General features: G+C 57.1%; 5 protein-coding genes, 1 long non-coding RNA gene and 1 other non-coding gene across 9 annotated transcripts; 2 read left to right on the forward strand and 5 right to left on the reverse strand.

The window, feature by feature from the left end:
• Positions 1–11,461: 11,461 nt before the first annotated feature.
• Positions 11,462–13,057, reverse strand: LOC121232419. The gene is made up of 3 exons (XR_005930780.1): positions 12,790–13,057; positions 11,649–12,266; positions 11,462–11,552 (listed from the first exon to the last, which is right to left on the reverse strand). It is a non-coding gene; the product is annotated as an uncharacterized LOC121232419 (long non-coding RNA).
• A 4,021-nt stretch (positions 13,058–17,078) lies between these two features.
• On the reverse strand, positions 17,079–19,567 carry LOC115352816 (pyridoxal phosphatase). The gene is made up of 2 exons (XM_030041485.1): positions 18,904–19,567; positions 17,079–18,610 (listed from the first exon to the last, which is right to left on the reverse strand). Exons 1-2 carry the CDS (start codon positions 19,484–19,486, stop codon positions 18,285–18,287), a joined length of 909 nt encoding a protein of 302 aa, XP_029897345.1. The 5' UTR covers positions 19,487–19,567; the 3' UTR covers positions 17,079–18,284.
• Positions 19,568–20,086: 519 nt separating this feature from the next.
• On the reverse strand, positions 20,087–30,941 carry SH3BP1 (SH3 domain binding protein 1). Its single transcript, XM_030040910.1, has 18 exons — positions 30,199–30,941; positions 28,311–28,353; positions 27,823–27,927; positions 26,891–26,967; positions 26,486–26,597; positions 26,311–26,387; positions 25,511–25,646; positions 24,778–24,846; positions 24,292–24,382; positions 23,867–24,009; positions 23,671–23,782; positions 23,494–23,575; positions 22,702–22,782; positions 22,477–22,593; positions 21,948–22,045; positions 21,631–21,760; positions 21,349–21,464; positions 20,087–20,845 (listed from the first exon to the last, which is right to left on the reverse strand). The coding sequence occupies exons 1-18, from the start codon at positions 30,258–30,260 to the stop codon at positions 20,496–20,498; spliced, it is 2,001 nt and encodes a 666-aa protein (XP_029896770.1). The 5' UTR covers positions 30,261–30,941; the 3' UTR covers positions 20,087–20,495.
• Positions 30,942–32,419: 1,478 nt separating this feature from the next.
• On the reverse strand, positions 32,420–43,731 carry GGA1 (golgi associated, gamma adaptin ear containing, ARF binding protein 1). 3 transcript variants are annotated; one of them, XM_030040774.2, is made up of 17 exons: positions 43,625–43,731; positions 42,790–42,874; positions 42,400–42,475; positions 41,681–41,779; positions 40,258–40,381; positions 39,643–39,743; positions 38,466–38,546; positions 37,921–38,058; positions 37,696–37,777; positions 37,172–37,279; positions 36,714–36,869; positions 35,873–35,937; positions 35,551–35,729; positions 35,156–35,439; positions 34,768–34,937; positions 34,407–34,517; positions 32,420–34,229 (listed from the first exon to the last, which is right to left on the reverse strand). In XM_030040774.2, the coding sequence occupies exons 4-17, from the start codon at positions 41,762–41,764 to the stop codon at positions 34,119–34,121; spliced, it is 1,794 nt and encodes a 597-aa protein (XP_029896634.1). In that variant the 5' UTR covers positions 41,765–41,779; positions 42,400–42,475; positions 42,790–42,874; positions 43,625–43,731; the 3' UTR covers positions 32,420–34,118. The 3 variants fall into 3 exon arrangements, with proteins under 3 accessions (XP_029896634.1, XP_029896632.1, XP_029896633.1); XM_030040772.1 differs by lacking the exon at positions 43,625–43,731 and adding an exon at positions 43,460–43,618; XM_030040773.1 differs by lacking the exons at positions 41,681–41,779; positions 42,400–42,475; positions 43,625–43,731 and adding an exon at positions 43,460–43,613.
• Positions 43,692–52,434, forward strand: LOC115352496. The gene is made up of 4 exons (XR_005930784.1): positions 43,692–43,892; positions 46,531–46,720; positions 51,121–51,260; positions 51,448–52,434. It is a non-coding gene; the product is annotated as an uncharacterized LOC115352496 (transcript).
• Positions 52,435–58,515: 6,081 nt separating this feature from the next.
• Positions 58,516–101,173, forward strand: CARD10 (caspase recruitment domain family member 10). Its single transcript, XM_041118251.1, has 22 exons — positions 58,516–58,881; positions 74,817–74,922; positions 86,980–87,198; positions 87,563–87,700; positions 88,023–88,348; positions 90,247–90,429; positions 90,783–90,938; positions 91,067–91,192; positions 91,366–91,560; positions 91,659–91,805; positions 92,554–92,669; positions 92,925–92,965; positions 93,673–93,793; positions 94,283–94,463; positions 95,295–95,418; positions 95,772–96,012; positions 96,306–96,375; positions 96,722–96,821; positions 97,301–97,459; positions 99,655–99,767; positions 100,410–100,525; positions 100,772–101,173. The coding sequence occupies exons 1-22, from the start codon at positions 58,627–58,629 to the stop codon at positions 100,977–100,979; spliced, it is 3,441 nt and encodes a 1,146-aa protein (XP_040974185.1). The 5' UTR covers positions 58,516–58,626; the 3' UTR covers positions 100,980–101,173.
• CDC42EP1 (CDC42 effector protein 1) lies at positions 61,466–69,734 on the reverse strand. Its single transcript, XM_030040776.2, is given in 4 exon segments — positions 61,466–63,286; positions 63,288–63,949; positions 64,998–65,886; positions 69,434–69,734. Coding segments are annotated over 3 exon segments (1,251 nt in total). The 5' UTR covers positions 65,440–65,886; positions 69,434–69,734; the 3' UTR covers positions 61,466–63,139.
• Positions 101,174–104,132: the final 2,959 nt, after the last annotated feature.

Consider the following 104,132-nt stretch of genomic DNA (forward strand, 5'->3'; position numbering starts at 1 on the left):
AAAGGTAGAAGTGAAAATGAGTTGGGGTGCAGCATGCATTGTTCAGGCTGTGCGGGCACTGCAGGCAAGGCTTCAAACCTACCCTTTAAGAAATGACATGTTTCGAAAGGAGAGCTACAAGCTCAGCAATTGCTGACTATAGAGGGGAAAACATTGCCATCGCTTGTCTGGATGTTGGCTAATGACTTCCAGAGGGCCTGCAACGTAAGTCCAGTGCCACCACTGCAGGAGAGAAAGGGAATACTGTGCTAAAATATGATGCTAAGGAATATTCCTGGGCTGCTGGTTAGTGCTGGGAGTTCAAGGGCAAGGAAATGCAGCTCCATGCGGGAGGGTCAGATGTTTCGGCACTGATGTGCCGGAGCAGCAGAGCTGCAGGCTATCGACTGACTGTGGCCGCCGGCTCTGCACTGCTGTAATACCCAAATTGTGTACTTGCAGTGCCTTAGAAACCTGCCATTTATTAAGCCTATTTCAAGCCTAGAAATGACCTGCTGAGGCATATTCCCTGTCTTGGGTTGTTGTCTGTTAAAGTGACTTTTGAGACACGCAGGGCAGAGGTTTGTTTGTTGTACTTAATATGCAAACTGTAAGTGGATGCTGTGTTTGAACATGTTACTGTAACTCAGATGCTGGTTTCAGCTCTTCCAAGAAAAAGTGCTCCGGAGAAGTATGTTCATGGAATACAGGCACGTTCTCCTGGAACACCCTTGAGACCGAAACTCAGCCGCATGCCATTTTTCAGCGAGTGTAAAAACCAGTGTGGAATGATAATCCTGAAGAAAAGGGTTACCTTGAGTAGGCTTTGCTGGCAGGAATGACAAAGAAGCCCGAGAACACCCTTTTTTTTTGTGCATGCAAAGTGGTACCTAGGGTGTAGGCTGTGATATTAGTCTCCACACATGGCAGAAACGGCATCAGAGCTGCTCGGGAGGTGGTGCCAGCAGGGAGCCTGGAGCACGTCAGGTTTTTCTCACTGAGACGTACCCCGCGTGGGCCATTGCATCTGCTTTGGCAAACGCGTTTGTCTGCAGCCAGCCCACGAGCCAGCATCGGGGGCACATCTCATGCTTGGAGAGCCTCCAAAGCACATGGGACCACAAGGCATCAGCACAGCCGAGCTGAAGCCAAGGCAGGCGAAAGGCCAACTTGGCCTTTCTGAGGGGCAATGGGGCCCCGCCAGGCAGCAAGAGCTGGAGAAAAGAGAATTGCCTTGGGCGGACAGGCTCCTGCCCTCCCTTGGGGTCCTGCGGGTGGCGCAGCTCATCATTCCCCATCATTCCTGGCAGGGGCAGCACCCCAAAACCAGTGCAGCCCGGGACTCTCCTCCACTGCTTGACCGGGGACTCCCCAAACCCCCAAAACTCCCTCGGGGGGTTTCAGTAGCGTGTGCCATCCCTCACTTGGTGCCCCAAACACTTTGGCGGTACTGAGCCTTGTTAGGCAGCTGCTGTCTGCCACCCTACAGCCAGCTGGAACCATCACCCTCTCACTAGTAAGCTGTCTGTTATCTGCCGGGATCAGCTGCTGAAATGGGAGGGTGTTTCGGCAGGGCTTGGCACCCTCCCTTCCCCGGAGGCTCGTACTATTTGGGGAGAGAAAGCGCAGGGCGCTCCTCTCCGATGCTATCGCAGTTTGGAGGCAGTGGAAAGCACTGGGATGCGTCATCCCTTGCAACGCTGGTGGTTCCCCCCTCCTTGCAAGGGCACCCAGGCACCCTCCGGGGCCGGTGGGCACACATGCACATCACTGCTGTCGTGAGGCTGTGTCGCTCTTTCGGGAGTTTTTGCAAGCGGATCTCTCTGAGGAAGCCCTTTGCAGAGCCACCCCTACCCCTGCCAGCAAGCACGTCCATCCATCATCATGATGTCCCACCAAAGGCCTCGCTCTTCCTCACCTCTGGCTTCTCCAGCTTCCTCTGCTCCCCGGGGCAGAGAGAAGGTGCTGAAGCACCCCGCCGACACCAAAGCTGGGCTTTGCCTGCCTGCAGCACTCGGGAAGAGCCGGCCTTGGGTGCTCAGCCCAGTCCAGGTGTCATCTGTCCACACCTTATGGCAAAGGATAGGGTCCACGCTTGGGATGTCCTCAGTTCTCTCCTCCAGATGCGGAGCTGGGGCAGGTTCATGACAGCAGCTGGTGGGATGGGAATACAGGCTGTTTCGTCAGGAGCACGAGCTCCCGCTCCCGCAGCCCTGGCGGCACAGACGTATCCTCCCTCTCTTCTGCCCTGTGCTCCAGGGTTGGGCTCCTCAGCCTTTCTCAAACAAAAGACCTTCTCATTTTTCTGGAAGAAAGCCAAGGACCAGCTCACATCCCAGCAGAACTGGGTGGCTTGGGAGAAGGTGGGGGGAAGCATGTTGATGCACTTAGCACCAAAATAAACGACATGGCTTTGTTCTATGGGATCATAGTCTTGCTCTCGTTATAATGGACATTGAGGCTGAGCACTGACAAACTCCTGACTTTGGCTGGGGGCGCAGATCTTGACATGCCAACTGACTGCCCGGCCATGTGCACGGGCGGGGGGCTTTTCTTTGGGGCAACTTTGAGGATTTTACAAAGCATTGTTGGCCCATGCGCTCTTGGTTGAGAGGCGTTTCGGTAGGGAGTAGGGTCACGGATGGGACAAGGGGTTGGTTAGACATAATGTCAGCTTCTGCTTGGCCTCTTCGCAGCAGGACCCTGGGGGAAGAGGGACGGACATTCACTTGCAGCATCCGCGCACCAGTGATTTGGTGGCAAGCTCGCAGCATGAAGCCTGCTCTTCTCTCCCAGCGCAGAATGTAAGGGAGAGTCCATCAGCCAGCCAGGTATTTTTGGGTGTACCCTATATACCCCATAGGTAGTCAGTCTGTGGGGCATACATCGTGGGGTGGGTCAGCGCCGTCTGTTCAGCTCACAGCAGGTTCACCAGATACACCGTGAGGCCAAGGGCTGCTGCGCCGGCGGGAGGCTCAGCCCTTACACCCCGGGGTGCTGATGCCAGAGACTCCCCCAGCGCTCGGAAGGGCATTAATGCATTTAGCTTCTCTCTTGGAAAAAGCAAAGTAAATGGCTGCAAGGGAGTGCAGCCCAGAAGGGGAGGGCAGAAGGCACTGCCTGAGGACGGGGGAAGGCACTGGGCACATCCCTGTGGGCTTGATGAGACAGAAGCATCGAGGAGCAGAAGTGGGACCCCTGTGAAGCTCCTACCTGGGCAGACGGGCATTTATCACTTCGCCTTGGCTCCAGCTACTGATGACGGTTACCCAACAGGGTTACTAAACCTGCCTGACTTCCCCTTCTGCTTCAGACTCTGGGCTGGTGACAACATTTTGGAGATCACATTGACATGGTTCACGTGGTGTCCCCTGGCTCTGGAGGGCTTGTTCACGCCTGTTCACCCTCATCCTGCAGGTCCACAGCCTTAAGTCCTACAGTCTAAGAATTTTCTTGTGCAGGGTGGATTAGCTTCAAAAACCCTGGACATCTGAGAGGTACTGGCCTCCAGGCCCTCAGGCATTTGCTCCAGAAGCAGGCGACAGGCGGGATGTGTCATTTCCATTCCCACCGAAGCAAACAGGGAAAACCAGGGAGGTTCTCCCAGCCCCTGCACTGGCTAAATTTAGTCAGGCAGGTTCAAGCTGTAATATAATGCACCTCCTCCCATTCAAAGGGAGGATGGGGAGATGAGAGTAGTCCCTAGGTCAAGTCCATGATAAGGAGGTAACCTTAGAGGGAAAGCAATACCCCTACAGGGTCTGCTGTTGTGTAAACTTGCCCCAAGCGGGACAGGCTTTTTGCAGGACCCAGCCCTAAGCCAAGCTCTGGGCGAGGTGTCCCCCAGTCCAGGCAGGGTGAGCATCTTGGGCTTGCTTCACTGGCTCTGCCGCCCGAGAGCTCCTGGAAGGAGCAACCCGAGGACCACTGCTGGGTTGGGCTGGAGCAGCGTGAGCTTGGTGCTGGGCAGCCCCAAGAGAAGGCCACTTCTTTAGAGCTCAGTTTTGGCACCCCGCGGGGTGCCTGCCAGCCCAGGGGCATACGGAGAGGTCCAGAAACAGGGGCCTCCCTGCACACCCCTTGAGGAGTGCCAAGCTGGTGTCTGTTCAGGATAAGAGCCGTCGGGGAGGGAAGTCTCCCTGGGCAGGCAGGCATCAGCCGTGACTTTCCTGGAGAGGAACAAGCAGGGGGCAAAAGCCCCAGCCCTCCCCAAATGCCCCCCTGCTTAACAATAGCACTGTCAGCAAGGACTTGGACTGCATGGCAGGGCTCCCCGTGGCCTTCGGGGACTTAGCTAACCCCTGACGAGACGCAGGGAGACATGCCATTCTGACAGTCCTTCCCGCTTCGGAAACAAAGGCGTTTGTCTCTCTTTGTGGCGGTCTGTTTATTTGGGGGAAAGGGAAGGAAAAACAGCAGAGAGCAGAACGGAGCCTTGCCCCACGTGGTGCTTTATTCGACCGCCCTGGGGGTGCGAGCTCAGCTTCGTGGGCAGGGAAGGTTTTACCTGCCGAGCAAGTTGAGGAGGAGGACCTGCGCCCATGAGCAGGCACGGGAGGCAAAGCAGTGGCTGGGAGAAGGACCCGGTGGGACTGGTAGGGCAGGGCTGCTGGGGGCCAGCCCTACAAGTGGACAGGACCGCTTCCCCAGCCATGAAGGTTTGAGTCCAAGGAGAGTGGCCAAAAACACAAGCAGCCTGCCAAAAACTGCGAAGGCACTCAGCCTTCCCTAGCTGGCTCCCCACCGATGATAAGAGGTGACCCCACTTGGTCCAGGCGCCCATCCCACCTTCCCTAGGGGTTGGTCCCCTCTCCAAATGGCCCAGCCAGTCTCTTGGCTTGGATGCCATAGAGAAAACAGGGCTGCTGCTCCCCCTCTCCTCCTCCTCCTCCTCCTCCTTCTGCTGTGCTGAAGGCTGTGGAGGGAGGACTGCCCGCCTCGCCTCGCCGCCCCACGGAGCTCAACACTCCCAGCTGGTGGGCGAAGGTGCTCCTGAACTTGCTTGACAGGTAAAACCTTCCCTCCCTGTGAAGTCTCTCCCTGCGTTTATGACTGCCTGCCTCTGAGCCAAGGATGCCTTTTTGGCAGTTCCAGGAGTGGGCCCGGCTGGGTGCGGAGCACTGGTTTTTCTCTGGGATTTTATTACTTGCTGCGTTTCTCAGGGTGTCTCAGTTGGCTTTCCTTCAAACTCTCCATCGTTTCATGGCTATCCGCTCTCTTCCTTCCCCCAGCCCTGCACGGACCCCACGTACGGCAGGGAAACCACAGACCGCACCTCTCAAAAATCTCTCTGGCCGAAACACCCGCTACTGAGCTTCACTGCAACCGCCACGTAGACTGAGCCATGTAGCATCCTTGTGACGCAGCCGGTGGGTCGGGGAGGAGACGGGGGGGGGGCTCATGCAGGACCTCTGCTGCTGCTGTGCTCCCATCTCCTCCCGCTCTCTGGCTGGCTGTGCTGGGAACCTGTCACACCAGTGCCAATACTATCTCTTGCTGGGCAATGGGGCTGAGCCCCACACCCTGGCGTCGGGCCGCCTAGCCACATGTCCTGGGCTACCCGTTGCCTGTCCCTCTGCCTCGTGATTACTGCTTGCCTGCAGGGACCCCTCAGGGCAAGGGAGCGGTTTGACCACCCTGGGTCCAGGTGAGACCCTCCAAGGAGCCCCACTGAGGCCGGTGTGTCTGTCCTTGCTGCTCAGACCCTCCAAGCACAGCCCTGGAGCTGAATCAGAGAGAAAGGAGCAGAGAGCCCAGGACTGATGTTCATCTCCAGATGTCTGGGGCAGCCCTCTGGCAGGGCAGGGTGCTGTGCTAGAGGGATCTGGTCTCACCAAACACCAACCTTCATCTCTTCTTGCCTTGCGCAATGTCCACGAGGCTGAGGCTTCCTGAAAAACACCTCCTCAAGTTCCCAGGGAAGCCCTGTGAGCTTCCGATAGCCTGGACCGAGAGGATCTTTAGGTACTGCAAGCTGTTAAAGGATTCGCAAAGGTGCAAGAGGATAGGAACCGACAGCAGCCGTTCTCACTTTGGGGCAACTCTGTCCTTTGGGAAAAGCAAACCTGTTAGTCCCAGTTCCTGCATATATTGTGACCTGAGCAATGTCAGGATCTGTGCTGGGACTGGTTCATTCAATGCAATGGGGTTGTTAAACCCTTGGCCGGGGGGAGAGGCCGCTGCAATCACTTGGTGAGGCTGGATGCGACTGCATGGGGCCATGGGATGCTGGAGGAGCAGCTGTGGTGCCTCTTGGGCACATAAAGGGATTTGAGATGAAGGCTAGAAGGTGGGCTGCTGTGCCTATAAGGCTGCTAGCTGTCATGAGAAGGAGATGGCTTGCAGAAAGACTTTCTTTCTCCAAAGAGCAATGACTAATGCTGGGAAGCCATCACACCCCATGTTTTGGGACACGGGAATGGGGGCCAAAGGGAAGTGTCATTTAGCCCTGGAGAAAAAGGACAGTGGAAGATGGGGATGAAACCTTGTCCCTAGAACCAGGGCCTCCTCCTTCAAACCTAATAATAAGTCCCTAGTTGAACAAGGGTATTCCCAAACTATGTCTGTACAGCTCTGCAGTGAAGCCCAGGGCACTGGGCCAGCTGGAGCAGCTCTGCCGGAGGAAACCTAACCCCTCCACTCACATACCCACCCTTGGGGATCACAGCACTGCTGCCGTTTGGGTCAGGCCAGCCTCAAAAATGTCAGGTTCATCTTTCTTGAAAGCAGACAACATAAGTGAAGAGCATGACTGACCAAAGCTGGTGAGCTGCAGCTGCCCGGGGGATGCTCTCGAGGACTGGCCCTGGATGCTGACCAGCTCCCCACCAAGTTACCATTTCCCCTTTGGGAAACAGGCACTCTCCGACTGCAGAAAGGTCAGGCTGTGCCCGGCATGCAGCTGCGTCTCAGCTCAATTGGGGGACAGATGGTTTTACCCCTCAGAGTGAAACTGAGATGCTGGGCTTTGCGCTGCTATTCCCAGAAGCAGAAGTGGGTGAGGATGCTCAGCCGTGTTGCGAGCTGGCCGTCCCTCTTGCAGGCAGGAGGGTGGCTGCTGGCTCAGAGCGATACTCCCCACGGGGAAACGGGATGCTTTCCGAGAAAGGTAGGCTCTCGGCAAGCAGCGTGCCAGCAGCACGCTCTGGGCAGGGGCGAGAGCTGCTGGAGATAGGGTTTGCTGGGCATGTGCTCGCCCTTTCCAGGAGAGACTCGCAAATGGCTCAGAAAATTTTGCTTCCTTGGGATTTTTTGGCCTGGCACGGGTCTGCCCAAGGCAGAACAACACCCCTGTGTGTTTGCAGGGCCTCCCTCTGTCCCAAATGCCCAGGGAAGGGGGTCTCAGGCCAGCCCTGCAGAGCCCCAGCACTGTGCCAGGGTGCAGGTACGTGCAATGGGCAGGAAAGGATGAATCCCACGGGAAGGTGGAAAGCAGGACATGCACTATGGTTGACACCTGAGCTTACCTTTTTTTTTTTTTAACTTTCTGGGGGTGTTTCTAAAGATGAGATACTCTTTGGTCTCTCCAAGAGGCTGAAACCTGAAATGCACTGCTTTTCTTTCTTTTTTAATGCAAAGTTGTTCAGTCTTCTGGGATGCGTGTGCATGCTTCTGGGAACACCATGACATCCACTAAGGAGAATCACCCAGCTCTGTAATACCAGGGACCAGGCCTCAGCAGCACCAGCAGAGCTGATGGGAATGCAGGCGTAGGAGCGTGGCACAAAAGGCAGAGTCAGAGCTGGCCTGGCCAGAGGGAGAGAGGATGGCGCGTGAGCAAGCGGTGCTTTGGGGATGAGAACGGGGATCCCGAGACCTCTCAAGGCATCTCCTCCCCAGGGATGTACCACACTGCACTGCTCCTGCCTCCACCGAGCTGAGGGAGGAGGATGCTCAGGGCACACCAACACCCACCACTCCTTTTCGGTAGCCACAGCACCCTCCCCACTTCTGGGTCGTCCCCCACCAGAACAGTTTCGAGTGGATGTTTAGCAGGGTGCTGGCACGCTGGCCGTTATCACAGCAAAACTGGGTGCCTGGAGGAAGCCCTGCCTCTCCCCGACACCTCGCGAAGGTGCCTCCCCAGGCTCCCGTTGCCGGTAGCATCCCAACGCCACGCCGGCTGCAGGTGGACCGAGTCCCCGGTCTCCTCCGTCTGCAACCGGAGCAAGCACCGACAGGCCCCAGCTCCCCAGCACGCCTTCGCCCAGCCGGTGTGGTTCAGCTCTGCCTGCAGAGGAGCAGAGAGCTCCCTCTCCGTATTGCACCCAGGTGCCAAGCCTGACTCCGCTGCCGGCCGTGCCCGTGGGCCACCTCACCGCAGCCCCGGCTCTCCCGGGGCTGGGCAACGCCACGGCGGCAACCTCGCTGGCGTGGTGGTTGCCTTGCTCTGGCTGAGCGTCTGTGGCCTCCTCCTGTTGAAACATCACCCCTCGAGGGCAAACCAGCCGGGCACCGGCGAAAGAGCTGGGCTGAAGGTGAGGGCTGCCATTACAACAGCGAGGCTGCCTACGTGCAGCTTCCCAGCATCGCGCAACCACGGTCCCAGGCGTTCTCCTTCCCCCTGCCTGGCCCAGGCCCGCGTAGCTGCAGAGGAGAAGGGGCACTGCCCGGCTGCGCTGTGAAATCTGGCCGCTCACCCAGCCTGGATCAATAATTGCCCTCCACGTGGATCTGGAAATGGGCACCGCACATGGGTTTGGGATTGCTGCACCCCTCGGAAGGGGTTGCGGATGGCCCTTTTCCTCAACCCGCTGCTCCAAACTTCAGGTCTGATTCATAGAGATTTAGGCACCTGAAACTGCTGCTAAGGGTTTTTCAGCAGTGCCTGAACAGATGAGGTCCTCCTTCGCTTTGACTTGGATAGGCAAAGAAATGTGCTACAGGCCTGGAAAATAGAAATTGCGATTCTTGTAGCAGTGCAGCCGATGGAGCAGCAAGTAAAGCAGCGAGCAGGGTGTCTGGCGTTCATCAAGGGATGATGAAGAACTGCGTAAGACAACTATTGAAGGGAGGATGATGTGCAGACTGGAAAACATACATCTATAGCACTGAAACTATAGGGCGTAGATGGAGGGCATGGTCCCACTAAAAGCAGCTGGAAGCATGACAGAAGATGCCAAGCGACAGCGCGGCACAGCCCGGCACAGAAGGAGCCGATTAAGTGTGCACAAAAGGGAGCCGTGACTTGGATGCAGACTGCAGGGCTGTCAGCCACATTGTACGCTGTTTACTGTCCAGGACACAGCCTTGTGCTCGCCAGTAACCAGGCTCTCCTGAGCAGAGATGCTTGCGTGACCAAGCCGCTGCCGACCGGAGCTGTGGGGGGAAGCGAGGATGGGCTGTGATGAGAAACAGCTCCGGAGCGGAGAGCTGCAGCCGCAGGGTGGCTGGCTGCACCCGGGGTGCCAGCAGTAGTTAGGGGCCCTGCGGTGTCGACAACGGCCAGCGAAAGAAGCTGACGCCCAGAGAACAGTCAAAATTGTCTGTGGTTATAAATCTGGCTTTTCAGCTCTCGGGAAGGGGCCTTGTTCAACAACTCAGAGGAACGCAAGTTTTGAACGTGTGAAGGGACAGGACTTCACACTCTTTTCCCAGCCAGCTGCCATTTATCAACCCATATTTTTGTGAGCGAGCTGACATCGGCCAAGATGACACCCCAGACCATCCCATCCTGCTCCCCAACCTTCAGCTGTTCACCCCTGCCTGGCACAGCCTCCTCTCTTGTGGTGAAAGCATTCCTGTCGCTGAGCATCAGACTGATGTGAAAATAACTGAGTTTTTTGCAGCAGCAGCTCACGTTGGGTTTGCAGATCTATGGAGCAACTCTGACATGGAACCTCCCACTCCTTCCCTCCTACTGAGACAGACAGACAGACAGGAGGCTCAGGCAACAGTGAAAGCGAGGTCTACTGGAAAGCAATTTCAGCTGCACTTCTTTCTATCCAGTTGCATTTTTTTCCTTTTACCATGCCCAGCACCGAGGCCTCTAGGTATCACGCAGCTGTGTGTGAAAGGACAGGGTAACAACGGGTCTTGGTGGGATGGATGGTGGCAGGGGATGCACAGCTCACACTCCGTTTGTCTGAGGAACTGACAGGCAGTGGAGCCCCTCGTAGTTGCAATAGAAAGGAAAAAGGAAAGAGAACATTTGACATGAATATTATGAAATGAAAGAAAAATCTGGTGTCAATTCACTCCAGCCAGCATAACGGGAACACAAGGCAGAAGCCTCCTGCATCTAGATTTATTTTCAGCCTAGAGAACAACAGTCCAGGAGATGGGAGAATGAGAGCCCAAGACAGATGACTTACTACAGATGTCTAATTTACTTATTGTACCTGGCACAGCATCCAAGTTCAAGAGACAAGGAGCAGATAAGGATGATCCTTTGCAGATGCCTTACTCTTCTGCAGTACAGCCCATTGCCAGGGCAGGAGGAAGAAATACGGGTAGTGGACAGGATGCCTCCACGTCACTGAGCTTGGAGGTTTGCTGCCAGAAGAAGTCCCAGGGTAGCTCACAGAGTCCTTTTCCAGGGAGTTGTATTTCTTCCTAAGTCACTACAGAGATCAGACAGATTTTCCTGCTGCTGTTTGTGTCCCATTGCTGGAGACGCTGTTCCGGAAAGCTTACAACACGCCTGAAGTCATAATGGCAGAGTTTTGTATTGCATCAACAAGCAGCAGCAGGGGATCTGTCTCAGACCCTCCACTTAAAAGATGGGCCAGCCAGGGCCATGTGCTACTTGCAATGACCAGCCACCTCCATCCCTGGATTGACCTGAGGAACAAGTGTGCTCCAGTAGGAAGGACTGTTCTGCTGCTGCCGGGTCATCAGCAAGAGACGAGTAACCTTTGGGATGAGGAAGACCACTTCTGTAGAGAGTTCTCCTGAGCATTCTTAACATCAGGCTGCCCGAACAGATAACTGAGAAGAAAGCAGCTCAAAAACCTGCACCAGCAGGTAGATTTCCAGCAACATTGGCTCAAGGGCATTCAGAGTTGCCTGTGACCAAACAGGAGTCAAACACGGTGTGGGACTGCTCAGTGACACAGGTCCTTTCACCCCTGAAATTGTTGAGGGAAGGCAACTAATGAGACTGTGGTGGATTACAAGGCTGTGAGCATCGGGAAGCTCAGCCTAAACACAGCTTACGCTCTCCACTGAAGGAGTATGGCCACCCCATCTCCTGACACGTGTCAATCTCCAGGTGAGCAAGGCTGTGGCAGGCACACGGTCCCCTAGTTGTACTGGCGTGCTGAACGGGAGCGTACTGCCATTCTTCACATCCGCACCCCCAAAATTTGCGAGCGCACAAACAGGGACTGGCTCTGCTCAGAGTTAGCTGAATCGGCAACTTCCACGCATTAGGCCAGAGGAGGACACCATGTCAGGAACACCTCTGTTTTGTGAGGAAAGGGCACCTTGCCAGGGCCGATCAACATTGTCCTAGCAGGTGGGAAATCTCTAATCTACTGCCCACAAAGACTCAATTCCCTTCAGCATCTGTGCTGCAGAGAACAATGACTTAACTTGTACACAGGCAGCTGTAGTCCAACAGTGGAGCAGACCTGGAGGAAACAGAAAACCATATCTGAGTCATTTCAGGTTACTTGAAACAGGTCAAGTAGGAAAACAATTCTTGCCCCCTAATTTTAACCAGGTACCATTTTCTGCGCAGCTTCTGTGGGAGCCAGACTAGAGGTTCAGCAAGGGCCAGTGAGCAGAAAGGCTGGCACAGGGCTTCGGGCAACCTGGTGGACAACAGTGTCCATTTAAAGGACAGGTTTCTCTCACCCATAACAAGTGAAGAGAGCATCTCAGTGCTCAGCAATATCCTATTTACGGAATAGAAACTGCTATTTGCTGGAGCTGCACATCTAGCAGGCTAAATCACGGGACAGAACAACCTGGAAGGTTGCAGGCAGCTGCCCTGTGATCTGGGAACGTTTCTGGCATGATGTTTCCCTTGTGTCCATGCTGAAGGCTTACAGAGCTGACAGTGCTTTGCTGCGGTGGTATAGTGAAGCTACAAAGACCAGTATAACCCCCTAAGTTGGTGGAGTTCTTAACGGCTTTCAGTTGCTCTTAGCAGGTTCAGCTGTTCAGTATCTCCCAGGGATCATACGGAGCGCTGAAATAGCTTGTCTGCCAGGAGCACTTCCCATACATCATCCACACACAATTCCCAGGCAGGCAGAGTCCAACGCCACAGCAGCAGTTCCTGGATGTGCATAGCCACGCACGTCTCCTGGGCTGCCTGGCGAGTTTGCTGGAGTCAGAGTCTGTAGAGCAAACGAGGCAGCAATAAGGAAAAAATGGATAATGCCAAGGGGATGGCAAAGGAGTACCTGAAAGCCCATGTTATGGGGTGGACGGGGCAACGCCTTGTGTAAGGAGTGAGGAGAGGGAAGCTGTGCTGCAGAGGAGGGACTTCTACCCACACCGCTGCTGGAGGAAGAGCAAACGCTGGCTGCCTCCCCAGGGCAGGCAGTAACAGGCTGCTGCTCCTCACCTTCTCCTCCTCCTCCCTGCCCGAGCTGCTGCGGGACAGGGTGGTGCCAGAGCTGCCTGCCTTGGCAAAGGGGGACTCTCACTTCAGGTTGGGCAAGTACTGAGTGAGTTCCTAGGATCATGATCCTTTCTTGGCTCTGGAGGCACTTTCCCATGCAAAAAATCCTCCTCTGTCCTGCCAGTCCCAACACCTTCCAGATCCTCCCAGTTCTCTTACCATGTCATGTGGCTGAACAGTAACAACTTCCCAGCCAGGATGATCATTAGTTCCTCATATTAAAGGCATCTACTCACCGATTAATATCTTTGGGCCCATTTGTTGTCCTCCTGAAGTGGCAGTCGCTCAACCAACTTGATAAACTTCTATGATGAAATGACTGGCTTGGCAGATGAAGGGAGAGCGGTGGACATTGTCTACCCTGGCTTCAGTAAGGCTTTTGACACTGTCTCCCTTAAGATCCTCATAGAGAAGCCAAGGGAAGTATGGGCTAGGTGAGGAAACAGTGAGGTGGACTGAAAACTGGCTGAACAGCCGGGCCCAGCGGGTGGTGATCAGTGGCATAAAGTCTAGCTAGAGGCCAGTAACTAGTGGTGTACCCCAGGGGTCAATACTGGGTCTGATCCTGTTCAGCATCTTCATTAATGATCTGGATGATGAGGCAGAGTGTACCCTCAGCAAGACTTGCTGATGACACAAAACTAGGAGTGGCTGATACACCAGAAGGTCGTGCTGCCATCCAGAGGGACCTTGACAGGCTAGAGAAATGGGCTGGCAGGAACAACCTTGTGAAGTTCAATGAGGAGAAGTGCAAAGGGAAGGAATAACCCCAGGCACCAGTAAATGCTGGGGACCACCCAGCTGGAAAGCAGCTTGGCAAAAAGGACCTGGCGTCCTGTTGGACACCAAGTTGAATGTGAACCAGCAATGTGCCCTGGCAGCAAAGGATGCTAACAGTATCCTGGGCTGCCTTAGGATGAGTGTTGCCAGCAGGTTGAGGGAGGTGATCCTTCCCCTCTACTCAGCACTGGTGAGGCCACACCTGGAGTATTGTGTCCAGTTCTAGGTTCCCCAGTACAAGAAAGATAGGGACATACTGGAGAGAGTCCAGGGAAGCGTTACAAAGATGACGAAGGGACTGAAGCACCTCTTCTATGAGGAAAGGCGGAGAGGGCTGGGACTGTTTAGCCTGGAGAAGGCTCAGGGGGGACCTTGTCAATGTGTGTAAATACCTGAAGGGAGGGTGTGAAAAAGATGGAGCCAGGATCTTCTCAGTGGTGCCCAGCAACAGGACCAGAGGCAACGGGCACAAACTGAAACACAGGAGGTTCCCTCTGAACATCAGGAAACACTTTTTTACTGTGAGGGTGACTGAGCACTGGCACAGGTTACCCAGGGAGATTGTGGAGTCTCCATCCTTGGAGACAGTCAAAAGCCGCCTGGACACAGTCCTGGGCTGCTGGTGCAGGCTTGAGCAGGGGTGTTGGACCAGGTGACTTCCAGAGGTCCCTTCCAATCTCAGCCATTCTGTGATTCTGTGAAAGGGAAGAAAAGCAGTATGCTTGAGAAGGAACATAGGAAGGACCTGTTAATATGCTGATCCCAGGAAAACAGGAGCATGGAGAACATTTCAAACTAGGGGATATCAGGTTGCCAAAGTCAGGCCGGTGAGAGCAGTCTAGCCAGAGGTCACAAAGCAGTAGAGGAAAGCAGCAGATGGCCAGGGAGGAGCACACACAAGACTGCTTCCAGGTTACCTGCCACCAAATCACAAATGCTGCACACGAATGGGAGCAGTACAGCTCAGTCCATGCTGGCTCAAGGGATAGTTTCTTATGGAAGCAGGCTCACCTACTCATATATCTGACCCTTTTCCACATTGCCCCAAGCTCCCAAAAGCCCAGAGAGACTTCTCACAGCTCCTTGCCTCCTCCATCCGTCCGTGCCCAAGGATGGCTGGAGTCTGGGAGGCAAGATGAAGTTGCCTCTCCCCCAGCCAGGGGAACACAGGCATCCCTAACCTCTCCCTGGGCCTTGCCCAGAGCAGGCGATGCTCAGCAGGTTGCTGCTTACATCATCCAGCCAGTGGTTGCCACAGTAACCGCACGGATGAAGGATTCGAGGTTCCTGGGGTAACGGAACGACTGCCACCCGCCTAGGTGTTGTCTCTATTGCATGGCAGGAAAGGACGATGCAGTTTTCTGGAGGTGAGAAAATAAATACCCTTCCCCGCACTACACCAAGCCAGGCTTCCCATCCACTCCATCCTCCCATGCGCTGCCGCAGCTCCACTCTCCACAGCCCCGTGCTCCCTGGCAACTGCACTGCTTCCTTGAACAGTCAACCCAAGAAGAAAATCTGCTTTAGACAAGAAGAAATCAGCCTGCCCAGGCTGGAGCCATCACTTTTTTCAGTTTCAACAGCACGTGTGCTCTGCAGCATCACCAGACCCACCCCAGAGGGAACTAAAGCCTGACCCCCATGAGGGTCACAGACCCCTTCGTGTCCGTGGTTTAACGGATGTCTGAAGGGCTTGGACGGAGAACTCACCGTCCCTCAGGGACCCTTCCAGTCTAGTTTTCTAATAAGATCTGCTCACACTCACCTTCATTATGTGCAGGAGCGATAGTAGCAGAGGGAAGCCGCACAAAACTAAAGCCTGCCAGACCTGATGGACCCCTATAGCGCTGCTCTCATCTCCATTCAAAGCAAGAGCAGCTCCATGGCTAGAGGCAGCCCTTAGCCTCTGCTTCCATTGCTGGGGAGAGGAAGCATTTGCAGGACACAGGTCACCCCTGTCTGGTACCGTCAGTTACGTGAGGAACCAAGGGAAGGCCAGGTAAAGCCTATTCCCCTTCTGCTCCAAGCCCACCTCTGCTTCATAGCAAAGCTCTCAGGGAGAGATGCACCAGATCAAAAGAAGTTACGTGGTCATAAGATAGGGATCAGCCATCGCCTCTGCTGAGCTCTATTTTCAGCAGCAGCCATGTGAAAAAGAAAACCTACTCTGCAGGCTCACCATTTGGGATCCAAAGGACGAACTCCGAAGTCTCTTTGGAGAGGGCCCAAACACAGGCTGTAATGCTCCAATTAGCTACTGGTCCTGGTGTGCCAGACTGGGAGACCACAGCCTCCCACCTCCCGTTTTCTCGCTGGGAGAGCTGGAAAGGACAGAGCAAACACCGCAGAGAGCACGAGAAGCATTGCCCCTTAAAGCACCCTAGAAAAAAGGAGGCATCTCCTGGGGATGCTCTTGCTGTGCACCTTCTCCTCTGTACACACACAGGTAACCAACTCAACCTATGCAATTTGCAGCCAAACTGAGCATTCCCAGCAGTGGCCCCAAGTCACAACACCAGCGCTCCGAGTTTCAGTCTGATACAAGAACTGAGAGCTCTGAAAAATAAATCAGGGCCTGGGTATCTCTAGTTAGGCAACCGGAGTTAGCAGACACGTTAGGTCTCGATCTTGCTTTGCTTGATGATGCAAGCGTAGGTCAGGCGCTCATTAAGGGAGTACCAGTCCTCTGGTTGTCTAATTGGAGACAGCACAGACAAAAGGGAGAGACAGACGCATACAAAGGGGACTGATTAAGATGACAGGCAGTCTTCAGAGAGCTCTTTGGATCTTCTTGTATTTTGGAGGGCTGCTTCCCAAGTTATTTTGGGGGGGCAGGGGGCAGGGAAAGACACTCAGCACCTGGAATTATCCTAGCGCCAGTAAGTTGCATCTAGTTCTGCCACATGAGCTGACACAGCACTTAACTTAAACCGAGATCGGTTATTGAGCTGAACAGCTGATCTCTCAAGCGGGAGATGCTTGGTTACCCTCAACAGCTGTTAAAGGGGTCTGGCAGACAAAGGGAAGGATTTGGCTCCCATAGGAGGAATGGAGGACAAAGTATATTCAAGCGATTTCAAACTCTTCTTACCCAGTGTTTTCTCCCTCCTGGCTGGGACCACAGCCAAACCCAGGGAGAGGACGCAGGCCACGGTAAGCTACAGTCCGGTGAAGGTCGCTTCCAGGTGTATGGTGACACCCACCTCCCCTTCACTCAAAGCTTAACGTAGTCGAGAAGGGTCACAGCAAAACCTTACCTGGGCAGCCCTCTGCAAGCTACATGCGGGTGACAGAGGTGGCACCTCACCCCTACCCCAGCAGAGCTGGGCACCACTGCACAGGGCCACACGGATCATTGGGGTCCACCTGACGAGCAGCAGGCAGACTTCAGGCGCAGCACAAGAAGTCACCCTTCCCCAGCAAGGAATCACTCATGCTGTGAAACGCAAAGGCAGCAAAGATCGCATTGCTCACTGCTCCAGTTCACCTGCCCGGACCCCGCGCCCTACACCATAGCCCCACCGGCCACCTCCACCCTCGACTCCGGTTCTGAGACCCCAGTAAGAGACAACAGCAAACAGGAGCTGGAAGACACTGTCCACAAGACATTGTCCACCCCTCTCTTGTCTACCCAGCAGCACCCCCTTGAGTGAGGAAAGGTCTTGCCATGTCCTCATCTTCGAGGGCTCAAAGATACCTAGGCCACTTTTATCTTGATGGCACCACAAGCGAAAAAAGGAGGCCATTTCCAGCCTACGCTCACACTTTATTATATACAGAGACACGGTGAGTGTAAGAACATCAACATGGGACATGGACAGTAAGGGAGGCCCAAAGGCACTGCCTCCTGTCCCCTTGGTGCAACCAGTCAGCATAGTTTATACAAATAATACAGTATTTGAACAATAAATAAGTTTGATAAATAAGATCAAGAAATTAAAAAAAAAACGTAGAAAGACAAAGCAGCAAGGAATGATTTTGAGGGCTGTGACACATTCACAGCAGCGACAATACCACCAACATCTCACCTGCACACCAGCAGCTGGAGCACAGACCCCCATCAGCCCTTTTCTCTCACCGTACTATGGCAAAATCCAACTGAGGAGGGGGAACCAGGGAGAGTTGTACAGTTCACTACTGCTGTGCTGCCGTGGTCTAGAAGCCCTCTCTCCTTCACAAGCCCCTTCGGAAAAGGTGCTTGAAAACAAGGTACAACCGCAGACCCGCTGTGCGCAGTCACAGCTTGTCTGTTTGGCACAAAGAGCCCTCTCAAACCAGTCTCTTCCCTTTCTGTAGTGCTTCAGATGGGCACTGGCACAGTTATTAACCAAGTCAGGGCAGGGGGTGGTGGGGGCAACATCTCTAAGGAGTGGGGGAGAGAAAAGATGAGGCAATGCTCCCTTTCACTTGTGGGAGGCAGAGATGCTCTCATTCATCACTCCAGAGCACCGGCACGCTCCTCCACACGCCCTGGCACCGATGGAGACCGGGTGGGTGACAACGCCAGCCAGTCCCCTGGCAAGGAGGGGGTTACCACAAGGACTGCAGGGATGCAGCTCAGCAGTCGAGACTTACACGAGTGAAGGGACAGCAGTAAAAGGCCGCCACTGGTTATCTAAGAGAAAAATAATAAGACAGCCGGTCCCTAACCCCACACAGACTCACTGATTTGACCCCCCTGTCAGCCTCAAGGCCTCCAGCTCTCTCCCAGAGATGCTGGCAGCTGGCATATGAGGGAGAGAAGGACTCTGTCCATCATGGATATCTCTCAGCAGAAAGGAGACAACTTGAACCCTGCCCCCTCCTGCCAATCCCCCCCATTTTGCCTCCAAAGGGCATTGAAATGTGGAGAAACCAGGAACTGAAGGAATAGGGCAGTGAGAGAGAAATGGGAACAGATGGAGATCTGGGATGGGAAACCTGACCCCTCTGCCCTCACATGTGCAGACTGCTACTCATCCAGGCCCGGTATCAAGTCTGCAATGCTGTCCACATAGTAGTTGGGCACCAGATCCTTGGCAGCAGCGCTGTCGCTGGCCATGTAGGCCTGTGCCTCTTCCAGGCGGGAGACACCTGTCAGGGTGAGGATGGTGGAGAGGCCGCAGTTCTTGCCGAAGAGGATATCTGTCTCCAGACGGTCTCCCACCATGAGGGTGCGGGACGGGTCGACGCCGAAACGCTCCACGATGCAATCAAACATGTACGTGTTCGGTTTCCCCACCACCAGCGCCTTGCGGCCCGAAGCAGTTTCCACCGCTGCTGTGAGGCTGCCAGTCCCTGGAGCGGAGAGGGGAGGGGATAGCGTGGAGAAGAAAGAGAAAAAGAAGTAGCCATGGGCTAGCTGGCTCCAGGCAGCTCAACACCCCGGGTTCTGCCAGAGGATGAGCAAGCGGGGTACTGGCAACACGGCTTCAGAAGCTGGCAGGGACGCGTGAGGGCAGCCCTGCCCATCCCCACGGTGAAGGAAGCCCCTTGTCAGGGCCTGGGACGGCGAACCCCAACCGAGGCCAACCCCACCATCGTCCCACCGCCATTCCCAGGGGCAGCAAGGGAGGGGAGCGCGGGCTCACCGGGGGTGCGCTGGCCATCGCTGAGCGGGTGCCAGGGGTCGGGGTCGGTGGCTACCAGGAGGCACTGGGGGTCACGTAGGTAGCCGCAGGCCTGCGCCAACTTGGCAAAGGTGAACTGGTCGTCGTAGCCCACCAGGACGGCCCGCACCGGTTCGGTAGCGCCGGGAAGCGGTTCGCCCTCACCCGCCAGGCGCAGGCCGGCATCGCGCACCTCGCCGCGCAGCCCCTCGCCGCCCAGCACGAAGACGCGGCCTCCTCCGTTCCCGTTGCCGGCTTCGTCGAGGAGACGCTGGCGGAGGAAAAGAGCGGAACAGAGCGCGGAACTGAAGACGTGCTCGGCGCGGACGCCGCGGAAACCCAAGCGGCTGAAGCGCCGTTCCAGCTCGGCCACGGAACGGCGGCTGTTGTTGCTGACGAAAAGGGCGGCCTTGCCGCTACGCCGCAGCCTCTCCAACAGCTCGGGGGCGCCGGGGACGGCGCGCTCGCCCGCCCACAGGACGCCATCGCAGTCGAAGAGCAAACCCTCCGCCGAGCCCAGCACCTCCCGCAGCCCAGCGCCGCTCAGCCGCCGGCAGCTCGCCATACCCCTCAGCCGCCGCCGCCGCCGCCAGTCAGTCAGTCAGTCAGTCAGTCAGTCAGTCGTCAGTCAGTCAGTCAGCCAGCCCGCCCGGCCGCCGCGTCCCGCCCCGCCTCGCCGGCCCGCCAATCACCGCCCCTCGCCCGCCCGCCGCCACCAATGGGAGGTGGGGAGAGAGCGCCGAGCGGCGGCCGAGCAGTCCTGTGGGGGGCGGGGCCGAGAGGCGGGAGGCCGGCTCCCGAAGTGACAGCCGCGCCGCCCTGTTGGCTGCTGAGGGAGGCGGTGAGGAGGCGGGACAGAGCCTGAGCGCGCTTGCCGATTGGCTAAAGCCACCCTCCCCAGACACCTCCTCCCCCGGGTGAACGCGCGGCGGCAGGGCGTCCCCTGGTGCCCGCCGGGGCCCGTGGGCAGCGGAGCCGCCATTACCCCTCGGCCCCGTCTCTCCGCCGGTCGAGGGGAGCTGGCTGCCCTCCCGTCCTCGGGCTGAGCCGTGCCTCTCCGCCCTGGCGTCCCCGGGGAACCTCCCCCTTCCCTCCTCCCGGCTGCAGCCTGGGGAGGGGCGGGCGGCCTCCCACCTGCCTGCGACTGTGACACCAGCTCTTTAAATAATGTAGTTGCAAAATATATATATATTTATATATCTCTGTGTCTGTATGTTCCTGGGGCGACAGGGACAAGGCAAAATGGGGCAGAAGGGGCTGGGATCGTGGCTGCGCACCCGCAAATGGCCCCACGGGGCCAGCCTGCCCACGCTGGCTCACCCTCTCCCGGACCCCCACGGGGACCCGCGAGCGTGGCCGACCTGCCATCGGCGGATCCTGGGTCCCTTAGGGGTGGCCGGGCTCCGGCAGGGACACGGTGGTGCGGGGAGGAAGGCTCTGTGGAGACGGGAGAAGAAAGGGAGGCGGGTGGAGGGTCCCAGCCGGCGTGGAGCAAGATGGAGGAGCTGGAGGGGCACGCCGTCCTTTCAGGCCACCCCCGGTTTCCACACCGGACTCCATCTTCCCGGCCCTGCTCAGTTCTCCTCTGGTGGCAATGTGGCCGGTGGGCTGCTTCTTCCCGCAGGCAGCCGTTGCCCCTCATCCGCGGCCCCCGGGGCACAGTCCGTGGCGGTCGCCGCGTCGGCCTCGCCGCCGGCGGGAGGCCTGGGGGATGGCGGGGCATCTCGGCTATGGCGGCGTGCCGGCTGCGGGGGGAGCGGTGGTGGGACGGCGGGGGGTCGGCTTGGTACCCCGGCCATCCGTCGCGGTTGGGCTTTGGGGCTGGCTGCGTGCTCGGGGGCTGCCGGGGTGGGAGCCGCGGTCCGGGGCTGCGCCACGGGCGGCGGTGGTGGCATCGTGGGTCGGGCCGGAGCCGGGCGCTTGCCTGGAAAGAAAATTAGGGTGGGCTGGGGTCCCCTCTGCTGGGGTCCCCTCTGCTGGGGTCTCTCCCCGGGGCAGAGGGGGCCGCGGTGCCAGCCGTGAGTCAGGCAGAGGGCTGCAGGCAGACTGACGGACAAACTGCCCCTTGCCCAGGTCCCACAGTGGAGACCCAAGTGCACACCAGCTTTTGGGGGCTTTTCCCACCCTCTTCCCTTCAGAAGGGGCCGTGAGCTTTGACACCTCTTTACGGGGGGGTGTTCGACCCAACGCTGGAGGACGTACCGTGCCCAACCCACAGTCCCACCTCGGCTGGGGCTGGAGCACGCAATGAAGGGCTGGATCCTGGCCACGCTGCCCCGGTCGGAGGCCCTTCTTCTTATTTGGTGGCAGGGATATCCCCGGCACCCTTTCGTACGGGGAATGGCGGGATGAAGGCAAACCAGAGGAGGTGGCCTTGGGGGGGTGTCATTTCCCCAAGCGCTGTGCCGTCTTCTGGGGCACCCTAACCTTTGCAGGTGGTGTTTTCGGTCATCGTTGGAGGCAGCGGCCCCGCAGCTTCGGGAGACGGTCTGGTCGCCGCTGGGGATGTCGGCTGGGACCTGGGCTCGGGGTCGCTCGAGGTGCTGTGCAGAGAACGGGGCAAATCAGGCTTTGGTTGGGCATGGCGGTCCTGGCCACGAGGCACCTCGCGTCCACCTGTGAGGGTACTGCCCTTGGCGTGGGGTGGGACGGGGGGAGGACATGGGGAGAGCTGGGACAGCCAGAGCCCCCAGCTTCCACTGGACTTACACTTCTCCGTCTGGGAGAGTGGGTGTGCTGGCCGGAGGGGGCTTGGGGGTCAGCTCTTCCACCGGAGTGGCCTCGCCAAGTCTACCGTTTGCAGGTGGCGTGAACATGCCCGAGACGTTGAAATCTACCTCTGGGTGGAGAGAAAGGAGAAGACCCCCGTGAGGAAGTCCTTGCTACCCAGAGCTTCCCCAATGACCCTGTGGCGGGCAACTGGAGCAACCCCCCGCTTCCCTTCTCCTGGGGATGGAGAAATGTCCCTTTCCCTTCCTCCCCCCTTCACCTGGGCTGCAGCCCCCCAAGCGAGACCCTGGCCATACCTCCGGGGAAGAGGACATCTGCATTCTGGATGAGGGCTTCCACCACACCCACCACCTGGATGGAGGAGACCGAGGCCAAGTCCAGTTGCATGGGGTCTCTGAGAGACAGGGATGGGGGAGGCATCAGAAAAGGGGTTTTGGGGCATTAACCCTTTTGGTGTTCATTCCTGAGGGGGCAGAGCCCGAAGGGGAGACGGCCCAGCCGAGGAGAGGGTGGTAGGGCAGGAGGTGGGCCTTGTTCCCTGTCCTGGAAAACCCTGGTTTGGCGTTGGAGGCTAACGATATTGGAGGCGATTCATGTCACAAGTGCTCCAGGTCTCAGCTCCTTTGCAGAGTGGCTAAGAGGACACGTGCTTGGCGAGGGGATGTGCCACTCGGGGACTATGGGGACAAGGGACAGGACTTGAAGACGGAGGTGCTTTAGACCAGCCTGAATGCTGCTGGATCAGCCTTTCCCATGGTGTTTGTGCTCAAGGCACCCCAGCCGGGGCTGGGGAGCTGCCTCCCACCCCTCCCAGCCAGGCCTTACCCTGTGTTCTGCTGCGACCACAGCAGGTTGGGGCCCAGCACGATGGCGATGTTGCTCGGAGTCATTTTATTCACCTCCTGGTGTTCAGCCAGCTTGGCTAAAAACTTGATCAGATACCTGTGGGGTAAAAGGAGGGTGAGGGGGTGGTAAGTACGGATATGGGGAGGGGAACAGCTGCCCCTGGTGATTGCTTAGGGCTGAAGAAGCCCTGTCCCTGCAAAACACCTCAGATTGTTGTAGCTCTCCTGGGGCAGGCGGCTGCAGGTGTCTTGCAGTCGCTGTAGGCGGCTGTCGACGTCCTTTAAGCTGCAAGAGAGAAGAAAGAGGAGCGGAGAGCTCAGCCCGTTCCCTATGGCAGAGAGGGACACAGTGTGCAAGGGAGGAAGGCCGGCGTCGGCCATCCATGCGGGCCATAGCCCTGGGGACAGAGATGCCCTGCTGCTGCCTTTACTGGACAGCTAAGGCAGGCATCCACGGAGAACAAAATTGCACCCCAAAGACTCAGAGGGGTTTAATATGATGCGCATCTGGCCTGGGGCTGAGCACCACCTTGCCACGAGCAGCCACCCTATTCTCCCGTGACTACGGGGCACGTCGACACTGAGCTGATCCCTTCAGAAAGATGCTCTGCCCTTTCCCCCAGGCTTTTTGCTGTGCCTCCTCCGCCACCCCTTCCATCCCAAAAGCAAGAGGCCAAACTGGGCTGGTGGGCCGGTGAGATGGGGCTCATGCCGTTGAGGCTAAGCGGGTCGTCTTCACAGACTAAACTCTTCTTGCAATCAAAAAGGCTGCAGCCTTCCCCCTCCCCCTGCCATGTTTTTTATTGCTATTCTCCGAGATTTTGGGCCATCTGGATTTCTGCCGAGCACGGGACAGACCAGGTGCTGCGTTCTCATATCTCTCCACATGGCAAACGAGGTTGAGCAGCCCTGCTCCGAGTGCCGGGAGGGATGGAGGGGGGCGAGCGGGGGCTTTTTGAGCCCCGCCAGGCTTTTCTACCCCAATGCCCGGACCTACCTGGCCACTTCGACCCATTCGTTGTAGAGCTCGAAGGTCATCAAAGGCTGGGGCAGCTCCCGCAGGTAGGATTTCAGTGCACCTGGGAGGGGAGGGGGAGCGGCAGGGGTGATGGTGGCTGGGGGACGTCAGGGACTGCCCGAGCGTGTCCCCCTGCCCGGCCTCGCCGGCACCCACCGGCCACGGCGTGGGGGTCCGAGTAAAACTCCTCCAGGGCGTTGGAGCCGCTGGCCAAGCTGCTCTTCAGCTTCCTCAGCACTGAGGCACCCGCTGCCAGCCGAAAGAGCCCCTGGGGATGGGGAGAAGAGGGAAGGGATGTGGGGGGCTGCATTTGGAGGGAGAGGGTGGCGGGGGGCTCAGGAGTGCTGCCCACCTCCTCCCTCATGCCGGAGGCCAGCAGCATCATGACGCAGGCTTCGATGGGCAGCGCAATCTCCCGGCCCAAGCTCTTGAGGTGCGTCTCTAGGGGCACGCCGTAGTACCCTGCCACTGGGGCGTCTGCAGTGAAGGTGGGCTCTGGAAGCGGGAGGTGAATGTCGGGAGGGACGGCAGCTGCCAGGGCCATCCGGCATCTAGCCATCTTGCTCCGAGCCGAGCCGGGCTGGGTAGAGGCAGAGGCAGGGCAGGCAGCATCCCCAGCCTGCCTCAAGCTGCGATCCCCATCCCACCAGCCCGAGGTGGGAGGCAGCAGCAGGTGCAGGGAGGGAAAACTTGCCTTTCCCAGCCTCGCCGGCCACACTTGCATCCCCCGGGCTCGGCTGCAGCCCTCCCCGGGCTGCACGGAGAGCCAGTGGGTACCTGTCTGGCTGTGGCTTTCCTTCAGCTCCGCCAAAGCTGAGTCCAGAGATCCCAGTGACTGCCGGTGGTACTGGGCTTGGATTTCCAGCAGCTGCCGGACAGGGGACAGGCAAACAGTACTCAGTTTGGCACCAGCCCCTCTCAGAGAGACCCCATCCCCAGGACATTGCACCCACACGCAGACAGGGCGAAGGGGGAGCTGCAAGGGGAATCCCCCCAGGGTCTGTGGGACCATGTCTGTAGTAAGGTGTAGAGGGCAAACTGGAGAGGGAGGAGGTCATCGGGACAAGCTGCTCTGTTTGCAGTTGGTGCTAGTGGTGGCATTAACCCACGGTGCATGGAGCAAGGCCAGCTTTAGGCATCTGCTGGTGCCTGGGGTGTCCCTTGCCCTGGACGGAGGGCTTGGTGCGGATGGGGACAGGGCTGGGCTCAGACATAGCCCAGGAGACGTTCACAAGCTGAGGAGGAGCGTGAGAGAGGACTTACTTTGATGAAGTAGCTGGCGTAGCTGTCCTCTTTGGTGGAGAAGTGGTAGAGGTCAGCCATGTACTCATCCTGGGAAGGGAGACACAGAGAAGAGCAATCTTTCACCTCCTCCCTGGCACCCAAGGAAGAGGGGACACCTTCACAAAGTCCCCTCATCCAGGCTGTGAGTTGTCCAGACAGGGTCTCTGGGTGCAGTGGGGGGCAGGCTGGGACTGTGGGGGGATTCCTCCTTGCCCCCGTCGCTTGCATTTGGGTAGTGGCAGTGACCTGTCCTACGATCAGCGTCCTGGCACAAGTGGCTCAGGGACAAGAGGTCCCTGCACCTCCAGCTCCGGTGGTCCCATGGGCTCTGCCAGACAAGGCACTGGGCTTTTCAGAGAAACAGGGCCGAAGTGGAGAAAGTTTACGTGAAAGTCCCCTGCCACCCAGCACAGACCCCAGCTCAGCTGGCTCCCAGCGCGAGGGGACCCCATAAGCTCCCTGCTCTAGCCCCTGGAGTCAGTCTCCTCTCTGCACCAGCTTGTGCTTTGAATCCTTTACTCTTCTTCTTCCCTGGGCTTGGGTCATCTCCCTATTTCTGCTCCTTGAGGGACCGGTTTGCTTGCGGAGGCCGGGACGTGCCGTCTGGCTTGCATCCGTCTCAGCGTGGGGGTCCCTCGGACAGAGCCGGTGGAGGGGAGCAGGTCTGCAGCCCCGGAGCTGCCCCCAGGGGAGAGCGAGTGACTGTTCTCACCTTGCACTGCTCCACCTTCCTCTTCACCTCCTCTTCCTCTTCCTTCAGGATCTCCAGTTTGTTGGCAGCAGAAGATGCCCCCGGGCCAGCACCGGTGCCAGCGCTGTTACTGGAGCTCTTGGCAGCTTGGTTCAGCCTTCGGGGTGGGAGAGAAGAGGCGCACCCACGGCCTCAGCACCAGGGACGTGGGGTGGGATGGGTGTGCAGAAGGAGTACGGGGACCGCGAGGGGGACGGCAAGTCACGGTCCTGCCCTGCGGTGGTTTTCCCAGCACCTCTCACTTCCCTCACCCAGAGAAAGAGGCTGCTGCACCAAGAGGTGCGACCTGGTCGAGATGGGGAGCGCTCAGCACGGCTGCCTGAAACACCCAGGGTCTGCAGGACCCTTCCCAAGCCCCCTTCCTGAGATGTCCCCTGCTGTCCACCCTCCAGCCAGAGGGAAGGCAGAGTGGAAACGAGCCATCAACAACCCACGGCTGCCCCGCTTTCCCAGAGAAACTCGGCACGGCACGGGCTACCCCACGAGAGTCGGAGCAGAGCGATCTCAGTGGCACTGACCACTTTGCTGCTTTTGGCGACGGCACTGCCTTTCTCTCCTGTGCCGTGGAGCAAGCAGCTCAGCCCCGAGCAGAGTGCGCCTGCACTGAGGGGCTGGCAGAGCACTCCCGAAGATCTGTTGCCTCTTCAACTTTGCCCCCAGCCCTTGGAAATTCGCTTCGCAGGGCAGTCATCTTCCTCTCTCCCCCAGCCTGGCTGGGAGCTCTCCCCTGTATGCCCTGACCCCACCAGCATGCCCCATACCGGCTCTTGATTGCATTCCAGTCAGAAATCAACTTCTGGAGGGTCTTCTTGCGCTTCAGGATGATGGGAAGCTCCTCCTGGGGGAGAGAGAGGCCAGAGTGAGTGGAGGAGGCTTGGGGATGGGGGGGGGGGGGGGGGGACAGCAAAGCGGAGCCAGGAGGGTGGCCAGGGCTACCTCGCTGAGCTTGTTGAGCGGCTGCAGGACGTCGCGTTCCACGGCGATCTCGAACTCGGCCAGGATTTTGGCCAGCGAGCTCTGTATGCAGCAGCCCATCTCCAGGGCTTTCCTGCGTGGGGACGGAGACGAAATGACTGCGGGCTGGAGCCATGCCACTCTCTGACCCAACACCCCCCGTCGTACCCGTACCCATGTTGGGACCCTCAGCCACCCCCTGGACCCCGCTGCAATCGGAGGCTGAAGGCGCAGGCTGTTCCTTCTCCCCCTGTGACACCAACGTTTGCTCTGACAGGGTTTGACAGCTCAGCTTGGCTGTGGGAGCGCCCCAACCAAGACAGTGGCTCTGCCAGCGTCTGCCATCTTTTGGGGTCACCCCCAGCACTTTGTCCCACTGGCACTTACCCGAGGCTGGACTCTGTGTCCAGTTCCTTGAAGCTCTCGGCCATCGTTGTGGACAGAGTCATCAAGGGCAGCTTCTTCTGCAGAGAGCCAAGGATTTGGGAAAGCGATGGTGAGCTCGTTTGTGGCAGCTCCCTCCCTGTGAAGCATGCCACATGGCATGGGAGCAAGTGGCCAAACCCTGCACTGGGTCCTGCATCCTTCCCTGGTCCACTCATCTCCATTGGCCCTGGGGCCTGAGGGGGGGCCCTTTGGATGTCCCTTCAGCCAAAGCCACGATCCAGTTAGCTAAAGAAGACGCTGAGGCTCCATAGTTGGTTAGAAAACCTCCAGTCTTCTCTAAAATAGTCCCCTGTGGTGGACCGTGACACTGATGGAGACCGTCACCAAGCCCAAGCTTCAAATGTAGGGAGTGGTTTAATCACTGAGAGTAATTAAGCCAAGCTGGGGCTTGTCAGGCTGCCAAGAAATGAGGAGCCCACAGAATCATGGCGGGGGCTAAGGAAAGTGTGAGAGGGGTCCACTGTTTTCTTCCCAGACGAGGGCTGGTGAGCACCAGCCGGGAAGAGGCTGGCAGGTTCAAACCGAGGAGGATGAAGCGGTAGCACCGTGCCCAGCCATGCTGTGGTGCTCCGCACCGCGGGGCACCGTGAGTGCCAGAGGTTCACGGGGCTTCAGGAAGGGACATGGACAACAGGGCTTTGGAGGGTTATTCAATGCAAAAACACCGTCTCTGTCCCAGGAGACCTCAAGTTAGTGGAGGTTGAGAGGGTTGTCCTGCTCTGCTCTACCCGGGCCACTGCTGGAGATGGGACCTAGGTTGGGCTTTGGGCCATCCTTCAGCAAAGCCTGCAAACTGGGAGCCCGGCATCCCCTTTGCTGGTGGGGGACAGAGCCGGGGCGAGCGTGGGCTGTGGAGGGGGGACTCCACTCACCACTCGCTTGTCCATCTCGGAGCCGCATTGCCCTTGCAGGCAGGCTTGGAGCCTCTTGGACACGCTGTGAGCTGCTCGCTTGGCCGGCTCGATCCTCTGCTCGATCTGGGGGCAGAAAGTTGGGACTGGGGAAGACCTTTCGCCAACCGTGGGTGGCCGGAGGCCACCTCCCCACCACCCAGCTCTGGGTGTGGGTGAACGCGGTCAGCATCCCGCAGCAGACCAAAGCATCCCCGGTCTAGGGAAAAGGGAGCACAGCTCCCGGTCAGGATCCATCTCTCTGTGAGCAGCCAGGGAAGCCCTTTCCCGTGGCAGGAGCCTGCCATTCCCTTAACGCCATGGTCCTGGAGTCACCCGCGGGGCAGGCGGGCAGATCCCAGCCCTGTGACTTGGACGTGCCGGCAGCGCAAATCGCAGGCAGGAACGGGGCAGGTTCCCACGCCCAGGCACAAGCAGGCACATGCCTGCCAGCCCAGCCCGTGCCTCACCTGCAGCAAGTCTTCTGGCAAGAGCTCGGTTGCTTCTTGGGCTCTGCAGAGGAAGGAGAAAGAGCCATCAGCAGATGGGGGTGACCTCCGCTCAGCCTCCTCGGGAAGGCAGGTCCTTATGCGTCTCTTTTTGGGCTCCCGGGAGCGGGAGACACTGGCTATGGCCTGGACCATCGTACACGAGGTTACAGGCAGAATGAACCCGGGGGGACAAGAACAGCAGGAGCAGGGCAAGGCAGCCAGCCTTGCTGGTTGGTGGACACCCCATCAGATCAAACAGGGCTTCCAGTTCAGAGCACCACAGTCAAAACATCCAGATGCAGCCTGTTTTTTGGAGGCAGGGTGCCTAGCAGGGCCACGGCAGGGGTGGGATGTTTGCTGGTGAAACCTTCCACCCCTGACCGCCTGCCTGTCCCCTGAAGGCAAATCCAGGGCAGTGCTGTTGGAGCCCAGCATGTGTCTTTGCAGGCCAGAAGGTGTGGGGCCACCAGTGCCGGAGCAAGGATATCTTTGTGGTCAAGCTGGGGACTAAGACCAACACCAGCCCCCAGAAAAGCCTACATGAAACCAGATTTCTGCTCGGTTTTGCAGCAGTATTAGGAGCAAATCTGGCAAAGGAAACTTCCGGCTTGCAGCAAATTCTGCTCAAAACCAAATTCAAACCCCACCAGCTGCCATCACCACCAAACCTCCCTGATGCCTCCCATAGAGGAAACCTCGCTTCATGGCCCGCTGCCATTGCTACGCCCCGGGAACCCCGTTTGCTTTCCCTCTGCTGCTGCTGCTTTTTCTCCAGTTCATGTTTCTCTCTTTTCACCGCCCGCCAGAGCTGACGTGGGACGAGGCTGTGGAGCCGCAGGAAACGGGGGCGGCTTGGTTTGAAGGCAAGAAAAATCATGTGAGATTGTGGCCCGCGGAGGATAGGCTCTGCAGCGGGTGAAGATCTTGCTCATGGACGGCGCGAGCTGCCCGGCATTACATGGAAAGGAGGTGCATCTAACATGGAGATGAGACATCTTGAGGGAGGAGGGATGGGAAAGGGGATCATTCCCTCTGGGGAAGGCAAGAAGAGCAAGAGGCCACCAGGATGGAGGAGCTGCTTCCCTGTGGCCGGTCTGCTGGGATGGCTGAAGGACCTCAGTGGTCCAGGGGACACAGTTGGTCCCGCTCAGCCTCCCAGTACTGGGGAACCTGCGGAGGTGGCTGTGGGAAAGAGGGAGCGAGGGGGCTGGGAAGGGAGGGCCCAGCCCTGTAATTTCAGTTCTGGGTTTTGCAAGGGGAGAGCTTTGGAAAGCCAAAGAGAAAAATAAGGAAGCTGTGGAGGTAGGATGCGGCCGGAGGGATTTGTGTGAAGCTGTAAGTCCTCCGTGGGTGCTCCGAGGATCCCCGGTCCTCTCCTTGAACAGCATCCCGGGACACCCATGCTGCCGGCCCAGCGAGAGCTATGCAGGGCATCTGGGCCCCGGGGGGCACCCTGGGCTCAGCGGGGAGGGCAAGTCCCAGCTCCTAACACCCTCCTGGTCACCGCACAGCCAAGGGCATGTGCTTGGAAGGTCCCTCTCTATTGCCCTCACATCCTGGGGATGCCAAGCTTGGGAAAGGCCTGTTTCCAGGTGGATGCAGCATCCCTGGGACAGGTAGCTGGGCTTGGGAATCATGTCCCTGCTGAGCAGCACTGGTGCAGCCTTCCTGCTGCCCTGTGGGTGTGGGGGAGCCGGGGAGTCACAGCCCCTCAGCTTATGCAGAAGATGCTCTAAACCCAGGGTTGTTCCCCCCTTTTCCCTGGCCACCGGCCCTGGGAGATCAGTCCAGCCCCAGCACAAGCCCTCCAGGACCAGCATCCCGCTCCCTCACAGCCCTCCGGCACAGGTAGCAGAGAAGTCCTTACCGGCTGGTGATGTTGGGATGGGACAGCTGCTGCCGCATCCGATTAAACTGCCTCTTCATCATCTTGAGAGCCGGGAGGAGACCACAAGAGCCGCTCCGCGTGGCTGTACCCGCTGCTCAGCACCCCTCGGCGACGCTTGGCATCGGATGCTGGTGGCCCCTCGGCTCCCCGGAGCCGCTCTGCCCCTTGCTTTTCCCTGAGGACCTCTCCCTCTTTACTTCTCTTCTTCCTTCCCTCGTTCCCCCTTTTTCTGTTTCCCCAGCTGGTCCCCTCCCTCGTCCCTCCCCGGGGATGCCCTGCTGCTTTCTCTTCCCGTCCCTCGGACTCCCTTCTCTTGCTCCCTCTCTCTATCTGAGTTTCCTTCCGCCTCCGTCCGCCCCTCTGCCGCAGATCAGGTAAGAGCAGTTCAGGGCTCCTGCTTCGCTCTGTGTTCCTGTCACCACCCCACAAGTATAAATAACTTCAGCCCAGCCTTAAAGGGGAAATATTATTACAGCAAACACGTAACAAGGCAGGACAAGCACATGCCGCTGCCGAGCGCAAGCAAAGGGCCCACGCTCTGTTTCTTGCTCTCTGTCTCAGCCGGGGTGGTTTTTTCCCCCCTCTGCTTGCCTTGCTCACCACCAGCTGCACCACGGGGCAGCCCGTGGCCGTGCCAGCTGGCTGTGCGGTGCATACGGGGTGCCCGATGTACACCCTGCCCTACCTGGTCACCCAAACTCTGCCAACGCTCCTCGGGCGCTTCTCCATCCTCTTCCCCCTGCGACATATCCCCCTCGTCGTGATGAAAGCGGGAGGACGAGCAGCAAAGCCACCCCCGCAACTCCTTCCGTGCCCCCCACCCCGCTTTTCCTCCCTGCCTGTCGCTGAGGCTCTCCGAATCTACCCCAAATCTGCGGCCGAGCGCTCTTGCCCTGTGCCCCGGAGAGGTCCCCTTCCTCCCGCTCCCCCACCGCCGGCAGAGCTCCTCCGAGCAGGGCGGCCGGGCCAAGCGCAGAGCAGCAGCACCCGCGCACAGTTGCACGGGGACCGCAAACTCCCGGTTCACAGGCTTGGGTGCTGCCTGCTCTCTGCAGATCTGCAGCAGGGCTCAGCTTTTTTTTCTTTTTTTTTTTTTTTGTGTGTGTGTCTAAAAACATCCCCCTCACACCATCACCGCCTTTGCTGCTGGCTCTATGAGATGGAAACCTCGCCTTATCTCTGGCTACCTGCAGCTGGGACTTTCCTCCTTCTGCACTAAGAGCGAGCAGAGGTTGCTGTTGGCCAGGTTACACGGCTGGCAAAGGAACTAGCACACAAGCCCAGATGGGAAGTGGTCAGCTTTGTGGGCAGATGAGAAGCAGCAGAGGAAAAAGAGGTGGAAGGGCCACTCCACCTGTGCCCCAAAGCCTGAGGAGCAATAATTTGGGGGCTGCTGTGCTCTCGGCTCCTTGGTGGCAGGGGCGAGCCTCCAGTGAGTACATAGCAAACCAGTGCTGGCAGCTGTTTTCAAGCAGAGACCGGCCGAGGGAGCACAGTTCTCCCTGCCCGAAAACACCAGATTGCTCTAAATCTGTGGCCGAGCACATCTGATCCCCCAGCTGCAATCCCCGGGGGTGCTCCTAACATGCATTGTGGTTGCTGAAAGCAGGCAAGGGCTTCAAGCACCTATTGCAAAGACACAGAAAAGCCCCACCAAACCCTTGCTGGCCGCATTAGGTGGTGGCCAAGCTGCGGTCTCTTTCCTCCCATGCAACATCAGAGCCCTGCTCCCAGTGCTGGCGCTGCTGCTTGCCAGAGCAGATCCACCTCTTTGCACCCCTGCAATGAAACTGCCCCGCGGAGCTGCTTCTTCCGAGAGGCAGCCCCTGGCAAAGCTGCAAACAAAAAAAAGCAGCTCAAGCCCTGCTCCCCGTGGGCTGTGGGGCACTGACCCCTGCCCGCTGTCTCTTCCCAGGGAAGGAGGGAAGCAGGCAGCGCCCAGCTCACAGCCTGGAAGTGACTCTGCTCTCAAACAGGAATTGAGAGTAGCTGGGGGACTTCCACCATCCCCTCTCCCTGCTCACGGGAGTGGGGAAATCATCATGACAAGGCCCCGGGGTGAGCGGGGGATGAATTACAAGGATTGCAGGGGCAGGATTTGAGATGGAAAAGAGCCCTTGCAGGGTGGAAACAGCTCCTCGGGGGGCAGGGAAGGTGAGGGGAAAATACATGCCTTAGGTCAAAAGGCAGAGGGACCGGATCAGGAAAGAACTCTTTATTTCCCTTAAATACAGCAGATTCTTCGCGCCGGGCGTTTCATTTTAAATCTTTTTGTTTGTTTTCTTCCATTTACAGAATTTTGCACTGAAAATATATACAAGTCTGTTCAAGAACCAAACAAGATCTGCAAAGAAAAAACCCCTACAAAACCCTGAAAAGAGACCAGAAAGGGAAGTAAGACACAGCAGAACACCAGCATAAAGACCTTGCTTCCCCCTCTCCTCTACTGCTCGCTGCGCCCAGCTCCAAGACACCTCACCTTCTCCGTCCCCAAGCCAAGAGCGCGAGGCACCCCGCTTGCTGCCTCCTACCTCTGGTGAGCCGAAGCAGGTCCGCAGCCTGCCCCTGCTTTTAAGATCAGGCTCTCTTAAAACCAGCTTAGGGACGGGAAGCGGCTCCCGTGGTCGCAAGTCCCATGGGGATGGGGTTTCCTAGGGAATGTGCCACCCCCGCGTCTCCTCCGTGCCTGCAGATCCCCGCTCTTGTGTCACAGTGATCAGGCGGCTGGGGCGAGCCCCCTCCCTGCCGCAGGGAGCCAGGGCTGCCCACGCCTGTGGGCAAGGGTGCGCAAGGCACAGCTATACCCCCCCCCCCCTCCCCGTACCCCCCCAGTGCAGAGCTTAGTGGTGCCCCCCCCAGTGATGGGCTGGACTCCAGTCTCTCCTCGACTCCTATAGCCCCTCACGGCGAGAAGACACTGAAGAGCTGAGAAAGCCCCCTGCCCCACCACGCTCTCCAGCCCACTCTGGGGGAGGAAGACCATGTGCTGCTTCCTCTCCCTGTCGGGCAGGAGGCTGTGGAGAGACTCAGCGCCCCCCCCCGCCCCCAGCACACCCCTCTCGGGGCTGGCAGGCGGGACAAAAATCTGGCAGCGGTCCCTAAAGCTTGCTGTGGTAGATAAAGCAGGTGGGAAGGGTGTGGGCTTCCTCGCTGCGGGGGGGTTCAGTGCCCAGGAGCTCCAGCTGAAGGGGGCGGGAGGGCACAGAGCCCTTCCCAGCACCAGGGGTCCCACGCCAGGGCCCACCTCCCACCAACAGCTCTCTAAGCAGCTGGAAGGAGGGAGATAGGAGATCACTCCCCCTGACCCCCCCCAAAGCAAGGGCAGTTGCCTGCTCTCTGGTGCTGGAGAGACATCTGTCCAGCCTTGCTCCACACCAGCTCCAGTGTGATCCCACCACACAGGGAACCACTGGGGCCCAGCTCCAAGGAGGGGGCAAGGGGGACAAGAGGGAGCACCACAGAGCACAAAGCAGCTGAAGGGCTGGGAAGCACGGAGGGGACAGACAAGGAAAAGGATCTTCCTTCGCTAGGCCCTGCCCCAGGCTGAGGCTGTTAAATCTCCCCAATCCTCGTTCCCCACTGCACCTAGAGGCGGAAAGCAGGGTTAGAAGAGAAGCTGGACAGACCGGGGAGGGAGTGTCGCCTTCGGAAGAGCAGGGAAGGCAACTGTTCACCCACACGAAGCTTTCCACTCCACTCCTAGTCTTGTGGGATGAACATCTCCTGGCATCTCTGCTCTCCTCCTTGAGGAACGCTCCCTCCGGCCCTCGCCCGGCCACCTGGAGAATAGAGCGTGAGCGGCAGCCCCCCACCCGCCCTCCCCATCTCCTCAGGCTGCTCCAGCCCCGCAGGGCCGGCTTCCCGAGGACTCTGCAGTGTAGTGCCTGCAATGTGTGGCCCTAGAGGTTTCCCCAGGACTCCGGTGGGGGGAACTGGTCCACATCCCCCATTTCATTGTAGGTTTGCTCTCCCATGGTGAAGGTCAGTTTGTACCGTAGCCTCACTTTCTCCTGCAGACGGGGGACAAAGGATAAGCAGTCAGAAGGGTGGGGAAGAAAGGCATGAGGCACAAACCATTCAGGTCTCTAGGAAGCTGCAGAGAGCAGAGGGAATAAAGACAAGGTAGGCAGGCTTTGCCCAGGCAGCAAGACCAGCCTCTGCTCATGCCCCAGGGACGGTGCCGTTACCTTCTGTGGGTTAGCGAGCAGCAGGACTTGTGTGATGGCACTGGGGTGGACAATGGGGTTGAACGCCGGCAGCTCCGTGCCTGAGGGAGGCTGTAGCTTCACCTTCATCACCTAGGGAGAGAGACAAGAACACCGCACATTCCTGAGGGGGACTTGGCAGCCAGAGACCTTGCTCCCGTATTTAGAGACCCTCCACTGTCTACCCAAAGAGAAAAAACATTGTGCTGGTTCCTGCTAATCTGAAGGCAACACAACTCGCTCTGAGTCCCACAGAGCTCCCTCCACCCACCCTGCCTTTCCTGCAAAGACAGAATCACACTTCAGCCCAGTCTGGGGACCTCAGCCCCAGCAACCACCTTACCTTGGGGACGGCAGACTGAAAGACAATGTTGCGGATGGGCTGCGGGGCCGTGCTAAGCATAGAAATCACCACCACAAGCACATCGGGCCTTTCGGGCAGGGCATCCTTAGCAAAGTGGAAAAGGACACGGAAGCCGTGCTGGTCATACACCGTCACAGGGAGGATGCTGCCTGTGGGAAAGGCAGGGACAGGCAGCAGTCAGACAGGAGGGAATTGGCCCTGCAGCAACCTTTCCCCACCACCCAAACTCCATACAAGTGACAGAGACGCCACTCCTCCTCAACCTCCACAAAATCCAACAAGCAAAAAGTTTCCTCACATTCTTCCCTTCCATGTGTGCACGGTTTGTTCCCCCCAAGCTTGCCCCCCCTCTTTCGCCCTGGCTCACTGGGTTTGATTGACTCCAGAGGCACAGTGATGTTGGCCAGCGAGATCTCCTGGGGCAGCGCGGTGGCAGGAGGCCGTGGTGGGACTGCAGTACTTCCTGCTGGTGCGGTGGCAGCTTTTGGAAGCACAGCAGGGGCAGACAGCTCCGAGGTCAGGGGCAGCGTGGGGTTAGGGGAAACACTCTGAAGCACGGGCAGAGCGCTGGGATTGTGGGCCGTGGTGCCAGAGCTGCTCCTGTTCTGGAGATCCCTCAGGGTGAGCCGCGGGGGTGGCTGCTGCTTCTCCCTGTAGGGAGAGAGAGAGCAAGGAGTGGAACAGGGCACTGAAATGTCGTGTGCAGCACCCCAGAAATGGAAACGATGGGGAGAGATGCGAGATTGCACTATCCCTGCTTACCATCGCACTTGTTGAGACTCTGGAGGCAAAGACTGTTGCAGCAGAGTCTTGCCCAGGAGGTCCAGGTCATCCAGGCCACTGGTGAAAGGAGAAGGTTTTGGGGAGGATGCGCCAGCTTCTGCTTTGACTGGTGGCGTTGCCGTGATAGGGGCGATACTGAGCTCGGTGCTATCTGATGACTGTAAAAAAGAGTGCACAGGAGAGTCCCTCAAGCAGGGTTGCATATCAGCACCAACCATCAGATGTGGGATGTTTCCCTACCTGCTCCATTTGTTGCTTTCACCACCCTCCCCACCCTCTGCCCTGGCTCCCAGCACGTTACCTGGAAGCTGTTCCAGCCACTGCTGTCACCAGCCTGGGCAGGATGCGGTGCTGGGTCATTCAGGCCTGCCAGGGGTAAAAGCAAACATGAAGCTTAGCTACCAAGTGGGTAAGAGCATTAAACGGGGCCCAAATAACACACAGAAGCAGCAAGGCAGAACCACCAATGTGGTCTCCATCTCTGGCCCCCATCCTTGCATGGGGGAGAGCTGGGAGGGCGATAGTGTTTTTTCTGCCCGGAGATCCTCATTTACAGTCTAGTTCTCACTGCAATTGGCAGAGTAGTGAATACTACTGGGCTGACAAGCCCGACTGACCACGTTGTCTACTTCATGCTGTTGTACTCAAAGCACCTATCTTAGGAAACAAGACACTTTGTTGGGAAAAGCATGACTCTACAGCTTTCTAGGATTGGCACCTCACAAGATTTCCATGTCAACAGTTCTGGAAGTCCAATGCATCTGTTGTCTGCTCGTGACTTCAACTGCAAGGAGTAAAGATGAAGTGCTGGGGGTGATCCAACCTTGTGATCCCATCTGGGGATGGCCATTGCGTCACTGTTGATTTACCTGCCAGGTCAGTTTTCCCAGAGCAAATCAGAGGGCACATCCCTGCAGGCTCTCTCTGACTAGCCAGGAAAACCGCATGGGACTGAAGTTCAGAATCATAGCAGAGTCTTTCCCTCCTTCTGCCTCACACTAAGTGAAGGACACCTCTTGGTCTTTCATTATTCACCTCTCCCAGAGCTCTCCCTTATTCGTGTTCCTGCCACAAGGAGAACATCCATGCAGATTGTCCAGAGTCAAGGAGAGAATAAAGAGCTTTTGCTCTGGATTTCTCACCTAAAGACATGAGTTCATCATCCAGCAAGGAGACAGAGCCAGCTTGGTCAGGCACAGGGACTGCTGAGCCACCTGAAAGGGTGGGCAAGGCTGGGTAGGAAGGGCCTGTTCCTGGAAGATCCAGGCCTGACAGATCCAGAAGTGCTGAGGTGCTGCCTGCAAAGAAGGAACAAGCTGAAACAGAAACCCTTATCCAGTGTGCTGAGGCCAGTTCCCATCCTTCCTCACACCCAAGAGAGGGAACTCCCCCTCTGTTCTCCCTTCCAATTCCCTCTCTTCATGCATCAGTCATCTCTACAAGCCATTTCCTGATCTCACCAGCCCCAGTCTGACCTCCTGCAGGTTTCACCTTTCCACTTCTCTCAATCTTCTCTTACATTGCAATTACATACTGCAGGAAACCAGCAATAGGGTCCCTCTGCTTGACCTTCCCGTCCCCATTCCCCAAGTCTCCTCACCTCGAAGGGGACCAGCCACCGTCTCCCCATTGATCTCTTCTCCCCGTACAAGCTGCTTGTAGAGATTGATCACCTGTGTCAGATTGTCATTGGCTTGCAGGATCTCTGCTGCAACGGAAGAGGTGGGAAGTAAGTTTGAAAATTGCGAAGAAACAAAGAGAGTGACTTTTATACCCCAACTCTGTCTATTCCTTCAAAGCAAGGCCCAAGGAGCTGCTAACAGCCCGCTGCAGATAGCGCTTTCGCAATTGTGGCTGCAGACTGCACCAGGGTACCGTGACACCTCCATGTCAGTCTCGGCCGGACAAGCTTAAGCATCATTCCTACAGTGAAGCGGAGGAAGCCTGTAACACTGCTGATTGCCCCTGCTTAGTGCCAAGGCATAGACTAACTAACCTACAGCGAGCAGTCACCCCAAACAGAGCGGTAAATGCTGATAGATGCCATGCCACAGGCAGCTCAAGCACAGGCTCCCTGAAAGAAGATGGAGGGAGGACAGAATGAGAAAGGCCAGATACGCCTACCCAGAGCTTCATCATTGTCTTCTGTGTCACTGGCGAGCCGGAAAAGCATGGGTCTCATGCGCTCGCAGCGCTGATACAGCTCCTGGGGGAGAGAAGAAAGGGGTGCTGAGGCAAGCAGCAGGATGCTCAGCTGGGGGTACAAAACAGGGAAGAGGAACTTGGGGGGGATAAGGGTCACCCATCTCTGCTAAGCCCAGGGAGGATGCTAGGATGGCCTTTCCTCACCTTCATTAGGTCCTCGTTGCTTTCCGTTGTCTCCCCCTTGCTGTAGCTTGTCACCATCTCTGTTAGCAGCCTCACATTGTTGTTCACCTCCTCAATGGCATTCACCCTCTTGGAGATCTTCTCCATGCGCTTCTGGTCCTGGAGGGGAAGCACATAGGGAAGGATGTTCTTGCTCTTGTCTGCAACTTGGAGAGGAGGAAGGCTGGGCCAGCCAACACACCAACACCCTGGACTAAGGCACAGCAGTGCTGCCCTCAAAACAGCTCCCACTCCAGTGGAAAACTCCAGATCATCTCTGGGCCAGCACTTGCCAAACAGGGATGGAATTGCTGCAGATCTAGTGCTGCAGCAGGGCTTGGGCCACAGAAAGCGCCCACAGCCATTCCTTCAAGTAGCCAAGGGATGGCAGAAATCACACAAGGACTCTTTAGCAGCTGCTGCTGCAAAATTTTGGGCAGAAGCTCCATATGTCTGCATGAGGACAGAGACCCACTGCTCCCTTAGTGCCAAGCATTGCCACCCAGACCATGACCCCTCAGCTCCACCTCCTGAACCATCTCCTTGATGAGCTTGTTGGCAGCCCGGAGGTCCTCAGGATGCGAACTTTTCAGGAGACGAGCCAGTATCTGCAAAACAGAAGTCATCTCTGAGCCCAAGCTGATGGGTGGCAGCCAGAGTCAATCGTGCAACACTAGAGCCAGTAGAGTTACTACCCCTGCCCCAAACCCGTATCTGGCAGAGACAGCAGACAATGCCAGCCGTTTGAAAGCCCAGCCACAAGAGCTTGTGGGCCATCAGAGACCAGGGAGAGAAGTAGTACAACCGGTCTTCCTTTTCCCTTTGTGGTTCTGGTTATGTAAGATAGGTCTTTCCCTGAAGATCCCCTGCATTCAAAACCTGCTCCTCCCTGCCTGTTACGCACCATGGAGACCCTGGAGCACAGTAGCACTAGTACCGAGAACGACAGAAAGCCTGGTTTTCGCAGGAATTATCATGGGATTGTAATGGACTCCTACTTGGACCTCTTCACACGCCTCTTTGCAGGTGCAACTGGTGAAAAGGGAGAGCTCCCACTTTCTCTCCCCCTCCACAGACAGTGAACAGTGCCACTGGCCACCTACAAATCCTCATTTGCACACTGTGACCCATGGAGGCAAAATAAATCCCCTGCAGCAAATTGGGATCACACCTCTGCTGCAGAACTAGACCCAGAGGAGCCTAATACTTGCTTAAATGTATCAGCACTGATAATGCAGGGGTTTGCCTGAGTGGTGACACAATTCTGATGGAAAGGCAATATAGGATGGGTCCAGGAGGGTATAAGTAGTTGGGCAATAAGCAGATTGCAGTGCTGGGGGTGGGGAAGAGATAACAGCAGCAGCAGCTGGGGCTGGGATTTAAACCTCATGGCCTAGAACTCAGAATCCTGGAGACCGCACAGCAGCAAACCTCCCAGAACCTGCTGGGCTAATGTCAGCACTTCACCCTTTGCACCATCCTGCAGCTAAGTGCTCCAAAGGTCAGACCCACATGCCCCATCTCTGGCTGTTTCCTTCGTCACGATTTTGGAGCGGGCCCTCAGCATTCCTGTGATGCATTTTCTGAAGGAGAGCATGTGGAGCAGGGGGGTGAGTCTTTCTGGATCTCTACCTCAAGGGGATAGGAGATCCTGAAGCCGGGAAGATGTTGCCCACTGTCCCTCTCCTTGCACGGAGCCCTTACCTTGGATTTCTCTTCATCATCAAAGATGATGTTCTTGGGCCGAGGGGGAGGCGGTGGAAAAGGAGCATCGTCAGGCAGTTTTGGGTCGCACTTCACAATCCCTGCAGTAGACACCAACGGAGAGGTCAGGAGGACTCGCCCCACTGGGGGATGGGGCTGCCACCTAGGTCCTTCCTTCCCTAATGGCCCACCAAACCCAGCTGGAACTGAGGGAGTGTGGGTTTGCTCCCGCTACCCATGATCCTGGATTGTGTTTTCATGGAAGAACAGCCCTCCACTCCCCATAAATATCCTTTCTTAGAAAAACCCAGCATCAACTGCCAAAGCACTCACAACCCTTCAGTCCCAGACCTTTCCAGTGCCCCATCTCCTGTAGGAGCAAGCAGATGTCCCCTCCAACCCATCAAGAAAGTCAGACCACCAGCAACTCCCTCTGGCCAGCTAGGAGCCCCAAGGCACCCGCTCTTGCACCTGCCCCTGGTGCTGAGCCACACTGATGGATGTGCTGCGTCTGGGCACAGGAAAGGGAGAGTCTGTTTCGGATTCTACCCGGACAAAAAACGGGGAAGGGCAAACCGTCCGTGCCCCTTCCCCTTTCAGACCACTGCCTCTCACCTTGTTTCTTCAGCATCTGGTAGGCTTCCGAGATCTTCACCTCGTGAGGCAGCCCTAACGTCCAGCTGTACATCAGCTCCAGGATCTTTGACTTCACTTTTTCTGGTGTCCGGCTGCCAAGATACTAGAATAAGAGAGAAGTGGTGGCTTGAAGCTGATCTGAGCCGTTGCAAGCCTGGCCTGTTCCTCTCCTCCCCTCCCCCAGGAGAAGTGAGACCGTTCCCAACGGCACAAGGAGGAGGAAAGAGGAAGCAAGCAGGAAAGCTCACGAGGCCCTTGCAACACGTTCTATGCTGTGCTTGGTTTCCACCACAGGAAACACAAGAGGTGAGTGAAGCACTGCACCAGCAGCCCCTCAGCGACACGCAGGGACAGGTGGAAAGGCTCAGGCAGGTCTCTGTCACTTTGTGAAGGAAAGGGTACTCCAAACAGGACCTGCTCGGCACAGCAGCCCTTCAGGAACAGGGGGACAGCAGAGCTGGGAGAGGGGAAGGACTGTGGGTAACGGTCCCTGGGGCAGGGCCCAGCCCTCTCTCTCTCTCAGGGGCACTCTCCAAAGCCTGGCACCCTTTAGAACTAGTTGAGCTCCAGATGACCAGCACCCAGCAGCGAGATGTCCAAACATTACAGCTCTCCCCCTGTCATGCAATCATCCTTCACCCTTCTCCCCTCGGTCTGCTGGGGGCACTGGTGGTAGAAACAGCACATGTGCCACCGGAGGCCAGTGGCTTAAGGTACAGGACATTCTCTAGGGCGCCTAGCAAGGACTTTAGGATGCCACTGTCACTGTCCCTGGCTCTTTGTCGACACAGATTACAAGCTGTGACTGGCAGACGAAGGTTTTCCTTAGTCATATTTAGTCTGTGTTCCCTTAACTCTATAGTTGCTGGTGTTAACTGCCTTGATTGAATAGGAGAGCACGCACAGCTTGTTGTGCTGCAGGACCAGCAGCATCAGCAGAGGAGCAGGTAACGACTTGGTGCTTCAGATGGACTCGCCAGAGCACCACTGACCAGGCCTGGGCTTGCCCTCTGAGAGTGTCTCAACCAGGCTGGGACACCCCAGAGAGACGTGGTCACGATGTCAAAGCCGGGGGAGGTTCCTGAGCACATGCAGCGCAGACAGAGCCCAACAGAGATGCAGGGAAGGTGACTCCAGGCACGCACATGAGCTCAGTAGTCTCACAAGCGCTGGTTGCATCATGTCTAGCTGGCCCTCAGCTTCCTGCATCAAGAATCAGCTTGGAGCAGAGGGGTGAAAGCTCACCTTCACCAGGGAACAAGGACTAAATCTCCTACTATCACTGTCCTGTTTCCTCCACATCCCAGGGGGTGCCTGACCTTTCTGCTCAGCCACCACTTCTTCCCAAAGCCCTCCTGCCACCAGGCTTCAGTCCCCTCCAGCACGATGCTCTGAGACCCACCTTGGGTGACACCACTTTGATGAGCTCATTGAGGAAGCGGAACTTGCCCACCTCATCGTGGAAGCGTTTGCCGCAGCTCTTCATGCAGGACTCCAGCACCTGGGGAGAGGGGCGAGGTGAGCCCCAGCATGGGGTCAGCAGCAGGTTCAGGAGCCAGCTCCCTCCTGCTCCACCCTGGCCAGGCACGGAACCTACGGCTATCCTCACAGCAGCGCGGAGGGACACCCCCTTGCCCTCCCAGGTGGCCAAGCACCCTCCCAAAGGGAAAGCAAGAAGATATTCCTCTTTGGGGTCAGTCTTTGCAAAGGTGGCTCAACAGCCCATGGAAAGGGATCCCCTTAGAGAGCTCACAAACACCGGGGTTTCACAGCGTGGATCCACAACACCATTAAGAATCATAGAATCATTCAGGTTGGAAAAGACCTTTAAGATCACTGAGTCCAACCATTAACCTAATACTGCCAAGTCCACCACAACAAAGCACAAAAAGCTTCCTATCAACTTCAACAGGTTCTGATCCTTCCTAGCAAAAGACCTTTCCTACCAGTCATCCCTCCTCTCTTGTGGAACGACCTTCAGCCCCTCTCCCACCCAAGGGCCCAGGTGCTTCAGGGCTTTCTCAGAGGGAATTCAAAGCTTCCCATACTTCTTCAGTCAAACTGGAGCAACTCCACACCCTGGCCCTCCATCTAGTTCTACCAGCCTGCAGATGCCCTTACCGTGAGGGCCTGGATAGCTTCCCATTCCTGCGGAGACTGGATCTTGTGGGCAAGAAGTCGGGTAGCAAGCGGAGGACTGGAAGGAGCGAGGGGGGAAAAAAAAAAAAAAAAACTAGCCCGTTATTGCTGAAAAGCCTGGTACCTGTGTTTCTGTCTAGGAGTCCAGGGTTGAAAAGCACATTGCAAGTTTAAGGCACTGATAAGGCACCGAGACACCTCAAAACCCTGGGGGAACCTTCTGTTAGCGGACCAGGACCCCCCACCCACCCCCACTTTGAGGAGCTTCGTGCCTATTCAGCTCCTGGGACAACCCCACTGAATTTTACCGGGTGAGGAATCATAACCTAGGCTGCGACCTAGAGCAGCCTGGGGAAAGGACGAAGCACTTACCCCTCTAGCTCCTTATTGAGCTGCTCACAGAAAGCATTGATACCATCCCAGTCCAGGTCCTTGTTCAGGGGGTTTGTCGCTTTGTCTGCAGGTGGGAGAAACAGACAGTGAGAAAAATCTCCCCAGGCTCCCACCCTGTAGAGGCGAGAGTCAATATCGCTCCCGTTCCCTCCCTGCCAACTCCACCAGGTGCATCGTCGGAGGACGGCGCGTCGGGAAAAACACGCTCGCGTCCACTCGCACCTTCCCGTAGAAACCCGGCGCACAAACCCCCTCACCGCCACCGGCGCACGTTGACCCACCATCTCCGCTGCGATGGGCGCCCTGCCGACGCTCTCCCTGCCCTGCCATCAGCTCCAGGGTCTCCACCCTCAGACCCCAGCCGACCCCACGACCACCCACCCCTCACGCCGGGCCCCAACACCCCCATTTGCGCCAAGCCAACCCCCCTCCAGGCCCACCCTGACACCTTGCTACCTGCGACCCCCAGACCCTCTCCGTGACGGTCCCCCACCCCTTCCCTCACACCCCACTGCCCTCCCCTCCCCCAAATACCAGCACCCCCTCCCCACTGCCTGCCCCCCCCCCCCCCCCTCCCCGGTGTCGGCCGGGGCCCGCCAGCGGCGCGGCCGGGCCGTGTCGTGTCAGAAGCGGTTCCAGCGGCACTCACTGATGCACGCCTCCAACGTTTCGGGCTCCATGGCGGAGGGTCCCGCCCGCCCACCGGTTTACCTCAGCGGGGTAACAGGGCTCCGCCGCCCACCCGCCCGGCCCGGTACCGCCGAGCCATGGAGAAAGGACCGAACCGTCTAGAGCGCCTCTCCGACGGTCTTACCATAAAGCACCGGAAGTTGGGAGGCACAGAGCGCCGCCCCGCTCCCAGCGCGCCCCCTGCCGAAGCGCACCTCCAAGGCACCATAGAGTTCAGCGCGCAGAGTCGGGGGGGGGGGGAGCAAGGCGCAGGATGGGGAAGGAAGCGGAAAGGCTCCAGGAGAAGGACGGAGAAAGCAAGTAAGAGCAAGCGCAGGCCAGGAGCGCCGGAAACCGACCGCCGGACGGAAACAAGCCGACCTCCCTTCCCGGAAGAACCCTGGTACTGGCAGGTGAGGCCACTTCCGGTAGAGAGAGCGGGCACTTCCGCCTGGCGGGGGAGCCGCGTGTCCTTTCAAAGGACACGAGCCCGCCGGCGCATGCGCGCTGCGCGGCCGCCCGGCCCTGAGGGGAATGGCGGGGCCCCGGTCCCTCACCTTAAGGCCTTGGCGGCTGTGCGGGTGGCCTCTCGGAGGGGCTGGGTGCTTTAGGAGACATTATAAATGCTAGTAAGCGAGCCGCCATGCCCTGGTGGGAGTCATCTTTAGGTAGCTGCCGGTCCTCCCCTGGCAGGCCTTCCCCCACCCGGCTGAGCAGCTGGGGGGAGGTTGGCGAAGGCCTGGAAATAACTGAGGGGTTTAGAAACATAAACTCCATTTGTCCTCTTTCTCCTTGCAGCTCTGGTAATCCAGGCCAGCCTTAACTGTATCGCTTAATACCGCTCGTTTTCTCTGTGCCCCGGTGGTCTTGGAGGGAACTGTGTCCCTGTGGTGATTTATTGCTTTTGTTGTTTTTAAGTAATGCCGGTGAAAGGTGCTAACTCGACGACCTTTGGTGAGCACAGGCCTCTACCTCTTTGAAGAGTCTGCGGTGTACCGCATCAGCGCTGCTGCTCGAAGTTGCCCGCTGGGGCTGGCCCTGCTGGAGCCTCGGCCATAGGAGTGCGAGTACGATACAGCCTGTTCAGCCTTAAAGCCTCTGATCCTGGAGACAGACATCTGAGTCAGAGCGGTCCTGCGTTGGGTTACTCATTTACAGTGCTAATCCCGCAGATGGCAGGCAAGGGAGCTGCCCTGATGTCACGCCTAATGTCTTTTCCTTATGGCTAGCCATTGTTTTGGGGGGGGAATTTTTGGCCATTAAAAAGTACTTTTAGGTGCTTGAATGTAGTTCTTTTTTTAACTGTCACTGCCTTGCATCACAAAGCCTTTTTTTTTAAGTGCCTTTCATAGAAAATTGCCACATCCTTCCCTCTGCTGTGTTTAGGCACGTTTTACATGAGTTATTTTAATCTTATGAGTCAGCCTTGCCTGTCACTACTACCTCTTTGATTTTTCTGAGAATCCTTAAGTCATCTTTAGGAGACTGAGGCCTAGATACTGCTCTTCTAGGTCATGTACAATCTGCGTAGAAGGCATACTTCTCTCCCACCCACAAAGCCGTGCCTCTGAAGGAGTGGTTTTGCAGTCTGGTGTTTCACAGCCCCCTTTTGTTCAGGTTTTGATCCCTTGGAGTCTCAAGGTTGTTTATTTTTCTCCTTCTGGCAACACCCAGTGGTTAGCAAGTCTAGGATGAATGGAAGGCTGCGCCTCTTTTCAGCTGGTTGCAAACAATGGCGAGTGAACTCATGCATAACAGTTGTGTCAGCAGCGGCCTTTGAGACTTTGCTTTTATTTCTCTTCGATTCAGGAGTCTCTTTTCCCTTTGGTTACACCCGCTTTCCATCTAAGAGGACCCTAAGTGCAACAAAAAAAGAGATCTGAGTCTGAATTTTGCTCCCTATAACAGTGGCTAGATGATGCGTGAGGAAAAACCTTTCTCCTGTCCCTCGATTTATTTTTACCAACAGCTGGAGTCCCAAACTAGGTTTGGATGGAGTGAGATGCTCCATGTTGTAATTAACACCGCTCCAGAATGAAAGTACTGGAACTATAATTAGCTCCTAGCCAGTTGCGGAGGAAAGTGATTACGTGCAAGCTGGAGGCCTGGGTAGTTGGCGTGAAAGCTTGTGCAGGCGGAGGGGTGCGGGATCCCGGGTTTGGCAGGCCCTGCAGCAGGCTGTCCCGCAGAGGGCAGCAGCAGGCAGGGCTGAGCTCCTGCCTGATCAACCTGGGCTTAGCAAATGCTCTTGCTGCCTGTACAGTCGAGGTGAATCGCAAAACAGGCAAAGTCTCCCTCAGCCGGGAAGGGAAGGCGGCCTCGCAGGAGTGGCCGGGTCGCCTGGGAGAGGGGTTTTCCACCCACCAGGTCATCTTCAGCCAGCCAGAACCGCCCTGTCACCCTCGCTCTGTCCCAGCTTTTGTTTGGTTTCTCTGCCTTGTGTGTTTACATGAACCCTGCAATGTTTTTCAGATGCGCTTGTGTGCGGCAGCGAGAGCTTTCCTGCGCTTCCTGCTGGGTCGTCGGCTCTGGCCTGTGATGCGAGGTTCCCTTTCCCCGTCACATTCCTCTTTCCTTGGCAAGGCATTCTGCCAAGGCATACCTTTCACTTTCCTGAAGCTCGGTACTGCAGTCTTTTGTTCCCTTTTCTTGTTTTCCCGCTCCGGCTGACTGCAGCAGCCAGTTCCTGGGATTTTGGCTCAGTTTTACCTCTGCCACTTTCTGTTGGAACAGGACTGGCAGCACCTCTCCTGACATCACCTCGGACCATGCACCTCTTACGCAATCCTTTGGATTTGCAGCCCTGCTATTCCCTGACCTTGGCTAATCTTTCTTTTGCAATGCTCGTAAGCACCTTTCCCAGCAGAGGGTTGCAATTAGAGAGGCAAGTATAGAATTGCATACTTCTCTAGAGGGAGAGCAGGTTTGAGCTCCTTTAATCTAATAGGAAATGTCTCCTTCCCTTTTATATGCAGCACTTTCTTGTGGTATGCAGTCATCCACCAGGATTGCTCCCTTCCATTTCTTTCAGCGTTTCCCTTTTCGCTGTAGGAAGACCTGTCCCCGGTGATCAAAGACATCCTTCTACAACTACGGGAGCAGAATGAGGAAACAGGATGCTGGATAAGGGATCAGAAAACCTGCTGGCTACATCTCTGCAATTAAGTATGTCTCGGAGCAAGACTCAAGGAAATACACAGCTATGCTCGCTGCCTCAGTTTCCCTGGTTGTTAGCATGGGGGTAATTGCACTTGGTTCCTTTGAGGAATTGCCTTGACCTCTGTATACTAAATTTCCTTTGCACGTTGGTTCTGTCATTAGAGCAACTGGCTCGGCGAGACAAGCGAGAGAAGCAAATACCAGAGTTAGGGGTGAGCTGTGCAGCTTGCTGCTCCTTGTGTTCGAGCCCTCCTTCCAGACTGGGCAACTCAAGGGGTGTCTTGATCCCTCGACCGAGTGGCCGGCAGTGCCCTCCTGGCCAGTGTAGGAAGTGGCAGTGCCTCTTTACCCCCTGGGGAAGGCTCACCTGGATTTGCTGTTGCCGATAGCTTCTTCCCAAGAGAGTCCGGGGCAGTCAGGGAATGCTCTGAGAACATGGGAATGCTCTTGCTGCTGAGGAACAGTATTGGCAGCAGGCAGAGATGAAAGAAAACTGGCAGGACAGAAGCCCTAGTCATAGCCGTGGCTTAGGGGGCTGGTGGGTTATATATCTGGGTAAGCCAAAAACAAAACAGGGAGAGAAAGACCTGCCAGGTTAGAGAGAGCAGCTTAAATTTATGGGGCTGAAGTGAGCATTGAAGGCCCCGAGCCCGCAAGAGGGAGCCTTGATGAAGTCATTCACTGCACCACTGATGAGATCAGCTCCAGACTGGAACAGATCCGCTACTGATACAGTGTGCTTGGGATTCAGGTGTCATGAGAGGCACTTGAAAAGGTGAACAGATTCACCCATTCTTGCTCTAGCCCTGACTTGCTGTGTTATCGCTAGCAGATGGAAGGGATGTCATTAGAAAGCACAAGCATTGGGGAAAAAATGGTTTAAGAGCCTGGATTTTGCTGAGATACAGTTTGGCTCTAAAGAACAGCAGGAGGGAGAAGGAGAAAAATCCTATTGCAAATGCATTTTTCATGGGCACCCAAGCATGATCTGAGCAGAGATCAGTGACACAAAACTAGGCATCCTGGAGCAAATCAGGGAGCCCAGCTGCGGCAAATCCCCAAGCCTGGATGATGAATACATCCCTGCATTGCGGCGACAACGAAGTGTGACTTAGTGAAGCATTTGCTGGGGATGTTTAGCGTAGCAGCAGCCCGGGGAGCTCAGAGATGCAGCCATGTGCAGCCTCTCTTTTACAACGCGGCACAGGGAGGAGGCATTCTCGCTGCAGGGTGCCCCAGCGCCGAATGCACGTGCTCTCGGCTGTGCAGCTGGCTCAGGTTTGGCAGCTGGTGAGCTTGAATAGATGGGTTTTGGCCCGGGCTTGAAAATCCCCCCATTGCCAACGATCCTGCTTTGGCTGCAGCTGCCTCAGGTTCCCTAGGAAACTTCGGCTCTGGCTTAAGTCCGGACTGTGAAACGACAGGAGGAGGCAGTCCGGCAGCTCTCTGCCTCCAGCCTGGCTGCTTGGCCTCTGCCGCTTGGCACTGCAGCCAGCTTCAGCCCCGCTTTTGGCTGCGGCGAGGAGCAGCAGGGTGGAGTGAACCCAGTGCCGGGGCATGGTGGACGTGGGGTTAGGAATAAAAAGAAAACTGTGACCCAGGAGGAGGACGGAGGCGCAGAGTCTGCGTACGCAGATTTCCCGAGGGTGGACCTGGCCTTTCGTAGGCTCCTTTCTGGTTCCTCTGGCTTCGTCTGTCTTAGTAAACGCAACAGGAGCAGGGCCAGGCCCGAGCGCTGCCTCGGGATGATGGCTGGTGCCATGCAGTTGTTAGCAGCCTCCCTGGCGTGGTTTTGGGCTGTGCCAGTTAGCAGTGCCTCAGTGTCCCTGGTGCGGTTTTGGGCTGTGCCAGTTAGCAGTGCCTCAGTGTCCAGGCACGGCTGGGGGACAGGGTGGGCTGGGGACTGTTCCCAACAGAGCCTTGGTGTCGCCAAACATTTAACCCCATGGATGGGAGCTGTGACCTGCTCCTTGCATTTAGGGCCAAGAGCGAAACAGCTACACCCTGCAAGCCCAGGTCCCTCTGAAGGCAGGGTTTTGAAGTGCAGTCCCCTGCAGCCTGCATATTTACCCCCTAATCTTCCACTTTTTCCCTCTCTGAAGATGGGAAATGTCACGCAACAGGTCATAGGTGAGTGTGTGGGATGGGAGTGCATGCACCAGACTGAAACTGGGAAACGCTCTGTCTGCTGGGCACGGCTCAACCCAGGGTTGTGACTCAGTATCCTACACCCCGTGTTGTGGATCTTTGGCCACATTTGACCTCCTGCCTTGTGGGGTGGGAGAGATGCTATGAGGAAACGTTGCCTGAGCGCATGAGGTCATGGGGGTGTGGGGACCAGCTGCTGGATGCAGGGGACCATTCCGGTCTGGGTGCACAGACATGTTGAATTTGCCCCGGGCAAGCAGAACAAGGAGCCCGTCATGTTGCCCACGGAGCACATGATTCTGCAAGGGCTTCCCATGCACGCACAACTCTGTCCTGTTTCCCCCGCCACCCCAAACTACATCAGGTTTGGGAACTCACTCAGAGAGCAGAATGGGGGCAGAGCTTGTGTATCCTCCATTTAATGTGCTTGCTGACAGACAAGTCCCCCAGCCAGGAGAAGGATCAGGCGCACACCTCCGGATGCATCCGAACAGCCTCTGCCTTGTCTCTGCCTGGAGGGGCTGTGTTCAAGTGGCACGCTGCTGTTCCCTTCAGCCCAGTGGGCATTTCGAAGGCAGTGTCCACCACGTTGCACCTTTGCCGTCCCTGATTTGCAGCCCAAATCCCCCTCCTCTGTCCAGAAGAAGGAGATGCTCCCAGCAGAGGCTGCTCCTCTTTCCACCTCTCTCCTCGCACAGAGTAGCTTTACATCTTGAGTAGCTTGCCTCCCTGTAGCGACACTCTGGCTGAATTTCAGGAGGAGGATGCGTGCTGGGAGTCGGTGGGGTTAAAAGCAAAAGTGTCCCAGTGTGGCTTAAGAGTGGGCTATGAGACCTCTTCCCTCCAGCCATTCTCTAGCTGCTGTGCTTGCTGGTGTCCAGAGCAGGCACTAGGCACTCTTGAGCTCATCCTGAGCTGGGTCCCTGGAGAGCTGCATCTATGCCGGAGTTCTTTCAGGAAAGATTCCCACCCCTTTCCTAATGAGACCGAGTGAGTAATAGAGATGTTCCTCAGGGACGGTGTTGTAAGGAGTGCTACGTGCATGTTCAGGACTGGAGAGCAGGTCTTCACTAGCTTTTCCCTGCTGTTGTGCAGCAGACGTTGATGCGTGTCCTATCTTGACAGAAGAGATAAGCTATCTGCGTGGGGATGGGAACTTGCCTGGCAGTTGCAGCCATCGGTCCTCCTCGCATTGTTCTTATCAGATCTCCTGGCTTGGCAAGTCCATTTGTTGCATGGTGAATGGCAACATGTTTGGGGCTATTCAGCCTGGGATATGATAAGATTTGTCTGGTGTGAGTCGTGTTCAAAGCATTTAGTTTGTAATACCCTTTTCCCCTCTCGGGAACAAGCGTTCTCCATCCAGGAATCTGACTGCAATTAAAACCGGGTTTCTGCTTTGCTGCTGGGGGACTCTCGCGGGGAGCAGTGCGAAGAAACCTGGGGGCAGCCAGAGAGACACAGCCAGGTTCTGGCCCGGGTGTGTTGCCAGTGGTGGGGAAAATGAGGACAGCAGGAAGAGGCACAAACTGGAGGGAAGGGAAAGAGAGCCAGAGAGAACAAGCAGCCTAGCACGACGGCTGGGAATGCAAAATAAACATCCACTGTGGTCAAGTGAGGGCTTATGTACGACTGCCTAAGTGGAATGGGTCAGAAACAGGAGTAGAGGCTCACAGGAGCAGTCCGGAGGAGGGACAGGATGCCCATATGGGACTGGTCAGCAAAACAGGGTGTCCTCAAATGCACAGGGTGTCCCTTACTGCCCAGTATAGTGCTGGAAAGGGAGATGAGGTGTCCCAGCAGTGCAAAGCAGCTGCAAGCAGCTGCTGCCTTGTTCCCTGTGGTACTGTGTGGAGATGAAACATCTCTGGGCAGTGCCATGACCCAGCAGGCTCAGGTGCTGGCTTCGAAAGCTCCTTGACCTGGTGGCAACTCTAAGCAAGGCTGTGGCTGTAGCTTCTCACCGGGAAGCAGGGAAAAAGTAATTTAGCACTCCTCGTGCCAGTGAGAGTTGGGACCTCCTCTGCACTTTGGTTGTCCTTAGAGCTCCTGCAGCAGGTCAGGCTCAGCTCTTTTCCCTGTGGCTTGCTCTGAAGGTCCATGGGTTCATGTATTTCTCGTGCCCTTCCCTCTGGAAGGCGGGGAGGAGAGGAACAGGGAGTCGGTTGTGTGGGCCTGGTCTTTTCTTAGGTCTCCTTCAAATGCTTGCAGTTCCTTCTTTAGATGCCCATTTCCCGCACTGAGTCAGTCATTTCGGGATTTGGATTCCCTTTTTTTTGGCAGCTTTTCTCTCCCATTTCCATCTGGTTTGGTTTTTACCGTTTCATTTTGCAGGGCCATCAAGGGAGTTTGTTCAAGCTGATTTTGGAGCAACAGATAGTTTTGACTTGACAACCCCTTCCTCTGCAGACCTCAGCCATGGCCTTAGATCCAGGGTGGATCGCCCCTTCAGACCCTCTCAAAGCGGATGGGTGGTAAGGTGGCTTGCTGCTTCCCGGCGGGGATGAAGGATACTTGGCTTTAATGACATAAGCATGGGAGAACAGACCTTTTGTTTTTGCTCCCCTTCTTTCCAGCCCATGAGCTGTTAATTCTTGTGGCTTTTCAAAACTTGCTATTTCTCCCTTAGCATTTCTTTCTCCTTTTTATTTTTTTTTCCAGTGGATGAGCCACCCTTGGCATCGTGCCTTGTGCGTGTGACTCAGACGGTTTCTGCTTGTCTGAAGGATTCCTGCAAGTCCTCAGAGTTGTCCAACCCGCCCGGGCTCAGCGCTGGAGCCCGTGAGAAACACGCTCAAAGTGAGTCACGCAGTGCCAGCAGCCTTGTTCTCCCTGTGCGGGATGGACTGCTGCGCGCGGGGACTCGACAGTCACTCTCGCTGCGTGCCCTTGCTGTCCTGTGGGGTTGAATCCGGGATGGCTGCTCGGAGCTCAATGGAGGGAGGTCCCCACGGACCTTTTGTGTATGGTGCAACGCTGCGTTTCTTTTTTGCTTATTCGAGTTCCAGCCAGCTGGCCTCACACTGTCTTTGTTGTGGGAAATGGTCCCCTTGAAGTCAGGGGAGTTGGGCTTGGGGCATCTCGGAAGTCCCCTGGCTTCCACTGTTGGAAGGCATCCGTTCATTTTGAATGCCTCTGGTTTTTGGACTTAATCGGACCCACCCAAGGGCTAATTTTTTTCAGAGGCACCGTATGCCTCAGCACCTCCTACTGATAGTAGCTGGTGTGGTGAGAGATCAGCATCTCTGATACTCGAGCTGCATTAGCCAAGGGAGCCCAGATTCTTTTTAGCTTCTCGGACAGGTTTGCAAAGCTGGATTTTTTTTAATTTTTTTTTTTTTTTTTTAAATCTGTCGATGGGAGCTTTAAGATGAGACTCTAAATAAGAAGAGGTTTTTTTGGATGTGAACTTGGGTATCTGTGACTCAATTTCCTCATGTGCAAGATGAGGGGGTGGCCATCTTCCTTACTTAATGGTAAGATAAAGGTGTTGGAGATCTTACTGTTTTGGTGCAAGATGCAAGTGGAGCGTAAGACCTCAGGAAGCTGATCCTTTGTGGAGAGCTCTTTGGAAGATCCTTTTCCCATTAAGCTAATAATATCTCATCTGGCAAGCTGGGTAAAGCTGGAAGATCCCAGAAGTCCAGGAGAGGGGGAAGCCATGAGCCTTCTATGCATCTTCTCTTTGCCAGTAGGGAAGCTTTCAACAAAAGTGCATTTTTATCTCCAGGCGTGTTTTTGAAAGCCTTTCCCACAACCCACATTCCTGGCATGCCCCCACGAGGGAAAGAATTAGAGAAATGAAGGCTGGAAACGGAACTGGGTGGCATGTAATCAGTCCTCTGACCTCCCTTCCCCACGCTCTGCCAGTTCAGTTCCTTCTCCTGCCCCTCGGGCAAGCTGAGGACCCCTAAGACATGACTCATCTGGCTGCTTGGGTTGATGAAATGGCCCTGATGCCTTATGAGCCAGCTCCCATGCACATGAACTACCTTCCTCCGTGCTCTGTGCACAACTCATAGCACACAAAATTGTTGCCACAGACTTCAGAGCTGCCTGAGAGAGATGTCCTCTGCAAAGGTATAAGGACATAACTTGGCCCTGCGGATGGAAACCATCCATCAGAACGCGTTTGAGCTCCCCATGGAGATGGGAGATGTCAGTCACTGTGGCACCAGCGCCTTTCTGGTAGGGTAGGGAGAGAGATGGAGTCTGAGGCTACACCCTTCCCCTGTGCTCTTGATCTGCTCCACTGCTTGGTGCAGGTTCCCTCCATTGCTGCCCCTAGCCCTGAAGAAAGGTGTTTTTTTTCCACATTTTAGCTCTTCAGCTAGCTTTATCCTTCCTCCTCCTTATTCCCCACATCCTAAGGAGGAGAAATTGTACCCTACAGATGAAGGAGGGTGATGCTGGTGGAGAGCCTACCGGAGGCCGATGGCCTCTAATCCCTTGTGCCCACGTTCAGAGCATGGATGCTACTTCCATACTTCCCACAGGGGCTCCGCATGACGCACTGTCAGGGAGCTGGGGCATGAGGGGTGGCAGGGGATTCACCTCCAGTCCTTTGTTCCTTCCCATTTTAGTTGATCCGAATGCAGAGACTTCAACGCCTTCCCTAGAGGAGCCGTCCTGCCCTGGTTAACATCTTAGGCAGGAGGTTAGTGCTCATGGACACTAGTTCCCTTGCGCTCATCATTGACTTGGTTTCTCCTGCATCTCCTGGACAATCCTCTCCTGTACACACCCTCCAGATCCACAGACCTGCTTATCCAGTCTCCTGCTTACCTCAGTGTTTGGCTGAGGTAAGTACATTTTGTTCTCTTGGTCCTCCTCCTTTAGGAAGCTGGCTGGCTTTCAGAGCTTGGGGATGGGTTGGGTGAAGGTTGCAGCACTATCTGCTGAGAGGCAAACCAACACCTCTTGATTAAAGGGGAAACCAGTCCTGCCAAACCTATCTGGGAATTTCTGTGACTGACAGGTGGAGGACTGAGCATCTCCATCAGGAGGTGGTAGAAGCCTCTTCTCAGTTGTGTCCTGAGCGCTGGCCTCTGAAAATCCAGGGCTCAGCTTCTTGAAACCCACCCCACAGCCCTCTAAGGCAGGGGGCATTCCCCCCTAGGCTTCATAAAAGGGGGAAACCAAGGCAGAAATGTGGCTTAATCGCAGCTCCTGGGAGGAACCGCAACCAGGGCCCAGATGAGATCAGAGAACACGGTTTAAATCAGGTCACTGCTTGATATTTATTGTGTGGAGTTTTTCTTTTTTCTTTACTCCCGCACTGAAATCCTTCCCCAGAGGCTATTCAAGGAAATAAATAGCCAGTGGAAAGGGACAATAGCTTGCTGTGGAGTACAAATTATATGAAGCAGTAGGAAATAATAGCAGAGTGAGCAGCTGCTACTCCGAGAAAGAATGCATGGTCAGTCTCTCCAGCTCCCTTTGCCTTGAGCAGACACTGATGCCCGGTCCACAGCACAGGCTCCCTGGTGCCTTGAGTGCAAAATAAGACAGGCGCCTTTTCCCCTCTGCAGCATCCTCCTCCAGTGCAGCTTCTTTGGTGTCTTAATTAGCACCGAGCTGAAACCGCAGCCTTCTGTGAGGGTGCTAAGGGGATCTCTTGCCTCTTCTTCCAGAGCTTGGTTTGATCTGGGGGCAGCGGCCCATGCATCCACACACCCAGCGTGGCCGCCTTGCCTTCCCCGCTCTCCCTCTTCCCTTCTGGGCTGAGCGTCATGTCTGGCGATGACCCATATCAGTCCTGCAAGGGACGGTTCATAGCTCATGTCGTCTAGAGAGGACGTGTTGGCTGCCCTCTTCTCCGAGCCCCTTGGAGCCCTTCCTCAGAGCACTGCTGGGGAGGGATGGTGGGGACCACTTCGGTGTGCTGGGATGGATTTTGGGGGCTGCCCCTGCCACAAAAGTCCCTGAGGAACCTCTCACAGCTGGGGTGGTTGGGCTACCTTGGCCGGGAAGTGGGGAAGCTTGTGGTTTTCCTCAGGGCTTCACACCTAGCTGGCTTATCTCCTGCCCGAGTAAGGAAGCAAAATAAATACTGCTGCCAGCAATGATGCTGCTGAGGATCTTGGCAGCCTGCTGGGGAGGGTGGCATTCAGTCTGTTCTCAACAGCTGTGTGGGTGCCCTGTGGTAGAGGTGGCAGCTCTAGGCTATGGTACATGAGGTGCTGCTGTCTGGAACAACCCTGAGGGTCCTGAGATACTATGGGTGCTCCTGGTGGCCTGAGATCTCCCCAGGACTACCAGGAAGACCGGGAAGAACTGTTAACCCCAAGACCTACCTTATGGGACCTCTGCAAATGGAGCTGCCACATTTCATGGGGTGAAAGCACTCTGCAGAGGACCTGCCCTGCCACCCTTCTGGCTGAAAGCCGACATGGTTGCATTGGTCTCTTCCCTCCTTAAAATATGATTATTTTTTTTTGTTTTCTCCATGCAAAATTGCAGGCCTGCCTTGCCCCCTGTTAGAAGCTCGCCTTGCCCTCGGGTCAGGCATGGCCCCCACCCTCGGGCCAGTGACTGCTTGTCAGCTCTCTGCTGTCCCAAGGCACCCTCTGGGAATGCAGCAAAGCCTCCTCTGGTGCCAGCGGTGTGAACATGGGTGTCGCACACCAGTACAGACCAACTGCCCTCCAGCCAGGATGAACATCTATATGGGGCCCTGGAGAGGCACTCCCAGGCAGGTACCCTATTATAGGATCATCTCTCTGGGGGTGAAAGGTTCCTGGATCCCTTGCACCGGTGGCTGCCAGCTTCCACAACCATTGCTTATATTTTCCTCGCCGCACAGACCCTCCACCTCCTTTGCAGATGCCCTTTAGCCGGATTTCCTCTTTCTTTGGGATTTACTTTCCCATAGTATTACCGTTTCCCCAGGCTTTCTGCTTTGCAGTGTCTGCAGGGAAGTATCAACCTGCCCCCTTCACCTTCCTTTCATCATCCCAATCACCACCTCCAATTGCACTGGAGAATTTCGGCTCTTCTGGGGTCCCTAAAGTCTCAGCTCCTTCCTATGTGGGGAGCACATACCCCTGCATGAGAGAAGCCATCTGCACAGGGCTGGTGTCTGACCATGCGGAGGCTCAGCTCTGCAGATGAAGGAAGTCGCCAGCGCTGGCAGAGTTGCTGCCTGGTTTCCCACTATTGTTCCCAGTGGCAAATAAAAGGGGGGTGAACGCCCCTGCTGAGCATTGTAGGAGGGGGGTTAATGTTATCTCGATAAAATCTCGTGGCCCCTCTGTGAGCGGCTCGTGCCTCTTTCCTGCCCATCTCCCTCCCTGCACATTCTCACATCCGTGGTACTTGCGGCTCCGCACATAACTCTTTGCACACATAGTTTTCCCCATCCCTCAGACACAAGCTGCTTTCCCTCCTGGGCAGCCTTCTGCTCTGCCAGTGGGATTGGTGGATAAATCCCAGTGAGAGCCATGTTTCTGTCTGGTCTGTGTGGGAAGTGGGGCGAAGGCTCCTCTACGTTGCTGGCCCGGGACCTGGACCTTTTCTCTGCCACAACATTCCTGTGCCACCTTGGCCAGCCATGTAGGACAGGATTTTTCTGACTGAGTTTAGGGTCTGTCTTGGGATGTAATTTCTTGAGCCCTAGAAGTGTTTCTCCCTGCTGGCTTAAAGTGAGTTCAGATAACTAACCCTGATGGTGGCTATGCAAACAGTGTCTTTGTACTGCCCTGCACAGGGACAACGTGAGTTGCTGGAAGGAGAAACTTCCCATCGCCAGTGGGATGCTCTGATATTTTGAGAGAGGGGCTCTGGGCTCTGTGTTCTCCCTGGGACGTCTGCAGGGGAGCAGGGTGACGTGAAGGTGTGTGCGGGTGGGACACAGCAGCGTGATGGGAAACCGACCCAATGCCAGAAATCACCATCCCCAGCACCTGCTCCTGCTGACTCCACGCTCAGCTCAGGGAGGTTTCACCAACAGCTTCAGTGACCTCAACAGCAAACAAATTTCCCAAAGCCTGCTGGGCTTTATGACCCCCTGCTAATAGGAAACATCTCCAGGGAAGGAGTGCTTATCAGCACTTACCTCTGCTTGCTTCAGGAGGCTTTGGGGAAGAGCAGAAGCCGTCTCCCAGCTGGCTGTGCAGCAGCAGGATGACTGCACTCAGTTGCTCTCCGCAGGGCTTGGGAGGGGGGCTGAGGGGCTGCTGGTCTCCTGAGCCTTGGCCTCCTCCTCCCTCTTGCTTTCCCACTGGCTTCTGGAGTCTGGCAAAACACCACCAATTTGTTCAATCAAATCTGGGACACTGTTTACTGACTCGTAGCTCTTACCTGGGAATAAGACAGCAGGGGTGATGCTCCTCTGTGAGGACAACATTCCTGTGTCTCAGGGTAAGGGAGGATGGGGCTATTGAACCTGATGTGCATGGCTCCTCAAGCGGAAAGGTTTGGGTCTCGATGGAGCTTGGATGGGGGGTTGCAGATTGCTCCTACTTATTGCTAGTGTAATCCACGCAGCTGGGTCTGAATCTAGAGCCATGAGAAGGGAAGGAGCTGAGATGCCACTCATGTCACTCCTGCAAAGGACAGTTCATAGCTTGTGTCATCTAGAGGGGATGTGTTGGCTCTGAGCCCCTTGGAGCCCTTCCTCAGAGCACTGTTGGGAGGGATGGTGGGGACCATTTTGGTGTGCTGGTGTGGATTTTGGGGGTTGCCCCCTGCCACAAAAGGAAAGAGCCGGGTTGCTTCTTTTGTCTGAGCTGTTACATGCAGAAAAGAAGTGAACATGGTGGTCGCATCTCCATGGCCAGCTGGGAAGATGCTTGTCCTATATGGTGGCTGGAGTAGCACCCCTAAGGGCTGTGTGTGGTGGTCCCCTCACTGAGAGCCCACCGAGGAAATTGGGAATTGGTTAAATAGCCTGAAGTCCCTAATGAGAGGAAGTGTACATAGGGAAGCTATTTCTTTGGATCAAAGTCTCCTGGCTTAATTGCAACAGGTGGGGCCGTCCTTGCAAATGTGAAGTTGCTGTTAATGTGTAAGCCACAAGGAAGCCTAGGGATGTAAGATCCTCCATCTGAAGTGTTTCTGAGCTAAACTGCTGGTGGCTCCCTGCCTGGTTGCTCTGTCCCCTGAGGAAGATGGCTGTAAGGGCTGCTGCTCCTGTCCTGTGTCACCCAGGGTCCCCTGGGTGTGACCTGCAAGCCACAGCCACCTCTGCTCTCACCACTTGTGGTTTCTTGAGCTGCAAGCGATGCTGCCCACCAAACCCTGGGTTGTGGCCCTCTGCTTTAACCCTCTTTGTACCTCTGCTGTCATGCTTGTCCTTCTGCTGAGGACAGGCCTGTTTTCATCTCCTCTCCCTCTGATGTCATTTCTCACTTTCTGGCTTCACTCAGCCCACTCTTCCCTCACTGAGTGAGAAGCCCATGCAAGACCTCCAGCATGGAGGGGTTTTGGCCATGAGAGGAACACTAGCTGAGAGCAGTAGATGTTATCCTGGCTGAGGCACCTTCTCCAAGCAGCACCCTCTCATTGGCAGTGGAGGAATGGCTGACGGAGCCGTGCAGACTATTTTTCTCTCTGCCTTAGGAAAGAATTGAAATCTTCAACCTGGATATGAAGACTGGGGACAGCCTGAAGGTCAAGGGCAAGATATCTAGTGATGCTGACGGGTGAGTACAAACAAACCACCTTGACTTGCCAGGACTGAAGGTGGGCTGCAGAGGGAGGTGATTTTCCAAGGTCGCCAGGTACAAAAAGCATGAGCATAGCTCAGCGTTAGGGGAGCCCCTATGCCACCACCGTGCAAACTCCCCTGGTTCCTGAGCAGGATGAGGAAACAGGAGGCATTAAGCACCTGCAACACTGATGGAAGAATTGGGTGCAGAGGCATGTGTTGGATCTCAGGTCTTCCAAGACCCTGTCCTGCCCGTGCAGCTGACCTTCCTTCTGTTCACCCACAGCTTCAGCATCAATCTCGGCCACAGCTTCTCTGATCTGGGACTTCACTTCAATCCCCGCTTCAATGAGTCTGTCATCGTCTGCAATTCCAGGTGCTCCAATGCCTGGCAGGCAGAGCATCGTGATAAACACCTCTGTTTCTCCAGGGGCTCCACTGTCAAGGTGAGGGGTCTGTGCCGGCGTGGGGTTGTGGGGTCTGTGTGTGGTGGGGGAAGACCCTGGTTACCAGATTCCTGTACCCTAGTCTTCCCAGTCCCATGCAATGCCTCCTGCTCCTTCCCAACACCCCCTAATCCTCATCCTCTGGGTTTTTGGTCCTGATTGCCATTTCCACTCCCTCAAAACCCCAACACTTCCTCTGGGAACTTTGCGTGAACCCTGTCTGTCTCAGGCTTTGTAAGTCCTTCCTGCCCCTCGTACCTGCCCAGCAGGTGAGTGCACCAGGGACACATATGAAGGTAAAGGGCGTCTCCAAGAAGCAGGATCTTGCTGCTCTCTACTTTATTTCTCTCCCTAATCCCCTCCTGTGCAAACACAGGTTTTAAGGCAACCCAGAGTTTGGAGCAAAATGTCTCCCTCGGCTCTTCTGTCCTCACTGCTCCTGGATCCACACTGCCAATCTGTCCTCCCTCTCCTCCTGCCGGGGATGCTGTCCTAGTTGCTGTCTCACCCCATCTGATGTCCCGAGACATTAACAGGGCTGCATTTAGGAGCAGTCCTGTTTGTATTGCTGTAGAGAGGAAGCTTGTTTCCTCAGTCATGGCTGGCTCTTGGGGAAGGGGTGGTGAGGTGACGGCTTTGGGGAATGATCCCTTTAATTTGCAATGATCAGCAATGTGTTCTCGTCCTGTCTGCTTGTGCATGTTTATCAGTGAAGCTCCTTTTCCCAGGTCCCAGTGAGCTGCTCAGGGCATTGGGGTGACAGGTTTATACTGCCCTGTTCAGAGCAGATCTAAGCCATGTGGTGTATAAAGACACACTTGGGTTTAACTGCTTTGAGTTTACAATCTGAGTAGCTGAAACAGCCCCGGGAGAGATCCTGTCCCCAGGTCATAGTCTAGATACCAGCTCAGCCCCTTGATATCAACTGCTCTTTTCCCGCATCACCCTCAGCTCAATGCCCAGCACCCTGCTTAAGGCTGTAGGGACCAGGTCTGACCCTCACATATAACAGTCAGGCCTTTCGCTTGAATGCGCATCTCCCAATCTTCTCCTTGTCCCCAATTCCTGCCCTTCCTCCCCTCTCTTCTCCCAGTTCGTCATTGAAATGCTGCCAGACAAATTCCAAGTAAAACTGCCGGATGGGCATCAAGTGGTGTTCCCCAACCGGCACTACTACAACAGGATCGGCTACATGAGCGTCAGGGGAGACTTCAGGGTCACCTCCTTCAAGCTGGAGTGATGGGCGCCGCTTCCTAGCTCTAATAAAAACCTAAGCAGCGGGAGGCTGCTTGCTCCGGCTGCTTTGGCTTCTGAGAGATCTCTGGCTCTGTGGGAAACAAAGCTCAGGGTTTTTCCACCAACAGGAAAGGAGCCCTTGTTGGATGGAAATAGCTCCTAGATAACACCAGGTGCTTTTCCAGGTCAGACCAGGATGTGGGGTGGATAGTAGGTAGGGCGAAGCAGGCTGTGGATGGGGTTCGGGAGGAGGAGGGCACTATGTGATTGCTCGGGGCATGGCTGTGTAATCTCTTCACAATGCACCATTTGAGTTTTTGGGAGGGAGGGAGGAAGGGGAAGAAAAGCATGGATGTGAGCGATGTGGCATTCAGTGCCCCAAAAGCGCGTAATTAAATGTTAGGTTTGGGAACCTCAGGGCTTGGGTTTGATGGGTTCCTCTTGGCTGCTCTGGCAGCCAGCAGGCAGGAGGAAGGGGTGCCTGTCCTCCCCCAGGAGCAGTACCACGCAAATGGTGGCACGGGGAAGGCAGCACAGGTGTGCTCCTGCGCCAGCATTCCTGCCAGCAATAAGGAGTTATCTTCTCCGACTTTCCCCCTTATCTCACCTCCCTTATCTGCTGGCGCATTCCAGCCGGGTTACCTATTACTCTGACATTTCCACACCGAACCCTACTCAGCGAAAGTGAGGCAGGGAAAGGCAGTGGGGAGGGAGAACGGGGTTGGGGCTGGGTTACGTGGCTCAGCACCTCCCAGTCTGTGTCCCTCGCATGGGACTACAGGTGATTGGTGCTGATTATCAGAAGCTGCTGCTCTAATTGAAAAGTGTCTCGCCAGCCTTAAGCGAGACGGATGTGCGAAAGCAAACATCGGGGCACTTTAGGCTGGGTGGGAGGAGATCAGAGAAGAGCATCTTATGGAGAACCTGGTCCAAGGCAAGGTGGCAGTGCCCCTGTCCTCCCTCTCCGCTTCCTCGCTGCCCAAACCGCGGGACTTGCTGCTGCCTGAGCGCACAGGCAGAGGATGTCTGATGGGCTGGAAGGGCTTTAAGTCAAGCCAGCTTTGGGAAAGGTACCGATCTGCTTCAGGCTGCAGGTGAATTGTTGCTGGGCTGGAGAGGAAGCTTTGCACCTTCCTGCGTGCTACGTGAGGCCGAGTGAATAGGATGTTGCTTTGCGTTAGCCACGGTGAGTGGCAAAGTACCGGGCTAGTTAATCCAGGGGTCCCAGAGGTGCTGGAAAACCCTGCTGAGAGTGGAGAGGATGGGATTTTTGTGGCTGGAGCACCGGCAGACACAGCAAGGAAGATGATAAGGTCGCTGCAGCTGAGGGGAGGCACCAGAGGAGAAGTTAGTATCAAAACTGTTTTAATAAGGACAATAATAAGTGCATGGGATACAGAGTGGAGGCAGAAAGGATATTCCACGGATGTGGGTCTTTGGTCTGGAGCTTGTGTTATGGTCTGGGAAGCAGATGGCGGGGGGAGCTTGTCCTGAGAGCCAGGGTCCCCACCCCGGAGAGTGCAGGGGTGATAAGGCTGATCCTGCTGGCTACCAGTGGCCAGAACCGGGGGACTCCTTGAAGCTGCTGCCTGCCCCGGCTTGCTGCTGCTGGCCGGCACGAGGCAGCCGCCTTGGGGAGGCTGAGGGAGAATGGGCTTGCCCATAACCTCGACGGCCTGACTGCGAGCGGCACTCCCGTGTACAGCACGCGGGCACGCTGGAGCCTCTTTATTCTGCTCTGAAGAGCTCCCCGCCAGAAGCAGGCGGGCGGCGGGTGAGCTGCGTGGGAGCGGAGCCTTGCGGCCCCCCCCCCCCCCCCGACGCACACCCCCTCCTGTCCCGGAGAACAAGGGGGGTCCTGTGAGGGTCCCTCCGGTGACCTCAGCCCCCGAGCATCTCGGCTCCACGCTGCGGCACAAAGGCGCTTCTGTGAGGGCCAGTCTGTACGCGGGGCAGCGTTGGAGGGGGGGGGGCAGCTTGTTCCAGGGCGGCCGCGTCGCCCGGGGCCACTCGGCGAGGGGCATTAGCCATCGTCCGCGTGTACCCCTGGGAAGGGGCGCGCTGGAAAAAGGGGTGTGCGCATGGGGAATGAGGAGAGGGGGCAAGGATGGAGAAGAGGTGGCAGAGACCCAAGTGGCTGCAGAGTGGGATTCTTCTTGTTCTGAGGCAGGGGGAAAGGAAGGGATTTTTAGGGCCCGAACTGCAGAATTTGGTGACCTGATAACCTCGCCTCTGCCTCCGTCTAGCCAAGAAGCTTCTCTCCTCCCTGCTGTGAGGGGGCGGGGGTCAGAAAAGGAGCCATCCTAAGTGACGTTCAGCAGCAGGAGGCAAGTGGAAAGATCCCTGCAATTATCTCTGTGCGTGCTCTCACCTCCTGAATGCTGAGATCGTGACTTTTTTTGGGGGAGGGAAAAAGAGAAAGCTCAGCTCTGTGGGGTTTGCCTGCCCCTTGAGCCCCCAGCTGACCTCCCCCAGTAGACAGATGTGCTATATGGGAGGGTCTTGCACCAGCTGGAGCTGGGGAGAACCCCATGCCCTACACGCCAGAGCTATTGGTGTGAATATTTCCAGGAGGGCAGTCGTGCCAGTGCAGAGGGCGGTTGGGGGCTTCGGTGGGAGGACAGGGCACATCCCCGGACATGTTGGTGGGGCCAGGCTGAGGGATGGGAGAGAGTTTGCTGGGGGGAACAGGATGGGGTAGGAAGTGGTTTTGGGTTTCTTTGGCACATGGGAACGTCCCTTTGATGTCTAACGGCAGTGAGGCTGGGGAAGGGCTGCGATGCCCAGCGCTGTGATGCACAGCCCTCCGCAGCAGCTTGCCCCAGCCCCAGGGAGTCCCCCAGGAGACGGGCTCTCCTCCTGCCCCCGCTCCGTCCCCCCCCCCAGTGCCCCCAGCTTGGCAAGGAGGTCGCCCGCTGGGTCTGCCAGCAACGCTGGCGCCTGAGGTTGGGGGACAGGGAGGAGGGTGAAGACCCCGGCACCAGTGCCTCTGGAGAGGGGCCGCGATGGGAGGGATGGCCATTCACACCTTGACTTCATCATCCTCCTCCTCCTCCTCATCGGCATACTCGAAGGAATTGCTGCGCCTCCCCCGGGCACCAGCGTACCCCTCCTGCAGGCTGGAGAGCATGGCCTCCTCCTCCTCCTCCTCCTCCTCCTCTCCTTGGTTTCCAGGTGGCCTCGGGGGACCGGCTCTCCCCTGTCACTTGCGACCGCCACGAGCTGCTGCTGGGGGTCTCCCACAGAGCCTGCGTCCGGGCTTGCCGGGGACCCTCGCCCTTCTCCGAGCTCCGCGGGGTGCTGGTCCCACCGTAATGGCGGGCCAGGACCTGGGCTGCCCGGTCAAACTCTCCCGCCTCGATGGTGCAGTCGTTCCAGTGCCCCTGCCACGGGATTCCTCTGGTTGCTGCCCCGGGCTCCGAAGCCCAGGCAGGGTCCTGTCCAGCGCCCTCGATGGCGTGTGCCTCTCCGTTGGCACGGACCGACAGTCCCGACAGCGAGTTGGCTCCCGACAGGCTGCTCTGCCCGGAGTGGTCCCAGAAACTGGTCGTTGCCTTGTCCTCTCCCTGGGATGCACCCGATGCCGGAGGGACCCCGTCCTTGGTCCCCTCACCACACAGGAGGTCTGGGCCATCTTCCCCCACCTCGTTCCCGTTGGTTTCGGAGAAGCTCATCACCTGGAGGAGCTCGCTCATCAGGGAGGGCCCCAGGTCCAGGCGGAAGGAGAGCAGGGAGTCCGAGCGCTTCAGCTCTGCTTCCCCGGAGAAGGTGCTCTCTTGGGCCTTTTCCAAGCGAGGGACGCGAGGGATGGTGCAAAACCCGGACTCCAGCCCTGCGAGGCAGAAGGGATGGCGGGTGAGGTGGCGGGGGGGGGGGCTAGGTGGGAGGAAGCCTGCTTTACATCTGCGGGGGACGAGGGACAATGCCACCAAAGTGGCGCAGGTCACGCTCTGGTCTTTAAAGGACAGGCCAGTGTTTGTGTGGACATCTCCAAAGCCCAGAGTTACAGAAGAGGGTCTCCAGGCGGGTTCTGGGCTTGGTAAGATGCCGGCGGGGGCTGAGCCAGGCAGGTGGGACCAGGAGATGGCAGCATTGCTTCAGCTTGCCTTTCCCTCTGAGCCCAGCCACCTCCCAAGGCTGCTGCAGGTCCCCCCAGACCCCCCCCCACACCCCGAGACCCTCTGCTCCAGACCTCTCTCCCTGGGGAAGAGCTGAACCACATCCCAGTGCTGTGAGGCTGGAGAAGAGCCACCCAGCTATCCCCTCACGTCCTTCCCGCAACCCTTCCCCAAAGGTCCCTCCCGGACCCGAGCCGGCAAGGACGGATGTGGGCACAATGGGGTTGGAGTCCCTTGAGGACCACATGGAGATGGAGGGGTTGGCACAGCTACGGACAGGACAGGGTTAGAACATCTGCACGGTGGTGGGGAAAGCCGTGCCATGGGTCCCCTTGACCTCACAGCCTTGGTGTGGGCATTGCCCCACTGTCCCAGCACGCTCTTGGCTTCCTCAAGGAGGCTGCTCATGGGGAAAGCATAGGGCTGGGGGGAAATGGGGGGCACCCCCTTACAATGACACCACACAGGCTGCCAGCTCTGTGGGGCTGTGAGTGAGGGAGAGGAGGAGAAATCATCCGTGCCTCACTGTGGGGGGCACCCTGGGAGGAGAAAACTCCAAGGGCAGGAGCAAGGACTGCGGTTGAAAGCAAGGTTAGGGTTATCTCCTCACAGGGATGAGCAAGACTGGGGATTCTTAAATGTCCTGTCTCTGCTGAGAGCCTAAATTCCGTCAGCAGGGAAACTGAGGCACGGAGCGATGGAGAAGGGCTGCGGAGGATGCACTGTGCCTGGGCACTAGCCTCTGCCCCGCGCTTCACTCACCGTAGGTCTGGTGCGTTTTGGAGAAGCTGTTGGAGGCACTTTTGAAGGAGAACTTGCTGGTCAAGCCCCGGCCGCCACCGCCGTCGTACGTCCCCTCGTTGAGCTGTGGCAGGGAGACGGCGTTCTTGATGATGGGCGAGACGGCTGGGGGGGCGGGCGACGTCCCCGCTTGGCCCCCACCGCCCCGGCTCCTCAATGGCGTCCGGCGGACGTGCCGCAGCGTCCGGGCGAAGAAGTTGTTGGCTTTGGCCGTGTCGGCCCCGCCGTGGTTGCTGAGGAAAGAGGTGTCCCCGAAGACGTCCCCGCCACGTCCCACGTGCATGGTGTGCCGAAAGTCCCCCAGCGGCGGGCTGATCATGTCCGGTGTCAGCTCCGACTTCAGCCGCCGCTTGCCGTGGGAGCCTGACACCCAGCTGAGCACCGGCAGCTTCCCCAGGCTCATGTTGCACCCTTCACCTTGCCCCTGCCTTTGAAAAAAAAAAGCCTCCCAAACCAGCCCTTGATGGGCTTCCAGCACTGGGGTGGTCTGTCACATCCCTGGCCTCCCCATCGCTCCTGCTCCGATGCTCTCGGGGGAACGGCTCACGTCACCTTGGCTTTCAGCAGGTGGGAAGGGTCCCCCTGCTTCCCTGCACTACGTCGCGCTCATGAAATCACCCACGGCGGGTACGTCCCCGGTGGCGAGGACGGTGGTGGCACGGAGGTGTCCCCACGGGGTGTCTGGGATCAATCCCGGTGCTGGAAGCTGTGTCTGGCCACGGGCTTAGGGGTTAATCCACCGTCTTCAGCCGCCGCTGGGTGAGCGGGAGCCGGTCACAGGTCGGGCAGCGGGTGATGGGAGCTTGGGGTGGGCTGGCAGGGCAAGTGCCTCGGTCCCCTCGTCGGCCACCTAAACAAGATAAGAGGAACGGTGAAGCCCTCGGAGAGGATTTTCCCAACCACAACAGCTGTAGCCCCGGGACTGGCTGGGGAGGTTAAAGGCGGTGCGTGAGCAGCGTTGGGGAGATTGCTACCGGCTGTCCCCCTCGCTTGGCACTCCTCTTGGGAAGGAAGAAAAAGGCTTTCCCTGCAAAACACGTGCTCTCCCTCACCCCTTTGACCTCCCTTGGCGTGCCTCAGTTTCCCTTGCCTGCAAAGCGGCTTTGCTGGACCCATGCTGCAATACAGGCTGAGGATTTCCCTCCCAGGCGGCACCTCCTCCCGGATCAGCACCCTGCCCGGCTGCCCAGGCTCCCGGGGCAAGAAACCTCTCCCTCCTTTTTGCTATTCAGATGAACCCTTGGGGAGAGGGTGAGGCCTGGGGACCTTCTTGGGAAGGAGGGGCGGCGGGGAGAGAAAATGCAATATTCGTATATTTGTTTTGTTTGTCCTCCTCCTCCCGGGTGCTGGGCAGACACGTCGGAGCAGCAGGGAGCCAGGGGTGCGGGGAGGGCAGCTGCTTTGCAGGCAGGGGAAACTGAGGCAGGGCAAGGGAGGTGATTGCTCGAGGTCGGAGGAGAAGGCAGCATGGGTTCCTGCACTCAGGCGGGTCCCGGAGGCACTGGGACAGGCAGGAGGGCAGCGGCTGGATGCACGACGGCAGGGCAATGACCTCCCCGGTCAGCGGGGAGGATACTCAGATGAGCAGATCTCCCGTCGGCGTGTGTGGCAAGAGGGAGAGGGCTGGTCGGGGAAAGGAGAGGATTTGGGACACGGGGCACCTCGGAGCATCAGTGGTCCAGGTGCAAACCTGGGGACATGTCCCTCCCTGGGCTCAGTCCCCACTCAGGGACCGGGGGAACAGGATGGAGCTGGGTCCCTTCAGCAGGGCCGGCTGTGGAGGGCGGCGTGCCAAGAGGCGATGCGGGAGCCTCGCATCCCTCGGTCCCCATGTGCCGGGACCCCCGTCGCTACGTGGCTCCGTCCGCCTCCCCCTGCCACGCTGCCTGCCTGTCCCTGGATCACCTCGGAGCAAGCAGTCAGGCAGTGCCAGGGTAGCAAAACCTCCGGAGAAGGGGAGCCCTGGACGTGAAGCTGCTTTCCTGGCTGGCTACACGTTTTTTGCCTTGCCCTGGCCTTGTTTGCTCACCCGGGGTCCCTCTTATCTGCCAGGGGTTAATGCCCGGGGAAGGGAAAACAAACCACCCCCAGCAGCTCCCAGCACCATTGGCTGCCTCCAGGGTGGCAGTGGCTGGTGGCAGCGGGGATGGTGGGAGGTTGGCTTCCCGCTGGCCCCCAGCTCCCTGGCTTATGCAGCCCACGTCTGCCTCCTCCTCATGGAGGCCGTGCGGTGCTGCCTGTCGGCCGGGATGGGCCAGGCACGTGGCAGATTTGGGGTGGGAGGACAACCGGGGAGCGATTTCTTCTCTCTTGGCAGAAGCCCACCCATAGCCACTGGGTCAGGGCTCTCCTGGAGTGCAAGGAAACCACTGGGGTGGTCCCTGCAGCACAATGAGGGGGGTCTCAGGACCACAGGCAGAGAGATGTGACCCCATCTTTGAGTTGTCCCCGGGTGCCCCCAGGAAGGTGCGTCACCCCGGGAGCGGGTATTAGGTGAGTTACAGCCCTCGAGTTTTCCTTTCCCTCTGCACACTGGAGCCCCTGAGAAACCCAAAGTGGGGACTGTGCCCTTCAGCGTGTGCTGCAGGACGGCAGGGCTACTCCGAGAGGTGGACACCCCCCCCCCCCCCCAAGTCCCCCGCACAGCAGAGCTGCCCTGCAGACCCCTGCGGGGGACCGGGACTGGCATCATCCTAGGGATGGGCTGGGGAGGAGGGATGCAGGAGGAAAGCATCCCCTTGCTCTCTGCCTGGAGAACTATGGAGCGGGGAGCTGGGAGGAGGAAAGCGTTTCTCCTTCCTTGTCCCTTGGTCACCACAGGGACGCAAGCCAACACCTCCTGGCCTCCGGCTCTCCCTGCCTGCTGGCAGGCACTGGGAGAGGAGGGAGGGAGGGAGGAAGGGAGGGAGGCAGCTGGTGCCCAACCCTACCTGGATGGCAGGTTTCTGGCAGCCCTCTTGGGCTTTTTCTCCCTCCAATCTCCCCCTTTTCCTCCTTCCCTCTGCCTCTGGTGCGTCTCCCTGCCGGCTGTGCCCCTCTGAGCCCTCCCCTCCGGCCAAGCCAACTCCTCCACGCCGGGGAAACTCGTGATTTTATGGGCAAAGGTTGACCCGTGCCCTCTCCTTTCCTCCACTGGGCAAGGGGACCTCCCGTCTGGCCACCCGTCCGTCCGGACTCCGCTTCTGTCCGGTAGCCCACCACGTTCGCCAGCCCCCGGCACGGCGAGCCCGCAGCCTACCCCGACCTCCCCTTCCCCGGCATCCTCTCCCTGGCTCCCTCCTCGCCTCCTCTGGGAAGCCCCCTGCCCTCAAAGACCAACCGCCAGCACCTCCGCCTCCTCCTGCTTCCAGCCTGGCCTCCCCCGTTTCCCCCCCGTGTTCAGCTGGTTTCCACTGGTTTTCCATTTGCCAGGAATGGCCAGAGCTGTTCTGCTTGTTGGGAAGAGCGGAAACCAGAAAGGGGGGGAAAATAATCCAGATGTCTAGTTGGCTGGAGCTGCTGAAAGCAGCCGCTTCCCTCCTCCTCCTCTCCTTACAACCACCCCCCCCCCAAAAAAGGGGACATACTCCAAAAGAGGGTGAGGAGATGTTTGGGGTGGTCTCAACAGGGGAAAAAGCGGGTGGAAATGATTGTGGGCGGCCAGGAAGGCTTTCCGAGCTTTCCCGAGTGCGGAAAAACCTCCCTTTACCCAGAGGAGGGGAGGCAGACTCCCCCGTTGGGTCACTGTTCTGGGATGGGGAAAGCCGGCAGGGACAGGCTTTTGGGAAAGGGGGAAAGGGGCTCGGCTGGCCGGGCTGGGCCTCTTCCAGCTCCCCTGGAGAAGTGCCGGGCAGTAGGCGGACAAGCCTGAGTCCGACCCTCGTGCTGCCAGCTGCTATATATATATATAGTTATATCTCTCCGTGTAACAAGGGTATTTTTCCAAGCAGACGCGCTGGGACGTGGAGGGAGGCCGGGACTCCAAAGGCGGGCGGTTTCCAGCCATCCTCTCCCTGCCCCCTTGCCCAAAAGTGCTCCCTTTCTTCCTCCAAACCCCCAAAATCGAGGCGCTGAAAGCCTGTGGGGCTTCGAGGGGTATCCGGAGCAGGGTGTGGGAGGGGGTGCCCCACTGCCTTCCCCCATCCTTGGGATCCCCTCCTCACCCCTTTTCTCTCCTCCCCCCCCCCCCCCCCGGCCTGTCTCCCCTCTCCTCACTCCCGCTTTCCTTCCTCCCGGTTTCCTGTTGCATTCCTGCCTTCTTCTCCCTTTCTTTTTCGCCATCCTTCCCGTCTCCATTGCCTTGCCACCCCTCCCGCTTCTCCCCTCTCCGACCACCCTCTCCACCCTTTTCCTTCTGCTCCCAAACCACCCACCCCGCCAGCTCTACAAACCGAGGAATCAAAACTTTCAGGATTTACCTCTTCCGAACCAGGGTTATTATTTTTTTTTCCCCCCGTCCTCCGGCCGAAAAGTTGGGAAACACTCCCCGTGGGCCCCTGTAACTTGCTCCGAGGCTTACCGGTGCTGCGTCCCCGAGCGGACGGGGGAAGAAAGGGGAGGCATGCCCCCCTCCCTTTTCCCACGGCTGTCCCCCCAAGGCTGGCTCTCCCAGGCTGACGCCCCGATGCCACGGGAGAGAGGGAGCGAAGCTGGCGGGGAGGGGACGTGGGAAGGAGGAGGGCGGGCTGCAGCACCGCCGAGCCAATCCTCGCCTCGGCAAGGAGACCAGAGAAAATGAGATTTATTCCAACTATCCAGGACAGAAAACTTCAGGAACTTCTCTGCCGCTCCCCCCCTCCCACTCCTCCCCACTTCCCCAGTGCCATTTCCCGTCCTCCGGCATCGGCTGCCTCCCGCTCCCAGGCGCCCGCTTCAATGGATTTGGGGGAAGGGGGAAGCCCAGACTGCTGGCTAAACTGGTTAAGGGATCCTGTCTGGGGGGGCAAAGGAAAGGAGTTTTCCCCCTGTGTGTGTGTGACCCCTTGGGTATCGCATAGGGTCATCCCGTCCCATGCTGGATGGGAAGTCGCCGGTGCCCGCGGTGTAATGCTGCCAACCAGGAATGGGGTCTGGGGGTGGGTGGTCTTGCCAGGACCTGTGGGTAGCGTTGGGATGAGCGTTAGCAGGATAACAGCCTCCGCAAAGGCCGCGTGGGCCAGGTCGGCGTTCGTTATGGGGTCAGGACAAGCGTTACGGAGTCAGGACAAGTGTCGTATCAGCGGCAGCACATCAGACCAGGGTGAGGGGGTGGCAGTGGGTAAATTCAAGGAGGTCCTCTTTGGTAGCACCGGGGAGGGTTTTTGCCCACACATGGGACACCGCATCCCTCTGGCATGGTGCTTCATTGCTTCGTCCCTTGATGGTCACAGGGCAGAAGACCCTATCAGTGCCGATGAGGGGTAACCTGCTGGTGGGCACGGCATCGCCGGTGCCATCGGTGACCCTCATGGCCTCCAGACGAGGCTCGGTGGCTCTGCTGGGGAGCACTTGGCCAGGCAAAAGCACCTATTCAGGGCCCTGTGGAGGAGAAGGGAGGCGTGTCCGCTGGTGAAGGCGAGATGGGACTTGTTGGGGTTAAGCAGGGCCTGGCTGAAGGGTTGACAAGATGTCTGCAGAGGAGATGTCAAAATGGAGCCTGGTCTTTTGCTAGGCTCAGTTGGCTTGTTCTTGGCTGCCTGGGCAGGAGCACCTTATCGCTTAGAAGTTTGATAAGCAGCAGTAGGGTTTTGGCACCGTTCTCAGCCTCTTGGCCTCAGGCTTCTCCTCTGTGAAATGGGATGGTTGGGGTTTCTGCCTTCTGTGGAGGTCTTCTCCATTAGGAATTAAGAGCGCATGGACTGTGCATTTTGGTGGTACTTCTAAATGGGTCTATGTCTTGGAGGGAGACGGCAGCTCAGGGCTGGGGGGGGGGGTGAGCTGTGTCACCAGCGGGTAAAGGAGAAATCGTGACGTGCATCCTCCCTGCTTGCCAGAGGTATGGTAGGCATCTCTTCCCCCATGGCTCAGAGGAAGCCAATGGAGGTGGTGGGAGAGGCAGGAAAAGACCCTTTCTTTGGATCTCCTCCCTCTGCATGGCCCACCAGGGCATGTCCCCCCCAGCCCAAGGGGCTCCCCCTCACCCCCATCGCCGTGCCCTGCAGCGGGGGCTGCGGCAGGGAGCGGAGCCCGGGCGACGGCAGCCGCCTCCGCCGGGGAATGCAGAACAAATCTCTTCCAGATGGGACAGGGGCCACGTTCCGCTCCTCGCGGGGCAGCCGGCTCTCCACTGCCGCCTCCTCCTCCTCTTCGCCCCTGCTCCAAGCATCTCTGCGCTCCGGGCCAGGACAGGCTCCGTTTCCAGGAAAGCAGCTGGAAATCCCCCCTCTTCAGCACCCCTCCCCAAACCTTGTGGTCTTGCGGCTGTGCCAGCCGGGCTGTGACTTTTGTCCTTCTGGGGCTGGCACTGAAGTGCTTTGGAGACCTCCAGGGTACGTGCCAGCTCCAGGACTCAGTACCCATCCTGGCCTCTGGCTGCCTGGGTACGAGCAGAGGTGGTGTGGCCCCATCGGCTGTACCCTAGCAGGCATTGCACCCTCCCAAGTCCCCCTTCTTTCATATACAGCTGCCTGGGAAGCAAATCCATACAATCCTGCCTCCCAGCCTGTTTAGCCACCTCGGCTGATAAATGAGAGGTGGCTGTGGGGCTGGACGGTGCTGCAGAGCCACTGTACCACCCATGGGTGCCCTGGGCAGGAGCTAATAATGCCTGGACCCCTCCCAGCCCAGCTACCTCATTTACCTTCAGTCACCCCAATCTTTCATCCCATCTGTAACCCTGTGCCCCAGGCAACAGTACCAGTCTCACCATTACAGAGAGACTGGCCATCAGGCTTATCATGGGAGCAGACAAGCGTCCCCGCAGCTTTCCCAGCTGAGGATTTGCTTTGATTCCCACAAGATCAAAGACAGGGCCGCGCAAATTGCATCCCCTCTTCTTCCCAGCGCTCATCCCTCCGGTGTGGGGCCGAGGTCTTATGGGTGGCTGAGTGCGATGGGGATGGAGAGAGGGATGGAGGGATGCTGGGGGGGGGGCTGAGGTCTCTGCCCCACACCTCCAGGTGCTCAGTCTTTCCTTCCATCTCGCTTTGCAGCCCCTGCTGCTTGCAGACCTGATGCTCAAAGGAGGCAGATGCAGGACTCCCCTCCGGAGAAGAAAAATCCCCCTTCTCCCTTTCCCAGGTGCCTGGGGGGAGCCAAGGGAAGGTGACAGAGGCATCCCAGCTTATGGATGGGGTGCTTGCCCCTGGGTTTCTATTCCCTGCCATTTCTGTTTGCTGCCTTCCTGCCTGCCCTCCTTCCCTGGGAAATTTCCAGGGATGGGGCTCCAAGAGCGTGGCAGCCCCAGGCAGAGCTCCCGGAGCCCCATCCCTGGAAATTTCCCGGGGAAGGAGGGCAGGCGGGGGTCTTGGTGGGAAGGGGGTGCCTTGCTCGGCACACAAGAAGCAGATATCCTGTTGCTGCCCAGGGTCTCCGGCTCATATTTCCTCATTAACTGGGAGTGCTGCTCGTCTGCGGGTGACTTCCAGATGTTTCCATTCTCCTCACGGCGGCCGCGAGGGCGCATACCGCACGGGTATGGGAATTATTGCCAGCAGCGGGGTGGGGGACAGACCCCTGCCATGGTGGGGAGGGGGGTCCCTAGGGCCCCCTGCCCCACCACACATCCCAGCGTGGCCTCATCCAGCTCCCCCTTACCCTGGTGCTGTCAAGTCCCCCCTCCCTGCTCCCAGCCCGTAGCCCTCGGTGCTGCCTTCAGCCTGCGTCTCGCTGTCCTGGGGGTGAGCTGGAGGCAGAGCCGGTTTTAGGGTGAGCAAGCTGGGGTGGTGACACCCTGGGGCGAGGGATAGGTGTGAGGCACCCAGAATCTTGCCCCGAGCATCCTCGGTCTGATGCCAGCACTGGCTTTGTGGGCACTGGATCCCTCATGCCCTGTAGTTTCTTCACCGGGATGATTTCTCCTCTGGCAGCACCCCCGGGGATGTGCTGGGCCAGGCTCAGCCCATTTTTGGGGCTGTGCTGTGGGTCCCTCACTCTGTGCCCGTAGCCTTTGTGATAAGTGGGGAGAGGGATCAGACCGGTGCGGTTCCTGGCATCCTTGTGCTGCACCGGAGCGGGAAAGCGGGTGGGTTGTGGTGAGCACCACCAGGCAGGCAGCAGCTTTGGTTTAGACCCACTCATGCTAGAAGAGGGTGGGTCGACCTCTGTAAAAGCCCATTTCTAATTTCCCCCACCAATTCCTCCAGCTCCCCTCCCCTGGAGCAGCGGGAGGATGAAGGAATGGGATTGACCACGTCCCGCTTGTGGGGTTTGCAAGGGGTTGGGGGGGCTTTTTCCCCCGGGAGCTGGGCTGGGAACTCAAAGCCTCGGGGTTTGCCAAAGCCCAGGAGGAGGTAGGGATGAGTTCCCAGGCTTGCTGGCGGGCTGCCTCCCTCCCTCTGCCCATCTCCTCCTATCCCAAATGTTTTCATCCTTCTTCCTCCTCCCACCCTCCCCGGTTTCCTCCTTGTATGCCAGTCCTGTTCACTGGCCGGGGATGTGGGGTGCTGTAGGGGTGTTGGGGGGTGTTGTGGGAAGGAGGATGGAGGGACAGACCCCAATCTGCGCTCTCCCTCCGACTTTCCCCTGGGCGCAGAGGAGAGGGAAGAGGGGTGGTTTGGGACACGGCCGGGAGTGGAGAGAGGATGTTGCATAAACCAGAAGCAATCCAGGAACAGCTGCCTGTGGCCTGGAAACACCTCTGTGATTCCAGGCACTGGGAAAGGAGATGTATATATTTACGTATGTACATTAGGCCTCCCCAGAACAACCCCCCCCCAAACACCACTTGATTCTCTGCTTCCTTTTCACAGACCTTAAGGAAGCGCAGGAGGGACCGGGAGGGCTCAGATAACATTTTGCTGCTTGGAGAAGCAGCTCTCTGTGTGCAGGGGCATCTGGGGGTCTGTTTGCCCTCCCCCAAATACGTTCCCTCGGCAGGATAAGGAGGGGGAGCGCATCTGCAGGAGTTTAAAGCCGGTGCAGGGAGTTTAAAGCTGGAGGGAGCTGGGATGGAGGTTGCTGGGGTGAGGAGAGAAAGGGGGAGATGGTGAGGGTAGGAGGGATGCAGCGGGGAGGGAGGGTGCACAGAGGATGGGGGTTAGGAGTGGGAAACTGGGGGGGGGCTCTGGGGGCAAAGACCCTGTTGGAAATTAATTGCGTGAGGAGGTGGGGGAAGGTGCTTTAGGGCAAGGAGGAGCTGGGGGGGTCTCAAGAGAAGGGAGTAGGTCCCCAGGGTTGGTGTGGCATGGGAGAGGGGACTGTCAAGGGATGGGGGATGCATCCATGGAGCAGACGGGGAGCGGGGTGCGGGGATGAGGAAGGGTGCGATGTGCAGAGAGAGGATGTGGGGATATAGGGAACGAGGGGTGGGGATGGAGAGTTAAGTCATCCATGGCGGGAGAGGGAGACCATGCATGAGGAACCTGTCCTGGCCAAAGGGAAGAGCTGAAAGCCGGGGGAATAGTTAGACACAACGCCTGGACAACTCTTTTATCGTAATGATTTTGCCTGTCCATCCAGCCCGTGTATTTTTGGCCCACGGAAGGAAGGGGGTGGGGATGCAGAAGCGGCTAAAAATAGGGGTGTCCCTGCCCATTCCCCCAAGGCGGGCATCCGTCTGTCTGTCTGCCTGCCTGCCTGCGGGGTTGCTGCGGGATCTGGAGGAGGGGAGCGGGTCCAGCCTCCTCCCCACAACGTCTGGCTCTGCTTTTGTTTGTCTCGCAGCCCTACGGGGACAGGAAGAGGCCGCAGGGCCGGGGAACAATGGCTCATTCTCTGGGAGTCCGCGCCTGCCGAGGAGCGATAGGGGACACGGGACGGTGGCCAGAAGGCAAGCACAACCTCCCAGCGCCACCGCCACGGGAGCTCGCCCCACTAGGAGACGATGGGGTCCGCCAGTGGGATGCCGGGGGGGGGGGGGACACGGACACCTTCCTTAGCCCATCCCTCTTCCCTAGACCCCAAACCAGGCTCCCGCGCCTGGGCGGAGAGGGGACGAGGCACCGTCTCGCGTGGGCGCGCTTTACGGAGGAGATGAGGGAGGCAACGCCGGCAACCCGAAGAGAGGTGGGAGCATGTCTCCAACCGGCACTGGAGAAACCTGTTGTTTTGCAGCCTCTCCTTGAGCCTGCGAAACCTGCAGGGAGGGTGGCTGGAGCTGGCATCCCTGGTGGGAATGTCCCCAGCTGGGGCCCCGGAGGTATTTATTTGGGAGCTGTAACGTGCCTCTGTGTCCCGGCCGTCACCGCGCTTGCCGAGGCAGTGCCAGTACTGCTGGTGGAAGCTCTCCCCGTGCTCTGCGCTCCCTGCTGTCTGGGAGATGGCCAAGGGGCATGGATGGGTGTGCACGGCGGTGGTGGGGGTCATAAATCCTTTTATCCCACCTCTTTCTTCTCCAGACCTTTCTGTTTGTGGCAGTGTCTCTCCCAGGGACCTTTTCCTCCCGGGATGTTAGATCTGACAGCAGGGTGCTGGAAACGCCTCAGGGAGAGGCTCTCCCCACACTTCTCCAGACGTGGTAGGGGTGAGAGGAGGTGGCATTAGCACCTGAGGTAGGGGCGAGGTTAGGAGATATTTTGCAGAGGTTGAGCAAGGAGGGGACAGAAGAACATCCCCATCTCCAGCCCCCTTTTTTCAAGGTCTCGGATGCTTGGGGCTGAACGCTTGCCAGGGCTCCTCTTGTTTACTCAGCCGGGGAGCTGACACATCCAAGGTCTCTGCTGACTCCACTTTCCCACATGCTGCTGGCGGGCGCATTCCAGGGCAGAGCGGAGATCAGCACAGAGGCATGCCAGAGGTTTCCATCCGGGATGCCATCCCCCCTCCCCGCTCTCCCCTGGGCATCCGGCACCTCCTGCCAGGCATCACATGTGAAGAGCGGGCATCACATCTGGCCAGCGTCCTGGGCTTTTACAAGCCGGGGCTGGCACAGAGTCCAAGCGTGGAGCAGGGCCCTGGGGACGGGGAGCTGCCTCTCAAGCCGAGTATCTGCGGCAAGGCTCGGTTTATCTCTCCATTCGCCTCTGGACATCTCAGACCCGCTCCCCGTGATGACCCACAGGAGACATGCGGAGGGACAGGGGATGCCTGTCTTAGCTCAGTCCTCTCTAGAGGGACTGGGGGAAAGAGGCAGCACCCTCCTAGGAACCAGCCCCAGCTTTTTGATCTTAGGACGGGCACCTATTCCTGTGGCTGGGCTTAGCTTGCCGAGGGTTAACAGCGCTGCAAGGGTGACTGTGTGAGCTGGAGAAGAAGCTGCAGCCTTCTCCTGCAGGCACCCGCTCTGGTCCCTCCTGGGCAGCCGCCCTGACCCAGCGTGGCTGCCTTTGGTTTTAGGAGGAAATGCCACAAAGCTTTTAAAAATAAGCGCCAGGAGATAAAGAAGGGTTTGGAGCGCTGGCTGCGGGGCCGGGACGGCAGTGTGGCCCTCGCCCTGTCATTTCGGCCGCAGGGCTCCCTGTCCCAGCGATGCTCCCACCTCTCCGGGGGCAGCCGGCATCTTTGCCTCCTCGGACCCGGGGTTGCTGGCAAAGGACCACCACGACCTTTCCTCCCCGCCGCGGGCTGGCCCGCAGAGGCCCCTTTACGCCCAACCCCAGCGTCTGGAAGAAGGGGCCTCGTCTCCCTCCTCGGCTGCCGCAGGAAATATGGAGCCTGGAGGTCAGGGGCCAGCCGGCAGCTCCTCCCGTGGGGGCCAAGCAGCCCAACGCTGGGGCTTGTAGCACGCCGGAGAGGAGGGGAGGGAGGCAGAGCTGTGGAAGGCGGGGGGGAACGGCCAGGCTTTTCCTGTTTATGTGACTACCAGACCCCCCCCCAAGAAAGGCAAAGGACTTGGAAAGCTCGTTGCTCTTGGGCGGGCTCCAGCTAGCTGTCCGTCTGTGGCTCTCAGCCCCGGGGGGGATCGCATCCCTGGGGCAGGGCGCGACTCCTTCCCTTGGGAAATGGGCATCCAGCTCCCAGGGGGGCTGGGGTTACGTTCCGGGGGGCTTGCGAAGGTCTGGTCTAGCGGGGAGGCTGCGGTTGGCTTCCTGGGAAGCGAGGCACGGCTCCTGCTGCACCCCAGGCTTTGATTCCTCCCATGGCTGTCTCTGGCTTTGGCTGATGCTGGTCCCTGCGGGACAGTCTGAAGGGCAAAGAGCCACCCGGGCCAAGGCGAGGAGGTAGCTGGGTATGTTGGCTTTGGGACGCGGGAATGGGGAGCTCTGGGAACGCCGGACACGGAGGAGCACTTCAGGGAAGGTTATGAATCACACCATGTTCAGCCACGACGGCTCCAGCACAGATCCCGTGCAGCAGGCAGAAGGGCTGCAAGACCTCCCTCGTTATCGAGGGTCACATCCTGCAGGGCATCTGGCGTGGCCACGGTGGTATGCGGAGAAGGAAATGAGGTCCAAGATGTTGTGGTCTCGCCTTCGCCTCTGGCACCTACCCGCTCTGGCTTAGGCCACATCTGTGCCGAGTTTGTCGGGTCTCAGCTTTGGTTTGTAGTCCTTGGCCCACGGCTAAACGTGGATGGAGGCGTGCTCTGTGCAGACCCACCTCTGACAGATGCCCTGGAGCACACCCCATTAGGCGGAATTAAGGGGAGCAGAGGGGAGTTACGGCCCCTTTGCTGTCCCACAGGTAAGCCTGGACCTGGCTTAGTGCAGCGGCGATCTCCGATCAGCTGTAGGATGAGAATAGCCGGGCCCAGCGTAGGTCAGGGCAGTGGTGGAGGGGTGTGGGTGCATGTTGGTGTGGGTCCAGCATCTTCGGAGTGGAAAGACTTGGGAAGGGCCTCGGCACTCAGGAGCAAGGAACCCTGGCAGGTCTGCGTGGCAGGAACAGGGACAGCCCTTGGCTCTCCACATCCTTCCCTTTGAAAGGGCTCCAGCGTAAGGCCACGCTGACCCAAAACTTTTGGGCTTTGCCCAGCCACCTCCTTCCCCAAGGGCTTGGGCGGTGGGGTGGTGCCACCCTATGGCTCCGGAGCGGTGTTACAAGTGCTGGTGGCACTTGGCTGCTCTTTAACCTCTTCGGAGACACTTTGCCCCTGTTAGCATGAGCTCAGCTCTTTTCCCTGTCTGTGTCCTGGACAGGTTTGCTCTCCAGCCAAGGGGAAAAGGTCCTGGCCTGCTGAAACCCCAGCAAAGTCTCAGCACGCCTCCCTCTCTTGCAGTTGCATTGCCCTCCCTAGGGCACTCGGGTATTCCTGGGGCTAGAAAACCACCAAGCTGGGGTTTGTTGCCCAAACCATGAACTGCAAGGCCAGGTGCACCAGGATGCATCCTCTGACAGTTGCTGCTGGGGCTTTGATGGGTTGCAGGCTGAAAAGCCAACATGCCTTCTCACGTACATCGCCAACCTGGGCCCTCAAAGCTCCAACTATTGTAGCAGAAGGGAGTTTTGGGGGACTTAATTTAGGTTGTCTGTTGCTTTATGGAGCAAATTTGCTGGTAGGTCTGAAAAAGCAGCATCTTCCTTGCCTGACATGTGAACCCTGTCCCCTTCCCTGATATGGCACATGTTTAGTGTCACGGGTATTATGGGACGCTATCAGACCCTCCTGCCTCTTCTCCATCAACATCTGGCCGGTCTCAGCCTGACAGTGTCTTTTAGGGACTCTGGCTGCCAAAGACCCTGGGGCATGCTTGTGTACCAGCTCGGGAGAGGAGCCATATGGGACTTTGATCATCTCAGGGAGGAGGAAGGGAAGATGGAAGTGGTGTTTTCCATCTATGCTCCTTCCTTCCCTCCTGTCGAAGCCGCATGAGGGAGCAGAATATTTCTGAAGCGGGCTGAGCAGAGCTCCCAGCTAAGCAGCTAATCTATTGGTGGCAATTTATTCTTCTGAATTTAAACTGCTCACAGTCAGTTTGCTCATCTGTGTGATGGCATCTGAGCTGGTGCTGGTGAGTCTCACCGTCTCAGTGTCTTCAACTTCAGCTGCCCTGCAAACACAAGGCAGGGTTTGTGTTCTGGTCTGTCTTTGCTCCCACCCTAAGCTAGTACTCGTATGAAATGGTGAAAACATGCTTGGGCTGGGCAGCTGGCTAGCTTTGGGCAGAGGACCACTGATGATCCTGTAGTCCAGTGTAGTCTTCTTGGAGAAGAAGTCTCTCGCCTAGGAAAACCTGACATCCCACAAGGCTGGAGGTGAGGCTGGAGCTCTGCTGGAGGGGGAATAGGAGTGTTTTGTTTGCTCTGACTAATTGGATGTCCACATAGCTCATAAAGCAGTTGGGAGGCTAGGATGGAAAGGGCCTCTTGGTGACTGTTTGAGGAGGTCTAGGGGAGGACATAGGTGAGATGGAGAGGAGAAGGTAGCTGGTACGCGTGGGAGTGCAGAGGAACAGCTGGCTGTTACAAAGCTATCTAGACATATTGATCTCTGTTCTGCACAGTCCCATCTTCCCTGTCTGACTTCTTCTAATCCAGATTGATGACTCTGCTCATTTAACCCGTTTGACTTCCTCTGGCTGCAGGTCAGCTACTTCTTTTATTCAGCCAGGCTGGATCTGTGGCAGACCTTATTCACTGTGACAGACCTTACGCCCCAGGGAGCAGAAGTGGGTCTCAGGGGAGGACAGGTAGCCCATTTCCACTTGTTGCTAACAAGGCAGGTCTGGGACTGGTGAGAACACCCGAGTGACACTGAAACCAGCAGTATGAGACATGTGCGGAGTGACTGGAGCATTTGTGGGGTCCTGTAGGACCGCAAGCAAGTAACAGGGTCTCAAATCAGAGTGTCTGCGGGATGCTAATTGGGGCCATTGTCATTCTCAAGCCCTTTTTTCCAGGATAGTGCTGAGGTCACATTGTGATTAATGCTTTGAATGTTGGTATACATGGAAATCTACCCCAAAGTTATTTCCTGAGAGGTGGAAAACACTACCTACTTCATATTTCTGTTTGTGGTGCCAGTTTCAAAGGCGCTCTAAGCAGCACCCAACAACTGGTTGAGGTTGACGTGGTCACATTGACCTCTGGTGGCTGCAGCCTTAGAGTGCAAGGAAAACACGAAGGAAAAAGCGGGTGGGTTTGGTGAGCTGTTGCCTGCTGCAATTAAAATGCAGTTGGGTTTGTTCCTTCTTTGGACTCCATCCCCCATCGCCTTGCCCCTTGGACAGTCATTTCTTTTCTGCCTGAAGCAGGTGTGATCTACACCCTCTTTGTGTGTACATCTTCAGTCCATATGGTTCTCCTCAGAATCAAATCCTGTTTGCACACACACCAGTAAAAAACAAAGGTGGATCTTCTGTCTGAGAGCTGAATTCACTCCCGGTTTCTAAACAGAGTGGGTCATACCTGGGGAGAGCAGATCCTGCTCCCCTGAATTCACTGTAATCTCTGTACGGTCAGTGTTTGGACTCTTCTTACGCAGCGGAGGGCAGACTTTAGTGGTCCCCTTGCAAAGTCTGATGCAGAAGCAGTCAACTCGATTGGATTCACAATGACCAGCGAGATGGACTCTCTGTTGGCACATTTTCTGGAAAGAGAGGAGAAAAAAAAGCTGGGACCAATCCCACAGGGGTAATGCTTTAAGAATAAGGCAGTTGCGAGAAAGGCTGAGGTGGGAGCCAAGCGTAAGGAGATTTCCAGGCTCAGCCCTGTTGAGGTGGAGCCCCTTGCCAGCGGCAGTCGGGCAGCTTTGGGGCGAGGAAGCCCATCCCAGTGACTCGAATCCCGGCAGCCTGCTCTAATTCAGGTCTTCCTTGCCACCCTGCACACCTTGATGCCCTAATGAGGACAGAGATGTTTTGCCAATACCTTACCAAAAAGGCTCCCACACACTTTTGCCTCCTGTAGCTCCAGGCAATGGGTGTGTGCTCAAGGGGGAGGAATGTTGAAGGAAATATTCGTTTGTTTTGCTATCTCCACATACAGATACATGCATTTCCTTCCTGCCATGAAGGCCACTCATCCCTTTTTTTTGGGGGGTGCTCGTTCCTCCTCCCCTTCTGCAGTCATCACCACCACCGTGAAGGGAACAAACCACTGTCAGCTTGTCAGGGCAGTTTTACATCCGCTATGAAAAGTGTCAGGGAGATGAGCAGGTAGTCAAACTCCTTGCAAAGGTTGTTAATAAAAACACCGAGTTTGATGAGTGTCATTAGGAAAATAAAAGTGTGGGGTTTTTTCTGTCTGTGTTAACTAATCCGGTGTGAACCAGCGTATGAGCCGATTAAATCAGGCTGGAGTCGATAATTCTGTTTCACAATTTCTTTCGAGTTTTCAGCATTTGTTTTTGTTCCACACAGGAACAAAAACTGCGGAGTGTTTTTGATGACACCCAATCATGTTGGGACAGCTATTGCAGGGTGGAAGTTATTATTAGCGGGTTTATTTCAAACTCTCTTCCTCGACCTGACTAAAGAGACCACCCCGGACCTTAGCAAACCTCCCTTCATTAGAAGCTGTAGGTCTTTGGAAATCACCACACTGCGAGAAGAGTAGCGTATTTTGGTTGGAAATAAAAAGGACCAAGCAAGAAATATATTAGTGAAGACGTTCTGACCAGCTCACATTATGAACACTGTGTGGGTAGGAGGTTTCAAGGCAGGTTTGTAAAGATCCTGCGCTTCCCCCAAAACACAGGGCAGAACTTTACAAAGCATCTAAGCTCACCATCTGTAACCACAGCTTGAGCTTTATACTGACGGCGTTTTAGCCACGCGATCGGGAATTTAATGAATTCCTTCCCAGCGTCAGACCTTCCTAAAGCTGTTTCCAGGCGGGGGCAAACGACGCAGTGCTGTGGCATACCCAGCCCTGCTCCCCGCAGCTCGGGCTCGCTCGCGTCCGAGGGATCCCGCCGACCTCTTAGTGCCGTCGGTCGGATCCGCGCCGCAGGGTCCTGCAGAAGACCCAGCTGCCTGTCACGCTCTGTGGGCCATGTGCGCTAAGCCCTTCCTCTGGCAGTGGAAACAACGCGTTGCTCACCATTTGCTGGCTTGTCATAGATTTCCTGTGTGAGCCGGTGTGGCTTGGAAAGTTTTACCAGTGCAACTATTTTGGTTAGGATTTGGAAAAAAAAATGAAATAAAACCAACAAACCCCAACCAACAACCCAACTCAAAAAAAACCCACCCAAAGACCCCAATGTCATTCCTAGTGTGAACTCCAGTGTGCCAGCACAAAAGTAGCTGCTACTGGTAAAGCTATTTTGGAAATGTAATACCTGGCTGTGAGCACGTGCAGTCTGGTGGGACCATGCATCTCAGACAAACTGGGGCTGTCTTGTACAACCGCAGCTTCCCTCCGAAGGGCGAGCTCTTCATCTCTGTGCCTCCAAACCCTGGCCAAAAAACAGGGATGGAACATATCCTTCCTCTCGGGAGCTGTCTGTCTGATCTGTTGGGATTGACCGCCCAGCCCAGAGCCTTCAGGGGTGGTCTGCTTGCTCCTGGGGTAGCTGTGGAGCTCAGAGACCTTCCGTGAAGGAGAGCGGCTGATGGTGCTTGATGTGGGACCTGCTCTGTCTGATGTCTGCGCGCTCTGAGTCACAAAGCAGCGCAGCCATTGCCCGTGGGGTCAGGGCGGGTGGAGGGAGAGGTTTCCTTGACATCAGCCTTGAGTTCATCTCTCTCTGGGTCAATGAGAGAAACCAACCATTGTTTTGGGGCTTTTATCGTGACTGTGAAAATCTTATCTTCTATCACCACTTAACATCCTGCTCAGGAAATCTTTTCACTAGAGGGAGAGAGAGAGAGACCTGGGTTGTTTGGGAGAGAATAACTAGCAGGCAAAAAATTGACATGGCTTGAGTCAGAGCGGGTTCCCTGCAGGCAGCCTTGCTTGTACTTGCTTTTTGATCACTCAACTGGATGCCTCTGGCTGGAGGTAAAGGCTGGAGAGTGGAGCTGTGCCCTTCTGCTGGTGGTACCCTTTGGGGGGGGAGCTGTGCAGCGCTGGGCTCGCAAGTGAGGGGAAGGTGGCAGTCGGGACCCCTCGCAGGGAGGGTGAGTCAGCAGCAAATTTATATGCTCGGGGTGTCAAGCGGTGCATGTTGGGACGGATGCCACGCGAGAGGAGGTGGTGTTTGCCGAAAGCCCTGCGTGCGCGTGTGCGCCTGGTGTTTGCTCAAGAGCTGTGTATATTTTGCAACAAAAAGGCTATGGATCTGTGTGATGCTCTGTGCATCACACAGGTACAGTCTCAATTCCCAGATGGTGGTTGTGCTTGATCTTGAAAAGAACGTAGCGGCATGGGGAAAGGGTCTTGCCAAAGCCTCCCTTCCCTCAAACAGCCTTGCTGAAGCTGGTGCAGGAGCCCTGTGGGGACCAGAGGGGATGTGTCTGCCATTGGCCCTGAGGGAGAAACAAATGAAGATGTTCATTTTGGGTGCAGTGGGAATCCTTTAGGGCAGGGGGCCTAGTTCATAATTCAAGATTGTTTCATACTCCCCCCACTTTGGTTTCTTCACTTATCTGAGGGAGGAGAGAAAGGTTTTTCCATGCAGAGGTGGGGTCTGGAAGCTGCAGCGGTGGGATGCTGAGGGCATCTCCGTTTCGGGAACGTGTTGGCCAGGGCAGGAGCAATGTAGGGCTCCTTTATGTTGTGTCTAGAGCCCTGTGGGGATGCACAGAACTGCTCTGGGCTACCCTGTGGGCTGACCCCGAGGCTGGAGGGAATCAGGTGAACTCCCATTTCTTATGAGCTTGATATTGCATTGGGAATCTCTTGCACAGAACCTGTGCTGTCTATCCTTGCCACTGAGGTCTGAGGTTTAACATGGTTGAGGGTGATGAAATGAAAGTGAAATGGGGTTGCTAGAGAAAATTAAAAACACCTTAGCCTTGGAGGGGGAGGCATATGATGCTAGGACTGAGCCACGGTGTCCGATTCCATCTCCTAGTCCCAGCGATACCCACAGATTTGGGCAATGCGGTGCATGGCAGGGGTGGAAGTTATCCTATGCGGGCTCTCTGGGATGCTGTGTGGACCCACAGATCTGCTCCTGGGATTGCTGCGGCCACTTGGGCCGGGGGAGGAGGAAGGTTTCTTGGCATCTACCCCTGGCCTGGGGGACTCAGTGCTTGGTCAGGCTGGCTAGTGCAAGCCCCTGCATGCCCCGGGGTACAGCTCAGTCACGCTGCCCTGGGGTGCCTCCACACCCAGCTCCACCCACACACACTACTGAGGACTGGGGGCCAAAATTAAACCTTTTCCATCTAGATCAGGCTTCTTTCAACCACCCCCATTTCCTCCCCTTTCTCAATCCCACCCTCCCACCCCCAACTCCATCTAGAACCAGCCCTGCACCTGGGCTAGCCAGGCTACCATTTCTGAAGCCCTTGAACCAAAAAAAAAAAAAAACCAAAAAAACAAACCACCAAAAAACTCCTCCTTCTGCACCTCTTCCCTGCAGGCAGAGCTGGGGAGGCTGCACCCTGCCAGCAGAGATTCTCCCCCCCTCCATGTCCCCGGGGGGCAGGGTCCTGGCTGGGAGGCCAAGCCGGGTAACCCCTTCCCCCGCCGGTCTGGCGAGGGGGGGGTGAAGCCGGGTGCGTTTCGGAAGAGAAGTCACTGGCGAGCCACATCCTTCCGGAGAGCAGCTCCAGCCCGGGGCTGGGGGGAGAAGGAGAAGCGGGGGGAGAAGGAGAAGGAGGAGAAGGAGGAGGAGGAGAAGGAGGGGGGGGGGGGAAGAGGAGAAAGACGGGACACACGCAGAGAAAAACCTTTCCCCAGCTCGCCCAGGTGAGGAGCAGCCGGAGGGTCTCAGAAACTCCGGGGGGTTGCCGGTAAGTGTCACCGCGACCCCCGGGGGCGGGCAGGGCTGGGCTTTGCATTGCCTACGGGGTTGCCGGTTCCCTCCCAGCTGGCTGGAGGAGGGAAGGAGGGAGGGAGGGAGGGAAGGAAGGTGCAGCGGGGTGGGGAGAACGTTTCAGACACACCTGCCGGGGCGGCGAGACGGGCGGCGGCGGAGCGGAGCGCGGAGCGGGGCGCAGCCCGCCCGGCGGTGGGGATGGCCGGTAAGGGGGGAACCCCCGGTGGGGAGCGGGTCTTGCGGAACCCTTCGGGGTGATGAAGCCCTGCTGGGCCCCTTTCTCCTCCGCAGGCTGCTATCTAAGCGCCGGGGAGGGCGAGGGGGTGGGTTTCGCATGGGCTTGGGGGGGGTGGGGATGGTGGTGGTGGGGGGTGTTTGCTCCTCTTCTTCTCCTCCTCCTCTTCCTCTTTCCCAGCCAGTTCCTCAGGGCTGGCCTCCAGCTCGCCATTCCTCGAAGGGCGCCTTCGGGCTGGCCGAAAGGGGAAGGGCTGCCTCCTTCCCCCCCCCCGGCCTGGGGGGGCCGCGGCGGGCGGGTGGAGGGGTACCCCGGGCAGGAGAAGGGGTACCCCGGGCGGGAGGAGGGGTACCGGCTCCCAGAGCCCTCCACCCTCTCTCTGCCTGCCGAGAAGCTGGTCGCTGCTTGCACAGCCGGCTTGGGTTGCTCAGAGAAACACTTTGATTTAAAGGCATAAATCTGCTGCCGAGGAGCGGAGCTCAAACCAGCGCAAATTCTGTGACCTGCTGTTGCGTCCTCCTTCTGCATACTTGTGTCCCTGTGGCGAGCGAGCCTGTCCCAAATGAGAGAGATCAGTTTCTGCAAGAAAAGCAGTTTGTTTTCTTTATTCAACCTAGGACAATCCAGATCTGTATCGGTATTTAGGCTCCTAAGCCCTTTGGTGCTGGAAATGAGACACTTGAGTATCTTTTGTGGATTCAACAATTCTCTTTTCCTGTTATCCTTCATCCAGCAGACCCTGAGCCTCCCATATTTCTAGTTGGAGGATTAACTTCTGCACAGCGCTCTCAGCCATCCTCCTTGCTGTGCTAGTTGGCTGTCTGAAATTGCATGATATCATTCTTACCACAAGAAAGAAAAAAAAAAAAACCCAAAGAAAAAAGAGTGGGAGATTTCCTTCCCTCTGCCTTCACGCATCATGGACTTCTACACTGCCCTTGCGGGTGTTTGCGTGGCTGGGGTAGGAAAGCTGGACTCGATGCCAGCACCAGAGCGGCAGGTAACGGTACGCACTGGGGAGGAGGGATGGCTTCTAGGTCTCAGAAGATCTTTGCTGTGCTTTGCCTTGCCAGCTAAAGGATTTGTGCTGGCCTGGGAAGCAGATTTTGTTTCTCAAGTGAAAATAGATAATGCTGGATGAGTTGATACACAGCTGGGAAGAGAGCTCCTTGCACATACCTGCTTCATCACAGCTTGTAGGACTTAATGGAGCAGGTTCACCACTGCTCCAAGAGTTTTCAGTCCGTTGACTTCAGGGGGTCCCTCTTGCTTTATTTGGTTGACAGAGGGATTGCCTTGTTGCTATGTATCTCCAGGGCTCCACATGGATGTGTGGAAGACACATGGAAGATATGCTTCTGCGATTCCCCTTTGGCTCCAGTACCTGTAGCCAAGGTGCTCCATGGGACGGTGCCCTTGGGAACATCAGTTTGGTCACTGATGCCTGGGACATGCCCAGGGCAAATGGATCCCCAGGGAAACCCTCCTTTCCAACCCCAGTGTGAGAGAGCATGTCCCAGGCTGTGAAAACTCTTGCTCCTGAGAGTTTCCTGTTCTCAGGGATGGGGAAAAAGGGAAGATGCGTGATGGTCGTGGGGATTTAAGTGTGCTTCAGGGATGAAGATGACATTTTCCCTAGACTTCCTACTGTATATACTCCTAACTCCTTTATGTACCACTGTCTTCTGCCTCCTGCATAGCTAAGGCCGTGGGTGGGCACTCAAGATCCTACTGGACCGATTTGTATGTAAAATGGCTTCTGATGTATCTGAGTCCCATTTGTAATACTACCTAATCATTTGCAGGACCATACCACGACTCATGTTCTCCCACACCTACTCATGCCTTTTACCCTGTGCTCCTCCATCATTCTTCAGACCTTCTCTTTCCTTTTATCCTCCTAGCCCTGGAGAATGCCCCTCTCCAAGCCTGCAGCCTCTCGGAGCAGGAGGAGGAAGACGACAGCATCTGGGAGAAGATTGAGAGTGCACGGCACCAGCTGACCCGCTCGCTGAACCCTGCGAAGCTCACCCCATACCTGCGCCAGTGCCGCGTGATAGACGAGCAGGATGAGGAGGAGGTGCTGAATTCATGCCGATTCCCTTGCAAAAGCAACCAGACAGGTGGGAGAAAGCACAAACGTGCACTTAGATGGGCCTGGTTTGTGGGGGACAACCTGGTTTTGACACGGAGTGGATGCTACCCAGCATGTGGTGTTGTGGCTTCCTGGTCGCTCTCGCTGCAGTGCTGCCCTGGCTTTGTTGTTCTCTGGGATGCTCTGCAGCCAGATCTCCATCTCATCCTCTGTGAGCCTCCCCCTGGGGGAAAGGGGGAGTGCTCCCACCCCATTCCCTCCTCCGGCCATTCCCGTTCTTGTGGATGGAAGCAGAACCGGTGGCGATGCTATTTCATATCACGAAGCTGGTCTACGCTGTTTTCTCTCTGGTTTGTAGGGAATTCATCCTAGCTCTTTATCCCTTTTTCCAGGTTATCTGATGGACATCCTCCGGCGCCGTGGGAAGCGAGGCTACGAAGCCTTCCTGGAATCTTTAGAGTTTTACTACCCGGAGCACTACACCCGGCTAACAGGGAGGGAGCCAGCCCAGCGCTGCTCTATGATCCTGGGTAGGGGCAGGTGCTTCGTCCCCCTTTCAGCTGCTGCTCGCGTGGGAAGGGCCAGAAATCTGTGCATAAATCTGTGTATAAAACCCTGGTTTACGCCACCTGTGTGCGAGGAACCCTGAAAGCTCAGCGCTCTGGATCTGGAAGGGAAGGGGCCGTATGTTGACGGACCGACATGCCGTAAGCCTGGGACAAGAAGGGCTGCAGACCCACAGGAGAGCTTGGCACCCCTTGATGGAAAACAGAGCGTTGGGTTGCTTGCTTTTTTGGGGGGTTACCCTTGTCTCAGCAGCCAGGACCTGATACTCCTTTGTCTCCCGCACAGATGAGGAAGGCCCTGAGGGACTAACTCAGTTCCTGATGATGGAGGTGAAGAAGGTGAGGGCTCAGCGGAAGGAGCACCTGCTGAAGGAGCATCAGCTCCAGGTGAAAAACCAGGCGTTGGAGCAAGAGCAGGCCCGGCTGGAGCAGCAGCTACAGGAGCTCCTGAAGGTGCAGGAGCGTTGCCAGCGGCTGAGAGAGGAGTGGGACACCAACAGCGTGGAGCTGCTGAGGCTGAAGGACGAGAACTACATGATGGCCATGCGCTATGCGCAGCTCTGCGAGGAGAAGAACATGGCCGTGCTGCGGAGCCGGGACCTGCAGCTGGTGGTACGGCCCCGGGGAGCGCGGGGGGCTGGCGGCGGGAGGCGGTGGGGGTCTGACGGCCGAGAGGGAGGCACGTGGGTGTCCGTGTGTGGCGGCCGAGGAGCGTGAAGGAGCTGATGGCAGGTGGGACACGTGTTGGGGTGTCTGCTCTTGATGGGGAGCGTGCCCTGAGCAGGGCAGAGCATCCAAGTCATGAGCACGGCATGGGAGACTCGCCGCTGCCCTGGGGCACCTGGAGAGACATCACCAGCTCCTGCTGCGGCTGGAGATATGTCACCTAGAGGAGCCAGAACCAACCTCTCAGAGGAGATGCCGGGGTGATGCCTTGCCCAGCATCTCTCGGCTGTCTCAGCCTGGCCGTTGGTACCAGGAGATGCCCTGTCTGCTCCCGCGCGCCCGCGCTGCCCTGCGCTGCCCACTCTGCCGATGGGCGCCAGGCAGCACAGGCATGCAGAAGGCGGCCGGTTCTGTCAAGCTGCCCGTTTCTATTTACTCCTTCCCCGGGAAAGGGCTTGCGTTTTCCTCTTCCTAGCGAGGACGGCGGCTGTGCGGCCACCCGCACGCGGGGTGCTGGGTGCGTGTGCGCTGCCGGGAGCTGCCCAGCCTGCCTTGCCGCTCGTAGGAGCATTTTAGCCCAGAGTCCATCCCCGCCCCGCCGCTCCCCACCACCTCCTCGTCTCTCTCATGACGTTTGGGAGACTCATGCCCCGCATGCCCGAAGGAATTCATGACACTGCGCTCCAGCTGCCAAGCTCTCACCTCCAGCAAACACGCGCCCATTTCTTGCCTGGGCAAGGACAGCCTTACCTGGAACTTATTAATAAATCAGTTTCCTCGGTGCTCTGCTGCCTTCTGGCATTCCCCCCACCAGTCTGGGCCTGGACCTCTCACGCAGCCCCGTGGTTACCTTTCATTCCTCGTCCTGCTCTGACAGCTCTGGGATCCTCCCCTACCTTTTATCCGGTATTCCTGCCAATGCCAGCTCCCCTGGGTCTCCTCCGAGCAGGGAGGCGAATTGCTTGCAGGTGACTGTGGGGTGGAGAAATCCCCCTGGAAGCAGGGTGAGCCACCAGGTCCCAGCCTGCCTTCGCCTCCTGGCTTCGGGGTCTGGAAGTTACCGGTCCCTGGAAGTCATTCTAGGTCTTTTGGGCAGATTTGCAGAAGTAATCCAGTTCCCGACTCCCTCCTCGGCAATTTTGGCAGTGCTGCTTAGTGCTCAGTGGCTTTAATAGGTTTCCCCTGCCCTGTTTTGCTCTCAAAGCCTTACCTGGCTGAGAAACTGTGCTTCTCTGATCAACCTCATCAGTCGTTACAGGTCTGTGAGGACCTTCCTTACTCCCGAAAGTAACTGACCTCCCCCGTCTCCAGTGACATGTTGGTGGAGGAGCGTGAGAGCAGCCCAGGGTGTGATGATGCATCTGTGGTACCCCGCAGCCTCCGGCAGCTTGAGCCTCAAACGCTTCCCAGGCTGGAGGTGACCTCCCCACACTGGATAGCCCCCAGTGGATTTTTCTGCTGCAAATTTCTTTCTCAGCTGTTCTAGAAGCCGGGAAGCCTTTGAGAGACTCAACCCAGAAGTCCCTGGTCCACCCAGGCTCAAGGCCAGCTGTACCGGGGATGCCCCAAGGTAGCGAGAAAGTTGTTGCACCGAGAGAGGATCCTGAGACTGAATGCGCTTACGCAAGTGCATCTTCCTCCTTTGCCCTGCAGGGCAAAGCTTTTGTGTGCAGCTGTGCTAACCTTGGCCCAACGGTAGGATTCTCCTTCGCGTGGTTGCCCAGCCCTCGCTTTCCTCGCCTCCAGACCCTTTTTCTGCCCAGCGTCCTCTCTGCTTCGCTCTCCCGCTAAGGCAGAGGTGCAGGGCCGTGTGTGTCAGACTGTCTTTCTTCCCTGGGTTGCAGGTGGACCAGCTGAAATGCAAAGTGACCAGCCTGGAAGAGGAGTGCAGCCTGCTGCGGAAACAGGCGTCTGCGCCGCCCCAGCGAGAGGCGGAGGAGCGGGGCCACCCCGACGCCGTGTCTGAGCTGTGGGCTGAGAACCAGCGGCTCACGGCATCGCTGCAGGAGCTGCAGGGCATGTTGCAGGTACCTGGCGGGGCAGGGCAGACTCCGGGTCACCTCCTTTCCTGGGGCATCCCCGGTGCTGGTGACATGGGCACTGGGAAGATGGGGGAAATCACTGTCCTAGGCTGGCCTGTCCCTTCCTCTGAGGATATCGCTTGGCCGTGGTGGCTGCCGTTGCTTCTGGGTAGCGATGGGTCCTTGCTTCCAGCTCTGTGGCTCTTGGATGTGCTTACAAGTGTGACTTTGTGCCTTGGAGCGCACAGTAGATTAAAGCAGGAGCGACGATGGCAGTCGTGCCAGTTTGCCCGTCACTGCCCTGGTCTGGTGCTCCCTCGGTGCTTGTGGTGCAGTGACGGTACCTTCTCACCTCCTAGAAGCCCGGTGAGGGTCCAGTGCCAGGCTCGGAGCAGATCCTGCTGGATATCCTGGAGCACGACTGGAAGGAAGCCCAAGATGACCGGCAGGATCTCTGCCAGAAACTCAACTCCCTGCAGAACGAGCTGCAGTGGGCCGAAGAGCTGAGGGATAAGGTAGAGCATCCCTCACCGCCCCTGTCCCCGCACACCGAGCAGGGCCTGGAAGAGAGGGGAGGGAGAGGGCTGGGAAGCCACAGCAGTTGCTTCCAGGAGGGCTAATGCTCGCCGCTCGCTGTTGCCAGTACCTCCAGGAGGTGGAAGATCTGCAGCTGAAATACCGGACGCTGCAGAAGGACTGTGATCTCTACAAGCATCGTATGAACACGGTGCTGCTGCAGCTGGAGGAGATCGAGAAAGAGCGGGACCAGGTAAATTGCTCTTCCCACTGGCTTTCCACCTCCCAGCAGGACCAGGGCTTTTGTCTCTGCTTTGGATACCCCCTCCTTCCCCAGCGGATCTTCTCCATCCGTGCCAGGGTGGGAGGCAGGGGTTAGTAGCGCAGTTCTCTGCCTTTTCTCACTCTCAGCCTGGCTCCTTGCAGGCAATCCAGAGCCGTGATGGGGTGCAGCTACAATACTCCCAGGGCCTGATCGAGAAGGACCAGTACCGCAAACGTGTGCGGGCCCTGGAGGAGGAGCGGGACGAGCTCCTCAGCAAGCTGAGCCAGGCAGAAGGGCTGAACAGCACGCTGGAGGCACAGCTGCAGCGGTGCCGAGGCAGCCGCAGCCTGGGCAAGGTGAGGGTGGCTAGAAAGAAGAGGGAACAGAGAAGGCAGAGGGCTCAGGACTGATTTCTGGGGGACACAGTGGGATGATGGAGTCCCTTCTCTCCCAGATGTGCAGCTCTTCCTACTCCCTCTGCTCCAACCTCAGCAGCACCTGGAGCCTCATAGACAACCCTACCAGCTTTACGACTGGGCTTGTGGATGCACTGGGGGTTTCTGTTATCCCATTCCCAGGAGATTCGGCCATTCAGAGCATGGTGAGTGCTTGACCATGAGCCGAGGGCAGCAGGGACCCACGCTGCTCGAGAAGGGCACAGAGGCATTGGAGCAGGTTCATTGTGGGCCTGTGACTTGGTGGGAGACTGGGCATGGAGCGGTGTGTAAGGTGGGAGCAGATCCCAGATGCAAAGCTTAGTTCTCTCAGTCTCTGACAAACCAGTCAATGCTGCACCAAAGTGTGCAGCGCTTAGCTGGGTGGGCAAGAGGGGGAATTGAATCCCTCTTCATCCCATGTAACGCCCTAGAAATCAACAGCCTCATGTAAGTTGTTATCCTCCCCTAAAAGCTGTTTAATCTACACATGCTGGGGGAGAAATCTTAGCTCTTTTGAATCCTGTAGCAGCATTGTATTGTTTTTAAGGGAGTCAGGTTCCTTCCTTTGACTCTTCGACCTCTCATCCTAGAGCACGCTAAAATGGGCAGTCCCACAGGTTACTCACGCCTTTGTGTGTGTGGTGGCTAAAAGTGAGATATAAAGACAAGACTGGAAATTCCCTTCATCTGCTGCTACTCCCACAGCTTGTACATTGCAAAAAGATGGGGATGCGGTGTCATGCGTCTCCATCCATGCTCTCCTCTTGGGAAAACAAGGTGCCCCTGGGATGTGGATGGTCCCTGAAGAGGCATGTGGTACCCAAGGAGCTGTTTGCAACCTGGCCTGAAGGGAGGGGAGAGGTGGTGCTGGGTGTTGGTGTTAACAGGCATTTCTCTTTCACTCTGCCCAAGGAGGTGACTCCTGACAGCGAGAAGGATATCAACCGCCTTTCCACTTTCCCCTTCCCACCTTGCATCGGCTCCATCCTTCGTCGGCAGCGGGAAGATAGGTGCATGCCCTACAAAAGGTGATTGCTGGGGTGCTGCTTGGGTCTGTGTCTCCTCTGTGGGGCTTGTGGGGGCCAGGGAGAGCAGTCTGGTAGCGGAGGAAGGAACCTGAAGTGGGAACTGAGAGTGGGAAGGCTGGCTGGGGGCTGTGTGCTGGCTGGGGGCGTGCTTCTGCGGGGGTGGTGGAAGGCTGTGGGGATGGGGTTGAGAATGGGATGCAAACAGGCTTTGGAAAAGCTGCTGCCTCACAGCTCCCCTTTGTGTCTCTTTTGTAGCTTGTCCTGTGGCTCCTTTAGCAGCATTGAAGATGCAACAGGTACCAGGGTGGGAGCTTTCCCCAAAGGGCTTAGCTATAAAAAGAAGTGGTTGCTGTGGGGAGAGGGGTTGGACAACTGACCCTCCCTCACGCCTTTGGTTTGTGCAGCTCACTGTGAGGGCTCTGCACCCGTAGGAGGGTGCTATGGACCCACATGTCTCCCCCCGTGCCTTGCCAGGCACAGCAGCTGGAAAAGCTGGCTTTTCCTCTGCATAGCAGGTAGCTATTCACATCAGCTCTGTTTAACTCGTGGAGAGCTGTGCTGATGGAGAACTTGATGTGGAGTTGGGGGAGTAGGTAACAGAAGAGAGAAATGCCTTTGCCCTGGGGTGTTATTCAATATTCCCTTCATCCGCTACTACCTGGGTGATGGGTTGTAAATCTCCTGGAGTGGAGCTCTGGTGCTGGCAGGTCCTGTGGTGGGTGCTGGTGGCTGATGTCCAGGCACATCCAGGTGACCCTGGCTGCTACTGCCTTCTGACCGAAATGCTGATGAAGGGAGCAAAGATTTGCTTGTTCTCAGGAGACATGGGAAACCCTTTCCAGGGAGGTGACCGTTCAAAGCCTCTTTGCAGCCTCGGTTTCCCAGTCAGACGCTAGAAAATGCCCAGGGAGGGGTGACAGACCCTTTCCACCCCGAGAACGTGAGCTCCCTGCAGCGCTCGGAGAGGTGATGTGCCCCGTCTCCCTCTTGCTCTCTTTCCTAGGCAGTGATTTTGCTAGCACCTCTCTCGGGGCCTTCTCCTCTTCTTCCAGTAGGACCTACGCCAGGGTGAAGTCGGAGATCTGCTTGTCCACGCTTCCCAGCCGTGAGGAGGTCACCAGGAGGTGATTGCTGCTCCCTGAGCTAGGCATTCTGAGCCGGCTGCTTGGGGGGACATTTCGTGGTGCTGGGGGACCACGCTTGGGAGGCTACTCTTTTCCGCCTTCCCCCTTGCAGGCTTTCTCGTTAGTGGGAGAGGAGAGGAATGAAGATCCTATAGTCCTTGCTTCCCAGCGGGACTCCAATTTTTTGCACTGTCCCATTTGTTATGGCAGGGGTGGGGATGTTGCCCTGGGCTGGATACACATCTGTCTAGGTAGGGACAGGAGTGTGGGAGCCCAGCTTGGCTTCGATGTTGGGGCTGGTGGGATGGAAGGGGCTGTGGGGGTTCATAAGAATTCTGTGTGAGCCCTGGTGATGGCTTTACATGACAAGCTCTGTACTGCAGTGCTCAGTACAATAAACACCCTGTAGCTGGACACGAGGCATAGGGGAGCGGTTCTTAGAAAAGGCAGCAAACTTCGGTTGCTGGACTTGGTGTTTCTCCTTGCCAGGTCACTGGTGGTACAGCTCACTAGTATGGGTCACCCCAGCAACCCCTCACCCCAGGAGAAGAGGCTCGGAGCAGACATTTCCATCCTTGGAGGGAACAGGACAGGGATTTACGTCCAGTGGGTCAAGCCAGGCTCACAGGTCGAGGATGCAGGACTCAGGGAAGGGTGCCGGCTCATTGAGGTGAGTCTGGGAGTGGGCTCACTTTGTGGGTTTGCAAGGCACCTGGGATGATGCAGGGAGTGTGGAGTGATCCCTAGTGCAAGCTGACCTCTACCCAGCTTGAAGGCCACCTCCGTTTCTCTCGTTTCGCAGGACTGCTCCCTGCCTAGAGCTTTATGCAGCACAAACACCCATCCAGGTCTCATGGCATTCGAGTGTACCTGTGCATGTAAAAATGCTAAGACCTTCTGAAACACTTCCTTCGACTGTGGGAGGGGAGAAACAAAAAGCAGTCACACAATTAAGACGGCAATATGGCTATATGTCCCTGGAGTTGTCTGTCACCTTGTAGTATATCAGAGCACTTTGCATCCTGCATCCCGCACATGCCTGTTGCAAAGCAATCAATTCTGGAGCAAGATTTCTCAGGCCTTCGTGACCCTCCTGAGCTATAAAGAATAATTGCTCTGAAGAAAGCTCCTGGAGGGAGGGAAGGGCATTTGTTTTGGCAAGAATTGACACCACTTGAAATACAGCTACACTACTTGAATTAATATCCCACTTGTAACTGAAAAAACCCCAGCTCTCCCGTCCCCACTCCCACGTGCGTTCGTGCACGCGCATTTGCTTTCACAGCAGCCCAGCATCTGGACTGGGTGGTGGCTGGCAGCAGGTATTTCAGAGGCAGAGGAGGGAACAAGAGGCAGACTGAGGATGCCTTGTCCTCGGGAAGAGCTTTCCCCAGGCCTGCCTCGCTCTGTAACGTCTCTTGTGTAACCCTGATGGGTGAGGGAGCTGGGGGAGACCCTGCTCTCCCAGCCCTTAGGTCTAACGACATCGGGTCCTTGCTAGCTGAGGGTGCCGTCGCTGAAGGAGGAGGTGCTTTCCCTGGAAAACTGCACGCGGGAGGTCGCCTACCTGAGCCTGCTGCATTGGGATGAGCCCTCTAGTCTTGTCTTTCGGCTGGACCTGGAAGGTAAGACCTTGGCAACTGGGTCTCCTTTGAGCCTAAGCTCTCTGCCTCCCTTTCCAGACCCTCCGCCCAGCCCTGGAGGTAAATCTCAGTTATTCTCTCTCCTCTCCTGTTTGGTCCTAGGCCACCATGTCTGACACAGGGGTTGGCCGTAGCTCCGGTAGCTTTCCCTGTCTGGTGTGGCTTGTGCATCCTCTGAGTTACGGGATGGAGGTACAGACCTTCTGTCTGTTTGCCTCCTCTGCACCCCCGACCCCGATCCGTAGCATCACAGCTGTGCTGGGGACTTGGCTATCTTATCGGTGACGGTTGTCTCCTGTGTCTCTGCCTATGGTGACCTATATCTCCTGCTCCAGGATACCAGCCTCTGCGGGAAGCCCTGGAAGAAGGGAGGAAGTTTTCTGGAGACTCGTTCTACGTACGCACCAACCTGTCCCTCCTGGAGCCGTCAGACCCTTACGCGCTCTGCGTCAAGTGTCGGGAGATCCTCCATGTCACGGACACCATGCACAAAGGGCGGCTGGAGTGGTACTGCTCCCGCGTCGATCCCTTGACCATGCGGGACCTGGACAAGGGGACAGTGCCCAACTACAGCAGGTAACCAGGGTGAGGAGGAAGGCAGGGGGTACTTGCCCCATTTTTCTGCGGTGAGCATCCCCTAGGAGTCCTGAGAGGTGCAGACTGGTCTCTCGATAGCGTGGGCTGCCCAAGTCTTGTATGGGGACCGCTGCGGTAGTGGTTGGGTGCCCTTGAGAGACTGGGAGGTTGAGTGAGGGCTTTGATATGCCTATGCTTCAGCAGGTCTGTGAGGTTTGGCGAAGAGGATCACAGCAGGCTACGATCCCTGGGGGCTCTAGAATTGCTTGAGTGCAAGCTCTCTGTCTTTTCAGGGCTCACCAGCTTTTGAAGATCCAGGAGAAGGGCCAGACGCCTGGGCAGCAGAGGGGCCACAGAAATAACGTAAGCCGAAGAAGCCAGCAGTGGGAGCTGTGTGTGTGCGCCTGTGGCCACCCCACCGCCTTGGCAAGCAATCTGCCCCACTCTGTTGGTAAACCAACTCGTATAGAGGTGGCAGCTGGGTTAGCAAGCAGAGCAGGGGCTTATAGCCCAGGCAGTGTTACTGCTCTGTGGCTGCTTTCCTACCCGTTCTCCACTTCCCAGGCTGAACCTGATGGGCGGCAGACCCGGTCCCATGCTTTTTGTATGTGTGCTCCATCCCCTTTGCCAGCGGGTGTTCTGCAGCCAGCTCTGTGTGTGCGTGAAATGGTCTATGCTCTCAGCCTTATCGCCCTCGCTTTCTCCTCAGCTAAAGAAACGGGCCTTGGACCAACTGCGCCTGGTGAAATCCAAACCGCAGAGGAGCCCGGAGCAGCCCCCTCAGCAGCTGTGGCTGGACCCCTGCTCAGGTGAGCTGTTACCCCTCTGCCTGCCCCATCACCCTTGGAGACCCCGTCGTCCCTTGTGGGCACTGAAGGGACATTGGCAACTGGGATGCCTCAGTCTCTCTGCCCAAGATCCCCCTTATAACTCTGCTAATGGGATTTGGGGAAGCCTGTGCATATTTAAAGCTCCTGCTCCTTTTCCTGGGTTTTCTGGGGCTTTCCATTGCTTCTGTGGTTCTAACTCTTTGTGGAGAATAAACTGGTGAGTAACTCAAGGGAGTCCCAGAAAATGGGCAAGGGAGACTATAGCCAGAATATCTGCGTGCGAGTGAGTGTTGTAACCAGGGTAGGATCTCACCTGGGACATAGGATGGTTGGTAGGTGCCTCCATGAGTCAGGATGAAGGGATGGTACAGGAAGAATGGGATGGTCTGTGGGCTGGTGACAGGCTGGTCTTTCATGTTCTCACCTTTGGCTTTCTCTTCTTCATTCCTGACTTCCAGACCCAGACATGAACCTGAAGCCTTACAGCTTGGTGCGCCCTGTGGTGGTCAAGAAACCCCGTCCTGTGGTGCTGTCACCTAACTGCATTGCACCACGGCTCATCAGGAACCTGCTGGACTTGCCCACGTCTCGCCTGGACTTCCACGTGTGCCCAGGAGGTAGGCAGCAATGGGCGGCTGATACGTCCAGGGCTGTTTTAGGAGCCTGTGGCTGAGTGATGTAAAGCACGCAAATCTACTTCTGAGGGCTGCTTTCCCCTTTTACCTCCTGCCACTTCTTAGCCATACAGTGGGAAGCTAAGGTGTTGCTCAAAGAGGTCACTTCTGTGGAGGTCTTGGTTGGCCCAATTCAGGGAAGAGGTGCTCTTAGTCTTGCAAATATGAGATATGGTCTGATGGGACTCTTGGAAAGCACATGAGGTGTCTCTTCAGTGGCTAAGTGTGGGGGTCTCTCAGTCACCCAGACAATTCCTGTTGACAGGTCATCTTTTTGGGCTGAGTGTCTGCAAGACGTTTCCTCCTATTTTTAACTGCGTCCCATCCCTTTTGGCCCACAGGGAAGCCAGCCCTCCCTTCTGGTCTCCTGGGGCATGGGGATCCTCTCCCTTCCCTTGAGTGGGTGGCGGTGGCCGTTGCCTTGCTGCTCTGGGTGCCTCTTCCCGGAGATGAAGTCCCTGGTGAGGTGGGATCTGCAGGTTGACTTCATACTGGCTCTTCCTCCGCAGGAATGAGAGGATCCAGCCTTAGTGCTGCTGTCCCCTTCCTTCTGCCAGCAGCGTGAGGCTGACACACCACTCCAGAGGCTGCTGGGGAAAGGGCTTTTCTCCCATAGGGAATTTTCGCAGAGGACAACTCCTTCTTTCCTCCTTTTTCCTCCCTTCTCCAGCTCTCTCCTTTCCCCGTGTTTAGAGTTCTCCCTTTGCCAACTGCAGGGCTGAAAAATGAGTCGATCTATTTTTTTTGGAGGGTGGTGATGGAGGTAGTGAAAAATCTCTGGTTTGCTGAAGAAGGATGGCTCTGCAAATTTTGGCCGCTGGGCTTTTTATCGGAGTGACTTGGCCATATATCCTGTCCTACTGAGCCCTCTGCAGGGTCCCCCTCACATTGCATGGGGACAGGCTTCAAAGCCATTACTGCAGCTGGGAATTTACACCGAGGGCAAAACCTCCCTTCTCCCCTGTCAGTTTTGCCTGTTGGAAGGGAAGGAAGGTGATCCGGGAGCCCCAAGCCATTTCTCTTTTCTTCGCTCCTGTATTTTCCTTTGGAGCGCTCCCCAGCCAGTGCAGAGTTAGCATAAGCCGACTGATCTTCCAGAGGAGCCTGCTGCCGCCAAAGGAAACGGATGGCTTTGCAGGATCTAGCTCTACCTGGGAGGTACCTGTGCCACCAGGCAGAGGTAGCAGAGGATGCCCAGCCAGCCTGGGGCTTGGGAGAGCCGGAACGTGCTCCGGACCCAGTTCCAAACGTGCCGTCTCCTAAATACATCGCTTTATTTCTGTCTTAGGGGCGAGCAGCCCCTTGCTCGTGTTTCAGCGGCAGTATGGGCAGCTGCCTAGAGCAGTGCGGTCAGCAGGTAAAGCCCGGCTCCTGCTTCAGCCACGCCGGGCTGCGGAGCCTGTGGCTCCCCAGGGAGGTCTCTGTGTGCGTGCGTTTTCTCATCTTCTGTTGGGAGTTACCAAGGGCACCTGGCAGTCATCGCTTTGACCGTGCCGGACCTGATGTCCTGCCAGCTGTGCCCCCAGTTCTCTGTCTCAGCGTCACCTCTCTGCTGCTCTCCTGCCTGGCGTTGGCTCCGCTGCTGGGTGCTGTCCTTCTGCCTCCGAGCAGGCGGAGGTGGCTCAAGTTGTCACCGACAAAAGGAGGTTCAACTTGCCGCCCATCTTCCTCCCACTCTCCCGTGCCAAGATGCACACTCCTCTTGCTTCCTCAGCCCTGCCGCTCACCAGAGCCATCTACAAGCCTGTGCAGCTCACAAACCCTGCAGAAAAACTACCTGGCAAAAAAGAGTGATTATTTTTCTGCCATACTCTGTTACGGAGGGGGTGGCACAGCGTGGCAGTGGGGAAGCGGGATAATGGCTGTGAGCTGGCTTAGGCTGCTGCAACACAAGCGCTGCTCTTGCCCTGCAAGGTGTCTTCAGCTGTGATATCTTGCTTGTTCTGTACGCAGAATGCTGCAGGAGATCCATGCCAATGTGTAATGTTGTATAATTAGACTCACTCTCCGGAATCCATAAACACTGAACTCGATAAGCATTAGCACGGCAGCAAACGTGCGGGATCTGACGTAGAAAGTACATGCAAGAGGGAGAAGGGGCTGACGTTTCCCTTTTCGTTTCTCCTCTTGGCTTGCAGAGAAGCTGGCAGAAAGGGATCCCAGCGCAGCCCATGCTCAGGAGTCTAGAATTACCCCCCAGGACCAGAGGGAGAGCGGGCGAACCCGCATGATCCGAGAGGCGATGGAGAAGGTGCTGAGCTGTTTGGTGTGGGGAGAGAGGGTCGGGATGGGGCACCCTGTTCAGACTGGAGGAGAGGAAGGGACACCTGAGTGGGGGAAGAGGGAGGGTGGTGTGGTGGTAGAGAAAGAGCTGCTTGCTTGGGGGCTGTGTAATTCGGAGGGTGTTTTAGGTCCAGGTGCTCTGGGGTTGTGGAGCAGCAGATACGGACTTTCCCCTGAGTCTCTGTTGAGCTCAGGTGAAAGAAATGGCAACTGGGGATTTGTGGGGGAGGCGGTGGGAAATGCCATGTGCAGATGTGACCTCCTTGCTCTCACATTCCTCATCTTCGCCAAAGCGGCAACAGCTCTGCTCAGGGCAGATGGAGAAACGTGGGGCTGTGGGTGGCAGCGGTGACAAAGATGATGTGAAGATGGGCTGTGGCTGAGCGAGGGGTCCAGTGGGCTCTTGAGTTGGCGGTGATGGAGTGGGTGACCCTGCTTTTTAATTCTCCCCTTCCTTCTTGGCACTGTCCGTAAATTCCACATTTAATGGAATTACTATTGGAAAAGCAATGATATTTCACAGTATGGGATTTGATTTAATGTAACTGTCAGGGACTGGGGTTATTTTTTCTCTATTTAAATCAGTAAATCTATTCAATTTCCCTTCCAGAATAAACACTGCCTGCTAGAGCTGGGAGTTCAGAGTGTGAGGGATCTAATTAAAAGTGAAATATACCCCATCGTTATCCATGTCGAGGTCACTGAGAAGAACGTTAGAGGACTCAGGTAAGAAAAGACGGAGTGGCATGGATGAAGGGTATCGTGGGAGGAGAGAGAAGCCCTTGTCTCTGTTCAGAGGGAGAGACAAGGATCGGAGTGGGACCGCTTACTGTGTGCGTGTTGGAGTTGGCCACTGTGAGGGGAAAAAGGGCAGGAAAATCGGCTTTTTGTACGTGTGAGGGAGTTCCTGGCTGTTTTTGCCACCCCATCTCTCTATGCTAAGGGTAACGCTCATCCCTGTGTTTTCCCCAGGAGCTTGCTGGGGAAAGTGGGCCAGCGGGACTCGGAGGTGCTGAAGGTGTGCCGCGGTGCGGAGCAGGCTCTCCACACTCTGCCGTGCTCCTGGGCCCGCGTGGAACCCCACGCCTGGAGCCACGCCGAGGAGCTGCCCAAGGTGGTTCGGGGATGCATCTTCCAGGAGCAAACCCGCCCGCTCTGGATCGAGGAGGGCGACGACTGAGCTGGGGGTAGCAGAGCGGGCACTGCCAGCTACCATCCCCAAGAGATGTTTGCGGAGGTCCCTGCCTCCCCAAATTCCTCCAGGTAGCGTGTCCTTCCTCCCCGAGGAAGCAAAGGCCCCCGGGAGTAGCCTTTCTGGTCCCCTTGAGGCCACCAAGAGCTGTGGGGGTAACCCATGGTGCCTCCCCCATCTGAGCTTTCTGTGTTTTATTGGAGAGACGTCTTCCACCGACACGGTGGAAAACACCCTCGTGGGCTGTTCCCCATCACCTTGGGCTGCCCTTGTCTCCGGTACGTGGTCAGGTTGCCAGATGGGGAACGTAGGGGAACCGTGTGGGATCAGGCTGCGCAGGACCATATCTCACGCGCATTTGAAGCCCTTCTCCCATCACCTCCATCTCCCCTGCCCTGCGGCACTGCGTGCTCTGGGTCCCATCTTCCCCCGTCTACCTCGTCTCCGGCCCCACGGCGCAGGGAGCACGGCTCGTGTGCCAACAGCTGGAGTGACACTAAGCTTGTGAGAAACCCTCGTTTTACAGGAGCTGTACTCTTTATTGCTTGTAAATTATTAATGGAGCCTTTTATTGGCAAACTGCATATAAAGGAGAATTAAATACCATTCCTAAAGGGAATGTGGGCAGGCTGTGGGCTTGTGTGTTACTGGGAAGGTTTAGGTGATGCATGACAGGGTATTTTTCTCCTCCTTTAGCTGAGACCCAACTGCCCAACCCTCCAGGGGAAGGAGGGAGCACTGCTTTTGCTGTTGTAGGGCAGCAAGAGGTGTGGGGAGAGGACAGGCTGAGCGTGCCACAGACCAAGCCCCCTCCTGTTTTTACTTGCCTCCAGTTTTTCAGTCCCTTGCCTCTCCCCAGTGCTGATGTTGGCCAGGTTGCTTTAGAAAAGCCAGGGAAAAGCTCACTTGATGTGTCTGGCTGAGGTCCCTAGAGCTTCACATCCCTCTATGCCCTGGTTATCGTGAAGTGACAAGCCAACTACCTCATCCTCCTTGGGGACAACAGCAAGACTGAGCCCAGCCAGGCTGCCAGGAGGCTGGGGGCTGTGCCCCTCCACTGGGGGCCGTTCTCACCCTGACATGGGGCCGGGTGTGTGTTCAGACTCTGGCAGAGGGAAGACGGAGGGTTTGGGTAGCAGCAGCCGTGCTCACCCACCCTAGCACCGTCCTGACTCCTAATCAATCGCCGTTATCAGCCCTGCTGTAGGAAAGGGGTGCCAGGACACCCACGCCATGGAGAGGCGGTGATTTTGGTGGTAGATGGTCTTGCCTGGGGCATGCAAGAGGAAAATGGAGTCTGTGGCTCTGGGAGGCTCCGTGGGGCATGAGGCGAGGCAGAGGGCTGAGCCCACTGATCCTGGGGTCAATGGGAGAAGATGGGCAACAAGCACCAGAGTCAAGTCCTCTCTGTGTCCTCCTTGCCCCTGTGATTAGGGCACTGCTAGTGCCATGCACTTTTGAAGCTCTGAGCAAAGATTAACTTGCTGATCTTCACGGGTCCCCTGTGAGGTGTTATTTCAGGCTCTAAACCAGTTGCCTGTGTCTTTTATGAGGACGAGAGTGAAGGGGGAGGAAAGAAAAGATTTTAACCTGCCGTCAGGAAAATGTAGAGCAAAGTCCCAGCTCTGCCCTGGAGCAATGCAGCTCTCCTCCCGGGGAAGGGGGAACTGGTGTAACACTCGGCTCCAGATGAAAGCTCCCAAATGACATCCACTCCAGGGGATGCAGCCCAAGCATCCCGGCACAGCCAGCCCCCGGGGAGGGTGCTTGCCCTGCAGGCAAACAAACTGGGACTCTTGTTGAGCTGATGAGAAGACAAGTCCCAAGGCAAGCTCCCAGCCACCCTGGCATGGATTTGGAGATTAGAGTTTGCATCTTTGCAGGGAAAAAAGTAGCGCTTGAGTACCCAGGGAAAACACTTTGCGCGAAGCACTCTGATTCAGGGCTTCACAGCTCCTCCTGCCAGTTGGCACTGGCAACTCCCCCCCCCAGCCCTATGGCCTAAACTGAGGGTAGGTAAGAGCAAGCCCCCCCCAGATAAATGGATGTCCTCCAGCACCTTCCTGGGCCATCAGTGTTGTCAGCCGGAGGGAAGGGAAGGCAAAAGAAGGTTGCTGGGAGGCAGGTTGGCACTGCCCGGCTCTCCAAGCAGCAGGCAGCACTGCCTTGCCTGCTCATGGGCTTCTTCCAGGCCCTCTCTTTATCCATCTTGTCTCCCCCTGAGGCTTTCAAAATCCAGCTTCAACTCGTTCTGGACACGGGTGAGAAGCGGGGCAGAGGGCTCCAAGGCAAAACATAAATGACCCACCTGCTGCCCTGCACACCCCAGCCCACCTTCTTTTTACCTCTGGGGGGGTGGCTGCCTGCTTGGGGGAATGAGTCACGGGTTAGGTAACAGGCAGAATGCAATTAGCAGCCCTGGGCACCAATTACCAGCTATAACAGCCTTGTGCAAACCTCTGTAACGAGTCACCCAGAGCAAGATTTCTCCCTCCAGGGAGGGGATGGGCAAGGCAGAGTGTGTGTCACCCTGGGAAGTCACCCACCCTTTCCTCGCTGCCCCCCCTGCCCCAGCAGAGCTGCAGCGGCATGGGGGTCTCTGTCCCACGCACCCCCCCGATGATGGGTCGGTGAGCCCCATCCCAGGGCAGGATTGGGCACAGAACGGCCCCCCCATCCCTGGCACCCCAGAAGAAAGAGGTGTCTCGCAGCGCAAGAAGCAGGCTGTGCTCACCTCTAGCATCGGGCACGTTCTGGTTTGTACGTGGTTGGGTCTGACCTGTTCCGCTTCCCAGCACTGTGCCCTGTACGAGGTAGCTTTGAATCGTGTTTCTATGTTTTTTGGGGACATCGCTAAGGATCCTCTGCCTATGTCTCCCTTTCCCTCCCAGATAATCTCCTAGGCCAGGGCTGGGAGGTGCTGCAGGATGCCTGGGAGCCATGGAAGCTGCCTGTACAGCTGCCTGGGGCTGCTGGCGTGCCGCTGAAGCACTCGGAGAGGTTAATTTCTGGTTCAGGAGCAGTGGCTAGCCATGGGAGCAATCCCAGTATTTAGCGCAGAGGCAGTGAATCAGTCATACCAGCTTCACATCCCTGCAGCAATGTAAGGTCTGAAGGTGAACAACTCCCCCCCTGCCCCAC

The sequence above is a fragment of the Aquila chrysaetos genome, chromosome 17, assembly GCF_900496995.4.
Source record: "Aquila chrysaetos chrysaetos chromosome 17, bAquChr1.4, whole genome shotgun sequence".
NCBI lineage: Eukaryota > Metazoa > Chordata > Aves > Accipitriformes > Accipitridae > Aquila > Aquila chrysaetos.

Excerpts from the sequence above, each read along its gene's own strand:
- SH3BP1 (XM_030040910.1), bottom strand. The coding sequence starts at position 30,260 with ATGATGAAGAGGCAGTTTAATCGGATGCGGCAGCAGCTGTCCCATCCC. Across the intron at positions 26,388-26,485 it reads CGCTCAACAAGCTCAGCGAG|GAGGAGCTTCCCATCATCCT; the intron begins GTAGCCCTGGCC and ends TCTCTCCCCCAG. Across the intron at positions 22,783-23,493 it reads GAATGGGTCGAAGTGGCCAG|CTTAAAGGACGTCGACAGCC; the intron begins GTAGGTCCGGGC and ends TCTCTCTTGCAG.
- GGA1 (XM_030040772.1), bottom strand. The coding sequence starts at position 43,490 with ATGGAGCCCGAAACGTTGGAGGCGTGCATCA. Across the intron at positions 42,476-42,789 it reads CTCAATAAGGAGCTAGAGGG|TCCTCCGCTTGCTACCCGAC; the intron begins GTAAGTGCTTCG and ends CGCTCCTTCCAG. Across the intron at positions 34,230-34,406 it reads TGCTCGCTAACCCACAGAAG|GAGAAAGTGAGGCTACGGTA; the intron begins GTAACGGCACCG and ends CCCCGTCTGCAG.
- LOC115352816 (XM_030041485.1), bottom strand. The coding sequence starts at position 19,486 with ATGGCGAGCTGCCGGCGGCTGAGCGGCGCTGGGCTGCGGGAGGTGCTG. Across the intron at positions 18,611-18,903 it reads CGATGGCCAGCGCACCCCCG|GGACTGGCAGCCTCACAGCA; the intron begins GTGAGCCCGCGC and ends TCTCCGCTCCAG.
- CARD10 (XM_041118251.1), top strand. The coding sequence starts at position 58,627 with ATGGAAGAATTGGGTGCAGAGGCATGTGTTGGATCTCAGGTCTTCCAA. Across the intron at positions 91,806-92,553 it reads ATTCGGCCATTCAGAGCATG|GAGGTGACTCCTGACAGCGA; the intron begins GTGAGTGCTTGA and ends ACTCTGCCCAAG. Across the intron at positions 99,768-100,409 it reads TCCGAGAGGCGATGGAGAAG|AATAAACACTGCCTGCTAGA; the intron begins GTGCTGAGCTGT and ends TTTCCCTTCCAG.